Source organism: Poeciliopsis prolifica, unplaced genomic scaffold, assembly GCF_027474105.1.
Source record: "Poeciliopsis prolifica strain line A6 unplaced genomic scaffold, Auburn_PproV2 SCAFFOLD015, whole genome shotgun sequence".
NCBI lineage: Eukaryota > Metazoa > Chordata > Actinopteri > Cyprinodontiformes > Poeciliidae > Poeciliopsis > Poeciliopsis prolifica.
This window is the reverse complement of record NW_026562390.1, coordinates 10,730,791-10,874,969: the sequence shown is the minus strand read 5'-3', so window position 1 is coordinate 10,874,969 and position 144,179 is coordinate 10,730,791. Positions and strand designations below refer to the sequence as shown.

Sequence of the window (144,179 nt, the reverse complement as noted above, 5' to 3'; positions counted from 1 at the left end):
GAGGCCAGGCTAAAATTATTTGCCATCTGCAAAATGCAACATATTTTTTTTTTCCCTAGCTGGAGCAGGGGAGCTGATCAGAGTTATTGGGAAGATAACTGGATGAAATGCAGGGCAATTATGAAAGAAAAAAAAACTGTTAGAGGCTGTTGAGCAGAGCAGAGATCCATCTTTGAGTTTTGCAACCCTAAACACAAAGCCACAATAGATCAGAGCATGTTCATGTGGTTGAGCTGCGTAGTCTAAAGTCCAGACCAAAATCTAATTGGGAATCTGTGGAAAGTCTTACCAAATACAAATGAACACCACACTTTTCAGATTGATGTTTGTGTAAAAATCCTAAAACTTTTGTTTTTCTGCTGGCCTGCCTAGCAAATGAAATCCAAATGAAATGCAACAAATTAAAACTTTCGCAAAAAATATTTATTTTATTTGTTTTGCAAAGTGTCAAAATCCAAGTAGCCTACAGTACTCCAAACCAGGATTCCAATGCAACCAGGACATTTGCATGTCCTTTCTGCCTTTCTCATATCCTTCATCATCTTCTTCCTCCCATGAAAATTGCAGACCAGCTACTTCTTCGTCCTGTAACATCTCTTCTCCACATGCTCTCCTCCCTCCTCGCCTCCATCTTTCTTTTCCCACCATCTTGAGGTATCCTGTGCAGGATGTCATGCTGCTCAGACATCTGTCTGCCAGGCTGTTTTGATATAGTAGCATAAGGTGTGTCTGATGACAAAGGTCAGGGACAAACAGTCTATTCAATCCACTCATCATTATTAGGGGTATCAATAAATTTGGTTGGAAGACTACACCTTGAACTCTGCGCCTTTAACCTCGCTTTGAATGTATCTTTTTTTATCCTTTTTCACACCCTGTTGCTTGGTGACAAAAGGTGTCTCTTCCTCAGCATCTTCATCTGCCTCAGCCCTGAGAGACCAAAGGATCCATTAGCTGAATGAGGTTAATGCTTCCACTCTACATATGCAAGATATGGAAATGCAGAGCATTCACTGAATACCAGCATCACTATCGTGTTGAACTGTGGTGTGCTTTTCCGGGAAGCGGAAAAGCACACCACAAAAATGCTTCCCTTTTGCAGTGAAATGATCAAAAAGAAGAAATCCAAAACGACAGTCACTGCTGTGCTTGGTCACTGCGTCTCGACTGATAGGCTCAAGTAAAGACTTTCCAGCAGGCAAAAAAAAAAAAAAGTAAATATTTGCTTGATTTTAAAAATTCTTTTAATTTGTACATCTCTCCAAAACTCACCACCCTGCTCTGTGCTCCTGTATTAACAATAGTTCTGCTTCTCCCTCTTGTCTTTGTCCCTGATCTCTCTCCCCGCCCTCCCCGCCCTCAGAAACCAAATTATAAAATCATCGAGAGCATGATGAGATTGCTGCTCCGTTATTAATCTTCAATAAATACATCTTGACCCAGGGATTAAGTGTATGGCCTCTCCACCCCCTTGTCCTCTCCATTGGCAGTCACCCCCTCCCATCCCAACACACACAGCACCGCTCGTCTCTCCAGAAATCCTGTGACATCAATTTAAAAAAAAAGAAAAAAAAATGGGAAAAGAAAACAACAGACAAGTGTTGCAGGAGAGAAAGAGGGAGAGTGGCTTGAACACGCGTTCCAACCCAGATTGAGTGTTGCTGAATGATAACGCCGACCTTGGTGATGTTGGTTAGGCCTTTTGGCAGGATGGAGATGTTCGTTTCTCTCCGTGAAAGACAAATAGGACCGTGAAAACAAGATCAAATTAAAAACTAAGTACTTATATTTACATTACCCACACAGAATGGGCACAAAGATTATAAAAATGTAATTTCATGGAGCTTAATTTGCAGGACTCTCCTCAATCTTCATTTGTTTCCCCAAAATGATTACCTATTAGAAAACACGTTCCAAATGACAGCTCTAAATTAGAATAATGTAATTGTTCATAAAATATGAATAATGAAATTGAAATGAGATGAAGATTAGATGTAAAAGAGGCTAAACTGACCCGATTCACTTCATCTAAACATTCATATTTTTTTAGCGTAAGGTAGATTTAAAGGAGATTTTCAGTTTAACTTTGGCACAAATGCAATGAAAATGCATTTATATACATATTATCTCTCTAAATTATTTATCTTCCTAAATAATCATGTAATATTTGTGCTGCAAATTAGCAATATTTTTCCTATTTATTTTAATTTAAAACACATTTTAAAATACATTTTGTATTGTTATGCAGTAGGAATTGTGAATCAATTTATTTTTTGCAAAATTCTTTTCACTCTATTATTTTTCTGCTGTAAAAAAACTGTACATAAAAAAATAAAGAAGAAAACATGTTCTGTGGGGCTTTTGCTCAAAGGAAGGAGCAAAATGTTGAAATACAAGCGCAGAAATGAGCAAAGTTACGTTTTTTTTCTTTTTCCCTTTTCTCCAACAAAAACCTCTCTTCAACCTGACACTTGAAAACCTGTGTCTAGTAAGAACAATTATACTAAGTGATTTATCGCCTCCTTCAGCTAAAGATCAGAGGAGTCTGCAGCAGGCGGACCCTCTTTGATGACAGCGTACATGGAGGCTGCGTTGATGCTCTTGTGCATCCAGGAATGTTTTTCCTCCTACATCCCTCTCTCCTCTTCCTCTATTTGCCACGTTGCTGAGAAGTGACAGTTGAGCAATGGCTGCAGCAATAATTGAAAAGTGTGGTGGCTGGCTGCTGGTGCAGAGACCATCTGTGAGTCTGAGTGGTTTGGTGAGTGCGTTGCGTTTGTGGGCGGGGAGGTCGGGGGTTATGAGAGAGCCAGACAGCTTTCCCCAGGGAGCTGTTAACACCTCATAGATACCAAAAAGCCCCAAGACGACCCTTTGCTTGGCCAAATCTGCTAATGAGAAGGAGGGTGATTATCCCTGTGTGAGGCAAATATAAACATGTGTTGCTACCAATCCCAGTGGTATGGCGGTAAGTATGTAAAAGCTAGTAGAAATATATAGATATGTATTTTTTTTAATGAAATATTAAAATTAAAAACAACTTCTCATGTAATCACTGCTTACCTTTCAGACTTTGACAGTAACAGCAGAAACAAAGAAGAGACTTTATCACAGTAGACAGCTAGACCAAAACATAAGCAACCTAAGCAGCTGGTCAGGCTCTCCAAGCCACAAGCATGACTTGTCATAGAAGTGCATGAGTCTAAATCTCACATATTTTTCTATAACTCACTCGCAGTGTGTCATTCAAGCCTTTTCCCTTGTGCTGAGAGAGTTTACCAATCATACAGATGATACAATGACAACCCCTTAATTAACTTTTCACTTTTTAGATCAGTTAGGTTAGACGTAGTGAGTTTATTTTGTCTGTCGCATGTTTTTATTTTGAATACGACATCTAATTTTTACAACGGCAATACTGACTCCCCACAGGTTGCCTTGTTTTATACAAGGTAGTTTTTAGTTTATTATAATTCTAAATTGATTTGGCCAAATTATGATTACTACAAAATATGAAAAAGTCTCCTTATGCTTTCTTTTAGTTTCCTTGTAAGGAAACTTACATAATGCCTTAACATCAAAGTGGATGGAAAAATGTATTAACCATAAAACCAAATAGTGTGGAGATAAAAACTCACATCTGGTGAACTGAAAATGAATTAAATCTGCGTAAAGTTAATAAATGGAACATATTTTCCTGATTTTTTTTTCTTTTTGTCAAAAAATGTCAAAGTAAACAAAATGTTATCATTAGCTGTAAAATACTTTTTGTATTAAAATTGAGTGAAAAAATAATTTTATCATTTTGCAAATTTCACAAGATAAGCAAAGTCAGAATTAAGAATTGTTGCTCAAATAAAGTTTCTGTTTCTTTAACAGACATGAAATATGAAAATCAGTATTTTGATACTTCATGGTTAATGAGCACAGTCAATGCTTTCATTAAAAAAAATTATGTGGCACAATATGAAGAAGAGCTGTGTGATCCATTAGCCAATACATTTCTAATATGAAAGTTCCCGAATGAATTTCAGTCAGCAATCGCAGACATATTACTGAATATTGCATTCCTGTCTGAGGACGAAATGAAGAAATAATTATGCAGCTTGTGGGAAGCAATAAGGGGGTGGGGCTGTGATGGATTTGATTAAAGTTGTCAGTGAAAACACGTGCTAATGACCATGTTGATTAGTTACATTGCTCTAATGCAGCTGCAGATGCCATTAATCTGCAACATAAACAAAACTCCTGTGCTGGTGGTCAGTGCTGTGCTTACACTCTGTCTTTGCATAAGAACTGTGTTTTTCAAACTTTCTTATCACATACATGTGAGAATGTGTATATGGAGAGTTGGTGACCTTTCTCTTAAAGTGTACAAAATTGACTTTCTTACAGATGCTAAAATTAAACAACTGTAGCACTTTCTTCTTCTTCTTCTTCTTTTTTTACATTCCCTTGTACAATTCATTGGTTGGAAAGAGCAAGTCTTCATTAGGATGTCATGCAGTTTAACAAATTTCTTTAACTGACTGAATTCTGCGTCACAGTCCTCTTCCTCCTCTCATCGGTCCCATCCTTCAGGAATCCCAAAATGAAAATAAGTTCATTCCCTCTTCCATTCATACATATGCACAGACTTGAATTCCCAAAAACACACAAACTTAGCAGTCCCCCCCCCCCCCCCCGCCTCCTTTGCTGCTCCATTAGGTCTGAATTGTAGCTGTGATGTGTAGGACCCATGGGAGGTGTTATTGTCAGAGCTGATTTACTCAGCACCAGCTGACATGACGCTGGGGAGTGTGTATGTGTGTGGTTGCGTGCGGGTGTGTTTGTGTGTGAGCCCTCCATTTGAGAAGACAGCAGGCGTCCTGCCAGTCTTAGAGTCCTTTACGGAAACGACAGTTAAAAGCAACAGTTTACTCGACGCTGCTGAGCACAAGGCAACGTCAGCTGCCTTAGCATCCAGTAAAATTATAATTTACATGTGTAATATATTAAAAGTATTCTTGGAAATGTTCACAGTAATTTAAATATTTTCTAATGCCTAAGTTTTTTTCTTGTTGTTCTTACTCTTCCTTTGAAAAAACTTGTAACCTAATTTTTTGTCAAATAATATGTTGAATTTAAAGACTCAACGAAGAGCAAAAATTAGGTTGCCAAAGTAATTCATGTCAAAAATATGTACCATCATTAATTCAATTGGTATTATTCGTTTACAGATTTTGTTTGACAATTATGTTTTCTTCATAATTCCTTTAAAGTTGGATTTTTTTTAAACTAATTATGTACTCATTTGAATTCACTTCCCAAAATTCTTTGTAACCAGATTGTTCTGTGACTCATTCCTTCCACATGAGATTGTATTGAATTACCTACTTTACCTTCTCCTTTATTTCTCACATTTTTCTCACGCCAGCTTCCCATCAATTACTCAATAGGTAAAATTGTATTAGTTAACCAACCTTGTTCAGCTCATCTAGCAAATTGCATACCTAACCTAATCTCATTTTTGTCTCAGAAAATGGTGGATTTTAAACTCAATCCAAAAGAGTGGGACATGGTAATCCTTGCCTGTTTTTGTTAAGATTACTTTGTTCATAAATCAAAATTGCTCCCGAAATGTGCTTCAGGGATTCTTATTTGACCAAATTTCTTACTGTCACTACAGTTTTTTTAACAGTAAAGAGCTAATAGATTTTGAAAAAAAAAAAAAAAAAGTTTCCTCCCTGTACCAAATTCTCTGTTCTAATCTCAATTAAAAACTGGCTCTACAGTGACCAAAGTGGGTGTTAGAGTGGATTAATGACCTCTTACTCTCACCTCTTTACAGTTTTTACCAAAGTTTTTCTGGCTCAGTTTACACGCCTGCTGCTTTTGGCAAGGCAACAATGATCCCTGCTATGATTCCTTCATTAGCTGGAAGGAGTCAATTGAACATCCTTTCCTTGTTGTGGGAACCTGAGTGGGAAGTTTGAGGTTGCACTCAAAAACAAAGCATAAGGACTGGTGGATCTTAGTAATATAAATATGTAATGTTTTATGGAGGTGGCATAATACACTTTTTATTATGTATGCTAAAATGTCCATGTACAACTTTGTAAAAAGTTTTTTATACTAGTGTTTCAAAATCATCCCTTGTCTACATGAAAATATGTAATATTGCTCCTCAGGGTTTGTCAAGTTTTAAAATATTTTTTTTCCGTTTAACACAGAGTTAACCAGCATGAAATAGAGTTTTGTTTTGACATAAAATACTGTTGTTGAGCAAATAAATATGCAACGCAACAAACGGACAAGACAAAATAATTAAATGATTACATACAATCTTTGAGGCACTTCTAGTTACAGCAATTGTCTGAAATAAAACTGACAATAAAATAGTTCTCACTTAAATCACTATAATATTCTCTACCCCTACCATAACGTTACATAAATAACATGGCCTTACCAATCTTAAAATAACGTTTCCATAAACCATGACATTTATGAGATTTGACCTACTAATATTAAGAGTTTTGCCAAGATTGTGCAAAAGAGGCACTAATATCAATGATTTAACATACAATATTTGAGGTTGCTTTGTTGCAGCGTTACTATGAGGCATCCTGCAGGGAACAACTGCATCAAAGCACAGAAGGAACCAGAAAAACAGCAATGCTTATCTTATGTATTTAAGAACAAAATAGGCGCAAGACATTTAGATGTGCAAAGATTATATAGCTGTCGTTATGTCTCAACAATTAAATCCCTGTTTACAAAAATTTAGAGATCTTGCAAAACTTCTATTTTCTATTATATTTCAACTTTCCATTCACATGCTATGTTTTTATTGAAAAACATTGGGTTAAAGAACCATGTAAAATCTTTTTGTGGTGTGTACATGTGAACTGGATATCCACAAAAAATTCAAAAGTGTGCTAAACACCTAAACAATTACTGATGAAAAAAAGTATGTAAAGAAAGGGATTGTATGTCTGTGATAAATTGTGTTGTATGAGATACTGGAGACACTAACAATGTCTAGAAGAAGTCATTTTAGTACAAAATATGTTGCACTTTGATTATGAATCCAAAATGTTTTAAAAAAAACACATTTTTAGCTTTGAGCAGTAACCTGTGACCACTCAACATTTGGAAAAGACTAAAATCACAAGCCATTATTAAAATAGCATGTGAAAAATATGTTTATTCAAACAAAAGAGGCATGAATGGTATAAATATTCAAAGCTTTGATTATTACAAAAAGCTATGACAATTATCAAAAAGAGACAATATTAATGAGTTTTAATTGTTCATGTTTCAGAATGTTTTTTTGTATTTTGTTAATTCTGACAAAATACACTTATTATAATACATTTATTTTTGTTAAATTTTTTAAAGCTGTGTTTTTATTTTTAGTTTTAAGTAAGAACCTGTCACTTTAAAAAAAGTCACTTTAATAATAAATATATTTGATGAATAAAAACAATTATTTTTTTCTGCTTCTAAAGCAGAATGCTTATCAATCCAGCAGCCTGTAAAACTCATTATCTAAAGATTATGTAAGAAAGTATTCATGAAATCATAGAAACATTCACAGAGCCTGAACGCTGACTATACTGAAAGGAAATGCATAAACATGCAAGCGCACACACTGGCACTGGCACAGGCCACTCACGTAAACACAGTGACGCAGACATTTACTGTTTAATCTATTTAATTGAACCCGACTTTGAATAACTAAACAAATGAGGAAATTCACGAGGGGCACTCGATCCCTTCTTGGATAATGGATTGGAGATTCCTTTCCCATCGGGGCATTTGGGGAAACAGGGCCCAGTAATCTCTGAATTGATGAGTTGACTGCATCAAATTTCTCCACTAAAGAGCTGTTGAACCCCTGATACAGTGCTGGTAGGTAGCCAGATACTCAATTTGCAGACATAGGCACAACTGCAGGCTTTCTCTAGTTTCACTATCAGAATGGCAGGGAACTGCAGATACTTTAAGGTGAACCGGATATCCCCTACTTGTAAGACGTGCAACAAAACAGACCTAAACTCCATGTTCTGTAAGGTGTGAAATTTATTAAAGTCCTGCTATTTATATATGAATCATCATAATTACAGTAGGGAATAAATAAGACATAAAACATTTTCCACATAAACAAACATATACATCCAATCCCAATCCCCAATTCCAATTTCTACAGTTCATCTTTGAGATGGTTTGCAGTACAACAAAGCAAACGAGACACATTTGAGAACACACAAATGCATAGAAATGATTGGACCCCTAGGTACCATTTTAACGTGACATCTACATTTTTCAAGAATGTACAAAGTCCTCATGCCCAGCTCCTTCTTTTATGTCCAAGAATCAGATTTGTATAAAAAATAAAGTCTCCACATTTACAGATCATAAATGTTAAGTGTATATTTAAGTATACTTTTGTATATACTTAAGTATAAACATTTGGCAACAAACACACATTTAAAGATGCTACGCATTGAACTGGATTTTTCACCCGATCATGCTAAAAGTGATAAAGTTCAAATGAGAGAAGTATAATGGGATTTGAGCAATAAAATCAAATCAAATAAATAAATAAATAAAAAATATGCGTGTCTAACATCTAACCTTATCAGTTCCTCTTCCACTAGCTAGTTTGCTTTAAAGGACTCCAGAGTGGCATTTACAAAGAATAGATTTAGTGAAAAATTGGTAATTTGAAGGAGAGGTTTTTGTTTTTAATTTCTCTTAAATTAATCTGGCAGCTGTAAGTGAGATCTGACCAGTGTTCTGCTACTTTACACAGACACCGCCCCTTTGCATGAACCCCACATTTCTTCAGTCCAACAAAACATGAAAAGAATGCCATTAAAAGACAACAGAGTCAAGTTTCTCGCTGTCAAAACTAAAACTGCCCGTGATCCACTTCGTCTAACCAAGACGCAGGACTTGCGGGAAAATCCGGGTACCCACCGCTGCTGCCAGTGGAGAGGTCTGAGCTGGGGCCATTGGCTGCCCCCATGGAGACTCTCACAGAGGGGTTGATGCCAGGTCCGCCGCTCTGAGTCATGATGGAAAGGCCTGAATCGGGATAAACAAGGCTGGTGATGAGAGGCTGGTGTCTCGGCAGGGCATGGAGGGACCCTGGTGACTGGGGGAGGCCGTAGGGGCTGCTGGAGCGGATGTCATGGAACTGGTCCTGGGAGGGAAGAGTGCTGTGGTCCAGTGGGAAGGAGCCGTGGTTGTTGCCAGTTTGACGTCCTCCTACAGCTGGAGAGGACTCGCTCAGGCTGCTGTAAATGCTGTTGGTGTGGCCAAGCTCTGACATGGGCGGTTCATCTGTGCAACAAGAAAGGAAAAGAAGAAGAAGCAGGTGATTTGACCTGATATTAAGTAATTTTCAGTAGTGACTCCCATCAAACTCTTGTTTATTTCTCCTATACACTGGATAGTAGGCAAACATGATCATCACTCAATCTGATCAATAGCTTCAATCACAGGATAAACTAAATCTGTAAAAATTAGTTTGAAGTCATTGAATATACTTTCAAGGTTTGCAAACATCAGGCATTCACATATGTAAACTTCTGTTCCAAATTTAATTTATTTTAGAAAAAAAAACAACATTGGTCTGCATTCATGTGGTGGGGTGGAAATTTTTAACATCTTTATTGTGGATTCGTAGCGGAAGTGAGAAATTGCTTGGCTACTGTATCAGCTTTTGTTACATGTTTCTATCTGGCTTAAGCAGAGTCATTGATGATTCCCTATGTTTGGGTGTCAAAACTTTTCTGTCAGTAAGAGCTGCAAAATATATCCAAACACTGGATGAAAAACTGGATATCTTAAGGGAGACACTGCAAACTATGTCACTGTTTGGTCAGTTATTACATTATGGATCATGCTACAAAGAGCAGATTTTGCATATGTTGTTTTCATTTAGTCTAATAATTTTAAAAAAAGGTCATGTTTGCTAGTTAAAGTAATTAGAGGAGGTGTTATTTTTTCTCCTTTTAATCTATGTCTTTGTGTAATTGCATTCACGGTGTTGAATTCAACTTTCTTCGTTGGCTTTGACTTCATGACGATATTTGAAACAAAGAAAGAAAAGATATTCCATTGTACTTTCAAATAATTTTTTAAATCTTTAATAGATTTCTAAACAAACAAAAAGCAGCAACAAGCTGTATCTATCTGTCTTACAGCATATGTCATGCACAATAAAATCTGTGAAATAACGAATATTTTACATAACGCTGAATGAAACAAGTCTGGATATTAAAAGTGTTTACTGTAAATACCGAAGAACTTCAGTCTAAATAATGACTATGTTTCAGTCTCTTTGTCTCTGAGACATGCCATGTGTCTGTACCTTCTTCTTATTTGTAAGAGACAAAACATACCTGTGAAGGACACCTCGGCATCGCTGTCCATGCCCTCCTCCTGAATGCTGTTATTGTCGGACTTGGAACTTCCTCGTGACCTCTTCATGTTGCGGAAATACTGGCCCCACCTTTGCCGCCCGGCGTCCTTCTTCAGTCGTTTTTCTTTTGCTCGTCGGTTCTGAAACCAAACCTGAAGGGTTGAAGAAACAAGATGTCAGAAATGGCAAATGTAATGGTAAAAAGCCAAAAAATACATTGAAAAAGGTGTAAAAATATAAGTTGAAATGTCATTTGATTTACAAGTGGTGATTCATCAAAAATATATATTTATTTTAAACATTCTTAATTTAATTCATTCTACAAAATTAATCTCTTGATCTGAAAGAGAAAACAGTCAACCTAGTGATTTTCACACCGTAATGATCACTTCATATTTAAAAACCAAGACAAGAAGATTGACCTTTGACATGGGACCAGTTTCCCCTAAATCTGCTTTATCACATCGTTAATTCCCTTCAAGACTTCTCCAACCTCTTCACTCCTTAAATCATTTAAAACTTTTTGCAGCATTTTTGATCCTAACTCATCTCTGCTTTCACTGTAATGTCTAAATTTTAACTGCCCTTACTTGAATCCTTAATCTCACACTTAGCAGTAATTTCATTCAGGTCACTTGCGCACAAAGCGTGCAACTCAACATTCTTCTTAATGATATTCCACCCTGTGTGAACCCTTGTCACCCCTTCCCTTTTACTGAATAATGAGGGGCATTTTAGTGGCTTCTGTCCCCAGTTTTGTCCTTGCAAATAAAACAATATATACGACTAACACCTACAGCAACCAGCGGCGAGGCTCCTCAGTAGCGGACAATATGCGAGGGGCCCTCTCAGTATTGTTAACGAGACTGCACTTAAACAACGACGACTTTCATGCCGACTTCATTTTACTACATCAGGCCATAAATCCCTCCCCCCCACCACCAATTCCTCTTATAAGTTTATATGCTCACTTGTTCGTACAGTGAGCCTGTGCCAGATCAGCCCCAATTGTCCCTTGATAATGAAGTCAGGACACTAATGGAGTAGCTCTTAATAGAGAATAATGTACTGTACCTGGACAACCCGCATGTCCAGGCCCGTCTCTGACGACAGCTGCTCCCGGACGTGGCGGGCCGGTTTTGGAGAATTGTTGTAGGCATTCTTTAGCGTCTCTAGTTGTTTAGCAGTGATGGTCGTCCGGGGCCTTTTTGCGGTGGAGTCTGCTTCTGCAAGAAACGCAAACAATCTTCTGGTGACCCTAAAAGTCAGTTTTGCTTTTTTTTTTATTATTATTATTATTTTTAGCTCCCCCGTGAAATCAATGGAAATGAATGCAACAGTAAGCAGAAGAAAAATAAGCAGACACAAAGTGAAGCATACATAAATGCTCTGTGGGATTTATGTATTTTCAGTGCTTCTGTCACAATGAAAAACTGCCGTAGACGATGTGAGAAACTCTACATGAGCATTCTTAGTGTGCAACATGCTAATAAAAACACATAATCACTACGGCTGCAAAAAGATAATTTGTAATATGCAACTTTGAGATCTTACAAAATAGAATATCTGTCTGTTTATAAACTATAATAATGGAATGCACACACACTTGCTGCTTGTCTGAACATCTGTTCCAAAGTGCCCAGCAAAGTGCAAAAACCATCATCCCAAATGGATGCTGCTTGAGTAATTGCACCATGTCATTAGCAAAATAAACATGTATATTTTTTGCAAAAACTTGAGTTAACTCCCCGCATAAATCAGCAATGTAAATTACAGAAAAACAGATGGAGAGATAAAACCCTGACCATGCGTGGCCTGCCCAGGCCTGGAATGAGCCTGTTGGGATTCACAAAAGTGTGAGCTAAAGAAGGCTACTGAAATGGAAAAGGGACGCACTGGTTATGACTGAGAACCTGCTCCATTTTAAATTATGTTAAATAAAGCATTGATCAGAGCAATGATGTGCTCACAACCAACCCCTGGAAAAATAGCTTAGTCATAGTCATCTAGGGGCATGAGTAATACAGATCAAAGTGATCTGTTTTACAAGATCACTTATTTACAGTGATCTACAAGTAATACAGCGTGTACTACTTGTTTTGTTATAGGGCATTCAGGCCGGTATTTGTTTGCAATTGGCTCACAAACCAGCTTGACATCTGGTAACATATTGTGGAGGTTGGTTCAAATTTACAAATTATTTGAGAGTTTCAATATATATTATTTGAGAGTTTCAATATGTTTATTTGGTGCAGCTTATTTGAAATTATGCATATATAAAATTTAATTGAGTAACAAACAACAGAAATAATTAAATTAGCTTGAAATTGAAAGTCTGCTAATGTCTTTTTCAAAACAGGAGGGATTTCTTTAGTGTATTTCATCATCACTTTCTGTTGGACATACAACTTTTCCCAGGGGCCCCAGGCCACCAGGAGTCCCCAAACAGTCGCAAAGCTTGCTCATGAGTTTGGCCAGTCTTGCAAAAAGATGATCATTTTTGTGCCCTGCATGATTCCCCTCCCGCTGGTCAGCCTTTCTCGGGGGTACTTTTGACTCCCTCACAACCTCATTTGGGGTCACAAAAGTTATTGGAAGGTGATCCTTATAATCCCGCTCCCTCTCGCTCCCCCTTTTATCTTCTCTCAACTTTCTGCTGTTAAGTAATGATTGATTTGCTGAAAATGACGCAACTATGTCCCGTAGGTCGCAGTTACGAACACCGATACTTCACTAAAAGGAGAACAGGATATGATATGTTGGAGGGCACCTCTCCGCTGCGCCAAACGCATAATTCCAGGCGCAAACATCGCCAGATGTGCAGCACAGAATTTCCGACGGCACCGTTTGCACATCCGACTGTGGAGTCTGTCGGCTCACCTCTCTGCTTTGCGGTCTCATAGTCGGCCTTGCAGACCAGCCTGCTGTCCTCCATCAGGTAGTACTCGTCACCTGTGGCCAGCTGCCTCTTGCACACGATGCACGCAAAACAGTGCAGGTGGTAGACGAAGTCCTGCGCTCTCCTCACCACCTGGGTGGGCGGGATCCCCTGCTGACAGGCCGCGCACTTGGTGCCAAATCTCCTTTTGGACACGAGAGGCTTCCCATTAATTAATTAACTATTTAATTTATTAATAATGGCAAAAACATTTTTTACATTAATAGCTATAATGATCATCTTAAAAAAAAGGAGGGGGGAGGACGGAGGGGAGAGAACTCACTTAAAGAAATCGTCTTTGCAGTAGACGTTGTCGCCTCTGCTGAAGCACTTGTCCGCCAGCTGCGCCTCACAGTCGCTGCATTTCAGGCACTTGCTGTGCCAGTGGCGATCCAGCACTTTGAGGATGAAGCGATCCACGATGTGCTGATTGCACCCTGCGCACACGGGAATTTCTGTTGGAGAAAAGGCAAAGCGGGAATCACAGGTTGTTGGATGACAACGGCGGGGAATGTCTGTGAAAGAAAGGACGCCTGTTTGGCCTTTCACGGTAAAACGTGACAAATTCATTCATTATTCTTTGTGTGAAATAATTCAAGCATACGTATGAAACTGTATGCTGAATATTGTATAATGCAAATAGGACTTTGTCAATAATAATAATAATAATAATAATAATAATAATAATAATAATAATAATAATAATAAGTAATAAACATGATCCACGTGTAAGCCTGAGTTCTTGCATAAACATCAAGTCCAAATAATAGAAAAAAAATCAATAAATGAATGAAAAACAAAATGGATAATATTTTATATTATATTATGTCTTAAAACTATTAGTTTTTGTACCAGGTGATCGAGAGAAGCTTTTCGATGATTGGTCAGATTTAGTTTTTTTCTACGTCAATGGCCTGCAATATGACTGAATGTATATATGAATGTATGAATTATTCAGATTAAACCTGAATAATTAAGCTATTATTGAAATTACCTCATTTATTCGCGTGTTTTAATGAAAGAAAAAAAATGGGTAAAGAGGGTTAAACAAATAAAGAAGTAAAATTCAGATGTGATGCTTTCTAAAACGTGCAGGAAGCGTTTCAAATTTAATTGGGCTTGAGGATGTTCTGTTTGTAACTTCTGTTTAATCAAGACCTGGATCCGAATGAAGCAGTCAGGTGGAGATTTTCACGGTTAAACAAAAACGATCAATGCCTTTAGGAACAAGTCAAAGTTTAGTTTTGTAAAAGTGCGAGAAGAAAAAAAAAGTCAACACCTTGCAATAAGCAACCACTTTAAACCTTATACCGTCTGTTCTTCAAGTCATAAATCCACACCAAATGAACTGAAGCAAAACAAAGATACCCGAAATGCTGTTATTCGGCCTCTTTATTAGCTACTAATTAATCGAAGGTCAAGCATTTCGTGCGGCCCCTGCAAGGAGTCGGGCTGTTATTGTTCTGCGGGAGGACAGGCAGGCCATGAAACATTGAGGAGCCATTTCTACTTGCATCAGCAGCAGCAAGCGGCGTCAGGAACAGGTGTATCCAGGTCATCCATAATTCAGAGCAGCTCAGTAAAACTAGAAAGCTGCAGGCCTGTGGTCGCACGGCTTACACCACCACAGGGGGGCAAACAGTTTATTCTTCTATATGCAACACCAAAACTACAAAAATTATAAAAAATAAATAAAGTGATTTGATGTTGTCATGGTGAGCCGTTCTGAATTGCCGGTAGAACATAAATGATCACTTTTCTGCATGATTGAAGTTGTTCATCATATAATAAACTTTTGTTATGCAAAAAATAAAATAAAGATTAAATAATGATAATAATAAAAACAAATCCGGAGAACATCTGAATTCACGTCGATCAAAGGTCAAATATTTATAAATATTTTTGTCCCAACGTGCAATAATGTTCTAATCATAAAAAACTGATCCTCCAGGAAACGAAGCACCTGCAGATGTGCAATATGAAAGATGCACACACCAGTTTAATAAACCAAACGTATCAAGACGTCTTCCACCAGCCTACATCAACAACTTAGCAGGTTGAGTGATACTTTACACAGAAACGTTTAAGTAAAGAATACTTAAAAAGAAATCGTGCCTTTGGGTTTTACCTTTCCGCAACTCCTCACTGTGTGACAGCAGAGCGAGGAGCATCTCGGTGTTACTTGGTGCGTCTTTGGGACAGTTACGCTCAGCATGCCCTTCCATGCCTCATGATTCACCCCTACAGTAAAGCAAGTCTGGCTCGAACGTCCACACGCACACGCATATATACACGCCAAACCTCGCGCGGCAAGTGGTTTCAAAATTTGCAAAGTGTCCCGCACCAAAGCGCGCCAGGGCGCAGCGGGGTTCGCTTTTTTTTTTTAATGCTTCACTGTCTTGGGAGCCTGTGCCGGATTACGCTGGCTGCGCCGTTTCCTGGGCGACAGGCTGATAGATCAACATCAACCACCGACTCTCTCACCCGGAAGAGGGATGAGAATGGAGGCAAGAGGAGAAGAAGCTGGTAGAGCTTCAGCGCCCAGAGACGCAACCAAAGCTGCTGATGAGAACAGCATGGATCAGTGTTTCTTTCTTACCTTCACATCTTATTTTGATTTATTTGCCTTCAAAACAAATAAAAACAAAAAACAAACAAAAACAACAACAACAACAACAACAAAAACACGTCGATGAAAAATCTTTGAATTTTCATGTTCATATCGGTTTAGTTTGATTTGTAATTATGTCAGTTTCATTGTGGGAGAGAGAGAACTGGATGCGTTTTACCTCGACGTAAAACAGAAAGAATGAATTGTCCTGTGTTATCGTTTGAAAAAATAAATCAGTAAAAAAAAAAAATTCTTTTATTGTAACGTAAAAAAATATTGCACGGATGAACATGGTACCGTATCATACCGACGAAGCAATAGAAAATCCAGAAAAAAGAAAACCAAAACATTGAAAAACAAAAGAAACAACAAAAAACAAAACAAACTTAATAATAATAATAATAATAATAATAATAATAATAATAATAATAATAATAATAATAATAATAATAATAATAATAAACGAATTGACTTTAGACAGAAATATTGCAAATTTAACCCACATGGCTTGTTTTATGTCAGCATAGAGCAAACTGCAACCAGTTCATCATTATTATTGGTTCAAAGATGTGTCGTGGGTCCAAACATCGTGAGAGTAAACTACTTATAAGTGAAAAAATAAAAACGCTAAATAATAATAATAATGCAATAATGCTGTTTATTATTATTATTATTATTATTATTATTATTATTATTATTATTATTATTATTATTATTATTATTATTGAGCTAAAACCTTTGACATAATCTACAACATTTTACTTAAAAAAATATCCAAGTAATACTCATGATGCTCTTTCTTGTGCACGCAGGTGAACCGAGGATTCAGAGACAAGTGTTTGTTTAGGGGAGAGATTGGCTGTTCAATAACATGTTGATCGGGCCAGCACCCCAATGAATTTTATTGACACTGATCTTTGGCACAAAAGAGAGCCTTGGGAAATCACGGGTAGAGCCACAAGCCGGCCGGGCCCGCCGATGAATCTAAAATCAATGCCCCATTTGCCTGCATATCCGAAGTATATGAAAGGCGTTTTGGAGAAAGGTGTGGGGTCCATAGGTCCCACAGTTACTTTTCAGCTTTGTGATAAGATATTTCTTATGTCATATTGATCGGATGATGTTGAAGGAGGAGGAGGAGGTGAGTCAACAGTGATGTGACAACAAAGCCATAAAATGGCCATCAGAGTAATGGGCAGTCAGTTGGGGAAAGTTGCAAAGACGACCAAATGCATCCGGTTGTTTTATTTATTTATTATTATTTTTTTGTCGAATTCAAATCGACTAAAAAGCGATATCGTTCAAATCGTTTAAAAAGTCGGTGTCAGAGTGCATTTTCCGTTCTTCCCACATATTCTGTCATTTTAGTTTGAGAAACAACTTTGACGGGAAGATCATACGTGTGCAACAACAAATAATTTATCTCTTTTCTTATTCGTCCCAACAGACCTCAGGTGATCCACCTGTCGGGCCAGAAATGCGACACCTGTTGAACACGCGGCCAGGCTGCTGTGCGGATGGGAGCGGCTCTCTGCGTCTGCTCGCTGTCTGTCGCCCTTGCCGTCCGGCTCAGAGCCTGCTGCCTGCTGCCTGCTGCCTTTGACCGCCGCGGGTCTCACTGCGCTCCCGTGGCGACTACAGGCTGTGGTGTGAAATGGCAGCCGCGGCGCATGGCATCTGGTAGTGCTATTCTCCGACAATGATTGCTCATTATGGATTCATAAAATTCATAAATTTTTTATAAAGAAATGCCTCTTGGCATTTTTGACGAACTTCTCTGTGCAAGTTTGCTTTCTTTGGACATAATGAGGTGAGAGGCTTGTTGCGGCCCATGTGTGATTTGCTGCATCATCGACTATTTTATGTTCACTTAAAAACGTCGGTAGGCCCAAAATGAACACGTGTGCTTCACGAATATAAACCTTGTTTCTAATTAAATCTAAGACCAATCAATTATATGAAGGAGATGTGACTTACCTTGACCCGAACTGTACCGGGAAAAATTTCCAGAATTTTGACAGCTTGACCCTGGGTGTTCAAGCAGCATCTTTATAGAAGTGTAATAATAAAAAAAAGTGTCTCAGAAAAGACGCGCCCTGTGATTAAAAAAAATATAATAAAAAAAAAATATAATAGGCTAATAATAATAATAAAAACTTCAGAAAATCTGAGAAAGGGATTTAAAAATCACACTTTCTTTGCGGCGTATCCTCTTCAGACTCGGTTAAAGTTTCTTCGCTTGTGGGCAGAGAAAAGAAAACAAGTTTAAAAGGAAAAGGAAAGAGACACGATAAGAAAAAAATATGGCCTTTTTTCCCCTTTTTGTCGCCCACACTGAGCAAGATTTTTTTTTAATATTCATGAATTGACTCGTTGGCGCTGAACCCCGGATGATGGCTGGGCTGGCAGCAAGAAGCGTCTGACCACGAGCGGCGTCAGCTGACCCGACTGTGAGCCTGCGCTTTCCCACTTCCAGTAAAAATCCCCGGCGGGCAGCGCTGCCTCTGTCCAGGGTGCTGAAGGGGGAGTTCCTCCAACCTGGCTGCGGGGGCGTGTGTGCCGCTCCATCACCCCCCGCGGCAATCTTTAAAGCTCGCTCGCACAGAGCGCGGTCTGCTCTTGCCCTCCCTCTCTCTTTCTCCCTGTCCTTCTCTCTCACGCTCTTTCTCTCTCTCTCTTTCTCGCTCGCTCTCTCTGTCTTCTCATCTTTGTTTTGTTGCATGTGCCAGTCTTTCAAGACGCACGACGTGAAGGCTGGACATGCGTTTCCATTTTTTTGTTTGTTTAAAAAAAAAAAAATCCACATGGCTCAATGTTAGGAGTGCCTTGAGTGAGCAACCAGTGAACTATAATGAGATACTATAATGATTAGATATTGTCAGAGGTGTTGTAAGTGAAATCAGCCCATGCTTAAAAACTCTGGGCTTGCAGAGGGCCCCCAAGAAACCATCCAATTCTAGATCAACCCATAATAGCACATTTGCCTTTACGTCTCTCCTATTTCTATTTCTAACAGACCATTTCTTACACACACTTACCCCTCTTATTTATTTATTAGGAAAATTCTACAGTGACAATATGAAAATAAATCAATTTAACCGATCATTACAGTTAGTTTGAAGTTGAGTGTTTTTGATTAAATGACTCCAAAGAAAGACGAAACAGTCAGACTCTTGATTGAGCCAAAACGACTATGAGCAACTTCGTTTCAGTAGATCTTGTCCGCACTAAGACACCAAGCCACATTCTGGTACAGTAGCCTGTGTTGATGGCAAAGCAGCAAACTGTTAATTTACTAATTAACTCTGAGACATGCTATTTAGAGTGCAAGCAATCTTTAGGGGGGTATTCTTGAATCAATGTCTATAAATATGCACCAAAATCAAATTCTGCTTAGGATCCCATTCAGTCTTGGGCATGCCCTGCATGGCTACAGCCCTTGGCTACAGTAAACAAACACAGGCGTACTCAGAGCCGCCGAGTTGGCTTTGTGCCACGTTTTACTCATTTGCCAATTAGGATCGTAATACTGCTTCTTATGTACAGCTTTGATTCAATTTTACTCGCTCAGCACCCCAGCTCACCATTGGTGTAAACCAATTATAGAAGCACTATGCTGTTCATTAGTTCCCTCAAAGCAATTAGGGCACCAGTCCTGCAAAAACATGAAGAAACATAACTCTTTGTCATCAGTGGATTTTTTTTCTCTCTCCTTTCTTTTTGCATGAATGACACAGGAGGGTGATCCTCTTCTCCTCCTCTCCTCCTCTCCCCCACACTCCTGCCTGAAATCGTGCTTAAATAGTTATGGACTCTGGACTCAATATTGAATTATTAAATCTAAGTTTGCCCATCATTTGTGGCGATAATTTTAACATGTCTAAGGCGACTCTCTTTCAGAACAACATTAAAACAATTTTGTTTTCACAGGTAAGATAACAATTTTACAAATCTAAAAAAAAGTGTTTTGAAAAAATTCTGTCAACTGTGAAAAGATGCAGTTCAGGCATAAAACTGTGAGGTATCAGACTGTGAAATGGAAAGCAGCAAATGCCAGACAGATTCCTTTAACATCAATGCAATAACACAAAAAAATCAAAAACTTTAGCATTATAATCCACTTTTGTTCTCTACATTAACATATTTTCATTGTTCCAGCCACAAAGGGTCATTCAATCTCAATGACTGGAAATATAAATAAGCCATTAGAGTGCTTGGGTGTAACCCCTCGGCCATGCTGCCCTGGGTGGTGAGCCATTTTTCCAGTATACCACCATCATATTTCCAGTAAAAGACACCATCATGTCTTATGGCATTGCCACGTTGTTTAGTGACACATCCTTTTGATATCTGCAAAAAACAGTATGTTTTTTTATTTAAGGAAAAAAAACAACTCATTTACAAAATATTCATTGATAATTAGAACTGTATCAGTGTGTCTTATTTTTTCTGGTACTAGGAATAATTTTTGTATTAAATTTCAATAAAAGGAATAATTTTATACAATACATTTAATTTTTGCATTAATAGCTTGAAACTGTGGTTTACGGTTATACGGTTGGTGGGAAAAATCATTAAAGTCTGAAACATTGTCAGTTTATAACTTTCCTTTTTCCTACAGCTAAATGGTTAAAACCGTATCAAGACTCTGATCATTTCTTGTTTGTACGCAGTGAATTCTTTGGAGCATCATCAAAAATGATTGGCAAAGTGATAACCCACCTGTGTCCCTCTTGAAAACGCAGCTGCATTGGGCAATTAATTGTCCTCCATAAGGACTCTGCCTTTTGCCCCTCTGAGAACTTGATTTCTCACCCTGATGATCTGGATCAGTGGTCTCACAAGTGTGGTGTGGACAAGGACCACTTCAAAAGAGCAAGCATCGTGTTTGAAATTGAACCTCTCTTCCCAGTTCCAAGAAGAGTCACTTGCTATGATCAAAATATGATGGTTTAGGAAATGCTAATATTTAATAAAATCAGGAAGCTTCTGGAGTAAAAGCAAATATCAGAAATAGAATTGCATACACTTTCATGACCGCATTCATTTAGATCTAATATAAAACTTGTTTTTTCATGCAGGTGTAAGAAACTCTGTCTTAAAGTAGAAATTTAACAATGTCTTTCTGAATTATTAATTGGTTTTGTAATAAAATAAATTAGTCTGAGCTACTCCTGAATTGACATGAATAGTGAACATAGGTTGATTATTTCCTACATTTGTAAAATATAGAAAAAGTACTCAACTGTTAATGTGACTTTTGGAAAGCATTACAATTGAATATTTTTTCTCCAAACACACAAAAAATATTAATAAACTGGGGCTAAAAAGACAAAACAGTTTTAAAATTACGTAACTTTTATGACATTTCTGTCTTTATATACATGATCAAAAACAATAATTGTTATGTGACTTACTATTATTTTTATTTAACTCTTTAAAACAGAAGGCCTTAACTTTTTGTGTGCAGGCCTTAACATTTCCACATAATCATGCACATGTACTAAATGAGCAAACATGTTGTTGTGTGTGTAACTGCCCAAGACTCACCAAGATGGGGCGGGTGGGGGTTAAGTGTTGCTGCGTTGGGGTCCGTGTGCACCCATGCCACCCCTCTGACACCAGGCAGTCATTGTGCTTCTGTCATGATCAATCATGTCCTCCAAAGAGTGGTCTTGTCCGGGAGGGAGGGGACCAATCACACGGCTCATTACACAGGCTTGGTCACTCTTATGCGGAGTTCAGTCCCCAGACACCTCGGCCTGTTGCTGTTTTGGGGAGAAAAAGGAGGCGCACAAATATGTGTGAAAGGTAGGGTAAAGAAAACTGAGAAAACATAACACAAGTTCTTTATTTTATGGTGACTCTTAACACAGAATAATGTATGGGAACTGTACCTTTGTTTGACTGAATCAGTTATACTTGCGGTGTCAGATGTCAAATAGGACACAATATTCCAGCGGGAAGGAAATGGTGATTATTTTAGTTTTGTGAACACCCACCCTTCTTTGTCACTTGAGTAACAAGCATATAGTTTTCAACTGTAGCGGGCAACTCTCATTGTTTTTAAATGGCTCCATCTGGCAAGGTTTCACTGACCAGGCCAGCCGAGGCTGGCAGCCCTGAGCAGCTGGCTAAACTGTCCAACCGCTTCTCTGCTTGGCCCTCGCACTAACCGATACTCTGCTGGCTTTGGCCTGCAAACACACACACACGCCCAACACCACACAAGGCTAACTGTCCACCAGCCTACCCGTGTTGGGGGTCAGATGGCTAAAGCAGAGGGGAGGGGGTAGTTGGGACTGCTGGTGTGGGGTGGGAAGGGTGACACCATTGTATGCTTTTGTTATTCATACATGACAACATGAAAAAAATGGGTCAAAATGTTCAACTTGTTGGAGAAATACCTAAAATGAATTTTGAATAGTTGAAGAAAAAACTTCTGCCAAACAGTGATAAAAAGTTCCTCTACTTTTAGATCACAGAGGATTCTCACTAACTTTTTATCAGCTGAACAGCTGGTCCTTAAGAGCTGGCTGCCCAAGAGAGATTTGAGGACTTGTGCATGAGGGTGTACTTTCCTCTGAAAAGGCTGCCACCTCTGCCCAGTGTTAACCCCTCTGAATATTGATATGCTAATGATTAACAACACAGGGAACAAAGCTGGACTGCTACCACTGGAAACCACTACAATGGATCCTCAGTCAGTCTTTGACACTTTTACCACCCAACATGTGCCTTTAGATTCATGCACAGACAAAAAGGCCAGCAACTGCCGAGCTATTTAGCTATTCACTTCCAATGACCAGTCTAAGGTCCAGACTTGTTATCCTGTGATTTATCCACCTTTTCTCTGCATGACTGGTACTACAGATGTTAAGTCGCTGTCAGGTCTTTCCTGTTTGTAGGTGGTAGATTTTTTTCTTGCCATCTGCACTGAAAAGAAAAGAAGATTTTGACATTTCCAAATTATACTCTGGGATCATTTTATCCAAGAGTTTTGTTTGAAGAGCAAAGAAAAGTCACTGATGACCTTTGTTTGCAGAGGGACGAGTGAGTCAAGAATCATTAAAGAGAGCTGTGTTTTCTTTTTTGAAGAGCGTGAAGTGTTGTTATAAAGAATAAACATTTATTCACTCATTCATTTTGTCCTTCCTACTAATAGGAATAAAAAGGAAGAATAAAGAGCTTGTAAAGTTAAAAAGTACTTTGCTTTTAACACTGTGCTCATAAGCTCTGAATGTTAGAATAGACGAATTGAATAGAAAAGACCAAATATTTTAAAGCCTTCCATAACAGCTTACATAAGCAAGTGATAATGTTTATGAATTTCATCAAATGACCACATATTGTGTGTTCTGCTTACTTTTGGTCTTTTCATGGCTGTTTAAAATTGTGCAACTTCCTGACCTGTAAGAAATACCCAAAGTTTGCACATCTTTAATTTTCTTAATCTATCTGTGACATTTACAAAAAACAAAAGCAAATATTTTCGCAGACAATAGTTCCTTCAGGTAATTTCTGTCAGACTTGTCATCACACAAACTTCCCTGTTTTATGTATTTGTTTTTGAACACCTTTGTTCGGCTCCTGTCTCAGCATTTCAATCAGGTTGCAAAGAAATCCAGGACCTGTGGCTGCATAACATCCGCAACCATCACACCCCCACCACCATCTCCAACAATTGGTTTTGTTGATGTGCTGTACTTCTGTCAAATGTGGGGATCTACATTATAACCAAACATCATTACTTTGATTTCATGTGTCCAAAATACATTATTCCAGAAGTCCAGTCAGATACATTTTAAAGCTTTCAGCCTTGCTGTTCTACATGTCAACCATTTCACACAGTCAATATATACTAAACTTTAACATCTGCAATCGTAAATGAGACCTGTAAAGTCTTGATGAAGTATTGTTTTTCTTTAATTTCGCTGCAATGTTCAACGTCTTGCCTGGGCTCAGACAAAAATAAAGGAACTGTTGCTTGTTGGTTCAAAGTCCTCTTTCAGATGCAAGTAAAATTTACATTTCATTTGGAATATATGCTACTTAAAAAAAAAGGAAAATGTAAAAAAAAAAATAAAATCATAAAATTTTCTATCAGGATAATATTTGTTTGAGAAGGTGGCCTACCACACTGTGCTTTACTTTCAGCTGTACAAATTTAGGGTCCGGTGTTGAATCATTTCAATTAAAAGTCTTCTTTCTGTCAATTCTTGACTTTTAATGAACACATGCTTGGACTCTAACCAAGTTCTTAAGTTACATCAATTAATCTTTAAAAGAAGTATATAAACATACATTACGGACTCTTGTGTGAAATTACTTATTAGACTCAGAATATGTCAAATGGAAAAGTATGTGAAAAACATCAAAATGTCTTGGAAAAATATCAGTACTAATAGTGCTTTTTGTATGTTTCCATATCACAAATACAGTAATTATTTAATAGTAATCATCTTAAAACAGAAATTCATATGTAACATCATGTCAGTGGTTATATCTGAACTCTGATTGACCCTCCCCATCCCTCTAACTGAAATCTGCACCCATCCTCTTCCCCTCCTAATGATCTCCCACTTCATGGACCCCAGTTGGAATTCAGATAACATGATAGATTTTGCTTTCTTGAACAAGACATCTCAACTTGCCCATTCACATTTTTACAACAGCGCCACCACTGTTTGTTGTCATTAATTTGCTTCCACCATCAAAGGCAATGTTTCACTCTTTTATCATTTTTGTTTTGCCATCACAAGGTGGAAAAACTGATTAGTGGCTCTACATGCCAGCAGTGACCTCATGGCTATAATCTATCTGTTGGAAAATTAATGGATTTAATATCAGTAAATTACATGCTGATTAATCATTCTCAATGTCAGAGCCAGCAAGAGACCCAGATGCCATTAGTTTCACTGGGGTCAGGTGTTTTAAAGCCAGTATTTATCATGATGTCGGGTTTTGATGTTATTGCCAAGCAGGTTGGGGGACTCAATAAATGAGAGAAAATTAATCGTAAAAACTGTTTTCAGTCACTGTGTCTGTTTTTATTCCTGTTGTTCTCTTTGTTTGCTGACCACGGTTGCATCAGCTTCAAGCTGTCTTAACAGGTTTAGTAATGTTCGTGTAGCTCTGATGAGGGAACACATGTTTTTTTTTTTTTTTTTTTGTCTTTCTTTCCTGTACTAAACAGAGGGGGAGGCTGGGTGGGTGGTATGAGCTAAACATCGTGGATAAGAGGCCGCCCGGCACACGCCTGCATGACGGTCAGTAATCCCACAGTCTCAGACTCATGACCCACTTTCTTGGAGGAGCATACTGCAGCAGCAGCAGCCTCCTCTGACCCAGGAGGTGCCTCCAGACGCAGGGCGAACGGGTGGTGTAACCCCCCAATCCCCTTTAAGACAAAGAAAAAAGCAGACTCCTTTAAAGAATCCTATAAGCCACATAAGAGGTTCAGCGACACTAATACCTTAACTTGATGCTCTTCTAATATTTATCTGTTAAATAATCAGAGGTGATAATTCATTGCTTTTAATTAAATGGCCTTTAAGCTTTGGGATTTTGGCAGTTATATTGTATGCAGATGATGTTCTGTTTTAGAGGAAGAATTATAAGGGAGTCACTTTGTAAAGGTGAGAAGAAATAACAAGCACTTTGTTAACCTTGTGCTTATTGGTACATGACTCTTAATCAGATGATACTTGATTCAATCTTTTGTGTCCTACAACATGACATTGATTGTTAAACTAATGATAAGTAAGCTTTTTAGATGTTTACTAATTAAAGCAGTGACTTAAGCAAAGATCATCCATTTATGCAAACAAAAAAAATAAATAAATAAAAGAACAGCTTCTTCACTATTGTGTCTCATCCCTTAAAAACATGCTGACCGCCATCCTGGCACGAGCCACATACAAATGGGTCAGCAAATGCTGAATTAGTGAACTGGATCATATTAGCACCATGCATCTTAATTTTATATATGGGCCACCTGCCGCGGGTCTTGCTTTTTTCGTGGCGTAAAATACCACAATACACACCGCTCTTACTTCTCTCTTTATCTTAATCCCTGGCAGACTTTAAGTGTCTGGCATCGGAGCAAAATCCCGAACTGGAGAGGAGCGTGTTTGGAGACCTAATCCCCTTACCCATAGACTCGAGTTGCCCCCAATTCACCTCACACAAAGTAGGCCAAGAACAAGGAAGCACAACAGAGACAAGCGGCTTCACAAGGCACAGCTTTACCACAGTACTAGACAAACAGGCAAGAGGGACACAAACCTTTGCACAAACGCACAGAAGTACTCATGGACAGATGATGCATAAGCTGGGTCTCAGTACAGAAACAAATGTGACCTTATGACTTACAAACACACATTTTCTGCCTTAACCTACTTCACCGCTCATAAGAGAATAAAACCGCCTTAAATGCGTTTGTTGCTCTTTTCTCTTTATTGTGTTATAACTTTCAGCATACACAACCTCAGAGAGAGGCATGGCAGTACAAATTTAAGCTGTAAACACAAAATCAATAATTATTACTGTCAACCCTACATGATGTTGGAACCTGCTGTTGTTGGTGTTGTAGTGAGATGAAAATGAAGAGCAGAGATCAGAAAAACTCATCCTGTAAAGACCGGCAACATAAACTCTGCAGCAAAGCCTCGTCTATCCCTACTATTGCCACTCGATTAAAATGTTTGTTTCTCACATCACTAGAGAGATGTGCAGTGCTGTGGCTCTGGCTTGTCATGCATAGCCAGCCCATAATGGTATGTGACCTTAAACAGAAAAGGATTTTCCATCAGCTCTTTACCTAGCAAAGCTAAAATTACTCTGATCCAGGGGTACCCAAGTCCAGTCCTGGAGAGCTTCCACCCTGCAACTTTTCGATGCATCCCTGCTCCAAAAGGCTCTGACAAGTTTATGACTTCTCTAAGTAGCAGCAATTCAGCTCTGCAGAGACCTGCTTATGAGACCTTCAGTTGATCCAGGTGTGTTAGAGAAGAAATGCATATAAAAGTTGCTGGGCGGTAGCTCTCAAATTGAACTTGGGCACCCTCTAAATTTTTAATATGGTTTTAGTAAAGAAAAAAAAAACTGCAGAAAGTCTGACATGGTGATACAGTAACACGCTAATACAACAAATTCACCACAAAAACTAAAGATGCAAAATGACAGAAAGATTAAAATAAGTAGTAAAGGAACCCCGACATAAACAAAGTTGAACAAAACTCAGATTAGAGAGCGGGTGTTCATGTTAAATTTTTCTCAGAAAGAAATATTTCTATTTCAAGGAAGATAAAATAAGAGAATTAGCAAAAGAAAATGTACTTATTGTCAATTTTCCCTCCTCTTTACCTAAGGAAGTGAACAGGAAGGCCAGCTCTATCCTGGAATACTTCCTCAACCCACTATATGTGGTGGTAGGCAGAAGACCTTAGGAAAAAAAGCATTACTCTCAGGCATTGTCTTATGGCCCATGCATGACATCTTTGCTCCAGGAACATCTGCATCCTAGGTGTACAAAAGAGCATCAGTGCAGGTCCTTCCTTCCAGCAGCTGTTAGATTTTATGACCATCACTGCTCCCAACTAACTTAAACTGCAAGATTTTTTTCTTTTCTTGGAAGTACTTTCTTGTTTTTTTATCCACAAATAATATCTGCACATTTTGTAACTATAAATTCTTTATTTCTTTCGTTGTAAATTTAGCCTTACTGCACAGTTTCTCATTCTTAGTTTGTTTGTCCTTAATATTATTATTCCATTCTGCCTGTCGTTTTACTGAATTTCCACACTAAGGAATAACAAAATCTATTTCTATTCTATTCTACTTTATATGGACTTCACATTTTGCAGTGTTTTTTTATATTGTTTTTATTATTCTTTCATTATTACACTACATTCAATGAAATCAAACTCAACACTGCCACCACCTGGTTGTTTGTGACAAATTTAGGCAAGGAATATTAACTTGACATTATAGTGAAAAATTATCCATATTGTATTATTCTTGTATGACATGTATGTTTATTTCTCAAAATGCAGAAAAAAGAAAATGTGCTTATATATTGTAAACAAAGAAAAATTTGAAAAAATTACAAACACTTCCTAAATATTTGGAAGAATGTTGGTGGAAAGTGAAAGATTGTCTTGGGGGATTGTAAAAATACACAGGGCATCCAAACAAGGTTTAAGGGCAGGGATAAGAGACGTCAAGATGAACTATGAAGTGGAGGCTTATCCATTTCTTTTCCTCTTCCTTTTGTTCCTCCCTCATGCCCTCTTTTATTGTCTCCTCAAGCCCCCTGTTGTGATTTCAGAAAAGATTAGGCAAATTGTTTCCATTAGGCAAATTGTTTTCTTCTTCCTACCAATTGTTAGACTGATTTATAATGAGTTAGCACGACATAGACAAAAAGAAAAAAAAAAGCAAAACAACACAAAACTCTTATTTTGGATGTGCATTTCAAACTTCTAACCCAAAAGTTGTTTTAATGGTAATTTTATCTCAGTTGTGGCTCTATATCTTTAGAACAAATGTCCACTTGTTAAATATTATATTCATTTTTCATCTGTGATAATTTTTCAATTTCATGACAGCCTATGTTTGCTGCTTTTGAAATTAGTTAAGTGACCTTAAAAATACATTTGTAAGCAGTTCACTCATAATGTAATCATTCTTTCAACATATGAAAAGAAAATATTGATTGTTTTCTGAAAAGATATCAAAGAACAACATAATGACAGGTGTCTTACAGACTGAAGAATGCCTGTCAATGTTGCAATTATTAATTAATAATTCCAAAGTGAATGTGTAATATATTTTTAACATTTCATTGTGTTTTCTTGTACAATAAAAATAAAGGAATTCTTATTCTAATTCTAAGAAAACATATAAAGCTACACCTAACCAAGTGTCTTCTTTTACCAGTTACAAATTAGCAAATTAAATCTGCCCAAATTGGCAAAGTCATCTGTTGAGGCTCAGGGGAAAGTTTTTATATTTTTGTATTTGTTGGCTTTCTAGAAAATATGTTATTTTTTCGACTGCAAAAAGGCACACACAAATGCAAATAAACAGTCATTGGAGGGAACAATAAGACTTCTTCAAAGGGCTGATTTAGTGTCAAAAAAATAACAGGATCATTGTGAATCTCAATGCGAGAAAGCAAAACAATTCTAACATTTGCTAAGCAGCTGAAAGCAATATTTTCTGCCTCGGATGCCAAAATACTCCCTTTGGGTAATATTCAAAGACTGAGAATATCCTGAGAAAAACAATAAACACAGCTCAACTTCACCTACCATAAAACCAGATGGCTTTGTTTTTGTAAGCTGAGCAGCCCACAAAAAGAAGAATAAATATGAGTTGCTCAGTTGTAAATCTAAATCAGCTTACCTCAATCTTATTTTCCTTTTTTGTTTTTTCTTTGTTGCCTGTAATGAGATGTTACAAACACTGACTAAGCACTCAATCCATCTGGGATTAGAGAGGGAAAAAAGGACAACAAGTGAAAAAGAAAAAAAAAAACATGTTTGTTTTTTTTTTCTTTTGCTGTGGAAAAAATTATTTTGAAGCAGGTAGGAAACTACTGATATTATGTTAGAATAAATAGCTAAATATAATCATATTTTGCAAACAGAATATGGTTATATTTATCTACACTCTGAAAAAGAACAAAATAAAACAAACAAAAATAACAGCATTTTGGGAAAGATTATAGAATTTACTCATTGTGTTGCGCTAAACATTCTTCAAATTAAGTGGAAAATCATTATCATCGCACAAACCTAGTCCTGAAATCATAAAGTACTTGCCATCAGCTGTCCATTTACTTGACAAAAAGCTGTGGCAGTTCAGTAATGTGGATTAGTGAACGAACATCTTTTGTTATTTTCAGATTTCACTGAGAAAGAATTTAGCCCAGATCAAAACATAAAACCTGTTCAATACTACCCTCGTGTGGTAAACTGTAAGTACTACAGATGCTTAATATGAACGAATTTATTCATTGAATTTACAAATATTGTTGGGATGATTTTTTGCAAACATCCATATTCTTCTCGACCTTCTATTAATAAACATATAGTTTATGGACATAACCTGTATTTTGAAGAGTTAATTGACAAAGTAACCACTCTAGCATGTTTTAGTAAGAGCATAATTTGTAGAGAAGAAATACAATTATTAAAACTTAATATTCAAGAAATATCTTAAATTTATGTGGAAAAAAAATGTATTTTGTACATTTCACTTATAAATGTATTTTTATTTGAAGAGGAGGTCAATATGCTTTGCCATTTTCTTTTTTTCTGGCTTCGATTGTTTATTTTTAACATGCAATTATTATTATTATTATTATTATTATTATTATTATTATTATTATTATTATTATTATTATTATTATTATTATTATTATTATTATTATTATTATTATTATTATTATTATTACTTTTTGTGCTTTTAAAACATATTTTTGTTGTTGGGATAACTTTAACACCCTGCTCTCTGCCTTTACCACACATTTCAGAACATAAATTGTTTTAGTAGTAAAGGATAAAACGCTGCGCTCAGATTTAAGCATTTTAGTAACATAAGTCTCCATAAGCTCTCAGATGGTAAAGAAAACACACAAAAGACAGTTCCTGCTATTTCTAATTTGATTTAAGCCACAACTTACTGATAAATACTACGTATGGATATACAATTTCATTTTTGTTTTGTCTAAATAGACCAAATGTGTCTTCCAGAGCAGTAAAACCACGAACAACAAAACGTGAGCAAACCGTCCAAACACACAACGTGACGTGGCTGAGGGGGCGGGGCCACGTGCGTGTCGAGCTTATTTGCACAGGGAGTCACTTCCGTGTCGGCTGCCATTACTGTGGTGAATGAAGAAAGAGAATAAGGAGAGGCGGAGAGGGAGGGGCGGAGGAGCGGCACGCCTCGAGAAAGAAGAAAAGGTCTCTGCCTCTGGAGGAAGTGATTGTAACGGGGTCTGCAGCGGGAGGAAGCAGGTTTGGAGTCGGGCAGATAAGCAGCTCTCCCATGGCTCAGTCGGCCGCTAACGGTGTGGAGCAAGACTTGGCCACCAAGAGGCTGCACTCAAGGTAAGAACCCTTGGTAGACATGTATGTATATAAGGGGGTTGATCATATATTTTGTGATAAACCACAGGTATGTAAAGCGGTTTTAGGGACAGAAACACAAGAGAGGATAGAAGAAACTGCCAGCTCAGGGCTTTGCTTAAGGAGGAGCTAGTCTGAGGGAACCTCGTCCAGCCAGCTTTAGACTGGTTTAAAAAGACCCATCCAAAGCAGCAGGAGCAGCAGCCAGAGCTGAGCTCCAAGCCTTCCTCCTGGCTCGGATCATTGAGCCGCTGTGGCTGGAATGTACAGACTGAGAGGAGCCTTGAAAGATGTGGACTTTGGAGGAATGTTGCAGAGACGGACAGTCCACAGGTTGGACTTCATCTAGATGAGGCTTTGGGTTAGATGGACCATGTAAAAAAAAAAACAAACAAACAAAATATATATACTTGCAGTGCTTTTAATTTTTTTTGTTTTTTTGTTTTTTGTTTTGTTTTGCATATTTGTCCTTTGACGTCATTCGTTTTTGCGTATAAGCATAAGCACGTTTTGTTTATAAGTTTCCTTAGTTCTCCAGTCCTTGGTGTTTGTAAGTTACTTACCCATCATTCTGTTTTAGTTAAACTTGTCAAACATTAGGCTAATCATGTCGCCTCTAATTATCAGTATAGACTCCCAGTCAAAGGGTTTAATAATCATGTCTCTGGGTTAATTACCATGCCTCTGGGTAATAAAACAAGCCCTGATAAATGGTGAGTGGCTGTTACGATGTAAGGGAAAAACAAAGTCCAACATGATGACTTTCAGCAAACGCTGTCATGCTTCTTCCATTGTTTGCCAACAATGATTCTCCTGGTATCATCTTATTTAAGTCTCGTTCTTGTTTTGGTATACTACAGACAATACATGCACACTCGCATATCTGCACACTCACTGTAGAAAGGTTGTGTGTTGACCTAATTATGCTGGTGAAATTAGAAGGGAAAACAGCATTGCTGTGATTAGCACTATTAAATATAATTTGTGTGTCATTTTGTCAGGGGACACACCAACCTTGCAGGCTATTATGAATGTCACATCTCAAGTCAACACTCTATTAACATTCCAGGCAGCCTAATCTGTAGAGCAGACAGTGAACAGTGTAATGCCACAATGTGATTTTGGTTTTGTGAAATGGTCTGTGTAATTTAAATGCGCAGCCTGTACACAATCCTTTTGAAAGCATTAAAAAAAGCTTGACTTTCAATTCAGTGGTATCAATATCTTTATGGGTTCGGGGATCAACTGCAATTTTATTTTCTCTTTGCTGAATATGTGTTAAAAACATTAAACAAAACAACAACAACAACAAAAACAGCAAAAATACTTGGGGTATAATTCACGATATCAAAAGAAGAACAAAACAAAAAAAAAGCCAAACTTGATGCATCAACTTTAAACAGTGCAACATACAGCAGTATTAGCAACAAACCATAATATCTCATTAAATATTTCAAGCACTTACTTCTTCCAAACCTATTTTATTTTACGTGTATCTTTATTGCTTACTGTCATGAAATATTACTACTTTTAAGAGGCATTGGTCAATATAAATTTTTTTAGTTTTACTATTTTAGATAGAGCAGCTCTAAATAGAATGATATTAACTAGTTTCTCAATCAGATTATCTTTATGGATGTCCAGCCTTCACTTGGTTGCTTACTAGTAAGAGATGTGATTTTGAAACACTAACTTTTAAAAATTTTAATCAAGGCAGTTGGTCCAAGATTAGCTGGGTTGTATTGCTAATAGCATTTTTGCCTTAATCTCAGCACCTAAATTCAGAATTTCCATTGGGTTTCCAGCTTGCAAGAGGAGCAGCCTTAAATTGGATTTGCTGTAAATGCTGCATACATATTACAGCTTTAAAGCTACTCGGTTTACTGGTGGCCACTTTATATTGTACTCGGATTTCTCAATATATTTTGAATCTTGTGGGATTTTTGCATTTGTAGCTGCAGTTTGCTTATTAACTCTAACAGCGTTTAACTTCAGCATTACCTTGTAAATGATTTGTGTCAAAATTTCCACAGAGTTCCCCCTTAAAGGGAACAGAAATAGCAGGTCCCTTTACAAAACCTTGAGATCCTTGGTTACATTCAAAACATTTTCAGCTATGCAAACCATTTTAAACTCCTTAAACATTCAGTATTAGCTACTTTTCTGATAAACATTGTAAGCTGAAGCAAGCAACCAATAAAAGTCTCATCATAAAAAAAAAAAAAAAAAGAAAAATCAATGATTCAATCATGTCATGTTTTATGGTCAGAAATGCACTCAGAGAAACAAACAGCTGGGGAAAAGCAGCTTGGCATTCTTGCTTCCTACTAAACGTATTAACATTTGATCGCCATGTTTTAAACCATATCCTCTCTCAAATTTTATGCTTTATGTGCTTTTTAGATTTCTGAACAACTCCTGAGAGAACAGATTTTCTTCTAGTTTTTACATAATTTCCTTTCAGGTATGTGAAGGACATTTTGATCTTCTTCTAAATAATTCAGCCACTGAAAACATGGCTGAGACAAAACACAATGACAGGGTGGCGAAATGTACCTTTACAGGAGATTTGAAGAAAAGAAGAAAGAGGCTCTGTTTTGAGAGAAAAATACTGTGTGAGGAAAAGCATTCCTGGAGTTTTTCTTTAGTTCCCCTGACAACTAGCCATGGTAGACTGTAATTATGGCTGTATTACTACTCTGAGCACAGGGTTTCTTAGACATGCCAAGAGTCATGTGGAGCTTTTCAAAATGAAATAATAGAAAAAGACTTTAAAAATTGCTAATCATCACAACAGTGAGCATATAGACCTTTTATTAAGTGCAAATGACAATTTGAATAGTCTCTAAAATACAGGTCTACTGCTGTCTGTATTTTTTTTTTTTAGTTATCGCCTTTATAGAGATGTCTTGAACTATAATTTTTCAGAAGGGTCTTCTGTCTTATGCTAGTACTTTGTTAAAACCGACAGATGCTACAGTGGTATTCAAATTGATTTTCCAAATCGCAAACCCTTCATTGATTCATTTTATTACAGTTGACATGTACAGGATTACTAATGCAAATAATTAAGTGCCCAGACAAAAAAAGATCTCAATTGTAGGGTTGTAATTGCTTCATATTGTATTGTATTTGTATCTTATTTACAAATTTGGAGTTTAGAAACATATTGAAAAGTAAAATGATTTGTCACTTCTGCCTGATATGGTAATAAACCTTAAACATTTTAATGATTGAGGCATTTTTATAAAAAATTAAGTAATTAAGAACCAAAGTGTCCTTTTAAACTTGATGTGAGAGACACTATTTTAATTTGGTGTTAACTTGACTATATAACCTTCAAAAGGGGATTTGCTTTTTACTGGGAAACATTCATAGACTTGCCTCTAACCAGCTTCTTTCACAAACAATTTTGTTCTATCATTTAGTCTTTTGGAAAGTTTACAGACACAAGTGTGACACAAAAGCTCAGTTTTAAGTGTTCATTAGAGGAGAGAAGGGGACAGCTTTCTGCTCATATCTGACGCAACTCGAACCACAGAGACTGAAAGCCAATAAAGTTCTGCCATAGAGAACAAAGAAATTAGTGAATGTTTTGTTTTCTTTCCTTTTTTCCTTTTTTATGTGCTCATAAATCTGTGTATGTGTTTCACAGTGGTCTTTCTGTTGCTTTTATTTTCTTTGATGTTTTTCCATCACTGGGTCAGTTAGTGTTTTTTTTAAATTTTTTTTCTTACATATTTTATTGTTTAGTTGTGTTTGAGAGGAATTATTTCCCTTCTATTTCTGTCTTTTTTTTCTGAAAGAGAACCTATTTTATTAACTGCGACAACAGTCATGCTCCGTTTCCTGTGATCCACTTTTATTCATTTCTACATTCTTTCCATTTTACTGCCAAAATCTCAAAATCTGCCTCACATTTTCTATTCCTTTTCACTTAGCCGTTTCACTTTCTAAGCTCTGTGGATTTGTAAAAGTCATGCAAAAGTTTTTTTTTTTTGTTGTATGAAAATTTAACTATTGCTTTATTTGGAAAAAATTAAATAAGCCACCATCACAAAAGTTTAAACTTCTTTGCCTACTCACTTAATGTTTATGTCTTGTATAGCAGTGACTAGACTGGGGTTTTTAATGTGTTCTTTTGTAACATTATGTTCTTTCATTGGCCTTGTGGCTTTCCTTTCCTTGTGTTTGCTAATGCCTGCTGCATCTTCTATTTTGTTCTTGGAGCATACTATTTTTTTTTTGTGAAGTGTTGCCATCTGTTTTTCTAACTGGAATTTTAATTTAGAGTATCCATGTAAGAGTTCCACCAGTTTTCCAACCAGTAAAAATATTTGTTTTACCATTTTTGGTGTTCTTAGAATTGGACTTTGCACATTTTTGAGGACTGTTACCCGCAGCGGTAATCTGATCTGCATAATTTCCACATAACTTATTTAATATTTTCCAAGCGTGTTATTTTTTTAACCTTGTCTTTGTAATAAAAGTGACGTTACAATGTTACCTGTGAAGCCTGTACGTATAGTGGCTTCACATGAAATCCACCCATCTGGTGTGACATTTTTTAATCTAGTACACCCTGATATTCAGTTTGATTAAAGAATGCTGTTGCATTTTATTACTGAATGTTTCTACTTAAGAAAAAAAAAAACAATCACATCTAAACACATACATGTATGTAGCCAGTCTCATTTTGTACATTGCACATCATAGGATTAAGGGTGTGGAATACACAGAGGGCTTGGTTTCCTTAAACTTTTTCTCTAAGGAATATCCAACTGAGATTTACAATCAGTACATGGTTTCAATCATATAAAACACTTGCATCCAATATCACACGCCTTAAGTTAATTGAGTATAGATTCTTCCATTTCAGATCAGTTTGCGGTTGATTCATAAGAATAGAGCAGTAAACTGAAATTAATACGTCTCAAAAAATCTCTGATACTGATAAGTTGATATAATGTAAGAAGGACAGGAGTTAAAGAAGGAGCATGGTCCTATAGCCTTGTAAACTGGAGGATATATCAAACCTGAACATGCAACACATAAGTTAAAGCTGTGAGATTAGTGATAAGTCATGGAGCTCAATGGTAAACAGAGCGCAGTGACTAATGCTTTATAGCAAATCTCCCAACATGCCCAAAGATTGCATGTTTGTATAAAACATGCAGCAGCAGCTAGTTGCTTTTTGGGCCTAAAACAGAAGCAAGACTTATCCTTATGCAAGGATAAGTGTATTTGATAATAGATGGATATTTAAGTGCGACACATAGTGAAGGACTCAGCTGTAATCTCAGAGGTAAACTATTAATTTGGGAAAGGTAGACTATTGAGCTTTTGATTGATGTCTAGAGTCCTGCACTGTGGTATCTATTAGTTGAAAAGTTAAAAGGCTAATTTACCACTTATTAGGGCTGCTGTTGTAATGTTATGCTGCTTTTTCTTAAAACCTTATATTAAGTTGGTTAAAATGTTGATTAAGAAAAGAAATCAATTGTTCACTCCCTTGGCCTACAACAACAGTTATAACAATTCAAAGTTTTCTCCAGGTAAGCTGTCGGATTTCCATGATTTATCCCATATTTTATTTTGCTTTCTATGTAATTCTAACATTTTAGCTTTAAACCTTGCGATGTTATGGTAGATTTTATTCTGAATTTCTTCTAACCTGGTGTGTTAGAACAGGAGGTTTTAGCATAAAGTTCTCTCTAATTAAACCTTTTCTACATTAACCCTGATGACATTCTTACATTTGTTTTTATTTTGCCACAATGTATTCATTTAATTGGTCCTCTGGGTTTAATAATCTGTCTTTGCTGTGGACCTAATTATCTTTGTGCTCGTGTCAGCAGATGGGTGGATTACTGTGGGCCACTCACTTCATTGAACTCTAATAAGAAGGTGCAGGTCACTGGGTTAGTCGTGTTCCTCTCATTCCTTTTCTCTGTTTCTGAGCGGGACAACGGGCAAGTTTAAAAGTAATGCTGTAATGTAACTGAACGCGTCTCTGCTGTAACCTGGACCATTTTCTGTTAAGATAAAGAAACAAAGGGGCGGACTCATTTTGGTAATGCATAGAAACAGCAAAAAGAACACCAGGAGACTCTTTTTATCAGACAAAATGAATCTTTTTTGAAGACTTCTGAAGAGTTTCTCTTTTTTTGCAACACATATCTGGTGTAAATCTTTTGTGGAATTTCAAACGGTTCCCTTTTGACTGTTTTGGCTTAAAAACCGAGCTATTTAGTCTCTTTTTTATAACAGGCCTCAAGACTTCTGAAGTGGATGTTCTTGGATTGTGGGTATGACTTTCAGTTTGAACGACTGCGCATTGCTGGACATTTTCCAGCTATCTGGATTTTGGTGGAGCGATTTGAGACTGTGTGGGATTTGTATGGAAGGACAGCTGGTGCTTTTCTTTTTCTTCTTTCAATTTTGGAAAATCAACTTTGTGTAAAAAAAAACAACATCAACAAAAATATATTTAAAATTTTTTAGTTGGAAATTTTCTTAAACATTACCCTCATAGCAATGGAGCCGTGTCCTCTGACTGGAGCAGAGAGAGCCGTGTGCAGACTTGTCCACCACGGACCCCGACCACAGTCTATGCTAAGGCCTTTGCACTTGGAGCTCCAGGTGTATGTGGATAAGATGCGAACAAAGCAAAAACACAGGTGCTGTTTATATGGATGGGGTCATTTTAGCACTTTGATGTAAGATTTTGAATCACATCTAGCACTGTGATTTATTATTTGGACAAGTAGAGAAAATTTAATCAGATAGCGATGTTTATGCAAATTAATGTTAATGAAAAGCTGAGTCATAAATTTACTGTAGGAACCATGGACTGAATATTCAAAGACATCCTTTAAATGTTCTTGTTTAAAAAACCTCATCCTTGTTCTCTTCTGTGGAATAAAGGTTTTTGGAAAACAGATCAAATTCAAGGACATCCACCTCCTAACTATATTCAACGCTATATCTATTTAGGGGTACAGTGAAACTGAAAAGCTTCCTATAAATTCTGGATTGGATGTCTCATATGAGATTCTCAAGCTGTGAATATAGTCCTTTGTAAACATAAGATCATAAAGATGCAGTTACTTTTATGTAAAACTGAAAAGCAGTAAATATTCTTTCAAATGAACAAAAAGTCAATTACCCGTCCTTTTATTTACTGTTATATACAATCATATCTGTCTCTCTTACAAGTGAGGGAATAGTGTAGAAGCCTCTTTTCAGACATTGTTCAGCTACTCTATGTTCCATACAACCTGAAAAAAATCTTCAGTACTTTCTCTGGAATCCTATTAAAAAAACTTAAAAAAACAAAAGACATACCTCTTTTGGGAGTAAAGTCTATCATTTCTTTGCTGTAGGAACCATGAAAGAATATCAACTTGTTAATTTAACTTATCAATAGGCCAAGTAGCACTCAAAAATAATGGAGAACCTGAAATTGCTCTTCGGTGTTAAGTGTGCTGCTGGTGCTCCACCAGTCCATTTCTTTTCTCATCTTTATAATATTTGCATATTCTGTATATTGGCATTAGAATCTATCAGATGTCAGAATCGAAGCATGGAAAAGTTTCTACACATGGCCAAACTGACAGTCAAAATGCTTGGAAGTGTAAAAGCCAAGCAAGTAATAGTTTTCTCATTAGCACTTTGCAATTGTGATTTTGCACACATTGATATTGCAAGGAAAGTTGACCTTTTCAGGTCTTTTAAGCTCTGATGTGTTGCTCAAAGTAGAAAACCAGGATGCTTTTAATTTCATATGCTGTGTCAGTGAAGGAGGGCTGTGTTTCTCCGATGAGTGAGAAGTGCAACATCTTCTCATGGGGTTCAGCTTTGAGCTTAGACAGAGTTGCTACAGCAACAGTCCACAGAAATGCCTACAGAGCCTGTTGTCATAGTGATACTACCAGTTTAAGATGTTGCACCTCCACTTCAGTAGCATCTGTTTTACTGTAAATGGTCATAGGCTACATAGTGTAGACCAGGTACCTTTGACCTGGTATCTGTCTTGTCTCTTATCTTTCAGAATGGAGGCCTCTTGTTTGGAGTTGGCCTTGGAAGGTGAGCGGCTGTGCAAGGCGGGAGACTTTAAAGGAGGAACAGCGTTTTTTGAAGCAGCCGTGCAAGTTGGCACAGAAGACTTGAAGACCCTCAGTGCCATATACAGCCAGCTTGGCAATGCCTACTTCTACCTCAAGGAGTATGGAAAAGCCCTGGAATACCACAAACATGACCTAACCCTGGCCAGGTGAACAGTCACTTACTTACATTTACAGTTGGCTGAATGCAAATATACTTTTGGTGTATTACTAACAAAACTAGAAAATTTCTGAAGAAATTGAACCTGCCAAAGTGTTCCCGTCGGTTTGGACCCAGCGTTCTGATGCTAAAAATAAGCGTCAATGTTAAAGAAAGCTGTAATCAGTTGCATGTGGAGAGTCACAAGCTTGTTGACGAACATGGACTTGCACCATTCTGTATGTTAAAATTAGTGTATAAGCTAAAATTAGCCAAAATGCTAATGTTAACATGAATACTGTCATTAGCATGTGGGGCATCACTGGTAAGGAATATTTCACAGTAAAAGTTGACTACAAGCAGGATATTTAGCTTGTTAGTAAAATGGTCTCCTACAGTGACTGCAGCTGGTACTTCAGCAGGGAAATGATTAAACGCCCCCGGGAGATTTACTTTATTACATTACAGTCTCACTGGGGAGCACTGGGTCTGATTTAAGCAGGTAAATTGCATACATACCATACAACATGTCTGTAATGAACTGCATTTTAATACCTTAATGCTAATTATTCAACTTACTGATTCACGTCCGAAAGTGTTTTGTTCCATATTGTAAATGTAGAAATGTGTTTTTAATTTTCTCAGAACCATAGGTGACAGAATTGGAGAAGGAAAAGCTAGTGGTAACCTTGGTAACACCTTAAAAGTGTTGGGGCGTTTTGACGAGGCTGTTGTCTGCTGCCAAAGGCATCTGGATATTTCTCAAGAGCAGAGCGACAAGGTAAAGTGTATACTGATGAACAGCAATGCATCAACACCCGTCTTGGACTATAATAAAAATGACTTAAACAAACACATGCTTCAGTATCCTACTGTGTCTTTTTACTATAATGCTGTAGGTTGGAGAAGCGAGAGCACTGTACAACATTGGAAATGTGTTTCATGCAAAGGGCAAACAGCAGCTGTGGGGCTGCACCCAGGAACCAGGCGAGCTGCCGTCTGATGTCAGAGAGACACTGCAGAAGGCTACAGGCTTTTATGAGTATGTATTACTAATATAACGTATCCAATTGAATTTTTGAGTATATTTGTTTTTTGTTGTTGAGCTTAAAAGGTAGCAGGTAAAACCTTTTGTTTGAACAATTACTGAGGACTAAGAGTTGTACACACGTCTTACCTCAAGGTGGATACACTTTGGGATTTTTTAAAATTATGTTTGGAGCATAAAGAAAAAAAATGCAAGAGCTTTAAGAGTCAAACATGTTAAGCTTAGTAAATATCTAATATAATTATGAGTAATATAATTATGAGTAACTGTTTACATAGCAATTTTTTTTTAAATACGTTAACTGTTTTATTAGAAATAATATTTTCTGTTTACTACGTATAGTTTACATGCAACAAATTAGTGGCTGGCGAAACAGCTATGAGAAACTCAAGCTGCTCTCAAATTAAAGCTGCAGTATGTAAACTTTTTTTTTTTTTAAAGCTTTTTACTTATTTTTAAATGTTAAATTTAGAACATTCAAATTATAACGCAAATTAGTGTCTTATGCAAAAGTTCAAGAAGCTCAAGCTACATACTGAATGTTCATAAGTACTCCACAGTGCCACTCCCCCCTAAAGGTAAGGTAAGGTCATTTTATTTATATAGCACATTTTCAGGAACAAAGGCAATTCAAAGTGCTTTAAAAATAGTCTTTTGCCTGTTTACATAGCATAGAATGTACTGCAAACGATCATAGATGTCATAAATAAACCCAGAACATCAATTGAGGAGCTGCAAGGTGTAATGAGAACCAACCAATAGACAGAAGTTGAAGCCTTAAGGCAGAACCCCTCCTCATTTGCATAATGAGGCAGAAATACATGATGTAAAGAAAAAAATAGACAGGAACAAAGAAATTAAATCGCGGGGGGAGGGGAGGGAAACGGGTAAAAGGTTAACGGGAGAAATTAAAGGGATAACTTAAAGAGACTTTAATGCATTTCTAAGTAAAAGTGAAAAACATTACAATTATTTTGTATCCAGAGCATTTTATATTAAGGGCCAATATACACTTAAATTTGAGCAAAACAAAAAATCTTGAAAAAAATGTTTTCCCATTACCGTACCCTGTTTTTAGTCAATACAAATAATGTTTGTAACCCTAAATAATCTAGAATCATGTTTTGTGTTTTTCATGGAAGATTGTGAGGAGAAAAAAGCTCGTCTTTTTATACAGTTTATGTAAATGTTTGGTTTCAATTGTATAGATTAACGTTCTGGTACATGTAAAAATAAACAGTATAATATATTTTAAAGGACACTAAAGATATTACCTAATAAATGTCTTTTCAATCATTCTACTAATGGTTATTCTTATTACTACAGGATGAACTTGTGCTTGGTGAAAGAACTTGGGGATCGAGCAGCTCAGGGGAGAGCGTATGGAAACCTGGGAAATACCCACTACCTGCTAGGGAACTTTGTTGAAGCTATTAAGTTTCACCGTCAGGTGAGAGGTCACATGGTTAACTCAGAGGAGCCCAATGTGAATTGCCTGCCACATCCATTGAAACAGTAGCAGGTTTAGTTACGCTTCATGGTATTTTCTTCCACAAAAAGGAGGAGATTAATAACTAAAAATGTGTTTCGGTCTTTTTGTTGATATTAAAACTTTTTATGTTCCAGGAATGTATTTGGTCCTTCTATGAAACAGATGGTATCAGATTTTATTGTGAGACAAACAATGCAGTACGAGTTGTGTTCCTGCCAAGAAAAGTTCCTCATAAGACTTTATCTTGTTTAAATGTCAAATTGATGAAAATGTTACTTCCAAAAATACTTTGGGTCATCAGTTCATCTAGCAGGAGAGGAGGACTGATCTTTGTGTAATTTCTTTTAAACTTATTTATTTACATATGTACTTTTCTTGAAGCAAAAAAGTATACATTTTTGATAAATTCATAGGTGGGACTAAACTGAATGCATTTTGTTCTGCATTGCAAAATCTGGTTTAGCATGCAGAAAGTGTTCTACTTACTGAAACAAGAAGAAAATTGGTTTTGTGATTCATTGAAAAGTGTAGCTCAGTAACTCGTCTTGTTTTCATGTCACTCATCATTTGAAACCTTTTCTTTTCTGTTGTGAGAAGCCCACCTTTTCTATTACAAATCTATCAGGATTCAACAGAGCAGAACATGGTGCCTGTAAAAGGAAATAAAGGGGTGATTTGATCCACTAGTGCTGCAGAAACCCTTTTTTAGGTAAAAGAAAGAGGCAGAGCTTAATAGTTGAGCTACTTGTATACGAGTAAAAGTATGCTCCATCAAAAAAATGTGATCAAATAAAGCCAATAATGTATGGACTAAATGTTTTATTATTGGTAAGATGGAATGCAAAGTGTTGAAAAATGTTTTTTGAGCTTGTTCTGTCATTTACAGCGGTTATCCATTGCCAAGGAGTTTGGGGACAAAGCAGCTGAACGTCGAGCTTACAGTAATCTTGGCAATGCCCTGATATTTCTGGGACAGTTCAACACAGCCACTGAATATTACAGGTAAAGCAAAAGTACAGTGTGACATCTAGTGGAAGAATGTCTAAGTGGAACTGGGTTAATCCAGATACATGCCCCATCCCATTAAAAGCCAAAGGATTTCTATCTATCATCTCTCCAGTCATATGTTTTTTCCCCTTACTATTCTCTCGTTTCCCATCTCAGAAAAACTTTGCAGCTGTCTCGGCAGCTGAGGGACCAAGTGATGGAGGCGCAAGCTTGTTACAGTTTGGGAAACACTTACACACTACTGCAACAATATGAGAGGGCAATAGACTACCATCTGAAACATCTGTGCATAGCCCAGGAGCTCAATGACAGGTAGAGTAAATGGCAGGTATCATGAATGCATTTATTGGGATTCTCCACATAACTAAAGGATCAACAATAGCAGGATCTCATATTAGCACATTAATAAACACTAAAAAAAAAAGTAATACCAACAACCAAAGGTCCACACAAAGGAAGTAAATGTGTCATGATTTTTTTTTTTATATTAAGTGGTGTTTTTATGGGACTTAGCTACTAAGAGATAATAGACTCACAGTTTGCAGTGTTGAAAATGCAAACAAGACAAAAAAATAGACATGTTTGTTTCTATCTCATTGAGCCTGCTGCCAGTTCAATTTCATTCTTTGCTACATGTGGTTGTGAAAAGTTAGTGACATTTTTTCTTGTTCTGTTTAGACCCATCCCTTTATGATTTCTTTTTTATTTAATAGACTGGACAGCAAAAAAATCAGAATGGTCTTGAGGCATTTCCAACTTTTATGTACTTTAGTGCAAAGTGGCAAAAGCAAAAAATGGACTAAATATTTTTTTTTTTGCTAAATATTTGGTGTTTGTCAAATTTTGTAAAATGCCCTATGCCACAAAAACAAGTCATGATTATTAACAAAAATGCCTAACTTGACTATGATTTAGTCTGTGTTGGTTTTGTTTTTGATAGAGTTGGCGAGGGCCGTGCCTGCTGGAGCCTAGGAAATGCATATGTGTCTCTGGGAGACCATAAACAAGCCCTCCACTATGCCCGAAAACACCTGGACATCTCTAAAGAAGTAGGACATTTTAAATATCTCAGTAATCCAATGCAGTCCAGTGTGAAATAATTTTTTCTAACTTACCTCTGTCTCATTGCCTCTTATCCTCAGATTGGAGACAGAAACGGGGAGCTAACAGCCAGGATGAATGTGGAGCAGCTGATGGAAGCTTTGGGAGTCAATGAAAGTGATCTTTCTCCCTCCAGCTCGGAGTTTGAGATGCAAGGTAACACCCTGAAACTAGATTGCTTTTTTTAAGAAATATGGATGACTATTGGTTTTTCCAAGTAATTTTCACACATTTAAGGCAAGGGTAGGTTTTATTGGTCAGACTCTTTAAGTTGAGCTAAAAGTTTTTATTATATCTGAAAAGACAACTTTATAATAGATATTTTTGAAATGAGGTTCTGCCTAAGTAGCCCAAATAAATTGAAGGAATCTCTCAATATGTCATAAAAAATACTGTTGTATATTCAATTATTTATTGCATGTCAACAGTTTATCAAACTTATTTTTAAATACCTTACAATACAAAAGCCTGCTGAGTCTTTTTCTACTGTGACAAGTTCTACCCTCAAAAGTGTTGTATTTGTGTTTTGTGTGTTTGGTAATTGTAGAAATGTAGGAATTTTGAGTTTCTGACACTTAAGGAGTAAGAAATGAAGCTGAAAATCATTTAATTCCAGTCAACAATTAGTTTTCTTGGTGCATCTTTGTTTTTCCAGTTTTGAAGCATGGGTCTAGCAATTTGCTCAAGTAGGCCATATAATGACAAGATCCTTTTATAAGCTACTTTGTCATGAAGATGTATTTAAAAAATAAGTTTATTCTGTGGCTAAGCAAACTTTTATGATCACTGTAAATAAAATTAAGAAAAGATGCATTTAAAACAGCTCTAAAACATGTGTTTTCAATGTTATTTTCACAGTTAACCTCTATGTTGAAGTTTAACACCAATTTAAAGCAGTGTGGTGTTTGTGTTATGTCTGAGCTGAGGCTAAAGATAATTTTTCATACCAAATCAAACGATTCAACAGTTCACAAGTTTGTGCATTTGAGCTTCTTAAAAAATATACAGAGCCTGGGAAATCTCTTCAGTCTTTCTGGTCTATATAGTGTCTACATTCATGAACACACCTCAGGGTAGAAACTGACACACATTTCTCGCTTTGGAATCAGAGCTTGGCAAACAGATGCTTTATTTAGTTTGTCTGCCTGGTTGTTTGCCTCACGTTGGTCATCATGAGACCACCGCCGAAATTACCGTCTAACAGACTGAAAAAAGATAAACAGCTGGCAGCTTTTAGCCCATGTTAGTTCATTTAAGACAGTGTGAGTCTCTAATGTTGAATAATCACATCTTAACTGTGATGTAACATTTATTTACTTTTTTTTTTTTTTTTTTGCAGGAGCAAGACCCAAAATCACTAAGAGAAACAGCATGGACAGTGTAGAACTATGGAAGTACTCCTCAGACAAGGTGGTGTGTATAACTGCTGAAATATGTTTTGTTTTTTCTTAAACTCTTGCTCATCTATTTATCTCTAACGTGCTTCATTGCAACAGAATGGTGACAACCAAACCTGGGAAAATATGCAGAGAAAATCCAGAAATCAGCTGTCGCAACCTGGTAAAAGAAAAGGCTACCCGGACAGTCAGTCGTCTGATGAAAGGCCCTGGTTGGACTCCCCTGTTGACACCGACGATATCACTGTTCAAGTTACACCTCCAGTGTCTGTAAGTAATCTGTTTTATCAAGTTATTATGATTAAAAACACATTCGCTTAGCTAATTACAAATATATTTTTATAGATTTTAGTTTTGGGCTTACAAAGCTCCAACCGGCTGACATCAATTTCATCTGGTTCCAATCTCTCTTTAATAATTCTCAATAACAAATTAACTTTTTTATTATCATTTGCATGAAGTGAATTTGTCTATAATTACAGATTTACACTGAAATAAGACAATGATTTCTCAAAAACAGTCCAATTTTATAAAGCTCTTCAATCTTTCAGCTTCTGCTTTGCTGAAAATCTTCAATTGCATCAAAATACTCCAGGCTATATTGAAGACAATTAAATGCATCTGAAATGAGTTGTTGTAAATTTTAATAGCTCCTTTATAAGTACAATTATAGTCTCCTTTTTTTTCTTTTTAGCTGCATTTAATAATGCTAAAATGTCACTTATGCATATTTATTTTTTGTTTTCAAAGAAAGTATCAGCTGTGTCCAACTCAGTATGAAAGTCATTAATTTACTCATGTGTTTTTAAATGATAAATTTTCTGTTCATAGGTTTATTGTAGCTTTATGGAAGCTTTCTGTAATGATTATTAATCGTTTATCCACCTGATTTCTATAACTTCTGATGGTTTGCTTCTGGACTACAATTCTTAGATATAATTGAACGCTCTGTTGCAGAACAAATACAGACAGAAAATGTGGGAATATCAATCATAGCTTTAATGTGATAATGATGGCAAAGCTTTCATCTTTAAAAGATTGGTTGGATGACCTGATAAAAATGGACTCTAATTTAAATTAATCTTAGATTGTGTAATGGAAAAAGAGAAGGGTGTCAAATTGAATTTCATTTTTTTTCTGGTGTTTTCTAAGATTCTTTTTTTCTCAGTGCACTTTATTTATGTATTAGACAATTTTTATGAGGCAATTTTCTGCCATAGATTGAGAATGCGGTGAGAGGTGTAAAAACCAGAATGTTGTATACTGTTTTGATTCTGTTTCACTTTGAATGAATGTTTGACACAGACTTCCTAAAGCTACGGGTTAAGCTTCGGCTCATTGTAGGTGCAGCACGAAAGACACCTAATCAGCACAAATGGTTCTTTCAGTCTCCATAAGTTGGTTATCATTATAAGAACTTTAATGCATATCAGATAACAGAAGAGCTTCTTACATCTTTGTATTTCCACTGTCTTGTTTATGAACAACTCACTGATGCAAAAAATATAGAGAATAGCCAAGTCTTATTCTGGTGATAACAACACCCACACTGAATGTTGTTGTCAGTGTGACCTGATATCGCTTTAGTCTGGGATGTTCACTGATAGAAAGATCAAATCTTTAGTTTCCAACCGACTAATCACAAATTAGGCCCCCTGAGGCGTAAAATCAGACAATTTTTGTGCATCCCGAGCTTGAGCTCAAGTTGTACATTTTTATATTTTAAGCTTAACATTCAAATGCCAGTTTTTTAAACTTTGATACTTTAAAATCACAAAAAGAGACTTCCTTCATTGGTTTTGTTGCCAACAGTAGGGAAAAATTTATTTTAGAGCTACAAACCTATTAGATTTTATGTGGTGTTAAATGTGTAGCAGTTGCGGTTTAATTCCTTCGTACTTTCTGTAATATGTCAGACAATTATTGCAGTCGTTGAGGGCTCATCTTAGCAAAGACAAGATTCAGATTATCAGAAGACCTCAGAGACATTGACTCAGTTTAATTTCCTTCAGTTCCACTTTCAAGGAAATATAAAATCAGTAAACCTTTTTGAATGTTAATTTTTATTAAGTGTTCATTATGAAATTATGAAATGAATGTGCTGGCAACATTGTAACAGTATCTACTCATTTAAGAGCTATTAGCAGTTTGCTGTGAAACAGAATGTTTAATGAATGTGCTCCGTCACAGCTGCTGGAGCCTCACACCCCTACAGCATCTAATCATCTGCCAATGTGATGATATTAATTGTTGTAATCAGTTGACTGACAGGACTGAAAAACATGGAAATTACTTGTGTGATTCATAATTGTTCATCTTAATTGAGTAGAAAATGTGAATCTTCTTGCGCTTAACAATGTTGAAGAGTATTCATTGTTAGGTTTGACCATTTTTTGGCAAGTTATGCATTGAAATGGGATGCGATTAAAATCCTCTTGAGATTTTTTCACACCTAAACACTATTGTACAGTAACACCACATGCTGACATTGTTTGTTTGCTTTATTTTTTCTGGAGATAGAAATTGGCAGGAGTTTGTCCTGTAATCAGGTTTGCCGGTGTGAATCCTTGCATTTTCCTGCTGGTTGTAGTCAGAGGTCTGGTGGCATCATGCATTTTGTCTCTGATGGTGACAAGCTACAGGACTGTAGCCACAGCTGCCCTGGTGGAGTCTGACAGAGTTTGAATGTGTGCGTTGATGGGTGAATGACTGAATGTAGTGCGAAGTGCTTTGGAGGTCGTCTGATTTTGATAAAGTACTATACAAATACAGTACATATAACATATCTTCCCCACTGGGAATATGACAATATTCTCACCTGAAGCATCTGAAGTGCTAAGCTAATGTTCGCATGCTACTTTTCTGCTTTCATATATCTTGTCGATAATTTGGGTAGTATATCACTACAGTACCAGTTAATGTTTTATGCAGAAATTAAGTTATTTTTTCTCACTGTTTCACAAATGTAATTCTCTGAGTTGACCATGATATTTTCAAACAACTGTCTGAGCACAGTGTCCAAACAGATCATGTTGCATTGAGGCAGCCAATGCAGTCTTTTTCACTCTCAGAACAACACGGCCATCTGTTTTTCATGAGCAAAAATATTTCCAAAAAGCTAAATATCTATTCCAACTCATCTAAAAACTAAAGGCTTGAATCACTCATCATTCAGCTCTGCAGAGGCCTGGTAATGATTTTTTCATTTGTTTCAGGTGTGTAAATAAAAAATGAAGGATGGTAGCTCTCAAGGAGTGGAGTTGGCCACCATTTATTTGCTGTTTAAGTTACAGGTTCTATGTTAAGTTGTGTGTGGTTTGCATATTTGGAGCATTGTCGGTTTTTATGGGCACAATCTGTTCTACCTCTAGACTGTGAGGATTGAAGTAAACAAGGCCTTTCTTCTAAACTATCATTGCCATTCTCAGTCAAATTGTTTTGTTTTCTGCAGCTTTCTTTCCCTACTTTTCTCTGTCCCCTTTTCTCTCTCTCTTGATCATCACATGTTCTTTTCTCTTGTTCTGTCATTGTGGCCTACTTGACTAATTGGACATCACAAAGTAGGAAGTGACTAGATCCACAGAGAATCCATTGGGCCAAGGACACAGGACACAAATTACTAGAAGTCACACCAGATTAGACTTTTTGAAAAGCAAAAAATGCGTGGTTCCTCATCAGTTTAGCACATCTGATCCCTACTGGAATAGCCTGTTGCCAAGCATTGCTCACACTTCTACTCCCCCTGCATACATCTTTCTATCCTTTATCTCCCTTCCTCCCGCTTTGTCCCCCACAGCTCTGCCTCTCAGCTGATAATGTGACCTTGATCGGAGAGCTGGTACCCTCCCCACAGGGTCAAACGCTTAGCTTCCCATAATGAGTTGTTTTCCCACAGTGGGTGAACAGGACAAAAATGGCCTGCCAGGGATCTACATAGAGGGAGAAAGAGAGGGAGAGAGAAACTGAGAGACCGGAGAGGACAAGGTAGTATGCAGTTTAAAAGAGGCCTGGAATAGCGGACTAAATCAGAGGCTAGTGGATGTGTTTCTCAAAGAGAAGAATATTGAGTCTTGGATGATGGCAGAAAAGAAAGGGGTGTGAGCCAGACATGTGAACAGAGTGATCCAGAAAGAGTGGAATGCGAGATAAAGGCTAGACAACTGCTGCTGGTAAGATGTTTCACTTTACTTAGAGTTTTTGTACGTTGCTAAAAGGGTACCAGAAGGATATCTGTTTGCATTTTTGACATAGCAGTGTAGTGTCTTTAGAAATCACAAAATAGGGCAATTCAGATGGAAAACACAGGAAACACAAATGCATGAGTTAGAGACTAAACGGTCCATGTAATCACATGCTAATTTTGAAGTGAAGCGGGCAATCCTTGGGCAGTTTCTGTACTTTCATAAGCGCTTGTACCATGATTTGTGCTACACAACTACATACAAATAATTAATGTATTTTTAAGAGCTTTACAAAAACATTAAGTTATGTTTTTTATACAACTGCTACTTTTGGTATTGCTTCTTAAAAAATGGAACACATTTTAGGAAAAAAAAATGGAGTTTGAAATTAACTGTAAAACTGACATCACAGCCCTTATATAATAGTTTGTTAAAAATAATAGAATATTCTTTTTAACGGAATATTCTATTTCTGTTCTATTTGAACTTTAGTTCAATTTATTTCCTGAACTAAAAAAGAAAAAAAAAAAGTAGAATGGCTTCATTTAATTCACCTTTCATCAATAACTGCATTTTTAAATAAGAAGAGGCTCCATCTTGTGTTACAACCAGGAACTACAGGAAATATGGATTATGCTATATTGAAGAATTTATTTACAAAGGTTTTGCTATTCTGATACTGTTTAAAGAAATGGATTGTAAAGCTATTATATATAACTTACTTAAAAGATATTTGTAAACCAATTTGTTTTATCTGTTTTGCATGAAGGTAAGAATGCACAAATTACCTAACTATGGTAAAATTATGGTACTTTTAGTCAAGATTATAATAAAGTAACATTCTTATTCTTTTCCATGCCAGTATTCATCAACAAAACAAAAATGGGATCATTAGACTTTTTAGCAGAGATAAACCCATCCTAAAAATATATGTTTCGTGAATGAGTGATTGATAATCCCATTTTCTTGGACAAGTAAAATCAATGAAGAATTTTAAATGTGTAGTTACTTTCTTTGCAACTACATCTACTGTATGTCTCTTGATATTTTCTTTATTTTGATCCATGCGAATGTACTCTTTTTGCATTATCTGACATTCAGCGTCTGACATTTAGGCATTTTTTTATTGAAATAAATGCCTAGCAAAATGCCCAAATGGTTTATTTTGCTATTTTTTATTTTTTTTTACGCATAAGATGTAGTTCATCATCCGGTGGTCCAAAATCAATCAGGGTGTAGATTAAGAGTGTTGTCATTTTCTTTTCAGAAACTGGGCCGCGACCCCTCCGATGAAGACTGCTTCTTTGACCTTCTCAGTAAGTTCCAGAGCAGCCGCATGGACGATCAGCGCTGCCATCTTGATGAAACACAGAACGGAGATAACGCAGAGGGTGCTGCCAACACATCCCTAAATGAGATGATAGGTCAGTTAATTTTTTCTTCTTCACCTTTTCAGTTTTATTACCAAAGTGCACCTGGGGAAAAAAGTTAATTATTCTAAATCGTCACACTAGGAAGTAATTTCTCTGTCTTGTACTGTCCTTTACAGATCCTGCACTTACCACATCCCCCCAGACTGAGGAGCTGTTTGACTTGATTGCTAGCTCTCAGAGTCGCCGCCTTGATGATCAGCGTGTTAGTGTTGGAAACCTCCCAGGCCTTAGGATTACTCACAACAACCTGGGACATCTGGTTGGTGAGGGAGATCATCAAGAACCCAGCGACGATTTCTTCAACATGCTTATTAAGAGCCAGGTCAGAACCCCATTTTATAGAAGTGCTAAAGTTAAATTGTCATAGAATACTGAAACACTTTAAGGACGTCAGGGTTCCTGTGGAATCATAAAACTGCTAAACTGAAATGCTTCATTTTCCAAATCTAATGTGCTTGGAAAAATAACAAAATTATTATGATTTTTTTATTTACTGCCGATTTACAACAAATGTCATTCTTGGGCACTAAATAAGGGAAAACTGGTCCAATTCACTTGCAGTTGAATAAAGTGAATTCACTATAATCCAGGCATGAAGGCAGATTAGGGGGCAATGAGATGCAGTTCTGCCTGATCCTACATATTAAACCAGATGTTCTAGCTCAGTTTCTAGCATCAAAAGTTATTTATGTAAGAATTCTCAGCCCTTGACTCATTGACTTTGATGGAATCCATCATCCTGAGCAAGCACGGGGTGACAGTAGCAAGGATGAGTCTATTAAACATAAAAAAAATTCCCAGCAAAAGAAGGCCAAGTAGGAGTGTTAATCCGCTCCAACAGACTAGGAATTGGGAGCGCAGAGCATGCCAAACGGGAAGAAAAACAAACAAAAAAACAATTCAGTAGGGTTTCCTTTGGCGAAACAAAATCAGAGTATATAGAGTTACTCTGGTATTGGTCCCCTCTGATTTAGAAAAAAATAGTTTAGCACAAACTCCTGGTTTAGATCTATGTGAAGATAAAAAAAAAAAAACATGTACTACAGCCCTTTACCCACTGGAAGCCAGCTTTCAAGCTGCTTTCATTAGGTCTAATCTGCCAATTTTGACAAATTCTGTTTGTTTTTTTTGTCTAAGAATTATAACAAAAAAAATCCACTAGAGATAAATTGTTTGGATTCAAAATCTGTACATCTATCAAAGGAGTTGCAAGATTAAGCTTTCTGTAGGCAAGCATGTCATTTATCTTCATTTGGTGCATCTTTTATAAAAAGAAAAAAACTCACATTGATATAATAAACATCAAGTTTAGCCAGTATCAGGATTTCTTTAATATCATAATTATATTGTCATCCCAGTCGGTGTGTGTGCAACAAGTACTGTTTAAAGTGCAATGATTATTGGCTAACATTTTCCAAGTATTATGAACTTTCATTATAGGGGCTAATGTCATAGCTTGCTTGTCTCATGGCAGCAGAAGTTCACACCAGATAAATGCTAAAGTTCAGGGTAATGGAAGGAAAGCCGGTGGACATATACCAAAAGATATTATCATTGAGCATCCATCATTTATTCGAGTTTAACTTCTTTCATTTTTTTGGCCTTAGTCCTCTAGGATTGATGATCAACGGTGCTCCCCACCAGAAGCAGGCCCTCATGCCCCCACAGTGCCTGATGAAGATTTCTTCAGCTTAATCCAAAGGGTACAGGCAAAGCGTATGGATGAGCAGCGGGTCCAGCTACCCTCAGATGACCAGGACCAGGACAGTTCTCACTCCCCTGACCAGGAGCCACCTGGTGACTTTCCAAGCTAGGACTTGGTGAATAATGCTGTACATCTTGTCATGTCATTTAAAATAGAAAACAGAGGCAAAAGCAGGATGAGCAGGCCGTAAAAAAAAAAAATAAATAAATAAATGAAAAAGGTACTGATGGGTGACCTAACCAGTTAATTAATGAAGAGAGAAATTTCATGTGCAATAGGTGGTGCCCTGTTAAATGTTACTTGATGTATTATGTATAACGTGTAAATACAATGTTAAACAAAATGGGAGGCTCGAGGAGTCTGCAAAAAGTTTAGGGTGGCTTAACAAAGATAGAAAAAGTATCTACTCAGTCTAATGCCTTAATCAAATGATTTTTCAGACCTGAGATTGTATTCCCTAGTGTCAAATGCATTTTTGGATGCACAGGTTGGGCATACAGTATGATGTGGAGAGTAAAACTTATAAAACAGTATAGTTATAATGGGAGGTGTGCACTGACGTTTGTTAACATGAACTATAATGTTTAGAAATTTAATTCCATTGTGCTCTGATTAATGCTGCTTAGTTTTATCCTTGATCTGTTTGTGGTTTCTACCACTTTTAGTGTTGTCTGTGCCGTGACAGTATTAATGTTGGCCTTTGACAAACTCATTTGGTCATCTTGAGTTATTTTACTAATTATTTGATAAAAAAAAAAGAAAGAAAAGAAATTATCCACTGACAAAATAAGAAAATTGTCTTTGTTTTTACAATAAAGTTCTAATTAATTTTTTTCTAGACCAAGGTTAAAGGGCAAATTACATGGCTTCTTTATGGGTACAGACCAGAGTTACTTGCTAATTTAACCTTAAATTCTTTGAATTTTATTTGTTGATGATTTTTTCACTTGCCTGTGATCCTTAGAAGATCTGACAACTAATTACATTTCGCAGCTTTTATTTATTGGTTAAAAGCAAAGAGATGTCATGTTTCTGGTGCGTATTCGTAGCACACTGCCTCAATGTGGTAAAAACTTATTACGTATGTGAATTGAAGGGTGTGGTCTTTTAATATGAGTGACATTGTGATTCAGCATCACAGTTCTGCATGATTACTTTGGTTGTGCTTATTGTTGCTAGCATTATAAATGCTTTAGAATAATCGATTGCAGATAAGTGCATTTTTCAGTTTGTTAGAGAGAGTTGTAGACTAGCCATGGGCTGGTGTAGGAGTCTCAGGGTATAACCTTGAAGAAACACCATGGGTTTGCGGTATTATGACATTTAAACTTGACCTAATTGCAATTACTTAAAACAGAAATGCAATAAGTAATCATACTTGTATCATCTGACACTTTTATTGTTACTCCCTTGGTATCAAAAATGTAAAGTAACAGCTAAATTTTGAAGGAGAAAAAAGTCCAGTTGTGCAGAATATTAGTTTATTTATCCTCTGCCTGTTTTTGTTTCACGTAGAACTGCTAAATCGTCTAATGTGTAATTGATGAAGAGCCGAGCCAACTTCCAGCCACCTGTACGCAGCAACAGGTGTGAGCGAGCTGACTTCATGTTACTGCTTCCTCAGTTCTCTCCCAGAACAAACTGGTTTCTATAGCCCATCTTGCATCATCTCTTTAAGGCTGACTTTAAACCACAGGAATTATAAGATGAAATTGCTTGCAGTTTTCAAAGAATTTTATTTTTCTTCAAACAATGGAATACCTCGACAGTTCTAACCACCCAATTGCTACTACATGCTACACATGAAAAACTTAAATTTGCCAGGAGTCTGAAAGTAAGACCAGCTACAAAGTATCTATTTTAATGGTACTGGGATTATGTATTCTTAACTTTAGAATTTTCTTTTTTTATTTAGAAGTATTGCATACCTCATATTTGAACCTCAGAGTTCATACCATGTAATTTAATAGAAATTGTGAATCACATTGGAATACTCAGTCCATTTCTCTTTGATATTAAACATATTGGGAGCTTTAGTTAAAATATTCCTTTTTTTTCTGTAAATGAACATTTTTAGAAAAATTATCTGGAATGCTTTTAATTATCTTTGCCATAATTGTACATAAAAATATATTTTGTATTTATGTTCCTTTTAAGGACATGAATATGTCGCCTCATGCTTTTAATAAAATGTTTCGAATGTTTATATGAATTGCGTTACTTCCTCCTTTCAGGAACAGGTGCTCCACATATGATTGTGTCAACATATTCAGCAAGCTGAAAAGTTACGTCTTTACCTACCACTTATTGAACGAGTTTATGACCCTGGAACTGTAGAAAAGTACCAGCCAAGCCAATTTCCTAGCTTCCGCATTCATTGCATAATCACAACTGGGTTGGACTAAAAAGCATTTTTCAGTTTTTTTAAGCAGTTGCTTAAAGATAATAAGACTAGAAACCATAACACAATCTTTTATATCATATTTCAGTTAGAATATGTGTGTTAAGTTAGTAGGTGGCAATTCCTCTTTTTAAAGTTTACTTCCTCCTAAAGTCCTTGCATAATTTCTTTACCAGACATGTCAGAACATATTTTGAATGGTTCAATCTTGCTAAGCCATTTACACCTCACATTTGGATACACTTCTATACAGCTGTTAATTTTTCTGCCACTGTTCTTCCCTCAAGTTACCCTCCCTTTAGTTTTACCCCTGCTTTCTTCAGTTCATCAGACATTCCCTTCCCCTCTCCCTCCCTCTCCTCATCTATTCTTCCTCCCTCTTACCCATAGTGCATTGCAGGCTGAGCAGGCTCAGCTGTGCTATAAAAAGGCATCTGATGGGGGAGGGAGGGCTGCCGTGCAGCAGGAACTGTGCAGACGTACGCACACGGGAATCCAGGGAAAGGCAGCCCCCCTTTGCAGAGGGATCTAAAGCCGCAGCGCGGAAGAGAGGTCAGTACAGAGGACGAAGGGCTCGGTAAAGGAAGATCGGGCAGGAATGTCTGTGTGACAACAGTTATTCTTTTGTGAGATGTAGTGCCAAATGGAGATGACGGAGACAGAAGGCAGGCAGAGTGGGCAGAGCTGTTTATGGGGATGGAAAATGAGAATAACTGAGGCTGAGTGTGTAGTTGTCATCTGCCATTTGAGGTCTACAGACATTTTGTAAATCATTCAAATTGGCAGTTTCAGAGAATCTGATGTTTCTTTAGTGCAAAGGCACATATATCTGGTCATTCTTGGTTATCTTAGGGATGAAATGGGGTAGGGACTTTTAAATAATTACCTTCCATGTAAATACACATCAGAAACACATTCATATGCATAGACCATGTTTTGAACTGCAACCAATAAAGGTCATTGTCATGCAACTCTCTGCAGCCATTTAATTCCACATCCATCCCTCTAAGCCCCCATAAAGGTCATTAACGACTGATTAGTGCAAGAGTGTTATTGATTCTGCTGCACATTCAAGCTACCACTTTGCAACCAGATCACAAACAAGATTTCTCTCTCTCCATCCATTCACAAACATCATGGAATGTCTCAAAGTGTACTGACGTCAAAGGGTCCTTTAAAGGGGCAGCACGGCAAATTAAACTTCAAGAGAGCTTAACCAAATTGTGCACTGGAGCGTGTGGTCTGAAAAACTGTCAACCATGTCCAGTTGCTTGAAGAGCAGTTGGCCTGGGCTACGTCTCCATGTGCCTAATAGGTGTCACTAAATCCTTTAACAGCTGCAGACATCCTGGGTCTTTTTTTAGCAGGACCGCCTACATATTAAAAAGCTGCAGTAAGACGTTTGGGTATAATATAGAGTTTTAGAGAGTCTAAGGTCTTCCACTTTTTTAATTTGCTAGTTTTATGGATAATGGACAACTCCTTTATATTTAACTTTATGCTTTCTACTCTCAGCGTATTTAAGAATTTTGATGGTAACAATGTAAACAATGGCTCAGAATGCTTCTTCCATGTACAGTGGTCCACTAATTTAACAAAACACTAGATCACTGACCACACTGGTCAAAGTTGCCAAACAACCAAGAGTCCAGAAGGAAGGCACCATAATAGGCCAGAGCGGGAATCCCAAAGCGGCACCGTGCTGACTCCAATAACAGCCCACCAGTGACATTTACTCTGACCACAGGGGTCAGTGGGTGCCATCATAAAACCAGAAACCTGAGAATACAGCACTCACTCTTTAGGTGTACGGCAAATTAAATGAGCACATAATTAAATCATTTTTGGTTGTATTTTACAGTAGATGAAATACATAGAACTTGTTACGCCATTCTAACACTCGTTCAAAACTTTAGTGTAAGTTGACCCAGTGCAGGAATGCTGACCAGTAACTAATGAGTCAAATGGCAAGCATTGGTTAATCTCACCCCAAAGCCAACGTTTTCCTGGGAATGTATGTTGAGCAAGGGTTTAAAGGTAATATGGTTAAGGTACAAACATCCCAAATTAATTCAAGAAAGGTTTTACAGTACTTTCCGGACTATAAAGCTCACCTCATTATAAGCCACATCTATAAAGTTTGAAAAAAATTTAAAAACTGAAAACGTACATATATAAGCCAAACCAGGCTATAAGCCGCTGGTATCTCTGCCACGCTCGGCTTTTCATAAATCTGCTGGATTTATTAAAGACACAGCTCTCCGTCTCCAATGCCGAACCATAGATTCATTTACGCCAAGTTTTACGTGCAGCGGCTCCATTTCCCTCCTGTTCTGCCAGATCGATAACCTTCAACTTAAAAGCTGCATCATATGAACTTCTTTGTGTGGTTTCAATGATAAGGGGGTATGAGTTTGAAAACTTTCCCCGTCGTGCCTACTGCTAGCATTCCAATAATTTACTTCCTGCTAAAGGTTGAAGAAAAATCCACAGAAAAGCTGCACTGGGTTAAAAGCCGCATGGTTCAAAGTGTGGGGAAAAAGTAACGGCTTATAGTCCGGAAAATTAGGTAATTCTCATATTTATGCATCTTTGCAAGCCATAAAGCCATTCTCTTTAATTAATTTTCCTATTTTATATAACCAAACTGAAAAGATTTAATATGTTAGGTTTTTGTAAGCATGAATCCTTATTGCACAGGCTTGTCATGGCAGTGGCTTGGGATCCAAAGACTTTTTCTTTTTTATTTTATTCAATGAATGTTTTACAACCACAGCTTTCCAAAAAGAAAAATAAAAGAGCTTATAACTCTGTATTAACTTTTGTTTTCTGTGTTCATTAAAATAGATGAGTATCTACTTTTCAATCTATTGCAATTTGAATGTGTAAAAAGTCATTTTGGGTTGGGCACAGGCATGGGAGTATGTCCTTTTTATCTGTGGCAATTCAAAAACATGGAGTGAGGAGTTAAACACACCAGGTTGATTTGACTATCACATAGGCAGAAATGCATCAAAGAAAGAGGTACTGTTTAATTTAAATAATAAAAAAATATATTTTAGAATTAACAATTGTATAATGCAACAATAAAACCATAGGAAACCATTCAGAAAAAAAATCTAATGTATGACTAAATGTGACTGTGTGATAATCAACTCTAATTGTATTCATCACAATGTATACATCTTAAAATGATTGTTAAATCATTAAAGTGCACCATTCATTTGTACAAAAGGGAAAATCACTGTTTAAAATGCAAAGAGTTACAGAAACTAGGAAAGCTCTTAAACTAGAGACTAGGACACAGACATATTCAAGCTTGCACTTGAATATGTCTGAGTCCGCCTACATCCAACCTACTTCCTCATTCTTTTATCTCTCAGCTGCAAACTAAAACCAGTTTGTGGTTACTGTTTTCTTAGATATGCTCAGTACATATTGGGTAAAACTAGCAGTCCACTATTCTCTGTCGGTTGAACATTAAGGGCTGGAGGTGCTGTATATTTTTCAAACTGGCAGAATCAAAAAATAAAACTACAAAGAATGAAAAATATACTTAATATGAAACCATATTATGAAATCCTAGCTTTTTCTAAATTACATAATTATACTGTACTATGTTAAGATATTTGGTAGCTATCTGGTTGTACAATTAAAACTTATTTTATATGTGTATTTTTTTCCGGAAGCCATGTAAAAATCATGACAAAGATGTAGGGAAAGGAACTTTTGTCAAATCGGACCAAAATTCACCTTTTTGCCCTCCATTCACAATGCTATGTTTGTTTGAAAAATAACACTGTGCATCACGATTTTCATACTATTTCCATGATGAACCATAATGCCAGCTGTATCATGCAGTGAAGATTATTTTATTTTGGCAGAAACATGGGGGCTGGTCTGAGTTGATTGGAAGATGGTATAAAGATGGAGCAAATTGGGGAGAGTACATGCTGTTGACAGAAAATAACTTAAATAGACCCTTTTGAATTAGAAATATCTTAAACTTGCAGGCGCAGCTGGAGTGGAAAAGCTTAGAACCAGGCAGAAGCATGTGTTAAAATTGACCTGGTTCAATTATGAATATGTGGGGATTTTAATATTGATTTTTCTCGATGACATCTATTGAAGTTTCCACTGGTTGAGCTATATTGCCTGGAATAGTAAGTGAAAATGCAAGTCTTCATATGCTTACTTACCTATTGCCAAATAACAAAAAAACACCAAAATGAAACAAAACAACAAAAATGTAATTGCAGTGTGTATTTTGTGTTTAAAGTTTACACAATAAGCAAAGAAGTGCAATGATAGGACACTTACTACTACTACTGCTAGTACAACTTAAGAAGCAAAAATGTAGCACTCATGTAGAACAAATCCTGCTTTTCTCCACTGCGTTTTGAGTTACATTAATGTTTCATATGTCATAGCAATTTATAACATCACTTTTTTTGGCACCGTTTCTGGTTTTCAATTTGTAGCTTACTTCTTGCACAAAACCTGCCCCATTAGGGATGACGTAAAACTTTAAACTTAAACTCAATTCTATCATATTAATTATGCATTCTATATATTTTCAGGACCGTATGTATGAATCAAATGTGCACAGTGAGTGTAAGGACAAACATTACAACCTTAGAGAAAAAGCTAACAAATAAAAGAACAATAAAATGGTACAAAACAACTTTAGAAACAAATTATGTTTTCAGTTCAGTCATAGCCAAAGGAATGTCAGAATCAATGAAATAGTTGTAACACCTTAACAAAAAATCTAATATGACCTTTAGTGTTCTGCTACTACATTAGAAAGAGCAATCCTGAATTGATTCTGGAAACAATACAAAAATCATATGAGAAACGTTATGTCAGCCAGTTCAGACTACAAAATCTATATTGACAGTAAGGGGTAGAAGTAATGAAGAATTTTTTTAATAAGTGAAGGAGAAAGACATCAACATCCAGCTCGCTTCTCTGGATGATGTTTTCCAATTGTCAAGCAGCACAATGACGAGTTAGGGTTCGTGGCTCCTTGAAATGTATTGCTTTCTCACATTTACTTAATGTCTCTTATTTATTTTTTTCACAGCTAAAGGAAATCACTCCAGAGGCACAACACAATGGCAGGTAATCAATATATCACTTTCAGTTACATAAGTGCTTTACTGCATACGATCAATGAGGTGAAACTTCTTCATTTGTACTTCCATTAGTAATCTAATGCCGTTTAAGTAAAGCAGAGCCACAGAGCAGCTTTTTTTTTTTTTAAAGGCCTCTATTGCCCTCTTCTGGTATTTTTGTAGGTTGCAAGAAAAATCCTGTGTCCCACTTTAGTTGTTAATATAGAAATAAATCATTATTTGAATAGAAATTATGTATTTAATTTCAATAAGCATCTAAATATGTCATGATCTAAGCAATAAATCTGTGTTAAGGTTTCCTCCTGCAGCGGTTCGTTATGACTTTCCTTTTAGGTCTCGCTTAACCCCTTAGCTGCAAAGCATAATTAGGTGGCAACAGTTGCCATGTCAACGCAGTTTGAGTAATGACACAAACTCGCGTCAAGGCAAGCACAGCCAAAGCAGCTTGCTGCACAAGAAGACTCTTTGTTCTGCAACATTAAAAATGAAAAAAACATCCACCTCACAAGATGGTTTGTTACCTAAATCTCTTTGTGGATAAAAATTTAGATTTGTAGGAAAGCCACCAGTGTTGTACATATTCATAACTTCTATTTGCAATGCTTATTGCAGACAAAATCAAGGATGCCAAAATCATCTTTGTTGTGGGTGAGTACTCTGAACCAGTCCTGACACTTCATCTGCAAGATGTTCAGCTATTTGTTTTTTTTTTAGTTTATATATATATATATATATATATATATATATATATATATATATATATATATATATATATATATATATATATGCCACCTCATTGGGTTTTGTGTTGATGTCCTTAGGTGGACCTGGCTCTGGAAAGGGCACCCAGTGTGAAAAGATAGTTGCAAAGTATGGCTACACTCACTTGTCTTCTGGAGATCTGCTACGTGCAGAAGTGGCCTCTGGCTCTGAAAGGGGAAAACAACTCCAGGCCATCATGCAGAAAGGCGAGCTTGTTCCTCTGGTAAGGACGTGACGAAGAGTTTAAAGTAGTTCTATGAGCATTTTCTGGTAGAACTGTTATGTCGTAAAGTTTCATCACCTTTTCATGCCTGATCTCTAGGACACAGTCTTGGACATGATTAAGGATGCCATGATCGCCAAGGCCGATGTCTCAAAGGGGTTTCTCATTGACGGCTATCCTCGTGAGGTCAAACAGGGAGAGGAGTTTGAGAAGAAGGTCAGAACATGCATGGGGATTTATCATTTATTTCTGCAGCATTAAATCTAAGAGGTTTTAATTTTGACCTCAGATTGGCAAACCCTGCCTGCTGCTGTACGTCGACGCGAAAGCAGAAACCATGGTCAAGAGACTATTGAAGCGTGGCGAGACCAGCGGCCGCTCTGACGACAATGAAGAGACCATTAAGAAACGCCTGGACTTGTATTACAAGGCAACCGAGCCGGTCATCACTTTCTATGAGGGCCGTGGTATTGTGAAGAAGGTGTGGACGACAAACGCATTAACTAAAAACATATAGAATACATTTGAAACAGAAGTCTCATGCTGTTGTTCTTCTATTTATCTTGCAGGTGGATTCTGAGCTGGCAGTGGATGATGTCTTTGCCCAGGTTTCCAAGGCTATTGATGCACTGTAGTAAAACAACATAACTGGATGAGCTGTGTCTGGCTGTTGTTATCTTATGAGCATATGTGTGGATTTTAAGATGACTAAACCTGACTGGAATATAGACTACTAATCATAGGACCTCCACACCCCACCAGTGTTCAAATCAAATCAAATTGAAACAGTTTATTGTCATTTCAATGTAACATATACGATAGAATGTGCTCACAACAGTCTGTGGACAATTCAGTGTGCAAAAGCCTTGAATACCTAGCTAAAACAAATACAGCTAAAAACACAAAACATCTAGTGCATATACAATAACTGCCTTACTACTATTACTATTATAATACCCACAGTAGTTCAGCGTTTTAACAGCTTGACCCAAAAACTGTGTCGATCTGATAATTCTGCCATTATTGTGTCGTAACTGTTTGCTTGACAACTGCAGTTTAATAAGCTCTCAGAGATTTTCAGGATTTCAGGTAATGGTCTGGATCCTGTCACTGCTCTGCAGCAACTGCTAAACAGGCCTTGGACAGGGCCACTCCAGCAACCATTTCAGCTCTTCTCACTGTCCTCTTTGGGGCCCTTTCTGTGCCATATTGCAGCTGCAGTATCACACTGAGATGCTGTTTATGCAATGATATATTTTTAAAACAATTATCATGGGTGTCCAGCATGTAACAGACACCTTACATAATATTTTCATATTTTTCAAAGATACTCTGCTGTATTCCTAACTTGAGGGTTGAACATTTGGTTTTTGTACTTGACTGCAGCTGGTCAATAAGCTTTGATGTTTAAATTGCTTATCATTTTCTTGTATTGTCCATGTTAGCAAACAGAACATGTTATACCAATGCATTACATTGTGATATCTGCAGGTAATGTGGGAAAAGTCACATTACCCACTGAGATCTTTTCAACACATTTGCGATAAAAGAAGTTCAAAGTGCATAAAAACAACCTTGTCATTGCTACAATATGACTTCTTGTGACATTTAACAGAAACAAGAGTATTGTTCACATGGACTCAACTTTTCAATTAATTTTTTTACCCCATCATAAGCTCTGCAGACATTTTACACTACTTTCATTGTGAACATATGTACACATGTGAAAGAGATCTCTATAAAGTTGTAAGAATACAGATGTTCAATGTCGTATAAAACAATGTAGTTTGATGTTAATTTGTAGTGGTATATGTACAGAGCTGCATTTCCAGATTCCACTTTGTATGGTTTTAAACGCCACCATACTGAGATTATTGGTATTTCTGGACAAACAGCTAAAAAGGAGTCAACACAGGAAATGCTTTCTATTAATAAACCACATCGAGGACGCTGGAGAATGTAGACACAACAGGATACAGGACACCCTGCAGCAGCCACAGTTCAGCAGTGTTATTCCAATAACTCCTTTGAGGCCCAAATGACCAGCTGCTCTTCCTCTGCCTCTCACCTCCCTCATCTTTCTCTCACACAAACACACGTATTTCCAGTCGGGTCTGAGCCAACGTTACTGCAGGTATCCGGACTTTTCTCCAAGGACAGCTCTGATCATGACTATGCTCTGTAGGGATGAGGAAAGGGAAAATAGCCTCTCAAGGTGGACAGGATGTGTCCGTCGGAAAGTCAATCAGAAGAAGGCGTCTGAAACGCTTTCATAAAGTCACTGAGGATGCTGCTTGAATGCCAAGAATTTTGTTCTTGCCTCATAAAGGTAGGAAACAAAGAGGATATGTTGAGCTTGCAGTGGAATTTGCCACGTACAACTGTGAAAAAAATTGGTGTCTAGTTTGGCCGACAGCTTAATAATCTCAAACAAAGATGAGACAATATCAGTCATACATTCAAAAACATCTTTAAGCCATAAAACCTGATGATTTATACTTTCAGCATGCATTGTTTTTAAATGGACATAAAGATTATAACTTGCAACGTTAAAGTTATTGCGAAAAATGCAATCACAGAATCATCCGTTAATTTTTGAAATGAGACAAAACAATATACAGCAAATAGCAAGTAGCATAGAAGATGTATTTTGTCAGGGTTACACATTTCAGTCTTTTCAAGTAGACATTTCTGAGATATCACAAGAATAGCAAACTGTTTATTATAACAGCATTACGCTGACCAAACTGCTGGTGAAATGAGATGAGAACTCTGCTTTCAGATAGGATGACAAGGGACTGATAGTTCATTAAAATTTCATGCGGAAACAACCACAGAAATCCACAACTTTCAGGTCTTATAAATTCTATTGTGGAAGATTTAAATCGCAGTTCCTTAAATAGCCACCTGAGGCGCCAAAAGAGAGCGAATGCTCTCTATTGCATGCTGAAATGTCTGAAAGGAAACGAAACATATCTCAAAAAAATAAAGCAATGCAAATGGAGTAAAAGGAAGGGATAATGGAGGTAAAGTATTTATTTGTATTTTGAAATGGCATGAATTTATTTAGAACCACATCAGTAATCAAATGAAACAAACAAAAAACTATAGTACCATTGGAGAAATCAAAACATTTTATGATGCAAGATTTAGTGATTTGATGATTAGACTAAATCTTTGAGAAAGAAAGGCCTCCTTGCAACCACCCTTATCTTTAGTTCCCTTCATTCTCCTTGTTTTTTTCTATGTTGTGAAGCTCTGAAAAATATATTGCATTACAAAGGAGCAAAGAGAAACAAAGTGATTAAGTTTCTGAATATTGAACTTCAGTTTTGCTTTTGTCAGAAATAATACTCAAATCTTTGTTTCATCTGAACTTTGTTAAGTGGCTCAAATAGGTCAAGCCTTCAAGTAAAATACAAAACAATGAAACAGGTAATTGAGAAGCAAAAAAAAAAAAAAGTTTAATATTTGAATTAGTTAGGCAACAGAAAAAAATGTAAAAGGATTAGCTGATTGCCAGTTCAGGATTAGAGTAAAGATACTGATCATTCGTGTGGGTTAGACAGAAATTTCATGTGATAATGTTTTGATTGCCCTTTTAGAGGAAAAAAAAAGAGTAATATTTTATGATGTTCTTCATCAGACTAGATTTATTTACTTATAACTGAGCACATTCGGATTAGAGCCTTTTTGTAAAATCCTTGATAAATTCATTTTAGATGCCCCAATCTCCCACCTAAAAATCTTACGATTTGATGAGATGAAAAACTGAAGTAATGTTTTGTGCATATTTTAAAGACATTGAATATATTAAATATTTATGTATTGAATTTATTAAAGCATGACTGTCATCTGATGAGGCACATATCTCAGAGAAGTCTGACTCTTAAAGCTGAGTAAGTATTTCAATAATCTGCATTTATAATTCACCAAAAATATGTACTTGTACAGCTTACTGTGATAATATCAGCAGCAAAAAAAAAAAAAAAAATCATATACATGAAGCATAAATGGTGCATTATGTTTCAGCTTGGGAAACATGCTTCATGCATGCAGTGTTGCTTTCGAACTATCACTACAGTTAAGGGTTAATTTGCTGCAGGTGATCATTTCATGTGAAAGTATTTCATGTACGCATGTGAGCTGTTCAGGATTTGTTTTCATTTGCAGTAAAGTAACTAGATGAAAACAAGAAATCGGGACAGGTTGGAACAGAACCACCCACATAGTCTATTTAAAACCAGAGCTTTTAGCTGAATGTATATGTTAAGATACATTATCTCAGGGTTTTTATGTGAGGCCTTGGTTATCAACACAGGACTGATTCAACATCATCAGTCTGTCATTTTCTGTGATAGACTGCCTCCACCCATCACGTAACTAAAATCTGACTTTAATCCCAGTAAAAAGCAGTCAACTGTTTTCAAAAATGAGATGGATATTCACAAACGAGACTACTCTGCAACAATTGCCTTATCATTTAGTCTGCTTGGAATAGTGGAGAGGCACAATAAATGACTTTGTAATGGTGATAGGCTTCTTTCCACTTGTGTCAATCTTTGGTACTTCCAGTGAAAGCCCAAGCGTGAGACCCCTCCACCGCTTCACCCCCCACCGCCTAAGAGGACGATAAGGAAATGAGGAAGCCGACGCAGACTCTTTCTTCTCTCTCAGCTCTGCTGTAGACTGGCTGTGTGCTGGCTGGCTGGCTGGCTGGCAGCATAGAGACCTAGTGGCACCGTGCGGGAACCAACGTCAGCTTGTGATGAAAGACGACGGCCGATTGTTTCCTGTTATTGAAAAAGTACTACTGGGGAGAGGAGGCTGAGAGGGGGGAGGGAGGGCTCCAGTGAAAGGGAATGCCACTGAAATATTGAGCTGCTTTAAAAATGTCCTTTGGTGAGGAACAGAGGTGAATTTCAACCCTGACACATTGCTCATCAGCTAAATGTAAGCCAAATGAGCTACGTGATGAATGCAGACATTTAAGCACCAGATACTTTGGACAGGAATTCAAGTAGAACAAAACTGCCCCCTCGTAGGGTTAGGTCTCACGTGAATTTGTTTGAACATGCTGCTTGATAGAATGAGGTCAGATTTGCGGAGTTAAGACGTAACATATCATCTAGGCTGAAAACACAAGACTCTCTGAATAACTTTACCTTGCGTTTTGTCACATTTTATCGTCTAAATCGGATGCTCGTAGATTGCCGCGGTCCCTCACTGGATGCATACTGACAAAGAGTTGGCACAGTTCTGTTTCAGGTTGTGCTTTCAAATGACATAATCAGAGGTGTGACAACAACATTGGTGTCCACAGAGATGTGCTCCACCATGCTGGTTCTCACCTCTGTGACAATCTCCTTTCGGGCCAACCACTGAAAGAGGGAGACTCAGTCATATTATAAATATTCTTGGAGACTCGTTAAAATATTTCCCTGTTTATCTTTTATTCAGTTTTCTCCTCAGCTGAGAGGCTTTGTGTGGGAATATGACTTCTCCGAGTCCTTTCATAGTGGAGAGGATGTTTTGTCTACCCTTTTGACGCTTTTTTTCTGTGATGGTGAAGCAGCCAGAGAAAAAACATTGCTCCCTGAGAACTTCAAGCTTTTTATTACATCAGAAAAATAAAAACAAAAACAAACAGTGCAGATCAAATATACACGGCCTTGAAAACATGTTCATTCTCTCACCAGACAAAATGTGATTTTTTTTGTGTATCTGTTTTTTTATTCTAATGTGTCAGAAAACAAAATAGTGCAGAATTGTGAAGAGGAAAAATTTCTAAACTTTCCATGAATAAAATAAAAATATGTAGTTCCTCTGCTCTTCTATAATTCTATGATGAAATTATCTTTTTTGAAAGCAAATGATCTTATTCACTCTGACCTCTCCTCTTTTGATGCTGTCACTTTTAGTGTTTATCATTTTAATTGATCCATGTTCAAAAATATAATTTTTGTCTGATGGACTGACTCCTAATTATCTCCTACAATTTAGACCTGCAGTGGTATGGCTGCAAAATGTTATATTTTTCTGAATTTTATTTTTGTCTAGAACTGAAAGCTGTGAGTCAGTGGATATTTTTGTGTGTAAAAAAAAAAAAAAGCAGCAGCAATACCTGTTAACCCATTTTCTCTAATGGACTCACTACTATCTCTGGCTTATGAATTGCAAGTACAGACCATAAAATATTGCAATGACCTTTAACTGATAATAGGTGTGTAATTTTCTATAATAGCTTTGTAATTACACAGAAAATGCTTGCCTGGGGGATACAAAAACTCACTTCAAAATTACAAGATCACATGTGGGTCTGAGGACAATAGAGTGCCAGAAATGAGAACTGATGGAACAGAAGCAATAAAAGAACAGACTGCAAACCCCCCACCCCCAGATTTTAGCATAATAAAATCATACTTGCTGGGGGTAGAAGATTGGAGGAATTATTTTGAGAAAAAGCATGTAGACAAAAAAACAACAACAAAAAAACAAAAACAGAAAAAAGCAAAGATAAAACTCAACCCTTTTGTCAACAACCAACCAATAATTTCACACTGTAACATGAGAGGTGGCAACAGGAGATCATTATAATACAATTTTGCCACAGGCTGTTAATTCAGGTTGCAGCTGACATTATTATTGTTGTGGCCGACAGTGTAACGTGAGGCAGCTTTCTTGCAGTGTAGCAGAATGTCGCTAATAATTTTTAGGAATACAAATTTCTTGGTACCCTGACAGCTTATTACGAAATAATTAATATGTCATAAAAAGTGATGCAGTTAAGGTCCAATGTACACTTGTCCAAGGTTAGTATTTGACGAAGTAAACAAACAGAATTATGAATACTCAGCTTCTTATTGCAGAGTGATATGGTGAAAATGCATGGGCAGATTTGTGCTACCCCTAAAGAGACTTAATCCTCACATTTTAGAAATATTTGCGGAGAAAGGAAAAGCAAAAGCTCTCTGAGCACCTCAGAAAGAAGAATATATAGATATCCATAATACAAGTAAAGACTAAAAATCCATTTCCAAACAGATTAATTTCTCTGTGATTGTAGTTACTAACGCTGACAGAAGATTTAGCGTTCAATGGACCGTGTAAGCAATCCGGTTGATCAGATTAAAGGGGCAGAAGATGGATGAAAATTAGTCACCTAAAGCCATTCAAGAACTCCAAGGCCAAATACTTCATATGCTGACTGCAACATACATTACATTTCAAATCATACTGGAAGAAGTTCAAAATCCGGGAGGGCTCCACCACTGATGGAAAAACACAAAACAGACAGAGTGGAGAAGGCAAAAAACATGTTGGCAAACCCTAAAGGATCTTAAAGAAAACCCTTTGAGTTGATGAAACAGCAACAGAGCTTTTTGGCCAGTAATGTTGCAGCTATGCTTTCAGGAAGGAAAGTCCAACATCTAAGGAGAAGAACATGATGCATGCTGTTTGGGGATGATTTCTAACTCTAGCATTGGCCAAGTTGAATCTGTGCAGGACACAATAAAGTCTCAAGGATATAAAGGCAGCCTAGAGCTAAACATACTGTCAGAAGACTCATTCTCAGTCACTGGTTATGGGTCTCCTAAGAATATAAATAGAATATGCTGAGCAATAATATCTACACACTCAAGAATGCCCTCAGTAACCTCAGATTAAATTAATTCAACATGAAGCTTTTACAGGACAATCTGAGAATTGCAGAGTAGAGATGCAACCCTTCAAACCTGAGAATGTCAGGTTTGAAGGGTGAAAAGTGATGCACTTAATGTCTGCATTATCTGCAAACATTAACTGCAGTTAATGCCAGCAGATTACTCAACTGCTGGCAGATGAGAAATCGCATTGTTTGTTGGCAGTGATTGCTGCAGTATATATATATATATATATATATATATATATATATATATATATATATATATATATATATATATATATATATTTTTTTTTTAAAGTTTAATCAGTAATACTTTTAGAACAAATGTATGTCAGATCATGATTTCTCGGTTAATGACAAGTTGTCACAGCAAAGACGTTTTGGATAATGTCAACTTTGTCTTAAAAGTGTCATGATTTACCAAATGAAACTTTATGACAACAGTCATAACTATTCATCAAGAATCACTCATGTTCATGACATGTCATGTTTATGACGATGTCATGACAGTCTTATTCACAACCCGTCAAATGAAGTGTTACCGGCTTTTTTAATGAGAGTATAAGAGGAGCCTTCCTTTATCCTTAGTACAATTCTAGCTAATTTAAGTACCTTAAAAGGAAATTGATGAGACATTTGTACCAACAATAACTGTTACTAATTTAGAGGACGGATGCCCAGCTCTTGCCAAGTAAAACCTCTGTGACTCACTGGTGTACCTTATGTGTCAGAAAAACCCATTATGTTTAATTCTGTTGACATCAAACAACCTATTCTTTCAAACTTGATTGTATTCAGAGGGATTGAGAGAATTCTTCTGCTCTCATCTCTTGATCATGATATGAACTGAAGGGAATTAGTTTTTCTTCTCTCTCTCTTCTTTAAACATTCCCTTCTGTTCACAAGGACTGAGCATGTGTTTCTGTTCTCAGCAGCAAAAGTTAGACAAAAAAAAAAAAAGGAAAAAAAAATGGATCCTGTGGGAGGGGTACAGAAGTCAGTCAGTACCGCCCCGGCAGAAACAAAAACTTTGGAAAGTCCACACATCGTCACTTTGCTGAATGCAGCCACATTCCCGCCAGTGGATTACAAAGCCTAACTATTATTCAAGACAGCCACTTATTTCAAAACAGTAAGTTTTGATTTGTTTGCTTTCATTCTTCCCCTTTGCTGTTATTTTCCCTGAAAGCTTAGAGGGCAGAAGTCAGTATTTTTTCCTTGACTCTGCGCCAGTCCATTTTATTATATATCAAAGCAATTTGTGTTGTGTGTGTTTATCTGCAGATTGCGTCTTGGGATTGTCAGATATTTTACTTGTAAAAGCAGAAACCTGTTGATAAAAAAGGTTGGAAGCTCTATCTGCTAAATATTCTCTGAAAGTCCCAACTGTGGCTCAAAAGGTTTACCATCAGGACTTAGTTCAACCAACAAAAACTCCCTTAAATTGTTTCTAGATTAGCAGTTCAGTGTTTCAGTTTTTCTCTTCATGTGATGTTCGGGGAAGTAGCGAGGCTTTCAGTTTTCCTTGGAGCTACATAAACAGTTTACACAGACTCTTCCTTTCCCCTCTATATGAATTATATAACAAGAACAGTCTCTTCTTATCTGATCTCGGCATTGTGGTATTATTTAAAGACAACGATGCCGCAGAGCTTCCTGAAAGACTTTGCCAGACGTTCAGTGACCAGCAGATAACCTCTGGGTTCAGACCCCGATTGTGCATTGGGAAGATGGGCAGAAATGTTGCCTCACTGTCTTATGAGTAAATTCCTGTTGACCATAGTGTTTGAGTGACCAGTGACCTGTCTACTTTCACAGTTTCATTGTTCAAATTTGGTTTTGTTTTTGATGGACACATACTTGGAATTTTTTCAGAGGGAGAAATGTACACTTCTATTGTTCTTATCAATTATAAATTGTTTTTTTTTTTTTTAACTGAGACTATTTTTGCATTGCAATATTAGCATGACACAGTCCTAATACAATGGGTTTGTGAAACTTGGAGACGTCTCATCAATTACCACATTTCTCTCCTGGTTCCCTCATTTGTTTTTTCCTGTCCTTTCCACCTTCTAAGACTGCAATTATCTGTTCTTTCACTGCCACAGTCATTGTCTCCCTGCCACTGGACAAGGACACTTGAACCACTGACCGAGCACCTTCACACTGCAGAGACTGAGATCTCACATTTACAGAAAACTTTAAGCGATGGAGGGATACCTGATGAGATTCACTCTGCTTCTCTGCATCACCCTTGCAGCCTCATGTAAGTCTTTCTGGCTAATATTTATTTATCTCACCTTTTACATCTAAAGACTTTCTTATCTAAGTCTTTCATTTATGAAAAAAAAGCAGTTTGAAACTTTAGGCAAAAGGCCAGTATATTTAGTCAATGTTGAATGTTTGAGTGATAGTTCTGTCAAACTAAAGTTCAAAGCCAGATATTGATCTTGATTTGTTCCCTTCTTTGACATCATCTTATTCTGAGCACATAAAAGTGCCTTCTGTAGTTGTCCATCAATTTGTAGAGGCAGACAATGCACAAAATAGTTCCTTGTGAATAATTACACATGAAAGAAGTCCCAGTAGAATTAGACTTGTTCTAAATAGGATCATTTACTGCCAGGTTACTGGGGGAAACATTTGTTGTTTTTATTGCTTAGAAAACTCTAAATTTTGCACAAAGACACAAGAAAACATGTGATTTAATGTAATCCTTCCCAGTTGCCCCTCATCCATCAGTCTGCCTGCTGTGGCTGGCTGACCGTAACAGATTCAAACCAGTAATCCCCACAAGGTATTGAAGATAACAAAACCCTGCCTAACCCAGTGAGCAAAAATCAAGCTTCTAAGTCTGCTCTGAATCATGCGACCATGTATTTTCCAACAGTGAGATTAATATCTGACACTCACAACCATATCAATAATAAAACTAGACCTAACACTTTGCAGTGTTCCAGATCTGCTCATTAAATTTTTGAGATAACAAATTTACAACGTTCACTTGGACTTTACATTCATGAACAAATATTATTTGTGGACAAAGTTTATGTCGAAGATTGCCTCAGCATCAGGTAATAAAACCCCCGAAACTTATTTTTCCACTTTAGTTCTTCGTCTTGGACTCACCGCTTTTAAGACGACAATTGAATAAAGAACGACTTAATAGACCTAAATCCTAAAATCGTTAATAAATGGGTAATCTTTTCAGCATCTATATGTGAAATGCTGGTAGATAAATAGATGGAAGGTGATAATGAAACAAAGTGTGAAAAAGTTCACATTTTCACTTTGGTTACATTTAATGTCACTGTTTCATTATAGTCTTTGACAAACTGCATCTGATTTACCAACATTTTTATTGAAAGAGTCACAGATGCCTACTCTTGTCCGTGAATGCGTAAATATCATAACAACAAACACACTGTCACTGTGTAATGTACTTTGACATTCACTGTTCCCACAACAAATTTCTTGGATTTTTCTTTTTTTTTTTCTTTAGTTTTGCTTGAAGTTGCAAGTGCTTGGACATTTTGCGCCCACATTCAAAGGTCTTTACACATACCCAAAAAGCAAACAGACCAAAAATAAATAAAGTGACATTTTTATAATTCCTTTTGGAGAAACATAAAGTAGACACAAGGTTGTTATTTTTTTTTCTTCTAGCAAACTAAGCCAGCATAGACAATCTGGCTCCAGTACTGACCTGCTGTATTACAAATCACAGTATTTCCTTAGGTACTAAGCAGCCTCTCAGCGTGATGCTGGAGGCACGGATGCAGTGTTGTACTTTAGCCAACTGGCAAACCTGTGGAGAGTTTGACCTTATGTAGTTTCACTGCAGGGGATCAGTCTCACTTTCTGGTGCTGCAGTTTGCAAGGAACTGTTTAGTTCAGTCCTAATTGCCTGTATGACACATAGTTCTGAACCCAATATCCGTTTTTTCCTTTCTTAAATGAGGCTCTAGGGATCTTCTTCCCCCCCTTATTTGTGCATCTGCCAGAGCAGCTTTAGGTGAAGACCCAAGGGGAGCTGGAACATTGTTACAGCAGTATATTCTAATATTGTGCTCTGGATTTCTGAGACATTAATCAAAACATTGATGAGACGAGATGCTGCATCTCGTTCACTGTGTATTCGTCTTTTTTGGTGTCAAATGAGTTTGTCATTTTTCAGACGTGTCTCCTGGGCTTAACGCTACTTTTTTTGGTTTCACAAGCGGGAGCCGTGTCACACCGCAGCTAGGCACGTCCTCTCAAAATGGTATTTTTCCAGACTGATAACGAATATGGAAATTAATTCTGCACACGCACGACATGTTTTACGTTTTTTTTTTATCTTGAATAGAAACCCGGTCAGCTGTAACTGTGACTAAGAACAGATGTTGTGAAAAGTTGCTAAAAAGAAGTAAACACAGAAAAAACCAAAAGTAAATCAAAAATAGCCTGCAGCCCACCACAAATCCAATGACATACTTGGCCAAAGCAGTACTGTGTAGTGTTTTCCTTCAGCTCAGGCCTACTTTAGCTTTTTGTAATCTTTTTATATGTTCAACCATGCTGTCAGCTATGACGCATGACTACAAGCAACAGCTACTCTTAAATTCACAGTTAACTTTACCCTAACACTTCACTGATGGATGGAGATTCAGATCCTACTTCTGTAATAAATGTGGGACATGTTTTAAAAAAATTTAATGTCATTGAAAAGTTCATTTATTTCAGTAACTAAACTCCCCAAGAGCGACAAATCTTGATTAATTACACTGTTTTTACTCCCCCCCAGGTCTTTATTTCTTTTAATTATGAGAGCTACAGTAAACATTTAAGATTGGAATATTACATTAAACCAAAACAAAACAATTTTTAATACAGAAATGTAGACTTAATTAAAAGTATGTTTGAATCTTGCCTGAAAGTTATTAGTTACAAAAGGTAGTGTTAGTCTGACAACTGAGATTCATCAGGACACATTGTTCTATTCAGTATGACTACGCTCAGTAGATTAGTAATGCTATTCAAATACTATCTGTCAATCAGTAAACTGACCAACAGAAATAAGCCTGAGCTTATGCGGTTTCCGTCCAGTAAAGACCAATCTTTTCCTTATTAAACCCGAATATGTTCCTTTATGCTCAAATAAGTCAGATTTCTCTCTTTTTGTTAGCAACTTATCTGTAATCTTGGAGTAGATTTTTGCAAGGCTTCAATAAAACAGCTATTATTAGGCAGGTCTTAACTTAACCACACTGCCTCCCTAAGGGGCTAATTTTGTCAAAAGTGTTGCTGCTTTAATGGCCTTACAGGCTTTAGCCAGCAGGTTTGTTTCTAAGAGCATTTAGGTCACAACATATCTGATATCTTCAGTAAACGATTGTTTTATAAGTATTAGATTACACAGACCGACAATCACATTTCAGCAGTGGTGTGTTCACACTCCGTCTTAACAGCTGATTTGACAAGTAATTTTGTTTTTAAGAGAAAATGGATTAAGAAGTGATTTTAATGTCTATTTAGTTTGGCTATGAAAAATAACTAATAAGCGCCAAAGCAGATATTTACAAAATTAGTAATTTTAATTGACATTAAGGGTTGGGGCACTACCTGATTATCAGGAAATAATTGTCAAATAGTTTTTTGTATTAGTTATTGTTTTATGAATGCCTGTGTGTTGAGGTTTGAAAGGTTGATCCAATGGCAGATTTTTAATGTACTGTGTTTCTAAGCTTTAAACGAACAAAAGTATTTTAAAGTCTATTCTCTGACTTTAGTCACATCCTTACACCGTGCAGCTCAGTATTTTCTACGATAATATATACTGCACTGTAAATATCCAAATGTGAAAGTAAAATAAACCTGCAAATATCTTAAAATACTCTTGCTCAAACTTGAGTAAAGAGTAACATGCAAATTATCACAGTTTCACCAAAAGGAGCTTAAATCTAAATTTTCTAGTTTATGTTTTTACTCTACCAGCGCAAGACATTGGGTGATATTCGGATTTAGTGGTTTGTTGTTACATGGAAACCAGCAGCGTGCCACCTCCTTAGCAGACAATATTCCGGTTATGTTTTTCAGACTAAGCACAACAATCACTATCGTAAAAGCTAGCTGTGGCAGCCGGACAGATTTACAATTATCTTTGCGTCTGACTGAAGACTTTGTGATTATGAACTGTGTGTGCAGCGTTTCCTGGCTAGAAAATAATGTTGAACATACCCCCTGCTGCAGCAGCTTTCCCAGAGGGACACAGGCTTCATGATGCTAACTGCCAGACCTCCTGCTGCATTGTTGCCAACCCCTGAGTCTCCTGCCACGGACTGAGGGAAAAGTACAAAAGTGATTAGCCTGCCGCTGGAGGGGGGGTGAGAGTTGGGGAGATTTGAGTCTGAAAATGGACCAAAAGAGAGACGCAGGGCTAGACAGACACACAAACAGAGATAAGAGAGTTCATAAAGGCTGATTCATGGAGACAGTGAGGAAGTGGGGGGTCAAATCTTTGTGACTGTCAAAGAGCAGATAAGTAGAAAGATTTAGGAGGAAAGAATGAAATAGAAAAAAGAGAGATTTAGGAAAAGGACAAGACAACTATTAAAACAGTGTCATATAAAGGGGCCAAATGAAAATATGAAATCACAAAAAGTGGCAATTGAAGAGTAATCAGACAGATGAATAAGAAAACCTGACACAACACAGGACATTGTGGGTGTCTAGAATTGACAAAGAAACAAAGAAAAAGAAAGAAAGCTGACATAGGTTTCTCAGAAGTCGAGCAGTTAAAAATGACTTTGTGAGTCAAAACAGTCGACTTCCCCTGTTTGACTGTAGTGAGCCAGCTCAGCCTGCAGTCAGACTGGGTGGCAGGGAGACGCGACCACTTGTCGCTGCCTCAGACCGATTTCAATCTCCTACAATGTTATGCCCCTCCTGAATAACAATCCATTTCTGACTGCCTTTCTTTTCCACTGTTTGAATACAAAAAAAAGCAGTGTGAGGAAGCCTCACCGACTTTCTGTTCTTTTTTTTTTTTTTTTTTTGCAAATGTTTTTGAGAGATAAACATTTTTTAAAGATAATTTTAACATGACTGGGTGGATATTAATACCATACATGTAAATTAATAATAATGAAAAAACTTTCTTAATGAGTGATAAAAATAATCCTTAGATAGTGGAATCAGAAAAAGTATTTGGCACAACATTACTTTAACATCATAACTTCTTAGAACCGAAGCAAACCACATGTGGTTTATGAAAAGCAAATACATTAACCCGTAGTTCACCGAATTGTTTGATTTCACTTTAATGCAATTAATTAGTTAATTTCCATGTCTTGAACCCTTGAGTGCAGGGCTTTTATTATGCTCCTGCATGTGAATTGAATGGCTCATTTGGAGCGGTTGAGATAAATACGTCGTCTGCATGGCGGCCACTTGTGCCCATGTCAACATGCCCGCTGTCTGTGAAGATAAGGCATGGAGTTATGCATCCTTATCTGAACGTCTATCTGACCTGTTCAAACCCAGAGGTACACACAAACACTGGAAATGTGGAGCTCTTGCTTCTTAGAAAAGACATTTAAAAGCTAAGCGAAAACACATAAAAATGCCAATTCGGAATTTTACATGGACAAAAAGTCTGTGTCCTGTTTTTTTGCTTGATCTAAATACAGTTACAATCAGTATCTGGAAATATGCTTAAATCAGCTTCTCAAAATACTCCTACATTTAACAAAACCACTCATTTCCATTTTAGAGGCATTACAGAAATTAGAGGTGACGCTGGGTTTCAAAAAAACCAAAATGATAATGCGGAAAATGGATAAAAAAGAAAATTCACTTCTAAGCTTATGTTCTCAGTCCCCTGGGTGTTATCCAGGAGGTAGTTTGTTAGTGCATGGCCTTCATGTGAACTTACGCTTATGCACACAGTTATGCTGTTATATTCATACTGTTAAAGACTATTCACACATTAGAAATGGCCAATCCAAGTTTGTACATTTCTTTACAGACATGATTTCTCAGGTGCAATGTCAGCTTTCATTTTTTACTTATCCAAGGTGTCTGATAGTTGCCTCTGGAATTAATATGGGCTCCTTTAAATAGTTCTTGGTCTTTAAATCAGGTTAAATGCACCTGATAATGTGACATATCAGTCCATTTTTGTCGCCTCCTTGTCAGATTATTTTTAGTGGTAAAATTTGTTTTGTGCATACAATTTAATTTTTGATTCTGCATGCTGTTGGTATAATTGCAGAGTTTTTCCTCCCCCTCAGATATGCGTTTTTAATCAAACACATTAATTTACTGTCAGGCTGCACTGGTATGGAAATTGTGCGGTATGAAAACCTTGAGAAAAAACATATGACAGTTTTGTAAAATTTACACAAGAATAGAAAAACCAAAATGCATGAGAAGATTTAATTGTTTATATTCAAAACACCAAACATGGAAGCTATTGCTGTTAAATTTGTCAAATAATCAGTTGTTAAAGATACAACACTTTGGCAGGCACAATATAATACAAATTTATTATGATAGTATCACTCTGTGCAGTGTTTATATCATTAAAAAAAAACAGTGTACACTTTTAATTGCTACACGTACCATGCACTCATGCTTTCTTTGACAGTAATATATTTTCAATCAGAAATTGCAATAAAGTTAAATTTGCCAATTTATCAGATATAAATGAATGTAAATTTTCATTCGTTCTCAAGCATTGCCACTTGAGAATGAAGTTGTATTGCTTTCTCAGTGGCTGGAAAAACTACTCACTATCTGTGGACTGTAGTTGTCTAGAGGAGCTGACCAGGACATAAGGAAAGTGAAATCTAAGAGCTGGAGAGGAGATTAGTGATATGGAAACCAGTTAGATGTTGCAATGCAGCTGGGCTTCGGACTGAGCAGCTGAGGGAAGAACATGTTTAAATTGAAAAATGAACACACTTGGCTCTACACCGAACTTGGACGCAGAGCGATTTACTAAAAAAGCGGAAGAATAACACTAAGATAAACTAAATCAGAAAAAATATGCTTATTGCACATAGTGAAGTGCTTTTTGCTGTTACTCATTGTTACTCACTGGAGCAAGAGTACCCAGTATATGAAAGCACGAATGGGTGGTTCCTGTTGATTCAGGTGCCACACTAGTCTGTTTGTTTTTTAAAAATCTGAAAAGTCCCTCTCTGAAGTCTGTGAGCCTGCTTACAGTGAGTCTGTGTAAGGATGATGAGATGGAAGAATCATCCCTGCATCATCTTTATTCACGTCAATTTATGTGATATGTCAGGGAGCACAATGTAGAAACTAGTGAGAAAGGCTTGACAGATTATTCTAATATCGGCTCATGCACTATTACTATATCATATCAAACAGTCAAACTCTGGATACTTAATAATCCTTTTACAGATGCTTGAGGGAATAAAGTAACGGTTTTGCTGGAACTCTCCCTCTTGTCCAGACACGTTCATTAGTTAAACAGTAAAAATGAAATCATGAACATGAAGCTGTCTCATAAATCTTACTGTAAGATAATTCAAAAGCCTCTATGCTCAAGAAGGCAGAGGGAGTTCTGTGTGATACACATTGGTGTGCGCTGTCACTTTCTTGAAGCCTTTATTATAAAGCCTCTATCATATAGGAAATCATTAATATGTGCTGGCAGAAATCAGTCATGGAAAACAAGGTATTCTCTGCTGGCTCAACATGAACCATATGTTAAACGAAAGCTACATCAATCTCAAATGATTGGAAGCAGCCACTGTGCACTGAGTTTTCTAATGCCTCAGTCTGCTTCTGCTGCACACAGTTAGTATGAAACTTTCTAAATTAGTCTGTCTTCCCACCACTTAAATTGTAAGATGATTAATTGTTGTTTTGCCTGTATTCTTTCACTATACTGTGGAAAACGTCTACCACATAAGCCAATATAGGAGATACACATTCCCAGAAACTGATGGTGCTTGGAATATAACAGATGATTTATGTGCATTACAATAGAAAAATATCTATTTTCTGTGCCAAATACTGTTTCTCTCTCTAAAATGTCCCCACTGATAATCTCATTCGATAAAGCTGAAATGGCTAAATACTAGCAGCAGACGAGATGTAAAGTGAGGCCAACAATGCCAGTTGCTAGAGTTCAACGATGAGTCGACGGACAAATGGCTCCCAGAGGTGTAAACAGTGCTAGTGTGAAGACAGCCTGTCTCCAGATCAGCTCTCACATCCTCAGTTCCTCTCCAGTAAACACTGGTAACAGGACTTGGCCCAAAGATACATGCACAATCATCATAAGCCATTAAACTGACAAGACTAATAAGCATTTATTTTTTTTTCTGACACAGCTTTAGGAATAAGAATACGACGGTGACACGGTCAGGAAGCTTGTGTGTTGTATGGTGTGTGTAATGTGTAGTATGTAGGGGTTAGAGGCCAGGGGACAGTTTATGCCCCTGCAGAGCACTGATAAGAGCTTGTTTACCTTCCTGTGGATGGTCAGGCCTCAATCTACAGCTGCGGAAACGCTGGGACAATAGGTGTGTGTGTATATGTGTGTGCGTGGGTCTGTGTATGTGGAGTCGAGAGAGAAACTTGAGCCGGCCTTGAAGCTCCCCTTTTCCTCTTCAACTAACTCTGATAGGACTGCCGACCCTCCCTCCTTTTTTGCCGTCATGGCTCTGTCGCCCGACCCTGGACACAAACAGTTTACTCCGTCCCAAGAGACCACAGGAGACAGTTGGTCTTGACGCTGTTCGCTATCAGGGTTTCCCCCTCATTTCTTCTTCCCTCTCATTCCTCATAAAAAGCTGCCGTGCTGTCCAGCTTTAATGTCTGCAGGTCTTAATTCACTCGCTAAACTGTTGGCAATTACTTTTTTCTTTTTTTTTTCCCCCAGTGATGTCATAAAAATTAAACACCAAGCTGCAGTGGGATATGCACTTTTCAGAAATGATCTGCAATAATCCAGTCTCTAATTTTAATTTTAATTCTGACCAGATGATATTGATTTCAGTGCAAATCGGGTAAATAAAAGTTCTCACTTCCAGCACAGTCCCTCTGTGTGTTGGGCTTTCTTCCCCTTGACTTGGATCGTCTCCAGGCGATTCTTGAATGGGCGAACAGAAGGAGAGGTTGTGAATGATGATGTCCATTTTCTGCTCTATTTTATAATTACAGTCTGCCTGTAGCTTTAGCAACAAGGACGTTCAGTCCGTGTTGGCCACGTTTCCAAATATTGAGTCAAAATGAACAACCACCTCATTCAGATCAGCATTTCTCTATTCGTAGTGGAGGACGGTTCTTTTCAGCGCAGACAATTGAACTTACATATGTCATGGGCAAACGTTAGCAATTGGATAACATTTAAAACCTCTACATAGTCCACCCCTCTAGGGAGGAATCGTTTCTCAATAGCCAACAGCCCAGAAGCTCATGCTTCATACTTTGCTGCATGAAGCAAAGAGGAGTACAAGGAGTTGGTTTTTAGCAGGCAAGTCAATTTAATTTTTTTTATATTATAGCCAAAATATTTGTTCTAATTTTTCTGCCTTCAGGATGTAATTAATTATTTAAATTAGAATCAAAGATCATGTCACACTATATATGTGAGAAAGCAAAATAGGATTTTGCTATTTCTTTTAAAACAAACCAGATTAAAATTAATGCAATATTTTAAGCTTTCCTTGGCATCACAAAGTTGCAATTAGCACAGCAAGCCTGGTTATCATCCCTGACTGTGAAAAACAGCCTGCGATCCCTGGAGAATGTAGAACCTTACCTTAATGCTTAATTTATACTTCTCAGCCCATTTCATGTCCGCTTCATTGAGAATCCGGTGTGATGAGAATTTCGTCATTATTACCTGCCATTTATGGTCCGCTAGGACTCTCTGCAGATGTTTGGATGCAGCCATATTTCTGTGAGTGTGATGACAGCGTGCAGACAATAATCCTCTCTCTCAGAATATGGTGCCAAACACGTGGCAGACAATGAAAAGGACAGGTCATAATATAAGAAGCATATAAACAGCAGAGCAAGTATTTTAAAAAAAAAAAAGGAAAGAAAAAAGTAACAGTAAGGAATGTTTTATTTTTCTTTCCTCTATAGATAATACATGAGGACATTATGAGGACACAAAAGTTGCATTAATTTTCTCATCTGTGTCTTTCAGATTTTTATACACAGTATTGCTGTATGTGAACCAGTACATTAACTCCTAAGGATTGTTGTGAAAACTGCATATCTTTAATTGGCAGGTGGTTCTTGAGCTGAGCTAAAAATAGTACAAATAGGGTCGCTTGTCTGCCAGGTCCAAGCAGCTCATGTTCACAGCGACTGGAAGGTACGTGAAGGCCTTAACGCTGACATTTACAAAAGGTTGTCAACACTTCCAAACCCAGTATGTTTTCTAACAGAAGTTGAAAGCTCAGAAGAATGAAACAGAGCAGTTTTGCTTTTCTCCATCCAGCCTCCAAGGTGGCTGCTGAAGTCAGTCCCCAAAGCTGTGAAAAAGACAAAGCTACACAATGACAGATTCCAAGGTGAATCTGATTCATTGGCCAATATGTCCACACAGAAAATACAACTGCCTTTAGAATAGTTTATTGATCACGTCCTACTTTCTTTGACTTCATTCTTAAACACCTCACTGACGCTGAAAATACTGAACCTTTAACCACATCTCTTGAAAACCTTTGAGTGTGATGAAACAGGATTAATTTAGTAGACCTCTATAAAATGGGAGTCGTCTGTCACATCTTTTATTTTATTTGTTAATAACTCAGTTATTTTTTATAGCTCCGACGTCTGAAAATGCTGCCATCATGCATACTTCTTAGAACATTCAACAAAGCAAAAATATGTGTACTACAACACCCAGTATCATAAAAGAATGATGATTTACTAATAAGGGTTTGAAGGGAGGCAAAAAAAGCAGGTCTGTAAGAAAGATTTGGAAATGTGTAGAAACTTTGCATCTTGTATTGTTTTGATTCTAAAACATTTACAAGTATCATGGTGTTTATCAACAGCAATGCATGGTCTTGTGTTCACACTCAGGCTTTTTTGCTTACATATTCTACTTAGTTTCGATCAAAAGTGTTTTATTTTTGGCTATGGATTCAAACCTGACAATACTTCTCTATTTTTTCTAACATTTGATACAGACTATTCAAGCATATTTCTTAAAGTATTTATGGTAACAAAATAAAAATACATATTTTGCTTACCTCTGCACATTAAAAAACATTACTGTTTGCCAAAGGAGGTCCAGTCTTTACACAAGAAGCAGCAAACAACTTTTTTATTATTTTTGACAAACAGAAATGCTAAGAAAATGGATTTAAGTCACCAAATAGGCAGAGATTTTCAATGCTTCAGCTCAGCTGAGAAGAACTTTCTTAATAACCCCATAAGGAAGCACCAGCACAGCCACCAGCTGCAGTTCAGCTGCAATACAATGTTCATCATTACATTGCAGGGTTTTTTTTTTCTGTACACATCCAAATCATTAATCAGACAGAGTATGACAAAGTAAAACTCAGCATTAACAAAACAAAGACTTGCAGACTGAAACAAGTTAATGACAAGTCGACCTGGAGATGTCCTACGATGGCTGCTGTTGCACAAAGAGCCTAATGGTACTGTGCACAGTTGAGCAAAAACAGAAAACAGATGTTTGTCATTTCGTCAAGCAGTCTTCTGTGTCCTTAAAAAACGTATTGGAGGTTAGAAAAACATGAGCCGTCACTCTTGAACAAGTATATGACCAGATGGGACTTTCATAACCCCCCTCACTCCATCCTCATTTCACTAATGGATTTGTGGTGTTCCAGAAATACATGCACTTTATTAATTTTTTTATTTTTTTTTATAATGCAAACATGCTTCATATTTTTTATACTCTGGTATGAGCTTTCACTCACTTTATTTTAAGGCTTTTATTTTGTATCCAATCATTATTGTCCAATCTAATGAAAGGAGAGTATCTTTTAAAGCGTCGCTTTGAATCCAACCTTATTTTATGAATGAAGTTAATTTTCTGTCCTCCTTAATGATTTTATTCCCATTTACACAAGATACTTAACATCTAGATGGAAAACACTGACATCCATAAACACATCTTCTCATGGAATGGGAAATGATGGGGACTGATATAAGGAGATAAAGGGGACAGACAATGGAATGGCTCTTCTATACCTCATTTACCAGCAAACCGCTTAGCAAAGCCATTGGCATTTCCGGGGTCAAGGGAGCTAAATGAATGTTCTTCATATCCTATGGTGACTCGTAGAAAGGCAAAAGTGACACACACAGACGCCCCCCCCCGCCTCCCCCCCCCCGCCCACACACACACACACACACACACACACAAACGTTGTTTCTCAGTCAGTGTGATTTATACCGGGACCTCGGGTGACAGTCATGGGCCGTTGATTCTGTCACAGCAGAACAAGAGAGAAATAACTTAATGGATGTGGATATTGAGTAACAGACATTAATGCAGAAGGCCAGAATAACAGGAAGGGAGCCCTGACCTCTATGGCAAGAGCAGAGAAGACAGAAGGCAAATGGGCACAGATGATCCTCAGTCTTGATTTACAGCAAGAACTGCTGTTCACAGTACTAAACCATAATCCAACAACTGATGCGACCTTTCCCAACCCTAACCTTTTAAGCGGTTGAAAACAGGTGTTTAAATTAACCAAGAAATAAACTCTGTATAAAGGAGGGAATTATTTCTTGAGCGAGATGGAAGAAACAATTTTAAAATCCCATCCATGATGTGAAATATCCCCTTTTTTATAGTAATGTTAGTCAATTGATCAGGATCTGGGTCTAATTAAGGTCCTCAGACAATTTTTCACAGTGCATCTCTAGTTGGTATACATCAGCAACTTGTAGTTATTGTTAAGATTGGTTTTATAGAGGACAAAAATTTTAGACAACTGATTGCTTTGTTGAGTGTGGAGCACCAGGACTATGCTTTGGTAGACTTCTAAGAAAAGGGAGTTGACTGTTGCATCCCTTGTTTTATTTGTCGATGACACTTACTTTTTCTGAAAATACTGCCCTCATGCACAATTTTTAGACCATTCAGCAAAGCAAAAATATCTGCACTACAGTACCCAGTACCATAAAGGAAGGATGATGGCAGAAAATGCAGAACTGAAAGTAAATCTTATAATATTTTAGAAGAAGGATTTGGAAATATATAGAAACTTGGAGTCTTTTGTTGTTCTTACTCTGAAACATTGTAGTTTTTAAATTAAGCTCTGACCTCATTTATATAGTGAGTCCTTATCATTTGGAAAGAACATTGTATGTTTGGACAAGTGGAGATGTTTCTCAAGTAATGTCATTTTAATGATAAGTCAAATGATTAAGCAATTAATCTGTTTGAGTTACTATGGGAATCATTTTCTTATGTGACTCATTTTGGGCCCCTCTTTTTGTTTGTTGCCTTCTGTCCCAATTTGTCTCAATCTACCTCCTGTTGAAAGTGATGCTATTGCCTCAGCCAAGTCTTCTCATTAGTGTTTTCCAAATAAGGGGCATCCGGTTTAAGTTCCAGTCTTTACAAGTTGCCATTAACAGAGATTTTTTCCACATCCCCTCTCCCTGATGGATGGTGTCCCTCTGGGTTAATAGTCCAAATATATCATAGAAGCCAGTGATGCGGTCTGTCATGCAGCATTTCCTACCAAACTAACTGTTGTGGTGAGGAATTTCAACATCAGTCACTGGAGCCTGCTATAGTCAGATATACCTGACGTTCATTTAATTTTGAAATGCTGTGCCTTGCAAAATTAGTAATACCCCTTGTAATTTTTCCAGAGGTTATCAGGATATAATTACCAACAGCGACATATTTTATTTCTATCTTGTGTTATGGCCCAACACAGAAACATTCAAACTTTTTTTTTTTAGTAAATGGAAAGCATAAAAAAAATAGAAATAGAAAAAAATGTATGTCAAATATCACATTTCAACCCCCTTGGGTGTAATTATAGCTGCGTGGTGGTTGGGCTCATTCATATCCCAGCTTTCCACATTCAAAGACTAACATTTTTATCATCTATATATATATATATACCTTTTACCACATATATACTTTTTACCATATATCTTTCTAAAACTGCATTCATTTAGCCCCATCCATCTTCCTATCCCCTGCTGAAGAAAAGGACCCACACAGCCGGATTCTGCCAGAATGGGGACGCTGTTTTCAAATAATTTGAAGTTTTACCTCACAGATGACATTTTGCAGACGAGCCAAAAAATAAATTAATTCCTCCTCTCAATAGAGAATCTTTGTCCAAACATTTGCTTTTCTTTTTCTCTTTGGTAGAAATTCATGTCTTGTTAAATTTCCAGTTGTTTCTTATTCTCTGATCTGTTTTTGGATGATGGATTAAACTAAGCTCTGTTCAGGGCTTGGGAATTGTTTTGTGGCTTTCTTTGCACGTAAGTGATCTCTAGTTATTAAATATGTAACTTGTAAAGACACCTTGTTGTACTGTTTTTGATTTAGATTCTTCAGCGTACAAGAGGTGACATGAAAATGTACCGGATAGTTCAGATTTTTATGTATGTGGCTCTATTAATACCCTACAATCTCTGGTTAGCAACAGAAGCAGGACAAGTCAGAACTGTAGAGTTGATTCTTTTGGATAAAAAAAAAAAAAAAAAATCACTTTGCTCTTTTACACCAAACTCTGAAAAAGAAAAATAGTTTGCTGGAGATTTTGTCCCTCACAACCTCGGACAGTTTGGAGCACACACTCACTCTAATGTAACACAATAGAATACACACACACATTGCCCAGGTCAAACAGCAAGCATTTATAACCAACCTCACCCATGACCGCACAGCCTCGGCCCGATTAATTCAGCCTCCACAGACATGGATCCTCAGGTTAAACAGCAGCCTCGCAGCACTGAGCCAAGTGAGCAGTCTTGATGGATGACTGCGGCTCAGAGTCCTGACGTGTCTGATAAACGTGGAGCGGCTGATATGTTTTTAAACAATGTAGTCCTACCCACACATTTAACATCCATACGCTGAAACCAGGGAAAAGCTTTCAGGATGATTAATAACAATTTTAGCTCTTTCCAGGCAGGGGATCTGTAATACAGAGGGGCTGATCTATCTGTTAAATGATAGCTTTCTGGCTTTCATGTGCACGGGTTTTCATTCAGTCGGTATGCCAAAATGTGACAGCACTGTTGTAGATGGAGTGAAAATCTTGACAAGAGAATACAATGAGTTCTATGTTTATGCGGGAGACAAAAAAATATATAAAAAATACTGCTGACACTGCATGATCATTTACATTTGATTTCTTTCAGCATCAATTCAGACATGCAGACCGGATCAACAACAGGCCATCTACGTGAGAGAGATGCTGATGGGCTGTTGGACCGATTTTGTTAGAGGAGACAAAGCGGAGGTCCACATCCTCAACCTCATGTTGACCAAGGTAAGACTGTCTGAGTTGTACAAAACTGAGATTACATATGAGCACATCCAAACAAGTCAACCATTATGCTACCATCAGCAGAATGCAAATACACCATTGCAGTATTTTTGGCAGAAGCGTCATATGAACACCTCAGTCAATCTGTGAAAAAGATTCAAAATTCAGTCAGCAGGTGAATACAAGATTATTATTTCTATCCTGAAACCTTGCATCAGAAAAATTGCTGCAGCTTAAGCCGATTTGTGTCCTGGCAGTTGGAAGTTTTCATCAAACAAGAAAGTAAAAAATAAACACAAAGAAAAAAAAATATTCAATTTTTAAATTCCAAATATTTAATTGAAGCTTTTATTTTCATTATAAAAATAAAATTCAAGAAAATCTTTTTAGGATTAAACTGAAACCAAAAATACTTGCAAAGTATCTGTTTACCTCAACTGCGTTGACACATGAATATTCTTAACACAGAATAAAGATAAAAGAACAAGATCTCTTATAAAAAAAAAGTAGCATGTGTGTCAGACTAACTTCATTTTTGTAAGTGGGATCTCTGAAAGATTTGCCTGGACTCGGCTTGTACAAGCGGAGCTATAGAGAGAGTCAGAATAAGAGTATATAAGCAACCCTATTTTTTTTTTGCTAGCCGGTCATTGGTCAGACTGTCAAGCATGCCCACATGAAAGAGGTTTAGTGAGAACAATAGATCTAAAAGTCATGCTTTAGAAAGGAATCAGGGATACCCTGAGAGAATCTATGCAAACATGCAAACCCATAGAAGAGAAAAAAGCTCAGACTGGAATACAAATCAAGAACCTTCTTGCTACATGGCAACAGTGTTATCCACTGTTTCACTAAGTGCAACTGCAAAATAAGAACTATGTGTATTAAAACCAGTATCAGTAATGACCCACATCCACATTGTTCCAGCATGGAGACACATATGCTGTAATACCCACTCCCTCTTCCCCTCATTCTCTCAATAAACCTTGATGTAAGTGGTTTCAGCTTTTTCCATTGCATTATTAAAATACATAGAAATTCAGCACGCTTGAAGTTTGTTTATATCCTTGGCAGCCTCAAATAATTGGGAATGCATTTCACATCCTTTACAATTATTTTTTAAAGAGTACACTAAGCACAAAGGTTTATCAGTAAATATCGTTGCATATAACATGGTATCCAATATGTTAAGTTGTCATATTGAGACGTATCCTTAAAATGTAATCCATTTCTGTCACTCAATAAAAAAAAAGAAGCTAAACTCAGATATTAATTAGGTCTATTACACACATGGGATATATTTAAACATTAGTTTAAGTGTATTTCTTCTAATTTTGGTTAAGATCATAACATTTGATTTTAGAACAGCCAATGAAGTCTCAAAATTCAGCGTCCCCATGCTGACGTAGAGCAATCCTCCCCCAATCATTCCAGGGCACTTGCCAGCAACTGACCAATCAGCGTTCCAAGAAGAGTACTCTGACAAATCTGACAGTAGCTAGCATGGAAAACACACTGCAGTCAGCGAGATTTAGAGCTAATAATAGCCACTGACAACAGGCATATTACCCAATTTTCAGTGGCTAATATGCATTCCAGAGAACCATTACCCAGAACGTATAGAGGGCGGTATACAATTTATTAAATTCCCCAAACCAAAAAGGAGTCTGGAATAATAATAATAATAATAATAATATAATAATAATAATAATAATAATAATAATAATAATAATAATAATAATAATAATAATAATAAAGCATTTAAACATTATTTCATATAACTGCTTATTTCTAAATATTTTCCTGAAAGCAGATTTTCACAAGCTGGTATTATTTTAGTCATTACTCACCCATTTTGTACTTGCAAAGTGCGTCCCACGGCATTCATACTCACATCCAACCAACCCTCATTTTTCCTCTTGGGCTTTATTGTTGATTTCTCTATTATTTCCCACTAATAATCTCATAGACCTGATGCAGGACAAGTTAGAGAATTTTCTGGCCTGCCGTGTTTACCTCAGCGTTGGTTGATAAGGCAAAAAAAGACTCAAAAAATTTCTTGGGTAACACACTGAGGTCCGTTAGTCTGCCGTAAAAACGGGTGACTTGTCAGAGGGCAGTTCTACTTCCGCAAGGGGGCGGGGCCAGAGTCATGTCAACTGTCAGGGCATGGAAAATACATTTTTAATACAAATATGTTGGAAAGGTATTTCCATGCAGAACACAGCATATGCATTCTATACTTAGTTTGTCCTCATTTTGCATGAATTATTGCATCAATGCGGCGTGGGATGAAGGCAGTAAGCCTGTGCCTCAGGTGTCATGGAAACCAACATTGCTTTGAAATTAACAAGTTTCTTTTTAATTTTAATTTTTTTTTTGACACTTCATAGATTCCTCTTGACACCATCACAGAATTGTTGGACTTTTGATGTATAAAGAAAAGACACACAAGCCTTTTGTTGTTCACAAATGCACAGTGACCTGTGAGGTTAATAACCGCTTCTTGACTCGGTGCATTTTGGCTCGCTGTCACAACGTACTGAGCTCAGATGTTATCAAAGATAGCTTTTGTTGAATTAGTCTGTTCTTGGTCAAATCTGTGGCTCTGTATTATGTACAGAGGTTTATTCCAGTTCAAAATGAGCAGCCGAGCCATGCGACGTGATAAGCTGATAAACTCAGCACTGACAGTTTGATGTTGCCCAGGAGGAATCAAATGAATGCTAATAATGTTCTCAGAGGAGCTTATAGGGAAGCTGCTGCAGCTAAACTGCAGACCAAGGCTGTAAGATCAAAAAATGATTGAATTATAATGAAACATGCTTTTGTTCAAACACATTTGACTGTGAATTTGACTCAACGTGCTGCACACAAACTAATCCTCATGTTGAAATGAGTCCACAAACTATGTCATGACATCATAAAATATAACACACAGAATTTCACTGCATATTCAACGCTATTATACAGATAGTGGAGACATTTTTCAGACACTAGAAATGACTACAGATTTTCCCAACATGTCAGTGTTTTTCTGGCCTTTTTAACTGATAGTTGATTTAATTTGGCAGCATTTTGTTGTTTTTTTTTAAAGAGATTTTCCTGCTAAAGTAACACAAAATAAGTGCTGATGGCACACTGGGGCAATTTGATTTTTAAGCAATTCTTTAAAGAATGACATTGAGAACTTACTTCAGAAAACTTTTAATCTATGTGCAGTTATTGCTCTGCTGGAGCACATTTTTCACTGCCCAGTGCTGTCGGTCGGCTCACATTATTCATTCCTTTATCAGCGAGTTGTTTGTACTATATGGGACTTCCATTTAACCTTTGTTAAACTGCTGTTTGGTATTTTTAGTTTAGTTTTTCAGGATTTATATTCAGTTTTCTCACATGGATTGAAGCGGCTCTCTTCATTCTGCCTATGATGGTGCAATACTGTGTAATCTCATTAATCCATTTTATCTGTTAAATCATTGCAGTGATCTTTCCCTCAGATGCTTCTTGGAAAACCTGAAAGATTATTTCTTAACTAAAAAAGTGCTGCAGTTTATAATCAGTGTGGTAAGTTAGGCGTTGCATTTTACAGTAACTATTTTGGCTGTAAGCATGACTGATGGCTTCATACAAGTTTTATTTCCCAATTCAGTTTCAACATGTTGCAAACGGGTGTTTGCATTTGTTTCAAATGCTGCTGAGCCTGACACTAAATCAGTGGAAAATGCATCCCGATGATAAAACACATTTAACACATTTCTGGAAAAAAGACATTTTAGAATACTTCATTTTAGTGTGGGGCTTAACAAGTTTCAACAATGATTAAGTCCTAGAAATGCAGAGGACATCATAGAGAGCCGTCATACTTTTTTCTCAAATGGGACTAAAACTGAATCCTATTTCATAATAACCCCATTATGAATAAATCCAACCCCATCTTAGTCATTTTGAAAGGTAACTGAGCAAAATCCGTCTTCAGAAGTAAAATTTTCTGAGACACATTGGCGACTCTGCCTCTTCAGTTCTTGTACGGTTTATTAACTGATTAAGCAGATGTTTATGATTCAATCTCCTAAGTCTGTGAAGAGGCAGACTTATTTTTTCGACTGCACTCCAGTGAGATATTGACATGCCATCTATTTAAGAACAATGAACTGGCAACAGCTTACAACTTCTTCTCATTTTATTAAATATAATTTAGAGGCTATACTTTGAATTTATAGGAGTCGTTTGGCCTTGATGGATGGATGGGTGGAGGAATGGATTTGTCTTTGGAGTGGATATTTTATCAAGTGAAATATATAATAAATTAGTCATAAAATGTTTTCACAGAAAACTCTTATCTAATCTGTTGTAAAAAGAAAAATAAAATGCAGGAAACACACACAAAAAAATAGTGAAAAATATACAGTCAGCAGGGAACTTTACTCTCCCTACACCTTTCTTTGTCCTTTAAAGTTCCTTATCACCTCCTTCCTCATCCTTTTATTTTTTTTCTTGATTTACAACCCACCCGAGACATTTGACTATCACAGTTTGACCACACTGCTGAATTATAGCAGGAGCATCAAGCGGCTGCACAAGCCAGCAGAATTTGCTGGGAGGTGCTGCCTGTGTGCTGGACCCATTGATGTCACACACTGGCTTGGTGTCTTGGCACCAGGCCGAGACTAGACCAATGGAGCCGACACAACTTAGGGGATAGAGAGCCAAAAGAATAACTGGAAACTGCATCAGCAAAGGCCCTTGAAAAAAAAAAGAGAGAAAGGATTCAGAGAAAAACAATTGTATCCTGAAAGCTTAGGAACAAAAGCAGCAAAAGGTGAGTGATCTGGGTCAAAGTTCAAGATCAAAGTCACAAAACTGGGCTGCAAAACAATGAAGCTCATTAGAAAGGAGTATTTAAAGAAAACATCACCGAGGTGTCTCTGTATGAGGTGCAGTGGCTCTGCAGGAAATGCCATTCATTGACTTACTGCATGCAGATGTAACACGACTGAAGTAAATCCTCAGAGGTATTTCTTGGCAGATGCCGCACTGCTACACCTTACAACTCTTTAGTTCGCACTCGTGTTTGAATAACAACTGAGTTTTTTCTTTTCTTTTCAGTAACTGTTATCTGTCATCTTTGGCAATAATAAATATTCCGCATGGTAGATGGAGGACTTACCAAAACATTATTACCTCTGACTCTCGGCCATGTTCACGCTGCATCGTATGCATTATACATGTGTAGGTGTGGGCACATGAAAATATTTTAGGCTTTATGCTCCACCAAGCTATGTCATGGAGTAATCTGTCAAAGTATGTTTTCAGACAATGTAAAATGTTTTGGGTAATTTATTTCTTATTCATATTTTGTTACTTTAGTGAAGTGTTTCATTTATATGTCATTTATATCTGGAAATGTGAGATTCCATATTAATGTTTCTTGAATTGGCTTCTTCTTTCAAAACAGAACATGTTGCCATGACAGCTTCTGCTTTTAGTTTAAAGGCATTTACAGAAAGCAATATTTTTTTTTTCAGAAAACAAATTTCTCTTTTTCATTGTTCTAACTGCTTCTATACTAATCATATATTTTATAATGAGTCTAAAGAAATTAGTTTAACTTAATATCGACCGCTGCATAGAATTACGTGCCTTTTTTATACAGCATGTCTACATTTCCAGTTTGAGCTGTGTAATGGTTTCAGACAGTCTGAGGAGAAAACAGTGAAGACAATCCGCTTTTAGAAGTGACCAAGATGTTCATAAATTCAGGAAGCAAACGCTGACATATGCACAGCCTTTTTTTTTCCCCTCAGAGGAAACTGAAACCATTAATTAGATGCACTCATTACTCCAGTCCCACTCTGCACAAAACACTGTTAGTGTATGTCTATATGCATGCAGGATAACACCTCCCTCCGTCTGTTAACTCTCGGCTTGCAAACAGCTCCTTCAAAATGCATTTGTGTCTGGCTCACAGGCAATTTGACTTCAGTCTCCTCAGGCCTAATTTGCTCTGCAGGCGCCCAAAAATTTGTGTAGCTCCAGCTTGGGTTCGTGACAGTTGTCTTAGTTTCTGTTCTGGCGATGTCAGGTAGGGAGTAAATAAATTCAATAGAAGGGATTCATGCTGTGTCTTCAGTGTGTTGATTGCCTGAACAACAGTCCTCGTCTTACAATAAACATATTTTCAAAAAGTGGAACTGCAGGTATTTAAATATATCAAAGGTGGACAAAGGGAAACATTTCAATTTATGAAAATAACTTCTTTATTTAAAAAAAAAAAAAAAATCACTGCAGAGATGCTTTCAAGGATTTTTTTTCACACTTTCCCTTTTTCGTCACACTGAGATTTAATGTTGAAATGATTAAAAATGAATAGAAAAGAACTAAAAACCCAAATCTTTCACTTCTCCTAAATCCAATTATCTTTTGGCTCTTAAAGAAGTAAAAGTAATTAGAACTCGGATTTATTGGTGTTAAGTTGGATTGGAAATATATATCTCCAAACTCCAATTTATTATTCCGCCACCACTCAGCGCCATTTGCATCCATAAAACTCAGCAGTTCGAGCTTTACCCCACGCACATGTGGAGCATAGTAATTAAGCCTGATTCATAGAGTGACGGTATCGGTGATTAGCAAATCACATCACCATTATGTTACAATGGATAAAATATAGCTGATGAGACATTACATTATGTGGTAAATTATGTTAAGGGGTTTTATATTCTGTACAATTCTGATGAGATTAGACATATATGGGAGGACTGGTTGAAATATATGAAAGCATGGTGAAAACAGAAATTTTCTACAAATGCTTGAGTTTTGCCAATACTATGGCTGCACATTACATAAATTATAAAAAATTACAGCTCATTGGACAATGAAGAAAATAATTACCTTTTCCCCCTTTGTACAGCACAGAGGTGTAATAACACAGCATGGCTGCATTACCTCATTTTACGTCTGCATCAATACAAAAGCAGACAGGAAAGAAAGCTTTCATGCCTCCACCAAATATAAGCCCTTCTCATATGACTGGCACTGCTTTTTCAGCGGAGAAGCATGTGGTGACATTTCAGAGCTCAGCTGCGAAAACCAGGAGGGATTGTCACGTCCCTCACTGATTTGTAGTCGCAGAGAAAAGGAATCAAACTTTTACTGAATTAAACTACCGTTGGGGGATATTTTTAAACTTGCCGTAGCAAGCACAATATGTCCCCTCGACGCTGTCAACTTGACGCCTGGTAATTTAAGGGCAGATCGGGAGGTTTGCAAATGAGGGAGAGGTGTTAGACAAAAAAAAAAAGGTAAATTCTGATGTAGCAAAAAGAAAAAAAAGAATAATAATACACACACACACACATTTAAAACTGAGCAGAATTTGAATTCTAATAACTTTGACAATAAGTATGTAACTGTGTGGCTTGATATTACAATTATAAAAACTCAAATGAACTGAAATGTGTCTCTGTCTATTTTTGTCTTGCCAGGATACTCCATTCTTCAATCTTCACATGAATCTTTCAAAACCAGTGATCCTTATCATTTCATCCTCAAAAACGGCTTACGCTAACTGCGACCCCTGCGAAGGCGTGAAAGTTTATGTGAGTAGCACCGCTGAGTTGTTCTATATGTACGTCAATACACATATATATATATATGTATGTATACATATATATATATATATATATATACATAGTTTGTATGCTGAAATATTACATGCTGAAGTACTTCAGCATGTAATATCTGTTGATTTACTTGTGTTTCTCAAAAATCTATTTTAACCAAAGCTTTTTACAACCACACACTTTATTCTATTTGTGTTTTATGTCAAAAAGCAGCACACATCAGTATGTATTCGAAGGATACTGGTGCTTTGAACTGTAGATTATGTGGATCTTTTTTAACAAATATGCTGTTGTTGAAGCACTAATACGGCATTAAATGTCCTTTATTTCATTACTGTGAGAGTTTTTTTCCTGTGTCAAAGTCTAGTGCCGGCTGCTTTACATACAGTAAAAATGACACAGCTGTGCAGTACTCTGAGTCTTTTGGAAGGCTGAGACCACTTTGATTTTCTCCGGATATTCCCCAATGGCTTGCTCTGTGAGAAGCAGTTTTTGTTTTAGTGCTTTTATTATCCACACTATAAAACCAACAAGTAGCCAGTAACTAGTGGGGATGATGGCATTGACTGTAAAATTAATGTACCAGTAAATGGTAGTTTCAGACTTTTATACACTGATCATGTATTAAAAAAGTGCATTAATTGAACTGCCAAAATAATCAGATGTAGGTGTAAAAAGTAAAAAAAAAACAAAACAAAAAAAAAAAACACTGAAAAACAAGCACAGCGTTTTACTGGTTAATTCTAGTCTGATAATGACGGGGATATTTAAACATTTACAGTCATGATGGAAAATTAGCATACCACTGTTTTCTTGTTTTTCTTACATCAACATATACATTTAAGCTATATACATTTATTACTATCATACATGCAAGTAGTGAGAGTGGGAGGGAAAACACCTTTTTAACAGAAAGCCTGAAGACTCCTCAAGAATCAGTAGACATATCTTATGATCTCTTCAGTCTTTTAAAAACTAACATTAAGCCACATTTGCTTTCAGAATGGTCTACTTTAATTTGAAGTCTCAGCAGTGTGTCCTCATTCGCTCTTTGCGTGTTTACAGAAGCTCTTGCAGTCTTGGAAATATTTCCTACTATGATGAACATTGTGCAGACATACTGAAGAAATCACATGTGTAAATTAAGTGGAATAACAGCTGTCCAATCAATGTGATGACACACTTGCAGGCGTGTCAACAATTACTGATATGCTGACAGCAGCATGGTACCACATCCTGTATCGTGTCCTGTCAGGAGCCTGGACAACATTCCCTGTGACGGCAGGATGTTGTTGTGAGATGAGCTCTATCACTGGGGGATAATAGCGCTTTGCAGCAGATTGCATTGTAAGAGAATAAACATCTGTTCAGCATCCGAGAAAGTACGTCAACAGCTTGACAGCATGTCTCAGTGTCACAGCTCCTCTCGGCCTCCCGAGGCTGCCGCTAACACTCAAGGTTGTTTAAAAAGCCAGTAGGATAGTGACTTTTTTTAAAGTCTTGGGAGCAGTCGTGTTTTCTGTTAGTAAAAGTTCAGTGATTGTCAAAGTGAGTTATTCTCATTTCATTCTTTATGGGAAATATGACTGGACTCTTGCACTTGTGTGTTATAAGTAAATCAGCCTGTCGCGTGGAACCAAACATGTACAAGACATTACTCCTAACTAATATGAAATAATTAAAAGGTCAGTTGTTTCAGCCATTCCCATTAGACACCGGTCCTGTTTTTGGCTATTGCTTTCAAAATCTCTGGTTTGTTGAAAATTGTTGACACTAATCTGATTAAATTTCCATGACATTAGGCTTTTTACCTTTTTCTTCATGTCTTCGTTTTGACGACTCCTCCATCTGCTTGTTTCTGTTGTGAATTCCCCTCCTGCTTTTTGATGTTTTCAGTCTCTTTCCACACTATTTTTGATCTTATCAATCAAATATTTATTTAGAAAGAGATTGAACTCCCTGTGGCATACTCTGAATTTGGGATGGAAAGGCATGCACACAAACTCACAGGCCAGGATAAAGGTTTCTAGAAATTTAGAAAATAGACAAGTCATTGTAACTTGAAGGATAATTCAGTGACATTATGGGTGTTTCATTAAACATCTTTAATTCTTAATTTGAGATGGAAACATTTTTAGCTTTTTGAATCCCTTCCCCAAGCATCTGCGGAATAACAGACTGAGGAGGACGTAGTTGTTGAGGTAGGATCTAATATGCATTATGCATTTCAAACCCTTGAACAAAAGAGAAGCAACTCAGAATTTTATTATTTAGTTGAAAGAGATTTTTTAATGCACTGAGACACTTGTAACACGAGGAAAGCATTGCTGCTCTCAGCATTCTGGGAGCATAAGTCCAATTTAGACACTACCCTCACTACATTTCTGCTGCTCTTCACTTATCCAAGAAACCGAACATGCAAACTTCTTTACTTCCCATTCATCCAGACAAGGAAACAGCAGTGTCTAGTCAATGAGATGGATGTATATATTTATACCTTGTATGGAGCCAGATTCCAGCCGACTGTGGTGACGCACAAAGCTAAAAAAGGTCCCATTTCCTGGCCCCACTCAGGAAGCAAAGGAAAGACCTTGGCTCCAAAGAGGTTGTGCAACTCGGCTCGTGGACACTTAACCATAATAAACATTTCTTTTTCATAGGCCTGCTCAGTGAATAGAGGGAGAGTTTGGTGAAGGATAAGAAAAAAGAAGTGGAAGAGAATGACAAGGGAACATGATGAGAAGATAGGCATTGATCCACTCCTGTGTTTTTGCAGTTAATGAAATGCTGTATTTGTTTTGTATTTTACAGGTGAATAATTCCACAATTACACTGTTGAATCCACATCAGAACAATATCCACAAAGAAGAAATCCCCCATCAAAACGAGGAGTTGATCAAGTGGGCAAAGCAAAAATTTGAGGGTGTGACTTCATTCACTACCGTTAAAAATCCCACACTAATTACACTAACAGAAGCACAAGGTAAGAAAAATGTTCTTTAACTTTACTTGGGTTAACAAAGAGGTTTTCTTGCCAGTGTAGAGACTTGTCAAGAAATTTGTCCAGTGCATACATATGAATCGTATTACAATAGGGCATATAAAAACCCCACAGCGCAGCATTGAAAACCAAATAAAGAAATGCTGCTGACAATTCACTAGCTAAAGATCCAGACTGGCACCAAAATTCGGGCATGTCACTCTGCAGGTAAAAAGGTAGAGTGGTCAGCATCTCGAGGGAAAATCACCGAACTGATTCTTAACCACCTCAGCAATGTTTGCTAAAGGAACCTCAGGTTTGTCTCATTCATGGACGACATGAATACTTGATTAAGGAGACTTTCAAAATTCTATCCAGTGTGTTTGTCAGCAACAGTCCAATCAGCAATTGCAATTTTTTTAAAAGTGAAACGGTGCTTAAAGGGAAGAACTGAATCGTTTTACCCCCGACAAACTGTCAGAGTTTATTATTACAAATGGCCTGTCGTCACAGAGATACCGTGGAAAATAACTGATAAAAAATGTTTTAAATGTTATCAAGGGGGAACATGCTGTCATTATGCCCTATGTAACTAGAGCATTTAGAGGGAGAAAAATAAGTTAGTTCATTTCCAAAACCCAAACGGAGTTTGGAAAAATGTAATAGACAGATATGTCCGTGGCTGACCTGAATACAACAGGGATCAATGGTGTAACTACCACATGTACACGTGTATAAAGATAACTGCAAGTAAATCTCCCATTTTTGTCATAATTATTTTATGTGTTTAATGGTTAAATCAAAGACTAGTGCATCAAGCTAGGTCCAAAACCTGGCCAAAATCAATGTGTGTTGGCTACAGATCTATTTTTATTACCGTACAGTTGCTTTGTAAAGCAGTAATTTTTCAGACATGCAGCACAAATATTCATATATAGCCTAACATACATAAAAACATTTATGTAGCTGTTGTTAAGTAACAGACAACACAGACTATACAGATTACACTTTAATACTATGCCATTTTACAGTAAAAAAGAATATTAGCCAGTAGAGCAGAACAAGAAACATCACATAGTCAAAGGGATGTTGAAGATTGAAAAGAATGTTAAGAATGTCAATGTTAAAAATAATATTTTTCTTTTCTTGTCCACGTTGTGAAGTGTCTAATCAAATTTAGCAACTTTGTCTGAAACCTTTTTCTTGAACTACACTCTTATTTTGACCTGCTACTTTGACTACTTTAACCTCTGTAACACTATTAAATAGATTTAGTGAACTGTTTTGTGGTAACTTTCAACTTTCTCATTATTGTGCATTACTTTGCACAGTGCCTATGTTTTAAACATAATTTTCCATTAAAATGCTCTTATATTCAATGATCAATGATGAGCTGTGATTTGTTTTTTTTCTAGGAACTAAACCTACAAACATACCGACAGCTTCTCCTATGGATTGTGTACTTAACAATGAAGACATCTCAGAAAAGCACTTTATGAAGATTGACATGCTTCCAGATAAGATCTCGTCTTGTACACTGAAATCACAAAACCCCGACCATGATGAGATACATATCATAAACATTCCAGATACTTCTCCTGTTCGGTAAACTTTATAATTTTAAGAAACAGAATTTTATGTTCCTCAGTTTTTACCAAATTTTTTTTTTCATAATCCTTTTGTTTTTTTATCCACATGGCAGCAATGTATCCTTGCTCGTTAAAAGTCAGGGCATTTCTTTCTTCCTGAGAGGTCCTCAGGGCACCACATGGACCTTCCTCAAAATGGGCTTTTTGAAGCTTGGTGTAAGTTTCTATTTTATGTGTATTCCTTTAGAAAATGTCAGTATAATGGAATTTATTCTAAAACAAATTTCTGTCTGACTCAAAACAATCAAGTTGATTGTATTAGTGAACAATTTCTAGGCTTTCTGAAGTTCCTTTTATTATTCTGCAATTGTCAAGTACTTGTTGTAAGATATTACTAAGAATTGATTTTTATTATTGTCTTCTTTTCCTATAGTCTAACAACGACGTCCAGATACAAGCTTTCCCAAAAACACTTACACTACCTAAATATAATGGTACAGTGAGAGGTGACAAAGCAGATGTCGTACAGAAAATGGCTTTGGAATATTTTAAAGTCAATTATTTCACCAGCTACAGTGAAATAACACTGGATGCATCAACCATTTCTCTAGTGATTGAAAAACAACACAATTTACCAGGTATGACATTTAGTTTTCTTTCTTATCAGAGAAAAATAAGCTGTAAAGTAAAACAGAAAGTAGATGCACAAAGCTGGGAAGCTAGTGTTGCACTATTGATACAAATTTTAAATGTTGCTTTTACTTTATTTTTAGAGATATTTCCATCAGTCAGAGAAGAAATGGTAAAAAGTATGATTCCCAAAACAACTGATGCCCCAAATCAGATGCTTCTGAACATCCAACTGTACACCTCCCCAGATTATCGCTTTCCCTTAGACCCTCTAACCAGATTGCAGACTAACAAGAGAATCTACGCACTGGTAAGGATTCTTGTTTACAGTTTTTTCTGACTACTCAAATCACATTATTTTACAAGGCGCATTTTGGTTCTTTTAAATATTTTATGTTTCAGATCATTGAACAAAATATTAGTATCAAACAAAAAAAAAATGCAGTTTTCAAATATTGATGCACAATGTAAAAAAACCATTGCACCCATAATCAAATAATTCATTAACGGTAAATAAACTCATATTTTTAGTTTAACTTTGTTTCTTCTCCAAGCTGGATTATTGTTAGACTTGCATAATCAAGAAATAACAAATGAGATACAGTCATTAACGTATATTAACGTCTATCAAGTGGAAATACTTTCAATGCCTTTTCCCAGGGCATTACTGGGACATTTACTAGGACTTTAAAATATATAGTCTAATGTTTCTCACAAAACAGAATCAATAACTAAACTTTCAGCAATAGTGTATAGAGAACACTCTGTACACTATTGTTGTGTCACTACATTGTATAAGTGAAACAAAGCTTCGCTCTGGGTAGACGGGGTCACTCCATCTGCTTTATTTGCCAGACTTATTTTAGTTTCACCTGGGTTTAGTTTGCGCCTGCGAGCAGCCACATCGTCATTCTTGTGGACTATTTTTGTAGAACCATGTGACGTTATGATTAATTTACGTCTACTTTACTCTTCCTCAGCCAATCAGTAGCACATTCCTCTTCCTCTTAGCTCCTGCTCTCGTGCTTTCACCTTCTTTGTGCTGAATTAAAGTAATCTGCCACATTTTTACGTACAGGAAAGATCTTTGTAACGATGGCAAAAGTAATTTTCTAGCTTACTCATTATTAAAAAAAGTACTATCATTAATAATGGCATTTGTTTTAATGCCATTCTTCCCATCACTGCAAATGGAAAACATGAAACGGAAGTAAATATAATGAGTAGAGTAAGGATACCAAAGTTACTTTAAGAGTACTTGGACAACTCATCCTGGAGATTACAAAACAAAATTTGTAAAGTGCTGTTGATTGCTAAAAGCAACTATTGCTTACATTTCATTAAAAGTTGTGTTGCTTCCCTGCAATTTATTTACCATCTTCTTTGTCGCTTATAGATATCTACAAACACAATAGGTGACATAAAAATGGCCCTCAAGGTGATTGGCTGCAGCATAAGGCCAAAGGCCTCATCCTCTGCAGAGAAAGAGCTCCCGATCTTCTTAGAGTCCTGCACTGCAGAGCCCTGTCACAACAGCGCTCGGCTCAGCTTCTCCTTAGATCAGATGCCAGAGGGGACATCCAGCTCATGGGTTCTACAATGCTCTGTCAAGCTATGTTTCTCTGACCCGTCGTATCAGGGTGAGGTAGGTATTTCACAATGGCTTTTTGACAAAACACCATATATTTTCAGGTGTTTTAAATGAAAGCAGAGCCACAAAACATTCTGCATATTAGACATGAATATCTCAATTTCAGCTCAGAGGTATTTACATCTAAAGTGTTATGAATAAAAAATTTTTAGGGTCTGAGAAATTATTGAAAATATTACCATAATCATAAATTATTATTTTTTCATACTTTGAGGGAAATATTTCACAAGCTTTGCCTGAAGCGAGATACCTGTGGAAATCCCTGGTGGATTCTCCTTTTATTTGCTTTGCCCTTATTTTTTGTTCACACCTTCAGGATTCTGCTTTGTCTTTGTGGGTCTCTTTGGTTTTCAACTTTGCAAGTGAAAAGCAGCGTTAAAGCAATGGCATTGTATTATTGATGTGCTCAATGCAAAATGTTGCACTTTGCTGTTATATTATTATCCCTAGTTTGTGTATTGTGATTGTCCAAGTAATTTAAAATACTGAAAAAGTTTTTCAGCTCTTTACCTGAGAAAGGGAATTTATTTATTTTTTATTTTATTTTTTTATATTACCCACAGATCTGTGAGCATAACGTGAGGACAGCAGAGGAGAACCTGGAGGTTATGCAGTCATGCCAACCACAGGGTGAGAAAAGTTATTTATTATTATTACTACTACTACTACTACTAATAATAATACTAATAATAATAATCATAATTTTAAATTACCTTGATTTTTATAAAATGATCTAAAAAATGTTTCTTAGTTGTTTGTTTCATAGTAACAAAATTGTCAAACTCCTACACAAATAATGATAACATTTAATTTAGCTTCCATGCCCCTTGGACTAAACTGCTAGTCAGTCAGTCAGTTAGTAACTGAGTGATACTATGTGCTGAAGATCTATAATTGCTTATGGCGTACACACAATGCTGCCTGGGTGATTGTCATAGCAGCAAACACAGGATATTCAATGGAGCCCATGAGCGGCTGTAGGGCAGGGCCTCGTCCTTTAGGAAGGTCTGCAGGCTGACCTTGTGGCCACCGTCACACGTAACAGCCTTCTGGGGAAAGAGTGGCAGGCGGGGGGGGGGGTAAAATCCTTTGTGCTTCCAAAAAGTTAGACTATTCTGATGTCCAGACAGATTGGTGAGCTTTGAGCCATGAACATTTTTGTCTCAAAGAAGGATGAGTTTCTCTCAAACTGAGAGAAGCAAAATCTGTGACTAGAAAATGAATGCCATGCTATTTAACTTCAATTTTGTAGCAGTTCATTAAAATAGAACTCTCTATTTTATCAGCAATACAATTCATTGCAAATAACATTCCAGATGCTGTGTTTTTTTTTTCTAATTCTTCTGTTTTTTTATAATTCATAAAGTTTTCCTTGCAAAAGCAAATCTGCAAATCAGTTTTCTAAATTAATTTGTTGGTTCACTTCTTCCTTTAGTCATTAGCTCTCTTCACACATTTTATGCTCCTTGTTAAATAAAAACAAAAAAAAGATATTCTAACAGAAGCTCTCAGAATTGTATGAGCATGTACTTTCACACAGGCCCATATTTCAGAATGAACTTAGTAACAACACTGTCTTTTAAATGCAAATTACATGTGCCACCATTCTCTTCACACTTATCTGAGTCAGGCTGCAGAATTCAGATGAAATCAATTAATTTGGTTATTACATGTCACTGAAGGTGTCCAAATTGTGAAGAAACACAAAACATTTTTTTTTCAAACTTTGCAAGTCTGACAAACCTTTTCATGGAGTTAAGTTTATTATGACAGAGATATAATAATGACTCTAAATAAGCATAACTAACAGGCGTCATTATTTTCCAAGTCTTTATCAAGCGGCAGTGACTGCTCCATTCAGTAATCCTTCCTGTTTGCTAGTTTTCATACCAGGGGCATGGAGTCATGGCGCAGGCTTGATGTCCCTCCGTACCTCCCCACCTGCACTGCAGCTTCTGCTTCCTGCAACTGTTTATTCAGCTTTGCTGTCAAAGACTCACTTATACAAACTAACACGGCCAGTGATTGGAGAAAACAAGTCTCTGAGGAAGGCCGTCTCAAGATGCTGTGATGTTTCTTCCCAATTCAGAGACAAGGAATGTTCCTTTGTAATTTAAAATCAACAAACGAGGTTGGAATGCAGTCACTATTTCAGGACACCAGATGTCACTGTTTCAGTGCCCTGAGGGTAATTTAAGGATGGCTATTAGTGTTTTTGTTTGAATAGAAGCAGCTTTATGCTTTGCGATTAATATACAAATGTTAAATCAACAACACAGTGTATATATTAGATTCCTCAGAGTGCTTTTATTTTTTTACCTTAAGGTTTTCTGCTAATAGAAATAAGTGATTCCATCACTCCATCATACTTTTCTCAGTACTTCAGTTTAAATTCAACTATTGTTTGTTTTTAACAAAAAAAAACTTTTTCTGTCCCATGTGTACCCCTTTAAGTTAATTAAACAACAGATGAGTTGAGTTATGAATCCTATTACAAAACTTAGCTTGTTTCAGGAAGAAGCAGGAAGCTGCAGAAGCAGGTGAGAGAAACTATTGTGCAGGTGATGATGAGTTTCTTAGAAACCTTTACAAGTAGCAAGCCAAGTAGAGAGAAAAAAAGGATCTGGTTGCACACTGTCTCTATTGTTGTACAATTCAGTACAAGCATTGTGTCTGCTTTAGTGGAGATTTCTGACAGCTTACATGGTGCTATTGCAAATTTGAATTTTAAAATCGATTCCTCTCAGTCAGACACGCAAACATGTGAAACACTAAACCTCTTTCAGTGTTAAAATTGATGAAAAGAACTAGACAGTAACACAAAAGGTTTCAGGAACATCCAAGATCTGTTTTTTTTTAATACACGAAAATGAAAGCCCTGAATTCATTATTCATTTGTAGAGGTGATAGGGTTGAACAATATTTGATAGAAGGGCAAAATTGATGTTATTCTCAAGAAAATATAGTCAGGGTTTTATCATAATAAAACAACTACAAAGTGAGAATGGCTTTTTAGTGAAAGCTTATTTTCAGAGGGCTGAGCAATTTGCAGTGACTATATGCTATGCTTTCCTAGTTTTTCACAATGTACAGCTGGTACCTAAAAAAATAACTACTTTGCAAAGACATCGCTTTATAGATTTTAATATATATATATGCTTTCCATTTTGGAGGAGAGCCTTTGCCTTTATACCACGAATCAATCTATTTAGAAGTGGTATTGGAGTATACCTATTTCTAATAATGAGCTGAGCTTAAATGGAACAAAGACAAACTCTATCTATATTTTCTAATATGCTGCTACTAACTTCTAATTATAACCTCATTGAAATACAATTATTTTTTAAAATCCATTTTAAAATTTGAACTGCAATGGCCACCATTGCTTCATATGTGCAATAAAATTTAGGTGGACAATGACATAAAAATGCCAACTGAGCTATATTTAAGTATGTCAAATATACTGACCAGCAAAATTGGTAATGACTGCTGGCCAGTTGTTTCCAAATGTAAAAAGATACAAAAACCTGCAGCCAAACCAGGTGGATTTGGTTGTAATTTCAAACAAAAAGGGAAGAGCTGAAAGATGCAGCATTACACTCTGAGTGATCTGTTTCATACCTGTCACATTGCATAGCTTAACATTTAGTACAACTCAATTTGATCACATTCAATTGCTGTTCTTTAATTAAAGGTTCATTACGCTGTTTTTTTTTTGTTGTTTTTTTTCTTTGTGGACTTTCAGATCAGCCATGCTTTGATTTTGGCCTGTCAGGTGTTCTTGGAATTGCTTTTGGAGGGTTCCTGATTGGAGTGTTACTTATTGGAGCTTTGTGGTTTATCAAGATTAAAACAGGTAAATGCATGTTCTGTTTTATATCCTATGCGAATTATAAAGTGTGGAAAAAAAATTACATAAACTTGGGTCACTTTTATTCAACATATTAGCACTAGCTCAGATAATTATGTTTGCCACATTTAATACCTACATTTTAACCTCCACAAATCGTCTAATACTGTATCATTTTGCCACCAGTTAAAAGGAAATGGATTACCCAAATAGTTTCCATTCAAAACAGGGTAAAGAAAACATGTGCATGCTTTTATTTGCAGTATTTTTGATTATTGTAATAATCTTTGCCATTATCTGGAAAGAAAAGCATCAACTCGCTGCTGCTTTAAAATGCTCTTGTCCAGTATAATGCCACAAAAATAGGTAATTTTTACACAAAATCTTACATTAATTTATTAAGTTCCTGCATGCAAAATATTTGATTTTTAAATGTAAGAGATGAAATGGTCTTAGGACTAAATGTGTTTCAGGGTCACTTGAAACCCTGAAACACCTAACCTAGTTCAGTTAGGTTTTAACTATGCAGATCACCCAGCTATCATAGACCTGTGTTTTACTACATGTTCCCTGAAAAGAACTAAACAAGTGAGACATCATTTAGTTTCTGTGTTCCTCATCTCAGGAGAAAACCCACTGAAAACCTCTGATGTACAAAAACCATTGGCTTTTTAAAGTCTGGCTTGCATATTTGCTATAAATAATAAATATTAATTGCTTGTATCATCCCATAGGTATTTACTTGTTGTAATATTTGTAAAATGTTTATCCTTTGCCATTAGGGTAGATGTTCACTGCTGTTCTCCATATTTCTTCTCTTTGAATATTGTGTTTCAACTTGTCAAATGACCCAACCAAATATGTTTAGACATAATGCGGTCTCATTGAATTAAACTCAGGGTACCCAGTTGGACTTGACATGAGGTCAACTGCTGCCAGTTTTTCTGGTAAGAAGTATAACTGTTCTTTGTGATTTTCTTCATTTTTATTAGGTTCTAATCAGCATCTGCCTTTTTTTTTAAGGATGTCCCTGTTCAAGAGCAAAGCGACAACCTGTGTCTTCCAACCCGTCACCCTCCGAGAATAGCAGCGCGAATGCGAGCATCGGAAGTACTCAAAGCACACCGACCAGCAGCATGGCATAAGAGCATTATAGGGCTATACTAGCAGGCCACCATCCCTTCTGTGTCATCTTGATGGGTTTCAAGATGACACTTGTTGCATCAGTCCTTAAAAAAGCATTTCTTTATACCCTGCTCTGTTTAAATTGTTGTTTAAAAAGCACAACTGATGATATTTGACATACCATGTCTAAAATGGGTTTGATCTGGGAGTCTGTAGCTAGATGTGGAGAAAGCATGAATGTTTTGATATTAGTTTTTAATGCTTTCCTTTGTAGCCTCTCTGTAAATTCAAATTCCTCAGCCAGGGTGTTGCAGAGGCCAAAAGGGGGGGGAAGAAAAAAAATTGGCTCCCAGCAACAGGAAAAACAAACCATATCCCCCTAAGAGCTAACAGGAAATTCACGACATTCTTTCCAATGAATTGTGCGTGTGTGATGGGAGCACAATAATAGTTATCCAGGAGACAAACTGGTCCAAAGACAAGCTTTGAAAAACAGATGGAAAGATGTTTTGTGAACATTTAAGAAACAAAAATATGACGGGTTGCATGCTAGGTCAGTCCAGATAAATTAATCAACAACATCAAGGGATCTGACATTCTGTATATTGGCATTTCCAAATAGGAATACTTCCTTGTATGACTAAATTGCAGTCCATGGACCATGGTTTTATTGCTACCTCTTATTGAGTAGAAATCTGGAGCTAAGGTAAAACTTAAAACTAGGTTTCTGTAGTGAAGTTTTTTTTTTTTTTTCTTACTGTCATTTCTTGTTACCATATTAAAACCCTAAAGTGGCCCTATGGGCCATTTTTAGCTCACAAAATAAACTTATGATGCCATTGTCTTGTTATCCAGTGGATAAATAAGTGTCATCATACTGTTTTTCCATAGCACTCATTTAAGATTAGATTTGAACTACATTTAGTAAAAAATTAGCAAAACTAAATGATGAAAGAAGACATTTAATGTAGACTAACATGGATTGTTTTTTTTACTTTCATGAGCTGAGAATGCATCACTATTTTATTGCTGAGTACCATTTTTCAATTTGTATTCCTGTATTCAGAGCTGAGTAGTGTTTGTAGAGATTCACCAAGTTACTACATTTCGATTTCTAAGCATCACACTGTTGCATCTTACTATTTAACACTCATCCAGCTCTTTCTTCTAGGTGGAGTCCCACCCCTCCAAATCGTGTTGAGGTTAAATTTCAGTCGTTTTAATTTGCACAATACCCTTTGTCACCAGTAACACCAGTTATTCACCAGTACTTACCAACCTTTTGTGCATGTTTTAGGTCTGTGGAACAGACCTTTGTCTCATGAATTCAATTCTTGCATTATGATTTTCATTTCACTGTTAACCTTGTAGATTTCCTTTTGTTGTACACATTTAAAAATCAAGATTTTATTATTATTATACCCTTTTTCCTTAGCATTATTGAGTTAAAAGATTTTTGTTGGACTTAACAGGACATTTATGAAAACTGAAACAACCTTGATGACGGTTATACTTTTACCTGCTATTCATTTAGACTTATTTTGCCTCTCTATCAAAAGGCTGTTCAACCCTTTGAAAGACTCAGTATTCACACTTACTTGTTGTAATAGTTATTGTACTTTGATACATAAGAGCAGAATGATATTGTATGTTACAAAAACTAATATTCACACATTCATGGTGAATGGGTGAATGTCTGAATGTAATTTGAAGAGCTTTAGGGTCCTCTGGACTTTATAAAGTGCTATGCAAGACATTTACAATTAATTTATAATCACAAAAATGTGCTTCTCTAAATTTGATTGAGACATAAATATATATATATACATATATATATTTCATCTAAATGGTTGAATGTATCTTTTAATCTCTTATTTAAGTCAGCTCTGAATACAGACCATTCAGACTCTATAGCATAATTAATAGCATTTCTACATCCCTCTGTAAGTTGACATTGACATATTTTGTTAGTTCTTGTAACTGCTCTAAAGGCATTTGAACATGTAAAAAAAAAACACAAAAAACAAAACAAAACATATTTTCACCCGTTTCTAATCTAAATAGGTATATTTTCAATATTAGTTTGTGATCAAAATGAACAGCTCATGTCCAAACTGTATTATATTGGCTCTATATAAATATCCTGTTTTATTTATTCTTGTTCTGCTTCATTCTCAGAACCTGTTCCAAACCAGTTTTGGGATATGTGTAGCATATTTCTCTCCTTTATACACATGTGCATTTGTTTTGAGACAGAAACAAAGAGGGCCAGTACAAATTGCCACTTGAGAATTTGTGCAATATGGTGAGAGGTTAACTTGCATGTAATGTCCATATGTAATTTTTTTGTTTTTGTATGTGTTATTTGATAGTCTTTCTTTGAATCATTCCATAAACTAGTGCCCAAACAGGGCACAAGACGCATCTCCTTGTATTTCAAAACATTTGACTTTATTCCACTCATTTGAGACAATGCGTGTCACATCACGTACTGGTCACACTGCAGTTTCATCCTGCTTGACCTTTGTCCTCTCAGTCCTCTGTGAACCAAACACATAACAAATCTGTGGAGTGACATGTCAACATTGTATTGTGTTCATGCTACTATCCTCAGACCGTCAGTTCTGGAGACAGAACGTCTCACCATTTAATACATTCCAGATGACTATTCAGCACACTGTTATCAATGTACGGTTCCTCCCTTATTTGCGATATTGACACACATTTTGATATGATAGGATAGGGAATGTGCAAACTGCCCGGGGTTAAAGCAACCCTTATATCCGTCACAACAGTAAAATTAGACAGGATGTCAGTTCATCCACTTGTTAAATCTGCAGTGTTATCTTTGTGCTCATGTGGGCTTTTGCTGTTTTAAGTGGTTTGATTTGTTGAGAATGAACTTTGGTAATTCATTTTTTTATGTTGTTGTTCTTCCCAGAGACTCTGTTTCTAAAATCATCCTAATAAAGTAAATTTAAGAGACATTTCTGGGTTTTTTATTCACCCTTAATATAGTGTGTGACCATGAGCACTCTGCATGCACGTGTGAATCAGCAAGACCATATTGGAGATTGATACAGCAGCAAAGTCAAATACACAATAGAGCAAGCTCTAAAACATTCCTACCATCAATGGAAACACAGGAACATTAAACGATACAACATCTCCGAGCTATAATTTCACAAGAGGTTCAAGAAATATTATTCAATAATCACTATAAGAGCCGATGTATTTATTTCCTTGTGTCTGATACAACTGCAGTGGGATTTACAAAGGCCTGTTCTGACAGTGAGGTTCCTACGTAGAGAGTTCAGTCTACATAGGACTGAAACTGCTAATATAAAAGTCATATATTAGCATCAACTTATGTCTTTTAATTAAGAACTACTGTGCAGGGCAATTCTCTTAGATTTCAAAAATGAAGCATTGGCATTGTTAGAGGGAGCCTAATAAAAACCAACCCTCGTGTTACGCTTTACTTTTTTACTTTGTACAGGAAGTCCGGGACTTCAGCTATTGATAAATGCTTGCTTCCTGTTGTCATGGACAGTGAGTTTGTGGATAGACCAAATGCATACAGAAACTGGGAGTATGGATCATGTTGAATTTTCTTTAATAATAAAACAGAAAACTTACAAAACCAGGAACACTGAAACAAGTCAGGATAAAACAATAATGGGGAACTAGGAGACCAGGATGAAACAAATAAGTAATGGGAATAAAAAGAAGAAATCAGCAAGGAATGACTGAGCGTGAGTAATACATACACTGAGGAGCTTGATCAGGGAACAAGGAAGAGATGCCTGATTAGGAACAGCTTACTGGCGTGTTGGGGGGAGAGAAAGAGAGATAAAGAATGGCACAGGTGGCGAGGGACAATATACACAACATTGGAACTAATTTAGAGAAAAGAAATGGTTCTCAAAATGTCCAGGCTCCCGACTCAATGAATTCTGTGGTGCGAATTTACAATCTGTTTATGTAATTATTGCACATGGACAAAGTAGTTTGTTTATGGTTAAACAATACTTTAAATTTGAATGAGGGAGCCAGCCATTTTATTTTACAAGAAAATGATGTTATTTAAATGTAAGTTTTGGTTTACCACAAATTAAATACACAAAGTGCGGTGGGTGGAGTGTAAGACTAAAATACAGTGATGTCTTTCATAAAGCTAGACCTTATAATTAGAAACTTTACAAAAAAGAAGCTAATTATTACATCGGTATTTGTTTGGAATAGAGCAATGACACCCATCGAAGAAATGTTTGTAGAAGGTCTCATTCTCCAAAATAGGACCACGGAGCCACTCAGCCGAGAGAAGCAGACGTTGTTTGTATTTGTGCCTGGGTGTATGCTGAACGGTTTGCATCTCAGTGCAGAAATCTGTTCTTGTCTGGAAAAAGTATGCTTTGTGAAGAGTGTTATTTGGGCTATGCGTACAGGATCCAACAATAGCCTAGGGGCAAAACCAGCCATCACAGCTCTTTTCTTGTAAAATCAAGGTGTGGGGTTGGCAGTAATGGTCTCATGAAGATTTTGTGTTTGTATGTAAATAAGGAAACACATGTCAGTGTTGTACTAGGCTCCAGGTTCAATGAATATATTTCCTAAAGAAAAAAACAAAATATCTTTCCTAGGAGTTTTTTTTTTTTTCTCATTGCTGTAGATCACAGTATTTTTGTTTTTAGCAAAAAAGCAATATAAAAACTATCTGCCACATTTAGTTGGAATAACTTGGAAAAAATAATATGGTATGTCAGGTAATTGGAGCCAACCCTTGAGTTTTTTTGTGAAGCTTATTTTAAACAAGTGCTATAAAAATATTACAGTTCTTCTGAAGGTATTGTATAATTTGGTCATGAAATATATGGCTAATTTTAGTTTTAAAATGTTACAATTGATCTAGCATTTTTATTCAAATCTTAAAACTTGTGGTTCAGCGGATTTAAAATTTTAAAGCTATCTCCATATGTACAGTAGCATGGCAATGCCCCTTCTCTCCCATCACATTGAGAAAGGAGTTCTGGAGGCTACCACTAGAGGGTGCATTTCTTTTATCTGGTTTTCTGCAACAAGAGGGATTGTGTTAATCATAAACAGAACAAGGGAATGAGATTTTCCTGATGTATTATTAAAAGAGAAATACTGCAATAAAGTGTTAAAGAAATGAAAGCTATGTGGGCAAAAACTTGTTGAACCAACATTGAGAGCTACTTGATCGTAACTATCCTGTATGTGTCTTTAATTTGGTTTTTAAAATCAGAGTAACAAATCTCTAAGCCCAGTCTGATATTAAGCTGATAAAGCCTCAGAGGCATGTCGAATGCAGGAAACTGCATGTGAAGCTACCCACAGTAAGTACTCTCTCACTCAGACTTTCACGCCCCGAGGTGCTGCGCTACACACAAGGTTGTTTACACTCTTCAAGGCTGTGCACAGGCTTTGCCCCTGTCCTCATCCTTCACCCCCCACACAGGCATTCACTTTCTCGCAAGTATCAACATACTTACCCACACCTCACTGACTATCCACAGCCTGGTCCTTGGTAATCCTCTGACTTATAGGCAGTGCAGTGTGCCCCAAGCAAATCCCATTCCTTCAAAATGCAGTCACCTCTCAAGATGAAGTTTGGCTAAAACACATCAGAGGCAAAACAGAACAATGTTTTTTTTTGTTCCCTTCATGTTTGCCTCGTTGCTTTACATTCTTCTTTTCTGTAAGCAAATAACTGTTCAGTGTGCCAATTCAAGACAAGTAAGGCAAATATTATTCAGACCCTTATTAGATCTTTGTTTAAAGAAAAAAAATTAATTCAACCAACATGTTTCTTCTGACTGACAGGGTTGCCTTTCAACCTCAAAGACATACAAATGAGGACTATGCAAATAAGCTGGTAAGCAATTATTGGAATGGTTTGATTACTGTAATGTCAATAATTATTTCATTGGTTATTATGCTATTTAGTTTTTTTTTTCAAATATGATGCTACTTTCAAAATATTTTTATGACACATTGCTGTGTCTTTTTTCATAACCTTTTTTCATATCTTGGGTAAATGTGAATAATTTAAAATCTAAATCTGCAAAGTGTATGAAAAACTCTAGGCCACTGCTATTCTTACTGCAGCAAGAATAGCAGTGACACTTGACTTTGTTTGACATAATATGTTATTTTGACTGGATATTTACCAATCTCATATTAATTTAATGCTCAGTCAATCATAATTCCTCAACATATGCCTGTTTAAATACGTCATATACTATTGAAATGGGATCTATGTGTTTTGGTTTTGGAAGATGTACTTCAATATTTCTTCAATGCCAAATCATGCATATACGTATATGATATATTCCATGTTTATTTATTTTAAGCATATAATCCTATTGTTTATAAAAATAAATTTATTTTTAAAATATGTAAAAGACTCTAACCTTGGGCGGTAAAAATGAAACTACAAACCACATCTCAATTCTATATGAATGACAAATATTTATTTGGGTTACCACTTACATATTTATTATGTTTTTGTTCATTTATGTTTCTTTTTTCTTTTGTGAGGTAATACAAATGAGTTCAAGGTCATACTATAGCATCTGAATTAGATTTAAGTCTTCATCCAGAAATTTGTTTGATGACCTAAAACTTGTAATTGCAAAAAATACGAAAATGGCAAAAACAGAAGAAATTTCTAAAGGGAAACTGTGGCTTTTGTTGGTCTCCTGTAGTACGATCCAACTCACTCATGATTCCTAAACTGCAAAAAGTATGACTAAAAAATGTGATTATGAAATCATTTATTCTAAAAATGTTTTCAACTCTTTGAACATCAGAAATGGCCCTAGGATTGATAAAGGATATTTCCATTCATTGCAACTTGAAATTAGACATCCTGGAACAATAGCCCTTCAGTTTTAAAGTGTGGTAGGTGGAGGCTTAACACAAATTCTCATGTGAGAGAGCAGAGACCTGACTGTTAAGTATATTGATTGGGTAAATACAATGGTGAGACTGAAAATTGTTCTGTCTTCTGCAGGTTGATGGGATTTTTTTTTTAAATTTCCCAAGGTGTTTAGTAAAGTGTACTCATACTTCACATGAAAGCCACATATCGGAGCTACATTTTAGGCATTACCTTGATGTCTGACAAAGTTAAATATGCAAAAGAAGTCTTGTATTGAATGTATAGTAGTCCACATGAGGTATCAGCAGTACCATTTGTGATATCTTTTTTATTTTTTTTAATTTTAGAGATATGAACATTTTTGCATAATGCAATTACATAATCCACACAAACCATAACCTCTGTTTAACTCAAGCGTCATTTAATCTCACTCTGATAATACCCCAGAAGGCATTGCTGTGTATTTTCTCTCGTGGTCTGGTGATCCAGCTGATGTGTAATGGCTTACTGCTAACAACTTTACAGGTATTGGGTTTTGTTTCTCTTCTGATTTGGATCTCTGCCTAGTGCCACAACACATTACTGTTTTCTCATCCCATTGCTCCCTCATTTACCTTCTTATACTGATCTATTAGAGAACATTTTTCTTAAGACTTTTACTTGAAATAGGCTGAGTTGGTTAAAGGTGTTCAAAGAACACAGCTGAGGGTTTTTGTGTTATTTGCAAAATATTAATTTTGCAAATATATATATATATATATATATATATATATATATATATATATATATATATAATATATATATATATATCTACGTATATATATATGTACATATTTACATGTACATAAATGTTTATGGAGATATACATATATGCATATTTATGCGAAAGAAGTCTTGTATTGAATGTATAGTTGTCCACATTGTACATGTGGACAACTATACATTCATATAACGTGTGTAAGACGTACCAGTGTGACCTATTAAAGATGGAGAACATTGACCTGAAACAAGAACCATTGTACAGAAATTTTTATTGTATTTTCTACTTCTTACTTTAGTTGAAATAGTGGTTTCATTACAATATTTCAATACCAAATGGTATTCCAAAAAAAATAAAAAATCATTTTACATTTTTCAAATAAGAGCTGTATTACAGTTTCATTTCTCTTAACACTTCAAATCCCATCCTGACAAATTACAAACCTGAAATCAGAACCTTCTTGACAAAGAAAAGCCTGAGAATTTCGACTTCTAACATGACTGTGTTTGTTGTACATTTACTTCTCACTAGTGTAGACATTAATATTATGTCCACTTGTTATTTCACCATCCCCATGTATTCACTTCACTATCCTGAGGGAATCCACACTGTGCTCGTCATCCAATTGGAATTAAATCTGATTTCACTAAAAGGCTCGATCATTTAGATGGTCTTTTAGGGAGCAGCCATTAAGATGCATTATAAGAGGAGAACTGTTTACATTCATTTTCACAGCAGTTAGCACATTCTGCTCTGACTCTTAAGCAAATGCACTGGTGACAAACCTTTAGTAGAAACAGCTGACAGACAGGTTTAAAGTCAGAACATTATGTTCCTAACTCAGGAGGCACATAAAGGTACAACTGACAGCAGGTCAGAGAACATGACCCTGTAATTATCAGATATTTTGTGAGTTACAGTGTTAAGTGGTGGGTTTCATTTTCATGATATATTCTATCATTATGTGATTATTTTCCATTAGCTAAGTAGAGGTACTGATGACACAGTATTGTTAGCAGATAGGAGGATAGGAGGAGCTAAGATACTAAATAGGATAAGACAGGCATTTGTTTGCAGTTTGGACCCAAACACTATCTCATGCTCATGATATTCTTTTATCAGGAGTGACATACAGTTCGGGAACAAAGTGGAGGCAATAATAAATAAAAAGTTGGAATATGCATTTTGCATATTAAGATTATTTTATATTCTATAAATCTTTTGGCAAGGAGAATATTTTTTTCTCAATGTTTGTAGTGTTTGTTTCTCACCTTCAGTTATGGTTCAATGTTTCATTTATGCCTATAAGTTGTTTTTTTTTTCCATCTCGTTTTCTTTTATTTTTTGTTAGAGTCTTGTCTCTTGTATTTTGGCTAAAGTTTGAAGTCTTTTCTATTTCAGTTTTTCCTATCTCAGACATGTTCATTTGTTCGACGGTTTTTTGTACGCTGCCTCAACCTGTTCTTTGTTTCCTCATCGAGAATCATCTGATTCTAGCTAACTGATTCTAGTGCATGTGTTTTTCTGTGTACTAGGTTTTCATATCCTTATGGGAACTTATATCTGTCTTATATCTGTCTACAATGTGGGGTTATGTTATTCCATTGCTCCTGGTGCAGACATTTTCTTGGTCGTCATGAGGGAAATTGTTGTTTTTGGGTTAGTAGTTAGGTCTGTGATGGTTAGGTTTGGAGTAAAGGTTAAGGTAAGGGTTAGATATGTGATGGTTAGAGATAAGGTTAGGATTATAGTAAGAGTTAGGCTGTAGAAATGAATGGAAGTCTATGTGAAGTCCTCACAAGTGATTTTTTATTTTTTTTGCTAAACTGCATGTGGTGTCTCTAGCTAACAGGCATTTTCGTAATTCTGGCTGTCAAAAGATTTGATTCTTGTCCCTTCAAGACTATTGAATAAGTTACTTTCTTCACTATAATATTCAGACCACACTTGTGGTAATTAGAATTCAGGTCGTTTTCTCCTGAAGTATTGATGTTGGTGAAAATATAATGAAGTTTGCATGAGTTTAATTAAAACACAGAAAGACAGAGGTCTGCAAAAAGGAACATCTTAAATGAGGTCCCTAAAATATTTATAACATTTTTAAACATCATGCCACGTAATGTGGCGAGGATTAGGTAACTCTTTGTGCCTTCATCAAACTAAAACCATATTCAATTTAAGTTATTAATGACTTTAGGTTGCATTCTCAGAAACAGAAACAGGGCAAAGAAAAATTAGTCTTAACTATGGTAAAGTAATTTCTAAATAATTAAGCATTTATTTAATTCACGAGCTGAGTAAGGCTTGAAATTTCACAGAAACCATTAGCATCAAGACAGCTAAGTCATTCAGTTGGACATTGTGTCTGTAGTTAGTACTGATCATACTGATCTCACACAGTTTATTTCATTTTTGTGTTGACAGATTTGTTTTTCAGTCAACTGTCTGAATGCAGCATACTAAATAGGCAGACAAGGAAAGAGAGAAAAGCATAACAAGTTGAAAGCAACAAAGCCATCCATTGCAATAGAAGAATAACAATAACAAAGGTTATTTTTAAGACCAAAGTAATTATATAAAGAGCATGGACAGTTGAACCACAGTTAGTATCTTAAAAGAAAATGTTACAGACAACTGAAGAGAAGCAGCCATTTACAATGGATGATTGGATAGAGGATACATTTTTTGCGGGTGAAATATGGGCCTTTTCACCATTCACCAAGTGGGATGGTGAATGGTGATTTAAATGAGAAAGCTGCCTTATGCAAAGGCACAATGGCTTGTCTTGGTATTCCTCAGTATCACCAGTTGTAAATTTACTAAAGTTGAAGTATGAAGTCATTTTTATAAAAAAAAAAAAACATATATATATTTTTACACATTTGTTGAAGCTGTCTGTATGTCATGAAGAACACAAAAAAGAAAAGAAAAAAAAACAAGCTCCTCTGCCATCTTCCAGTGTTAACTTGAAATAACCAACAGGAGCCAGCAGGAGGGTCTTATTGCTGCCAATCAAACCCATGTGCTCGCCGATCACCCCACACCCTCCCTCCTGTCTTGCTCTCTGCTGTGATACAGTTTCTTCCCCGTGAGCAGAGCCTGTCATGGATGCTAAGGCTAGTTAGCATGACCACCTATGACGACAAGTAAACAGATTTCTTGTAATGGTGAATTGTTTTTCTGCTATTAACATATTCAGCAGCATGTTTATGAGGTTGACTGACAGTGGTGAGACGCTCCTTTGGGCTCTTTTAGTCGTGACGTCTCAGGAGCGCTACAGTTTTTCAGACGGCAATAGCAGCATAGTGAGTAGATGCTGAGGCTCGATCTTTTCACTGATAACCTGTGTCATGATACACTGTTACAACATTGTCATAGTTTTAGCAAATATAGAAAAAAAAATACTTTAACCATAACCATAACCAAAATGTTTACTGTGTATATTTTAAGATTCAAAGCATATATCAGGAGCAAATATAATGGAGTGATCAATATAGATGGTTTATACATTATGTGATAAGTGCTTTAGGATTTTGCTGTAAAATCTAGAGTTCTTTATGATAAAGAACTCTAGACTACCACATTGCAGGACAATACTTACAGGACACCGATGAGCACAAGTTTTTAGTGACTAACTTCATCTCTAGTCATAAAGCAGCTTTAAGTAAAGTTGACACTGACATTAAAGTTGACACTGACTGTATCAACTTTCCATATGTGGGTCCACTTAAGTCCTAAGACAACTAATATGCCCAGTAGCATTATTAATAATGATTCATTAGTACCATGTGGAGAGGATATCAATACACTGTCATAATTTCTTGTAAAGTTACCAATAGTAAAGGGCCTTAATAGCGCACATATCTTATTGAAATAAATAACTTTATTTTCAATAAGATAAAACAAATAAAATAATAATGAAACTGCAGAGAAAATTTGTTTCAAATATGAATAATCTGAAAACAATGTTCCACTTGAAATACTGAGGATTTAACAACATTTCATGGTATGAACTGAAGGTACAAGTTATAAAACTTGGGGTTCATTGCTTTCTTTCTCAAAGATGTCTTAAAACAACAACAACAAGTCAAAGCTACATCATAAGAACATCACAAAGTTCTAAGAAGCTGTTTTTAGAGCCAGGAAGATACATCTTTCTGGTAATTTTTTCAAATTGTCTTTAATTTATTGTCTTCCCCAAGAACAGTCTAGTTCTTGGGGAATTAGTGACAAGCATCTAATTTGACGGTTTACATGCTAATCTAATGTAAGGGGATAGATAGCCTTGTTCTTTTTAATGTAACAAATATATATATATATATATATATATATATATATATATATATATTTTTTTTTTTCTTTTTGCTTATGTGTTGCATAAAACAATATAAAATTTAGAATTTTGATGTGGGTGATACAGGCCACTGTTTCTTTCACATTCCTTAAAAGAAGGAGCAAGATAGTAGCCCCCTAGACTGGTTATGGGAAACTTAGCCTGAAGACCTGAATACCTGTCAGAGATAGGAATGGAATGCATTCTGACTTATGCCTTCATATTTTATTACACTTGATGAGTGAGCCTGTGGTGCAATTAATCAAGCACAACATGGCAGACATATCCTCTGAAGCCTGGGCGCAGGCTCACCTCCATTCCCTACCTCACAGGGTATACCTAGCTCTCTACATTTGCATTTTAAAATTCTACCAGACATAAATGCAAAATAGCTTCTGGTTTCAATTATTTATCATGGTGGAGACCATCAATTGACATCTTGGCTATATTTTAAAGCAATGGCACTACAGGATTTTAAACCACATTCAATTTTAGACTAAAGTCACTTTTAAAGGCAGGTTATAGTAGAGGTTTGGTATCTTAGTTAAGAGTCTTGGTTTTTCTCTAAATTGGATAGTCCAGCAAATAAATCAGCTGTACAGCTCCTGTAAAATTATTTGAGAGCTGTACAGCTCCTGTAAAATTATTTGAGAGAGCACAGAATTATTTCATGAATAAACTGGGTCTTGTGTATTTCAGTCTACAGTTTGTGGAGTATTTCCAGGAAAAAGGAACAGGAAAGTCAACATAGTTGTCGGTGTTTAAAGTGTATAGAAGGGTTAATCTGTCGCCTGATGACTGATTGATCTGAAGGAGCATGAATTTTTAAAAATGCAATTTAAAACAGAGAAAGTATGAGTTTCTCGAATCAGTTATATCTGACCATTTTAATACTCTGACACATTCTTGTCTAATTTACAATTAAAAACAAATATCTTGGTTGAGTAAAAATAATCTCAAATTCTCAATTAACCAGGGGTCGGACAATTTTGGTCTGTTAGCCGATTCAGAAGTCCGTACAACTGTTTGAAGTATTAAGAAATTTATTACTTGTCCCAAATTTACTTGTAAATTATCATCGACTCATAATGTTGAGTAGCCATTCACTAAATGGAGCAACATAAAATTTAATTATCCCTATCATCCAATCTGACATGAAAAGGGCAAATACTCTAAATTTACACTTATCGTAAATGAAAATGATGTAGTAATGTGACGTGGCACCAGTAGTATCTTTGAGAAGATAACTTTGATAGATGCTAAAAGTGGGTATTAAAAGACCATAAATGTCCTATGTGGACATATAGTAAACCCTTAATAGCGCACATAGAATAATTATTCAACCATTGAGTACTTTTATAAGGAAAAATGATGTGTTTTTATTTAACTGTCACGTTGTGTTAATCATACTGCATGTGCTCTGCTACTGAGAGTGGTTGGATATAGTACACCTGCCATCTCGAATTTTCACCAACAGCACTATCCACACTTGCCTAATTTAAGATGCAAGACCTAAGGCAAGCTGTAAAAAGGAGATAATTACAAAAGAAATAATGAGAATTTCTGATCTGTGGGGCTTTTGACAGTGAATATAGTGCAACAAGTGCTGGCTTTCCATGCGATTTCATGAAACCAGGGTGATTGTGGCACAGGAAGTGGCACATCTAACACTGTTGTCATGTTGCCAGAAGCTTTTTGCTGCTCTGTTGAAATACAGTAACCTTTTAAAGTGCTCCGCTGTTCTCGTGATGTAGGAGGTCAGGCTGGGGTGTCAGAGTCTCTCAGGCACATGCCGATTCTATGCGTCATTACAATTTCTTGTTTCATTTACATACTGTCGAGGTAAAAAAAAAATAAATAGTTTTAATAATTCACACATACTGTATTCTATTAAAAAAAGTTTTTTCACAAGATTAGTTAATAACTTTTTAAAGAAAATAATGACATGGTGGAAACTATTGTGTTTTCTGCACTGGATCTTGAAGCTGCAGTATGTAACTTTAAAAAAAAATCTGTTTTTTGCATATTTGTTAAACCTTTCACTATATTGAGACGATATGGTATGAGCATATAATCTGTGAAACATTCAGGCTCCTCCACCTCCTCCATGAGTTACTATTTGAATATAACTATTTGAATATAAAAAAATCCTGTCATTGCCATCAAGTAATGAAGTTGTTAAGTTTGGAGTCATCAACCACCCGCCAAGGTAGCAACATTTTCTTCTGTGAAGAACAACATGTACATCCCTGGGTGTGCAACAGGGCACTACAGGGGGCTGTCCATTCCAATTGACTGGACATGCAAATAAACAATAGAAAACAGAAAACCTCATTGTCACTGTTCCCACCTCTTACCTTTGGTCATCTTCTTGTGATAAACAATAAATATTCTGACGTTGCCTAATCACAGTGAATGTTTTAAGAAAATTGAAAAAATTTAAGAAGACTTGTTACATTGTTAAACACCAAAAACCGGATTCCTTTTGCTTTTGTGTCGTGCTGCATCTGGATTCTTAGTCCATGTTGCTTGGAATCCCACACATGAAAAAGCAAACATCGGTTACTTTAATTCATTGAAGATTGTGCTTGAACATTTCTACCAGAGCTACTCATGACTAAATATTTTAACCCTCCCGCAGTCCTAAGAGATGGGGTCCATCTGATCAAAAAGTGCCTAAATAAGGCATTTTTTAATGTGGTTTCTTGAACTAACAGACTGATGAGACACTCCATCTTCCACTCTCCTCCTGAGCATCACACTAAGATGCTCAGGTGGTTAGTTAGTTAGATAGACTCTATCAATCTACTGTTTGTCTAAATTGTGTTAGTAAAATAAATAAAACAAGAAGGGACTCTTTTTTTTCTAACTTATTCTACCACTATGCTTCCAAAATTCTATCCTAGTGCAACATTGGCTCAGTTCATTGTTTATGACTATGGGGTTTGCCTCTACATGCTTGGTAATGCCAATGCTCCAAAAAAGGACCTGTTGCATACATGTAGGATACCATAGTTCATTCATAAAGCAGCAATGAATATGGATGAAAATTTCATTTTTTATTAGAAATATGTATTTAATTTCAAGGCAGCCAGTAATATAATGCTCATAAATTTGTAAGTTTAAAATCATGTTTCAGGCTTGCAGCACCACAGATACAGAAATTGTCTTTCATTTGCAGTCTTATAGTGTGAGACTTCAAGTATTGCTTAACTTGATGAGCTGCAAAAATGCATTGCAAATAGAAGGTATCGGTGGCCTTCAGTTATGACAGAAAAGCAGCTTTCACACAAATGTAAAAAAGCACTAAACATTACCTTCAATTTAATACATTCCAAGACCAACACAGTTAAGATCTGGTTTTCCTGCATAACTTACAGCCAAAAAAATGACAGTGTGTTGTACAGAAAAGGCTAGATTACAGGATTTATTACCGTCTGTCACTTTATACTTTATTAAAAAAATACAAGAACAGAAAAACGGCAAAAAGGATGACTGAGAAATTCTCCAATATTGTTCCCCACCTCTTACCTTATCTGCCCACTGTGTTGTAGACAGAAAGGATTTTCCACAGCACCACTCAGTAGCAATCATTCACTTGGTGCAGCAACCCAAACTGTAATCAGCTAATAAAATCTAAAGCAAATATCCTGCAGGTAAAAAGAACAATCATAGCAAGTCTTTTAGAAGAGGAGGGCTGTATATTTGTTCTGTTTGATGTAAGCAGCGGAGGACCTTTTAAAGACACACACACACAACTTTGTGTGTCATGTCTGCATTAATCATCTTCATCCATGGACTGGTCTCAAACTCCTCTCAAAATCTAATTTAACCTTAAAGTGTTTTCATGGTCGGTCTTGCTGTACAATGTAGATACTTAACATCCAAAGAGATGCTTTCACAAGAGTTGTCCTTTAGCAAAGATGAATTGAAATAGAGAGTTATACCCTCTGACATAAATGAAGTATTCCTCACAAACCACACCAGGCTGTATAGAAAGTAAGAACCCTTTTGTTATTCTGTTTTTACAGAAAATGTCTGAACTTGCAGGTTAGGCTATAAGCACTTTACAGTCTATAATTTAAGATAACACATCACGGAATCCTTCTTACTTGATATTAAGATTCTCAATAGTTTATACAGCATCTCAACCTTTTTCTCAAGAGTCTGGATTTTAAATTTTTTGATGTCATTGTTTTTTTTAATAAAATACACTAGACATTTTTTTTTCTCTGTGCTTGAAAATCAACTCTACAATTTACATTAAATAAACCATTTTAATCTGTCATACCTCTGCCCAGGGATGAAATAACATTTTGTAGTGAATGGTCAATAGCTTGTTTTTCTTCTGATAAGGACACAGTCTTTCCAATATTCACGGGCAGCATCACTGCAAAGCAGAATAACCTGAAACCCAATGTTTAGTCAAGTTGAACACATCAACTTGTCCTCTGAAAACCCAAATTTTTAAAAATGTTTCATATTAAAGACGTGGGAAAATCAAATTTCCTTTTTTGTGTGTGTGAATGAAACACACACGAAAAAAGGTTGAACATGTTTCCACTAAAATATGTTGATAATTGGTTCATAAATTTGTACTAGCCATGACATGACCCATTGGGTGTTTGTATTTTGGTTTCCATTTGTGTTTGAGGTCTTTGTGACTGTCTTTAGGGTTTTTCCATAGCAGTTCATCCCTCTGTTTTTATTGTCTTTGGGTCATGTCTTAGTGATAAATTCCTCTGTTTTTAGCTTTTTGAATCTGATTGTGAATCTTAGCTTAGGTTTTAGACTTTCCTGCCACATGCCATCACCCAGTACAATAACTCTTTACAACTATTGATGGCTTCTCAAATCAATTTTTGGTCATTGCATCAAGTCGCTTTACAAAAAACAACCATCCTTCACTGTGAAGAGTTGCTGAGCTGGACGAGGCGGCTATATTCAATAGTTGGAAGGATGGCAACATGGACTGAAGAGCTTCGTTCACTTCCTCTTCTGCCGTTGCTAAAACTACAGGCAGACTACAATTCTAAAACAGGGCAGAAAATGGACATCACTGTTCACAGTTTCTTCTTTTGTTTGCTGATTTGTCTGAAAGAATTACTGGATACAATCCAATTCATAGGGGGAAAGCTCAGACTACGCTAGAAGCAAGAACTTTCTGTCTCATATTTTAAAGTCTTCATTTCCATGATTAAAACATTTCATTTTACCTCTCTGCCTGTATTCCACAAAACACAAGCCGCAAATTTTCATTTGGCTTTTGCTCACCATACAGCATTTTCCAACTCTGTTCTCCAGATTGCATACAATGACAAAGTAAGAATGCAGCAGCTGCTTGATGATAATAAAATCCATGATTGTACTCGGAGAAAATGTTATTCCGTGAAGACAGTTGCTAAAGGAATTTCTCTGGGTTACAATGGTGAGCAACTAACACAGTAAAAAACAGATGAAAATGGGGAGTATTTGTCCTACTGACCAAAGGTGTTCTTGTGGGAGAACACCTTTGGGGAGTCTTTAGGGGAGTCCACGGAAGGATTTCAGGTTGCAAATCAGGAACTTAATTTAGCTAATTACCTGTGCATATGTTGAATATAAACTAAAGGCTTAAAAGCTGGGTGTTACGAGATTTTGATGATGCACAAATGGGACACGATTTCAGCAGGAAGTACATTTCAATGAAGGCGACCGTTTCAGAGATTCCATTTTATAGATAAATTGTAAATAAATTTACAAATATGGTGGGCATAACTCAACCACTTTTGTTCTTCTTCCTTTAGCTTTGTTTTCTGCTCTCAATGAAGAGATACCTCTGTTCTGAGGCAATATTATTGATGATCGACATTGACTGTTGGACCCCAGCTTATCAACTCATCAAAACTCAAAGGAGAGGGACAGCGTAAAAAGTCCAGATGAAGTTCATATTAAGCTAACAGTAGTTAAACAATTAATTTTAAGTATACAAGTGCATTCAGACAGTTTACTGGTAAAAACAGTCTCAAAAAAAGTTTAATACCTAGCTTTCTGTTGACAAAGTGGTCGCTGAAGACACTGTCATTAGAAGATGCTACTCCTCCTGACACCAGGCGTGGATTTAACATCCCTCTTTCACATCGTTGTTCTGTGAGATTTTTACATTTCACATTTATGAAAGGCAACCTTTAGCATTCAGTAATAAACCTTTCCATTTGTTTTTATTAGAGCGATTGGAACAGCCATAAATTGCACAAAATATGGGAATTTTTTTCTTATGGTAGGTCCTCAGCAACTTCACTGCCTACCTTCCATTTGCATTCCTCACAAGAGCATGGACGTCACGTCACATGAAGGCAACCTATGCAATTTAATTTTCTTCAAACTTCAATTACTTGCTGTCAATTGCTGTACAGTAGTAAATACACAGATTAACCTCCTCCTCATTATTAACTTGCTTGCAAACAAATGACAAGTAAGCATTTTAATAGGATCAGTGAACATAAAACCCACCACTGTAGTATTTGATATTTGGAACATAAAAATATACCTCATAAATTTTCTTTTGCATCGTTTCCTTTTCCTGTGTTGTTCAAAACTTTATGTTTGGATCACAGTGTCTCAGGAGCTGAACCGTTGAAGAAGTGTGACATGATGGATGCTCTGGGGCAGTGTTGTGGAAAACGTGATTCCACCTCACACTTAATGGACTGGCAAGTCTTCTCCCAGTCTACCAGAGCTTCCAAAATAAAGGCTTGCAATCTATCTCCACTAGCACTGTAAGACGAATACAATTGTTTAACAAGAGCATTCGATCTTCAGATTAACTTTAGAAAAACATAGCGAAATAGAGAGTTTCTTTCTTAAGGGAAGGCAAGATTATTTTTGTACTAATGTACTTACATGAAATATTTTTTTTTTTCCAATTTTCAAAAATATACAATTTTCAGATGGCAACAAAAATAATAGTTGAAACAAAAAAGTCAGCACAATAGGAAAAAATTATGAATCTTCCCAAAAATTATATCACAGTTCTAACAAATTTCTGCAAAAAATAACATTTAAAATAGAGGATTTGAAAAGAGTTGCCTTACATCATTCATCCATATTGCAAAGTATAACAAAATGTACTTCATTTTCTTTACACATTTTATTTTTTGCTGTAAGAAATTTTACCTCAAAATGCCTGTGTGATGATTGCAACACAATTTCTTGACTTCATACACCCACACAACCTGTTCAACCGTAGATCTACGCAAAAAGACAGTGAAGATGGTTTTAACCTTTTCCTAGGACTCACTAACCTTGGCCTTGTAGGCAACACAAACACAGAAGAGAGGAGTGGGCAAACAAGGATGCTGCCCTGCTCTGACCTCAGTAGTAATGGGATGACTTTGATATTCCCAGAGCGTATGACACGAGGCACTCGGATTAAAAGCCTTTTATTCACCATGACCTTTCCTTGCAGTCTTCCCTCCAAGAAATCCTCGGTGGTTCTACTGCCATCGCACTGACAGGCCATCCCCACCGAAACAAAAGGCCAAGTCGTAGTGACACAAAGTCAATATGGGAGACTTGTTGATGTTTGAACACATCCGTGTGAAAACTCTCTCTTGTTGCTGTATGTGTATCTAACTAATGAAGGGAAGCAGTGCATAGCAAATACTAATTAAAGTCACATTTTTTTAAAAAGTGTTTTGTATTTTGGGGTAGATATGCTTAAGATTGAATGAATAAAAAAAGAACACTCATCAATTGTGCTGTGACTGACAAGACTCAGAGTGACAGAAACCTAATTGAGGTCTGGTTCCAATTTTGACCATCAAAACCGTTGATTATCACCTCTTCTCCGTTTACAGAGCGGCTCATCCTCGATATGTCATGTCAATGAGTACACACGGATCTGATGGATGTTTCCAAGTCCAACATTTGTTGTTGTCACATCTTCCATGATGTTTTCATGGTCAACCCATGCTAAATGGATCGGAGAGGAATGGATGCTTATTTATGAACATATTTTATCAAGAGAAACAAAACTGAAAAATCAGTTTGTGCTAAAAGATTGCTGGAAAGTAAATTTGACAAAATGAACTGTAATTGGTTAGTGGAGCTGTTTCTTACCTAGTGTCTTTGGATTTGCACATGCAGTGATTTCATCTGGTGCAATAGTGTGGCTCAAGGCAATACTGGAGCTCAAAGCATTTCAGATTTTCAACTATGATAGAGCTCCCAAGAACAGAAGTTACACTCAATCAAGTTTGGAAAAGGAAAAAAAAAAAAAAAAAACCTGCATTTCTCATTCCAAACTACATCTTGCAATGCATTATCTATAGTTTTGCTCACAACACACATATAGAGTTAAGCCCAAAATTATTCATATTTCTGGGAGAATAACTGATGATCATTTTAAGAAAATGATCACCATTCGAATATCATTAAATATGATAAATTTTTAAGCAGCCCAGCCAGGGTCCAAACTTGAGTGTGACCTTCCCATTCTCTCCTTTAAATAGAGCAGTTGAAAACATGACCTCCAGTCTTGAATGCATTTATTTGAACTTGTGAGAAGTGTTTGTTTAATAGTAAAAAAGAGGACTTCCTTTAAATTAGTTGACTTCACATCAAACAGCATAATAGTTGAAATTGGTTTTCCAGTAGGACCTGAAAAAACACTAAAACTTGTTTTTTAATCATCTGGACCTCAAACCTGCTGTACATGTTTTAAAAAACATTTGTGATTTAAGGTTGGGGTCAGTCTGAAGAAACTCTGTATTTTCACATAAGATTGATCAAACATCCTCTTTAAGTTATGCCAAGAGCTTGTTGACTAGTGCAAAATAGTGTGGTTTCTTTACAATTTGGCAAGGAAAATTTACTCAGACATTATTGTTTTCAAATGCAGTCGGTGTGCATGCACTCATTTGGAAATCTTTGTATAACTTTGACTATGTGGATTGGAGAAAATTCACAGTAAATTTAAAACCCAAATTTTGTTTAAAATATTTAAAGCTTTGAAACTGTAAATAAAAAAAATATGCAGCATATTGGCTTAAAACTTTATTCGAACCAGTCGTTTTCCCCCAAGATACGAAAACATATGGTGAAAAGATTCAGCAGGACTGAAATGCTAAATATTATTTTACAAGAACAAACACACAAATCACTTTCACAAACACACTGAGAGACATCTTCTTTTCCTGCTTGCAACACACATAAACATTCTTCCTATCTCTTTGGTGCATGGAGAAAATGTGGAACATAATCATAATAATTTAATTTGAGTGGACATTAACATGTATGTTGTTCAGTTAAATTCATAATGATTGTTCTTTTGGCTTGCGGCTCTGTTTGTCATTGTCAAACTGGTACACGCTACCCGCTAGTAACTTTATCACACTGTCCAGCTTTCCAGCCACAGTAGCCAAGTCCTCTCTTCCTTTGCCGACAAAAAATGTCCTCTTTGCACAAGCCCCCCTCATTCATTCTAATTAAGCCAACTGAAACTAAATAACAGACGCTTTGTTTACAAGGGGATAGTCGTGCTCAGCATTCTGTGCACGGAGCCGCTTGCCGTTGCAGGCAGTCAGGGTTTTATCTAAAGCTACACTTACTGCTTTCACCAATTTACATTTGTGTTTTCCTTTCCACTTATTTCCATATTTGCCACTGTGGGGCTATGTTGCCTTCACAGAGGAAATTTATCAATCATATTTAAGCCACTGGCTCTTTCAGCAGCCTGAAAACATTAGCATACACTCAGTTTTCAGAATCCCAATGATTTAACAACCTTATAATACCTTCTTTAAAAAAAAAAAGACTAGACATGAAAACAATTAAATTGTTTTTAAATGTTTAAAATGACATGTTTCTGGAAAAAATCAACTTGAGCCATAAACACAGGGTGGCGTAGTGAGCAATAATGCCTAAAGGTTCCTTGTTTGAGTCTCTATTGGGCTTAAGGTAAAAAGCAGGACAATTCAGAACGTAATAGTTTCTTTCTGTGTTTTTTCGCTGTTAACGTGCAGTTGAAATTATGAGATTGCATACTTCCTGCAAAAGAGAAAACGTAAACATATTGAAAATGTATGATCCTATAACTTAACAATGGCTGCTGAACAATCATCAGGACTGTGCTGAAACACAGAAATGTACACTGTCTTCAGTGTTTTTCTATTCTGGAGCAAGATTTTGCTCTATGTCTTATTTTAATGTGCAGGCTGGTGACTGACCAGATACTCCGAATCTGCTTCACAGTGTATATCCAGACCTCCCTTTCTGAAATGCATGTGTACTTTTAATGTGATCTTTTCTTCCTGTTATTTATAAATACTCTCCTGTTTACCTTTGTGTATGTTTGTACATGCCTTAACAATGGCTGCTGAACAATCATATAGGGATGATATTTCACTCTTAAGCTTGATAAAATTACCCCCTGGAACAATTTTCTTGAAGAACTTTTATAGCTACTTATTTTGTAAAAAATAATCAATAAGTAGTATACTGAGAAATATTGGCTGCTAAGTGCAATCTTTAACCGGTTAAAGATTTGATGGTGTATTCTGTATTGTCCTTACACTGCTTGTGCTATTAGATGTTCACAAAATATTTCTTGGGCTTCTTCACTGGAACCTCCAACCTTACTGTATAGATTAGAACTATGCTGCTGACAGCTGGCTAGACGTTTCACTGTAACTTAACCAAAGGTGGGAACAGAAGCTGGTTTTGCCCGGGAATTGTACCACACTTCACTCCAAGACAAGTAATACTCCACATACAGTGAATCCTCCCACACACGGTGAATCCAAGAAAAAAGGTTAAAACCATCTTCACTTTCTTTTTTCCTTTATGTCTGCTTCTTTTTGCATGTAGTGAGGCGTGGGTGTGTAAACCTTAAATAAGACAAGACATTGGATTCCAATTAGAACACAGGGATTGCTCACAAAGAAAAATAACTGAAGTTTTATGAGTATTTCTCTTTTTCTTTGCAGCCAGGGAAATATGGAAATATGGTGCTATGCTCGTCTTTTTAATCACCTTCTTACTTTACCTAGAAGTTGTAAAATAATTCACTGTTTTCCGAGGTATTGACATGTTTCCATTTGGTTCATGTTCTTTTTGACAGCAGCTACAGGGTTCTCTGAGATGTCCCTGAGGATCTTAATACTATTTAGATACAATGTAGCACATGCAATTTGTGACTCAGGACTTGGTCTATGAGGCATTTTATGGTGGCTTGGACAACAAACAAATCAAACAGAAGTACCACAGGCTGTGCAGACAAATGAATGTTGTAGTATACCATGATTAAAGCAGTATAATAAAAATAAGAAAAGTTGGTCTATTAACTTGTCATCTTGCTTCAGGAATAGGTGCCAACCTGAATGATTTTGCTGTTTACCTTTTTGATCTTAATCACACAACCATTTATGTCCATTTTTACTCACTGCAAGAACAAATGCCTTTACCAAGCTCCATTAACATGTCTGTTTTCTACTTGATTTTTAACTTTTCAACTTGTCTTCTGAAAGTCTGCAAGGCCAAAGATGCACTTTGAACATTCTGAATAAAGTTGAACAAGTTAATATCGTGGAGTTGAACGGATCACTGTGGATTTGAAAAATCCGGCCCCAGCTCAGCTACATTTCTCATAAACTATACTGAAAATCTTTTCTTCATGTTTTATAAACAGAAATGTAAATCTCCTAGCATTTTATTACTCTTAATATCTTAATCCCAAAAGGACTTTTGCAATTTGGTAAATCCTTAGTATTTGGTGAAGCTGCACCATTATGTTTTGTAAATATTTCAGACACCTCATCATGAAGATTTAATGTCACAACTGCCAAACTGAAAAAGGTTTTGTTTCAAAACATTTTTAATATAAATTTTTCCATGACTTATACCATCTTTCAAAATAAACCAAATAAAAAGCTAAATTATTTCTGAAAAAATGTATCGTGATATTCATGCATTTGATATGTTTTCAAAAAAGTACACAACACATATATTTTAGACACAACTTGCTAATTCTGCTAATGTTCCACACCTCAAATGGATTTTGAGAATAATAGAAAGAGTAATAGAAGCTTCATTATTCAATCAAAGCCCTGAGCAATACAGCCCTTTAAAGCGTATCCATCTGTGGAATGTCCTGCTGCTTTCCCAGAAGGAGGATTGAGGCTATAGCCTGTCATGATCTTCAAACAGGAACAAAGACTGAAACAGTAGGGATAGTGGCACCCTATAAAATCTTTTATCAACCAATGAGTACAAGAAACAGTAATAATGAAAAATGCACCTCTCGCCAGTGGAGAACAGAGGTGAAATAACTCACTTTTGACTCTGTATTACGTTAATTAGCCACTGTTAAACAATTAATTTGACTTTGCTATCAGAGGATGTAGTGTATGCAAGTTTGAATGTGAAAGAAGCTACAAGTTGACGTAGAAATGTATTTGTACTTTATTGAGCATTTCTGGAGGATTCAATTCAAAACAAAAAAATAAGAAAAAGCCTTAAAAGAATGCTGGTCAAGATACATGATTATTTTTAACAGATTTTTGCTTAACATGTGTTGCCTTTTATATTTTTTTTTTGGGGGGGGATGAAACAGCATGCTTTTTATAATTTTAACTATGGCAAAATTAACAGAAAAGAGAGAGGTTGACAAAAAACATGAAAATGAAGGGTTTGAATTATACTTTCACCAAAATGTATTCATTTATTTCCCATCAATGTAATTGTCTTTGTCAAACAGTCTGTGTCTTTAAAATCTTAATTTTAAACCACACAGTTATTGGGTTTAAAGAGGAGGAGGAGGAGGAGGAAGGACATCTGACAGGGCGCTGTTGCAGTCCATTGACTGTTTTCTTCAGTGGAAAAGGTCAGAGGATACAATGTGAGGCACCTGCTGAAGGTAATCATTAATAAACCTGCTGTCCTGTTAGAAGCCATTGGCTTTGCCAGGTATATTCAACTCTAAAGATGCCAATACTGCAGTAGTTACTCTGTGCCACAATGCAATTACACAATCTGAAGCAGACAAACAGCAGTGTGTGAAGTAAGTGTGATGTATGGTACATCACACTTACTTGGAGCTCATGTTAGATAAATATGTGACTGATGCTTTTTAAACATCTTGTTACTATCTAGAGTGGATGTATACTCTAGATTACAGGATATTTGCATGGCATAACATTTGGATTTGTAACCATATCAACCATTTTTACACAGTTCACCTGTCTTTGTCTGCCATATTTGAACAGCAGCTACATGCAAATAAGGCTCCTGACCTGCAGAGGAGAAACGGTGGGGAACTAAATTGGATCGAATGTAATTCAGTTCACCAGGCCGAGCATGAATCGATAATGCTGAGAAATGGCTTTCAAAGCAGTGTCCACCTTGGGTAGGAGCTCTCTTCTGTTTACAGCGCAACCTGGGCCTGCATACTTATGTATTTTACAACAAGTTAATCATGAATCACAGCACCTTCTGTTTCATCTCAAGCAGCCCATCTTGTGATGCTTGACTGTGCTGCAGCACAAAAAAAATGACCCACCTGTTGGGTCTTGTAAATGGTTCCGCTAACAATTTGTATCCTCATCTTTGCATAACGTATTCACTACATAAAGTGGATATACTTTGTACGTACACCAAGTCATTTGCAAGAAACAGCTCAGCTGAACATCTGACTTGCAGCTGATGTGTGCAATGGTAAAAAGAAAAAGTTGTTTAACTAATTATCTTATTATTATTTTTAATTTTGGTTATAATTTTGTTCCTTAGACTTTTTAATGTTCTGTTTGAGCTTTATAAATGTAAGCAAAGTAACTAAAGGCAAAAAAGAAGCACAAACATAAATGAGGGTCACAGGAGTCCAGCCACTTCTGTCTTGAGGAGAGCTAGTGATTGTCTGAGCACTGAAAAAATATGAAGTGAGCCTCCATACAGAAAACTGTGTGCTTGAGGGGGTTTAAAACAACATTTTTTTTACACAAGTGTGGAAGAAGTTTCAGAAAAAAAATATGTGGACACCTGGCTTGAAAATGGATAGCTGTATGCATGTAGCACCCGAGGTTTCATCAAAAGCAATATCCTATCCAGAAGACCTTGAAGCGGACATTTTTCAAATCTCTGCACAAATGCTTGCAACAAATCTTCTGTCTCTCCATTCATATCTGTCCCAAATGAAACCTTTGACATACATTTCTGAGAATCAGCAGGATGAAAACTTGTAAAAATGTGCAGTGTTTCCACCAAAAGGTATCCCAGTACCAGTGTTAAAAGTGACAGACTTTCTAAGATTAACATATTGGTGTTGTTTCAAGTTAGAATGAAATTGAATTCCATGTTGAAAACTTCAAAAAAGAAGAAAACAACATTTTTACTCAACACATTTCTGTCAGCTTTGAAACAAAATAAAATAAAAACAGAGAGTGGAGAAATGTGATGATTACAGAAACTGAAGATTATCTGATGGCTTTTGAGACTGTCTAATATATCAAAGAGGTTTGGCTGTTACTAGATTGGTTTAGCTTTAAACTTTGTGCCAAAGTGCTTCAACCACATCATGATGGTTTATGGATTTGTTTTTGTGTCCAGTGCAAAACAGCCTTCCAGTTTCATGCTGGTAACTCTAATGTGAAATAGCTTTCAGCTTTGTAAGATTAAATGGAGAGTCAAGTTTTTTAAAGTGTGATGGGATGGAGGCATTATCAAGAGTTAATATCTTCATTAAGCCCACATTTCTGTTTTATTGTTATATTTGTCTCATTTAATTTTCTAATCTTATTTGATGTGTGTTGGCTTTGAGCACCAAATCATCATAATTAACAGAAATAAAAGCTTCAAAACATTAGTGTATGTGGAATTGATCTACATAATGTTTCAATTAGAAGCTGAAAAATTGAAGTTTTTATAATTTTCAACTTTTTCAAGATGACTTAAAATGTTGTATGTATGAAACTTTTTCAAATACTTTATAAAAGCAATGTACACATTTTCATTTAGTTACTTTAATGTTCTATCTGACAATTTGGGGATTTGTCACAGCAGCTGCGGCTCTAACAAATCCAAAAAGTGACAAGTGGAGACAGGATTTATGACTCTTTAAAGGGAAACGGAAGTTGTCGAGCCAAAAAGCTTTTCAAAGGACGGATATTTTCTTTTTAAGAAGCAAGCTGGGGTAGCTAATTTTATCCAGTGAACAAACACCGGCAGGACACAAATAATTTTTTGACCCAGACAAAAATGATTTTTTTATCCTTTAGTGTTTATGTTATATAAACATATGAAATTTTTGCTTTTTGCATGTGATTCATACTATGTGACATTTACAAAGTGTTGAGGTGGATGTTGGAGGGCCAAAATGCACATACCGCCATAGATTGGCATGAATGAAGATTTATTTCTGAAACATGGCCAGAATAACGTAAAGGGAAAAAAAATCAGGGCTAAAGATTAAACTAGGTATGAACTGTCATGATGAAACCTAATGACAAGTTAAAAAAAAAAATTGAGATTATGACAAGACTTAATCTAGAATAAACTAACACTATATTTTCTACAGTATTTTATTAAGGTTACTGTAACTTTAAGACATAACAGTTACTCTTATTTTGTTATTAACTTAGGTTATAACATTAAATGTAACTAGCTTTTTCATTACATTCAACCCGTAAGCCCAACTGAGATTTAAATGGGGGTGAGGGAGGTCAAAGTAATTTATTTTTTTACCTGTATATTGTGTTACAATGTTATTCCCTCATCAAAAACATACATGGCGTGTTGCTTTGATTCTTTCATGTATGTTTGAAAAGACTTTGACTCACACATGGCAGCTTGCTCACACAAAGCTTGTTCATACAAAGCCCTACCTATTTACCCAATGCTCCTCCTTTAAGCTGCAGTCTCCAACCAAGCTTCCACCTCACAAAGCACCCTTCCCCCCAGCCCTTCCCCACTAAGCTCCACCAAACTATCGGCAGCAGCCATTAGCAAACACCTGGTACCACTATGAGTCAGCTAAGCTTGTCATACAAACTAATTGTCTGTTCAACGTTCCCAAAAACAGTTGTAAGCAGAGAGGCATTTTTGTGGCTACATGCTGAAGGCGACGTGTCGGACATACCAGGTGGATCTTAAAGAGGTAAAAAGCACATTTCAAGGTGTCCAATTGGAAAGTTACATTTCCTTTTACGTAAACAATAAGCTTTTTTATAGCAACTGGAGTTATGTGATTGTGCGATGAAGTGGAACTATGTCTCTGCAAAATACAAAATAACGCATCTTTAAGTAATTGGTCTTGTAGTTGTGAGTCATTTGTGTTAACTAACAGACATTACACATTTGTTAGACAACTACTCATGGTACACTTATCCTATTTTACAAAACATATTTCACATGGAACTTGGCAGACGAATGCTTTAGATTAGAATCTTCTATCAGCTCTGTCTATTCGGCCATTTCCAGGAATATCTTTATGTTTAACTAACTTCTTCCTGTTTTAGCACAAACTTCCTTTGCTTTTATGTATGGCTAAAATATGCCATAATGTCAGCTATAAAATAGCCGTGATAAATGTGTTTTATAGAATTAAGCTGATAAATGTTCCTCACACTGTTTTCTTTTTCTTTAGATCCAATGTTTAGTTAAACAGCAAAAGCAGCCATTCAGTCAATATGAAGCAGGTGAACCAATAAAACAGTGTTAAACTAGGACTTAGGTTCATTGATATGCCTAAACACCTCTGCAGTCTTTGTAGTTTGCCAACCATTAGGTGACGTTATAGAAGGCAGTGATCCATCAGCAGACCATTAGCATTTTGTTTGAACAGTTCATGGCTGTGTCTTGCTTCACTCAGAATGAAAGTGAGGGAAGGGTGGAAAAGCAAAAAGGGAAAGGTGGTTAAATACTCTGTTATGTACAAAGTACAGTGTGAAAAGAAGCCCGGGAGAAACTGAAATTAGATTTCCATTTTATGACATTTCTCAAAGAAGAAGAGAAGGAAAAGCAAACCTGAGGAAGAAGGACACCTGAAAGATGCAAAGTGGGAGGTAAAAAGATGTGGAAAATTGCTGGAGGGATCAAGAGAGAGACATATGGGAAAACTGAATGCAAAGAAGAATGAGGATGCATGCCTCAGTGGCAAAATAGCATCAAGGTAAAAGGAGAATGTTGAAAAGGCAGCTAGAACTGCTTGAGCAAAAGGTGCAATTATACCTCCGAGTGATATTGAAATTAAATGTCTAAATTGCTGAACAATGTACATACAGTGGAAATATTCCCTATAGGCAACTGCCAATACTATTGAGAAGTAAGACTTTGTAATTGCTTGATTTAAGTAGTATCACTTTTTTAGGATGCTTTGCAATGAAACACCTGTAGAAGACAAGTATTTGGATTAAAATCCAGACCAGTGACTGCAAGCAGGCGGTTCATGCTTCAATATATTTCAACGTCAATGACTTGAAACAGATCTGCAGTGAAGAATTGGTCAAAATTTCTTCTCAGTAATGTTTTAGACTCACTATTGTTAATTATAAACACTGAAAGCTGCAGTAGATGACTTCTATTAAAAAACACATATATATATATATATATATATATATATATATATATATATATATATATAATTTTTTTTCATATTTGTTAAAATATGTACAATATGTGATACATAATCTGTAGAAAAACTGAGTTCATTTGCTTCTTCCCTGTGGTTATACCGCCATCTGCAGAAATACACTGCGGGGTCAGCAACATCCAATCAGAGTCAACTTAAACTATCAATCATGTCATGTACTCGCTGCTCACACCCTCCCTCTTGCACATTTCCATGCTACATCTCATTCCCCACAGCAGAGACCGCCATGATTATCCCTTCATCATTTTTACTATTTACAATCATAATTGCTCACTTCTGAAAGAAGAGAGATGATGTTAATACATGTATTCTGTTATTTGGGCTACTATTGAAAGTGCTTATACTTTATTTTTAATTATATGCATGGAAATAAGGATCAGTGTCCCCTATTTAAGCAAGCTTTTTTCACCGATTAAAATTTAAACATTAATGAAATGCAAAGAGCAAATTGAAAAATAGAAATAATTAAAATCAAATATAATATTTAAAAAGATCTTAAGTGAAAGGCAGTTTGAATAACATTGTCATCAGCTTTTAAAATGAGTCAAGACTCTCAAGAAGATATAAAACCAAAGGAAGCTTGTTCCACTGTCAATATACAGATGCTGTATACGGCAATACATTTATCTCTAAGCAATTCATACAATTTTGCTTGAAACAATGACATTTTGAAACTTTATGATACTGAAAAAGTTTAAGGTCAATTTTTGTTGATATAACAAATTTTAGGTTTCTCTATGAACATTTGTTAAAGTTAATTTAATACCATTTAAAAAGTAACTTGATTATTCTGCCTGTGTAGCCACAGGCCTCTCTAATAGCACTTGAAAGCACTTTTGACAGGCATAAAGACAAATGTATCCCATGACTCAAGTCACTATACCCAAGGAGAGCCGTGTTGCCCTGAGCAACACAGTCTGCCGTCCTTCTTCTTACTTTTTGAGAGGAATCCATGACAAACAAGCATGTCGAACACGGTGGCTGAGACTCGCGAGTTAGACTGCTTTCATGTACCCAAGCTCAACGAGGAAAAAAAAAGGACAGAATAAAATATAGCAATGCACAATAATAAAGCAAACGTGAGAGATGAAGAGTAAGGGGACAAGAAAAAAAGACAAAGAAGGGCTGAGTAGGTGAAAGCAAACAAAAAAAAAAGAAATCACATTCAGCAGGGTACTACAATTTGAAAAACAGAGCATGGGAATTCAATAGCTTGGTCATACTCACTTAATCTGATGCTGCACTGGTATTGGCTAGCTGAGAGTCTGAGCACAATTAGAACTGGTTTTGGACCCCTGATTTTTTGATAGATGGTTACTTAGACATCTTATACCTTCTGAATAAGAAACCCAGGGCAGTGTCTGGGGATGTTCCATCAATGCTGCTCACGTAATGCTCTGAAAATAGAGGGGTGACTGGTGGTAGGGGGGAGCCATGCTATTTGGATTAAATCCACTCATGCACTGAGTGCACATAAGCAGCAGCTGCAAAAGGGAAGGCATATAAAGATTGCAGGCAGTACAAATTCATGTTAGGACTACCACAATGAATTTTATATATATTCATGTCAATATTTTTTTTCAAATAATATGTATGTATCTAGTTTAGATGTGAAAATACAGTGTTATTACTTTATATAGATTGGTATTCTGTTTTAATCATCATCATCATCATCATCATCATTATCAAAATATATATATACATTGCCCCGGTCCTCCTTGAAGGTCCATTGGATGGGGGCTTGGATAAGCTGCAATTTTAACAAATATCAGTTGTTAAAATTGATATTTGTTGTTTACTTCCACATGTCTAATGTGGGAGACAAAAAGCACGTCCAAAACTTCTGGGTTGGACTGAAAATTGGAGAAAAATAGGTCTCTGGTGTGCGCCTAATAACTTGGTCTGCAGGTGCCTAAGGCGTTTCCTCGAAGTGAACTATTGGTTAGTATTTTTTCTACACAAAATTGCAATCACTTGTCACAGAAGTCTGTCAGTTTACGGGCGTTCACTCTCAGAATACGTGTTTCAAAAGAATTCCTTAAGGTATAGGTTCCTGATTTAAAATGCAGCATTGTGACCTTTCTATGTGATCTTCTGAATAAAGAATTGCAAAAAAAGGGGGGAGAACTAGGATCTTAAGATTTAATAAGGGAAGTAATAGAATCTGTTTTGGCTACATGCCATCGTCAGCCTGTTACATAGCAAGTTGACAACAGCATGTACTCAAAGCTCATCCTAAACATTGGTCTAATGCATTTTGAATGGCTAAACCCACTGTTTCTTTGAAGAGCTTGCATGTCGTTTTGTATATTGCTGCAATATACAAAGCAATTTACATACGCACATTTTGGGTGGCAGGTGCTCAAGTGGAAAAAAGGGCACCACATGTGCCAAATGGAACTGCCGGCGGATTTTTGATTGCAAGTCTTGCACAGTTTTATAATTCTCACTGCCAATTTCTGTGCACTCACTCAAGAAAATAAATATCACCATATTTGATGTTGTCTTTCATTAAAAAAACAGATTTCCCAAATAAAACAGATAAGAACAATGTGTTGAATTTGAAACAGAGTATCAGAAGTCTTTATCATTCCAGCCAATACCTGCTGACGGCAAAGAGGAACACAAATGTATCAGTAAACGCCTATGAAGCAAGCTGCTCTATTCATTTTGAACACTGAACACCACTCTTGCTCTGTTTACACCATTCTGTACTTTCAAGACAAAATAATTTAATATCGTGCTCCTTTTGAATGAATATGAATGTTACCTAGTTCATCTGATTTTGCTTCTTTTGTGAATTTTGCTCATAAAAACAGGTTTCTTGAAAATTAATTTAAAATTAATAAAAATGGTTGATTTAAGAAAAATTATCTACCTTTTCAAAAGTAGATGATTTGAACAGTTCTATGACGACAAAGGATCCTGAAGATTTTGTTCCATTCAAGGAGCAGTGAGTTCCAACATTAGATGACACTGAATCCTGGAACTATTGCAAAACAACTTTAATAAGTGTCCCACTTGTCTTTCCACAAAAATGAAAGATATCTAAGTAAATTCCAGAGTTTCTCTTTCTCTCAGCTTGCCATCTGCTCTCTCCCTGCACACCTGCAACCCGCTTGCTTACCAACCCAAGTCTTTTGTCCCAGCATTCATTCTCTTCTCACAGTATTTAAGCTCTTCTCCTGCTCACACTCCTTGCTGGTTCCTCCTGTTTAATTCCTTCATGTCCTGGTTACTTCCATGTTGATACTCTACTTGCTTTTTGTTCCTGGTTCTTGTTTTTATTCTGCTCTTGTTCCCTGCTTTCTATGACAAATATTACATAATGCATTTTGGTAAGCTAAGGTAAATAATTTAGTTTGTATGTATAAGCTTAATAACCTTAACATTATAAGTAGCTTAGTATGTTGATTTGTTGTTGTTAAACAATTAGTGACTACAATGTGCTAGGGCCTCACAGCATAGACCTGCACAGAGAGAGCACACAAATATTAAGTAGGAAGGCCTGCACATGTAAGGTTTTCACCAAAGACTTGCTCTGAAGCAACAGTGGCAGATAATGTTAGGCCTCATTATGCATTACTGGTGGCAGAGATGTTGCTATAGTGGAAATTAAAAATTTTCTCCAAAGAAAAAAGTAACAATTGTATCCTTCTTAAAGCTTTGCTCATCTAGTATCTAGTCAACGTGACATTTATTAAGAGCATTCCATTTCACACTGCATTCTGCTCCTCATGTTACAGCAACTTTATCTCTCTCTAACATTTCATCATAAGCCTCTGCATACAGTATGTATGAAACTGAATAATGTGAATTATTACAACACACAAAGACCCCACCCCTCCATCAAATAAGCAATTAAGAAACTATGTCAAAAACTGTCACACTTTAAGAAACAGCCAGATGGTGTATCTACTAGCAAGCTGATAGCAAGGGAGTGTACTCCTCTATACAATTCAAGGACACAGCATAAACAGCAATCTGCAACAACAAAGATTGGTTTCGTTCAAATATTTCTTTAGAAAATGCCAATTCTATAAAAAAAATAAAACAAAAAATAAGGGAATGACATAATTAGAAGAACTGTAGCACAGCACATGAAGAAGAAGACATGGCACTGACCACCATAGTTCACCATTAATAGAGGTTTGCAATCACAAAAAGGTCATTCCATTGTGTCCTGGCGAAGCAGGGGCTCTTTGAAGGCAGCAATTACAGCATTCACTGCTGCCAGGGCCCTGACTTATTTCTCTTCAGAGATTGTGCTGTACACAGTCCATTTTGCTTTTGTCCTATTTAACATCATTCTGTCTTCACATGCTGTTCTGAGCTCTAGTTACGACTGCTGTGGCTTCTGATACAAAGACCTAATTACAGTAATGGCAAGGGATAAACAGATAAACAAGCAAGCAGATGAACTGGAGGCCATGAAAGCAGTTTGATAATATGTAAACCTCCCACACTGCTTACATAAAATATATTCCAACAAGCTTGTCACAGAGGCCAGTTAAGGCTAAAACTAAGCAGATGATAGATAGCATAGCCTTAATGTGATGAAGCTCTGCGTCGCAGTGTACACTTGTGTATGAGTGATTAACATAATTATACATATTTTCTTTTTAACATGGCTCACATGTGAGTGCAGTGCAAATATATTCAAAGCATGTGCAGACAGTATAGCTCTAGGGTAATACAACAAAACCAGGTGACTAATGAGGATTTGTTTTAACACTGTTGCCTGGACTCTCTGGGAGCACGGCTTAATCGTGACTGTTCACTGTGTCCACCGTTTAGCCATGGAACTCTGTGCTCACAAAGAGGGCTTTGGTGCTGATGAAAGATGGGGCACATCTAGGAATCTGTTGTTGTCCTTGATCCTGCACAGTCTGGCATTATTGATCCAAGAAAAAAACCATTCAGTGATGATTGTGTGGTTATTTGAGCTGCCTTCACCAGGTCGGAGGTTGTGCACTGTTCTGTTCTCGGAACCTGTGCAAAATTCCTGCAAATCTTTAACAATATATCTTGCTGTCCTAAAGACTATGTGTCTGATAAAAACAGGAATTCATTGCAAACACAGGCATATCCAAACCCCCTCTCTACATCTGTTTTTTATATCTGCATGGCAAAACAATTCCACTCTGTAAATCTATAATTCAGCTGCAGCTCGCATAACCACCCCCTTAATGGCAACACTCTCCTTCCCGGGAGGCACTCACAACACTAACATTTAATAAAACAGCTATGCACCTTGACAAAGAAAGCACTGGACATGCATGGATTTTTGAGTAATATTAAATTTGGTCAACAGTGGCTTTCTTTTTATAGAAGGACAAGAAATTATTTAAAGGCAACAAGCCTTTAGAGTGTGATTTGTAATTGTTTTCAAGAAGTTAACAATATTCTGCCAAAGACAGATTTGAATTTGTATATTTTTTAAATATACAAATTCCCTTTACATATCATAGAAAAGGGTGAATGTTGAGTTTATGTGCACTCCCTCAACCAATACCTTGTTGATTTGTCATTACAATAGCTTTTTTTTTTTTAATTTGTGTTTGGTATGGCTTCTTTTTATTTGTAATTTCTTTTGAGTGTGTTGTCTTAGATTTTATGGTTTCTATTTTGTGAGTTTTCCCATTTATGTTGTTTCAGGAGGAAACAGTTTCACCAGGTCCTTGTTTTTAATATTGCATTATCCATCCATCCATCCATCCATCCATCCATCCATCCATCCATCCATCCATCCATCCATCCATCCATCCATCCATCCATCCATCCATCCATCCATCCATCCATCCATCCATCCATCCATCCATCCATCCATCCATCCATCCATCCATCCATCCATCCATCCATCCATCCATCCATCCATCCATCCATCCATCCATCCATCCATCCATCCATCCATCCATCCATCCAAAGTATAATGCTTCACACATTTCTCCATTTAGTTTCTTGTACAATCATTATTCCAGGCTGCTCTGTTGTAATTTATTAGGTCCTTTTCTTTATTTGCATTTTGCACTTCTCGTCAAGATGTAAGCTCTGCATCACCTCATGTTTTTGGATTTATGGTTACAGGCGTCCACCCTTTTGCAGTATATTTTGTTTTGCCATTACACTATGTTAGTTTCTGCACTAGCTTGCATCAGCAGTATTCCCTGTGCTTCAGTCCATTGAAATCCTTTCCTTGGCAGTTTGCGCCAACTTCTTAGCAGAGGTATACCCTTTCATTGACATTTGTCTCCTCCCTCTCCCAAGGTGGGAACAGAAAGTGAATAAACGATATGGATTTATGAATTTTAAACATAAAAGAAAGTTCTAAAAAGAAGAAAAACTTGAGCTGCACTGAAATAAGAAAAACTGCAGAGTTCATTTTATAGGTTTCACATAACCTTTTTTTCATAATAAAAGCATAGAGATAGCTGTCGCAAATTAAACAACTGAACCAGAAAGCACAAACACATAAGACAATATAGTGCAGGCGAGTGCATCAATGGAGAGGGCCTGACCTCTTTAGGCTGATATATGATATTTGTCTGACCCAGCAAACATCAGAGGGATCTTTGTTTGTCTTTGAATAAAGCAAATCATAACATTTGCAACATTTTTTAACTTTTCATAGCAAGTGAAAAAAATATATATAAAATCATTGAACATATTTCAGTCTTTTCTTTCTAATAAAAAAACATGTAGTTTTATTTTTTGTAGCTGTGGTGAACGAGAACATAATTCATCAGAAACCATGAAAGATACTGAATAAAATCAGATGTGAACAAAGTTTCAAGAGAATGTGGTCACTCTATTACTGCAGCAGGGACACTTTATTTGCCTGATCAAACAATGGACTGAAAGTGAATAATGCAAATCGAAATGAATGTCAAATAAATTTTACTAAAGCTGCATTCACCTGAAGGACAACCAAGATTTTTCTTCACACTGTGAGAAACACATATGCATAGCTGCTTGTTGATGGCCAAATAGAAAACAAAAAAATGCAAATAAATAAATAAATAAATAAATGATAGAGCTCATGCACCTCAAATGGGTCCAAGGTAAAATACAGTTTGAAAAAATTTGACTCAAAAAGCAAAACAAGTTTTATAATTAAGCTAATATAAAATCTCCTGTTATCAAAGTTAAAATGTATCTGAAACTGTAATCGCCGTTTCACATTAAGGATGCTTTATTGAATTTCCAAAGTTAAATCTAATCAATTAAAAAAACATATATTAAACGCTCATTTTTTTTTTGTAGAATTTAATCACTTATTTAGCAAATTTACAGTTTCAAATCAAAGATCTTGCATATAGATATTACTTAATCTTCTTACTTTGTTTCCTCCCATTTTTGTCATGAAACCAGCCACTAAATAACACAATCAGGGATAACTGCATTTGTCACTTTCATGATTTGCACGTAAGCCCTTGTCCGACCCCAAGGACAAGTGAACTCAATAACTGTCTCTGTCCAGATGCAGTAAGCCTGCTCGACAATCCTTTAAACCCCTGAACTCTGACACGCTTCAATGTGGTACATGAAGTATCCTCCTTTGGGAGATTAAATTGAACCTCTTTTTCTCTCAACTCTTGATTAATTGGATTTTTTTAAACTTGTACTCATTTGAATTGCTTTGTATCATCATCAAGCAGTGTTAAATTATAACACTAGGGCATGCTGGTGAGGCATAACAACGCACATTAAAGCAAAACACGTCATGTGCTTATAAGTCACATTTCACGCTAATATGAGGGCACTATTGTCTGCCTATCTCCTTTCATTTTTGGCTGTCAACAGCATGCATTTGTGTTATCGAGATCTAAGGTGCTGATGTGCGCCTGGCACACTATTGTTATCACTAAAGTGAGCGAGGGTGCTTCTCAGAAAACTATCTGAAGTGGTAGAAGGAAGAAAAAAATGAGGTGGTATATTATTGAGTGATTTTATATCTGAAACTCTTGCCATTTGGGGCTAGGACATGGTGCTCTATAGAAAGCAGTGTTGTCACTCACTGAGTTCTCAAGAAAAAAAAAAAACAAAAAACAATCAAGCATCTACAGAAAAAGTTATCAGAAGAAATTATGGGACAGTGGCATACATTTGAACAAATTGTTCAAATGTTGGTCTTTGTATTACTTTTGTGAGGCAACAGAAAGCTCACCATGTCTGTATTTTACAAGGATATTTTTTTTTTCATTTATTACAGAAGTTTATATTTTATGGAGCTTAATGATCATTGTATTTGATTTTTTGTAGGACATTAACATTCAAATGTTTTAGTATTTTGCTTTTACTTTTTACATCTTTGTAAAGATGTTTCTTAAATCTCCATTTGGGTCATTGAATATTTTTTTTTGCATAATTTAGTAATTGTAAATAGTTTATTACACAAATGTTTTTGCAATACTTTGTAATTAAATGTTTTGCAATTGGCTTTGCATACCCCATCATTAAGGAAGTCCAGCCCGATGTCGCTTTTTTCAGCTTTCTAACTTCTTTTTTTGTGATATGCTTGCATTTGAATCTGATTCCTTGTTTTATAGTACTTAGCCTGTAACACTATTACCATTTTTCCACATCCATTCCCTACATAATTAAACATAATGGCAACCTTACTTTGCCTTTATGGGATGGTGTTTGTAGTATGGCACATTTAAGTTAAGTCCTATCCCTAACTGTCTGAATTCTCAACTAAGCTGA

The 144,179-nt window shown here is 36.5% G+C and overlaps 4 protein-coding genes across 12 annotated transcripts; 3 read left to right on the top strand and 1 right to left on the bottom strand.

Annotated features, from left to right (window-relative positions):
• Window positions 1-8,046: 8,046 nt before the first annotated feature.
• Window positions 8,047-18,586, bottom strand: lhx3 (LIM homeobox 3). Of its 3 annotated transcripts, none has more exons than XM_055040684.1 (6): window positions 17,941-18,586; window positions 13,636-13,807; window positions 13,295-13,497; window positions 11,489-11,640; window positions 10,395-10,566; window positions 8,047-9,330 (listed from the first exon to the last, which is right to left on the bottom strand). In XM_055040684.1, exons 1-6 carry the CDS (start codon window positions 18,008-18,010, stop codon window positions 8,897-8,899), a joined length of 1,203 nt encoding a protein of 400 aa, XP_054896659.1. In that variant the 5' UTR covers window positions 18,011-18,586; the 3' UTR covers window positions 8,047-8,896. The 3 variants fall into 3 exon arrangements, with proteins under 3 accessions (XP_054896659.1, XP_054896658.1, XP_054896656.1); XM_055040683.1 differs by lacking the exon at window positions 17,941-18,586 and adding an exon at window positions 15,481-15,932 and having other exon boundaries at window positions 13,295-13,494; XM_055040681.1 differs by lacking the exon at window positions 17,941-18,586 and adding an exon at window positions 15,481-15,931.
• A 12,261-nt stretch (window positions 18,587-30,847) lies between these two features.
• gpsm1b (G protein signaling modulator 1b) lies at window positions 30,848-54,939 on the top strand. 5 transcript variants are annotated; one of them, XM_055040481.1, is made up of 14 exons: window positions 30,848-31,085; window positions 39,157-39,378; window positions 40,014-40,149; window positions 40,268-40,410; window positions 41,743-41,866; window positions 42,795-42,910; window positions 43,073-43,228; window positions 43,857-43,965; window positions 44,059-44,173; window positions 45,357-45,427; window positions 45,514-45,684; window positions 50,863-51,019; window positions 51,145-51,350; window positions 52,636-54,939. In XM_055040481.1, the coding sequence occupies exons 1-14, from the start codon at window positions 31,024-31,026 to the stop codon at window positions 52,840-52,842; spliced, it is 1,995 nt and encodes a 664-aa protein (XP_054896456.1). In that variant the 5' UTR covers window positions 30,848-31,023; the 3' UTR covers window positions 52,843-54,939. The 5 variants fall into 5 exon arrangements, with proteins under 5 accessions (XP_054896456.1, XP_054896455.1, XP_054896457.1 ...); XM_055040480.1 differs by having other exon boundaries at window positions 45,357-45,430; XM_055040482.1 differs by lacking the exon at window positions 30,848-31,085 and adding an exon at window positions 37,032-37,411 and having other exon boundaries at window positions 45,357-45,430.
• A 615-nt stretch (window positions 54,940-55,554) lies between these two features.
• ak1 (adenylate kinase 1) lies at window positions 55,555-61,910 on the top strand. Of its 2 annotated transcripts, XM_055040437.1 has the most exons (7): window positions 55,555-55,686; window positions 60,221-60,258; window positions 60,885-60,920; window positions 61,094-61,257; window positions 61,357-61,473; window positions 61,547-61,738; window positions 61,827-61,910. In XM_055040437.1, exons 2-7 carry the CDS (start codon window positions 60,252-60,254, stop codon window positions 61,890-61,892), a joined length of 582 nt encoding a protein of 193 aa, XP_054896412.1. In that variant the 5' UTR covers window positions 55,555-55,686; window positions 60,221-60,251; the 3' UTR covers window positions 61,893-61,910. The 2 variants fall into 2 exon arrangements, with proteins under 2 accessions (XP_054896412.1, XP_054896411.1); XM_055040436.1 differs by lacking the exons at window positions 55,555-55,686; window positions 60,221-60,258 and adding an exon at window positions 60,742-60,784.
• An 8,059-nt stretch (window positions 61,911-69,969) lies between these two features.
• On the top strand, window positions 69,970-108,840 carry eng (endoglin). Of its 2 annotated transcripts, XM_055040531.1 has the most exons (14): window positions 69,970-70,055; window positions 71,032-71,189; window positions 86,276-86,406; window positions 93,891-94,004; window positions 96,840-97,011; window positions 98,424-98,613; window positions 98,711-98,813; window positions 99,031-99,235; window positions 99,371-99,537; window positions 100,624-100,872; window positions 101,442-101,508; window positions 104,624-104,734; window positions 105,628-105,675; window positions 105,752-108,840. In XM_055040531.1, exons 2-14 carry the CDS (start codon window positions 71,132-71,134, stop codon window positions 105,871-105,873), a joined length of 1,737 nt encoding a protein of 578 aa, XP_054896506.1. In that variant the 5' UTR covers window positions 69,970-70,055; window positions 71,032-71,131; the 3' UTR covers window positions 105,874-108,840. The 2 variants fall into 2 exon arrangements, with proteins under 2 accessions (XP_054896506.1, XP_054896507.1); XM_055040532.1 differs by lacking the exon at window positions 105,628-105,675.
• Window positions 108,841-144,179: the final 35,339 nt, after the last annotated feature.

Bases quoted from the DNA above. Each gene is read 5' to 3' on its own strand.
- lhx3 (XM_055040681.1), bottom strand. From the start codon at position 15,577: ATGGAAGGGCATGCTGAGCGTAACTGTCCCAAAGACGCACCAAGTAAC. The intron at 13,808-15,480 runs GTAAAACCCAAA...TTTCTCCAACAG, and splicing joins CAGTGAGGAGTTGCGGAAAG to AAATTCCCGTGTGCGCAGGG. The intron at 13,498-13,635 runs GTGAGTTCTCTC...CGTGTCCAAAAG, and splicing joins TGCAAAGACGATTTCTTTAA to GAGATTTGGCACCAAGTGCG.
- gpsm1b (XM_055040478.1), top strand. From the start codon at position 37,641: ATGGAGCCGTGTCCTCTGACTGGAGCAGAGAGAGCCGTGTGCAGACTT. The intron at 41,867-42,794 runs GTGAGAGGTCAC...TGTCATTTACAG, and splicing joins CTATTAAGTTTCACCGTCAG to CGGTTATCCATTGCCAAGGA. The intron at 45,685-50,862 runs GTAAGTAATCTG...TTTTCTTTTCAG, and splicing joins AAGTTACACCTCCAGTGTCT to AAACTGGGCCGCGACCCCTC.
- ak1 (XM_055040436.1), top strand. From the start codon at position 60,757: ATGAAAAAAACATCCACCTCACAAGATG. The intron at 61,474-61,546 runs GTCAGAACATGC...TTTTGACCTCAG, and splicing joins GAGAGGAGTTTGAGAAGAAG to ATTGGCAAACCCTGCCTGCT. The intron at 61,739-61,826 runs GTGTGGACGACA...TTTATCTTGCAG, and splicing joins GCCGTGGTATTGTGAAGAAG to GTGGATTCTGAGCTGGCAGT.
- eng (XM_055040531.1), top strand. From the start codon at position 71,132: ATGGAGGGATACCTGATGAGATTCACTCTGCTTCTCTGCATCACCCTT. The intron at 86,407-93,890 runs GTAAGACTGTCT...TTGTCTTGCCAG, and splicing joins TCAACCTCATGTTGACCAAG to GATACTCCATTCTTCAATCT. The intron at 97,012-98,423 runs GTAAGAAAAATG...TTTTTTTTCTAG, and splicing joins TACACTAACAGAAGCACAAG to GAACTAAACCTACAAACATA.